Raw genomic sequence first — 115712 nt, 5'->3', positions numbered from 1 at the left:
TTCAGAACTTTTTAGTCCGCGAATAGAGTCTTTACGAACACAAACAGTGTCCCGGCGAGTGTCGGTAACTTCAAACGGTCCGCGTGTTCTAGAAATGTTTGTCTACTTGGTGTAGATGTCTTCAGACAGCTTGTTTTTAATTTCGTTGTTGTGATTGAGTGGTTTAGTTTAATTTTAATGCGTAAAGAAAAAACGTCGCAATGTCTATTGTAAGTATTTTAATTTATTTATATCAAAAATATTGACACGTACAAACCGGTATATGCACTAAAAAAGTGTGGACATTGGAGAAAACCGCCAATTTAATTGAGAACTAGAAAAATTTTAGAAGCTTATGGGATGCTGAACACGCAGACTATAAAAACAGAATTAAAAAAAAGATGTCTTGATGGAACTAGAAAAAATGTGTAACGTGTCCACAGCCGAAGTTAAGCGAAAGTTGGCCAACATTAATTCGCAGTATCGTAGAGAGAGGCATTATAAAAAATATAAAACGTCTGGAGCGGCTTCTTCTTTTCGTTCTAAATGGTTGGGGTATAATTTGATGGCTTTCCTCTGAGACAAAAATAAACCGAGAACTACAGAAAAGAGTGGCCTCGATGAAAACAATTCTTGATATAGGTGGTACCGAAACTTCAAATAAATACATTAAACTACGGTACGAATCTCCTGTTGCTAGAGACCTCAATGTAATGGCAAAACGACCCACTGCTGGGAGAGAGTCTATGTAATTGGTGTTGCTCTTGCTAATGATAGGGCCAATTAAACAAAATAAATTTTCAAAATCTCTGCTTGACATTCTTAAAACTTGAACACAGTTCGTCTCCTATATTTACATCATCTTCTCTTAGATCTTGCAATAGTTTAGAAGTTACATTTTCTACTTTTTGCCTTAAAGATGGTCTAACCCAAAATCGACGTTTATTTTTGTTTTTTTTATTCATAATAAAATATGCAGCTCCTAGCAAAAATAAATCCTCGTCATCTTGTCTTAACATATTTGCTGCGTGCCACATTTTCACAAATGCCGTGTCCGGTGTCTCGATGTAAACTGAATAAAACTTAAACAGGACATAAACAGTTTTTATTGATTTTAGTTCGTTGCTGGTGTAATCAGAACGTCCGTTGGGAACACACAGTTTTGAAACAATTTCAAAACAAAACTGTTCGAATTTTCTGTTCAAACGGACAGTTCGTGTTTTGTTTTTGTCGTGTCCGCTTGTTGGAAACCCGGCATTAGGCACCAAGCCCCTTTGTCCAGAGCGATTACGGCATGCCCTCTCCACCCCAAGTGCTAAATAGTATCCTGGTGGACCAAAGAGAACTCTTGAGTTCTCTTAGGTCCACGATGAATATGAATATTTGGTCTATGATGAATCACCCTTAGGTTCGGTAAATTCATGAATCATATAGTGAACAGTTGGACCTTATGCCACAAAAGATTGACAATTATTTTTTTAATGAAATGTGAATTTAGCGAATAAGTCCACCAAGTACAAGCTTATATGTTTTTACCCCTTTAAAGCAAAAGTTTGCAACCCCTTCTAAAGCGTGAATTTACCGAATAAATCCACTAAGAAATGTAGCACTTTACCCTTTAAATTGAATTTTATTTGAATAAACCCATAAAAGAAAGCAACCCTTAAAATATAGAAATTTTATGTTTATATTAAATTATAAATGCATAGCCAATCGTCAAAAGAAAACGTTCTTATTATAAGGCCAAATGGTCCATAAAATAGATAGAGCATGCTCTTAAATAAAACTGTACATACCTCTAAGTAATATACAAACTAAACAACAAGAAGCTACGTTCACACTCCCATCCGCCTCTGGTGAATGTCACCAAAAGAATGACTTCTCCGAGACCACCAAGCATGGCCTGCTAAGCACTCTTGATCAGATGCTTGACAGTCCGGTAGTCTCAAGAAGATAATTTCGTTTTTTTTACCGCCATCTATATGTCGAGGAATAGAAACTTTTTCAGTGTTAGGTTATATTCAAAATTGTTGACAGAATATATGTCAAAAACCAGTTTTTTTTTATAAAGATAACTTTGGCGGGAAAAAATGTGATTATGGCGCCAAATTTGAATTTCGCTTTATCATACCGTGCACTTAAAATTAGTGGAAAATGTGTGATTCTTTTGGAAACTATAATAGGCAGATTGAAAATCAAATTGGGGCTTTTTTTTATCTCCACATTAAAGAAAGTCCCCCGTTTATCACTTTTTCTATCTGCGTACTATAATTTCTAAAAGACCTATACATTTCCTACTAGAAACATAGGTCTGGGATTCAGAAATTCAACAAAAAATACTCACCTATAACTATATTATGAAAAGAGATTATAGCAAACTACCCTTGGTCAATATTTTGAAGATAAGGGAATGAATGTTAAATGCTTAATGATTGCCCCACAATTAGAACAATTTTTTTAGGATAGTTAGCATTATTAAAAACTAATGAAAATAGAATACTAGGAAAAAAAAAAAATACCGAATTAATGTTTTATTGTAGCATTAAGAATTAACCAGCTTAAAATAATTATAATTTTTTTTTTAATTTGCTTTTTTAAAATTTTGTTCATTTAAATATAAAATACCTATTTACCTACCGTTATTGTTTTTTTGGAATATCTTTACTAAAATAACTAAAATACCAGTTATTCGAATACATTTTTGTTGCTTTAACTGAATAAAAAAATATTCGATGGTTTATGAAATACCGTATTTAGGATTCTATCCAAGTCTGCGTTGTAAATGACAAAATGTTCCTGAAAACTGTAATATGTTTGAAAATAATTCAAGATATACGACCACGGTGTTTTTATTATAAAATATTAATTCGAAATTTTACACAGCAAAGAAAAACAAACTAATTAACATATTAAAATAATTAGAACCTATTGCATTTTGCATTTATCACAACATAATAATTTTGGTATACTTTCACAAAGTAACTATCATTCAATACCTATAAAAGGGTTAAATCCTTTGGTACTAACCCTGATTTTTATTAATTTAATACATATTATACGAATGTCAATTTATTGCATAAGTTATATACAAATTGCTACTATTTGTATAAATCGACTGAAACTAAAAAAGGAACTTGCGAATTGCCTAAAATCAACTCCGATTTTATAAGCTAAGATTCGCAAGATATATATGTTTCAGGTCGGTTTTCGGGCTATTTTCAAACAGGGCGGCTCTGTTTTGGCCTTCGCCCTTTTTCACCCAATGTCCGTAAACTCTAAAGGCACAGCCATCCACAATCTAAAAAAAACAACAGTGAATTAGTTTGGAAATAATTTGTTTAAAATCTAACACTCTCACTTTTCTTAAAAGCTTAATTCTATAAGGATCACATCTGGCTGCTTCAAGGGAGAGCGGTTCGGGGGTGAAACGCAAACGTTGGATTCGTACCATCGCACGCACGAATAAAATGGCCATTTTGAATTTACGTCTTGCGTCGAACCCGCTCGTATGTAGTTTCTATGATGGAGACAAAACACGTTATTTTAAATGCAGGGTGCACCAAAAATATACCGACAAACATCAACCTTTTTTGTCCAGTAATAATATATCTCCGCAAATGAGCCGTTTGGGCTCTAGACCAAAAAAACCTGTTTTTGATACTATTATTTTGCGCATTAACTAATATTAATGGCTATTTACAGTGCAGAAAACATTTCTTTATGATCTATGAACATTCCCAACTTGGGATGATCAGAAAATAATAAAGGTCGACTGGCCCGCGCGTTCTCCCGATCTAAACTCCCTAGATTTTTCTCTTTTGGTTTATCTGAAAAGTCGGTATATTTTTGGGATACCCTGTCTAAAGTCAAGCTAGGATAAAAGGTTAATGATAGAAGTACAAATTAGTCTAACACAGATGCGAAAGTCATGGCAAAGACGCTTCGAGATTTCTGTAAGTAATCCGAGTAAGCGTTTTCAGACAAACTGCATGGATGTTATAGGTACCGTGTTTATTTTAATGAAAAAAATCACAATATGGACTTTGCGTTCCTTTAATGAAAATAGCTTGGATCCATTTTCCAGGTTTACGGTCATTCAGATAAAAAAATTGCAAATCTTAAACTTTAACATATGCTTCTTGTATGTTGTGCAGTTTTTAGCTTTGATATCAAATCAGATATTTATTAATACATTAGACAGTATCTGTTTATACAACTCAAGATGTAAGTCTAATGGCTAGAAATACATATAAAACAGTAGAAATTTAAATTATTACATATTAAAATCTAGCCACAATTCATATAAAATATAACAAACGGGACACCTTTAAGAGAACACACTTTCATACAGTAGTTAAAGAAAATTAAAATTGCTTCCCAAGTAATTCCTCAAAAGCATAAAAGGCATCATTTACCAAATATAATTTAAATTTCCTAAAAAATATCTTGGCTTCAAGATTTCTTAAATGGACTGAAATAACATTCAAGAACTGAACACAATAGTAGTCAGAGCCTCGTCTGGTTCCAGAGAGCCTGTGATAATATTTCTACTAGATCTGGAGTTGTAATGATGTATATCTGAATAAGTTCTAAACTGTGAGATGTTATTAACAATGTAAACGAAACATTGGTAGATGTAGGCGCAAGGAAATGTAAGTATGTGAAGGTCTTTGAAGTACTGCGTACAACAATCCATATACCCCATTCCAACCATAGTCCTGTTACATCTCCGTTGAAGCTTAAAGATTTTCTGTGCATACAAGTCAGAATTGCATAGCACATATTTGAAGAAAAGTAACCATGGTAGGCAGACAAAATACTGGAAAAGGATGTAACAGCCCTTATCATGAAAAGTATCCTAATTAGTCTGCCTAATATATGTTCTTGTTAATCATCTAAAATAACTACTAGAATTTGGTGTGTGAGACCACACCTGGTATATGAAATGAATTTCTTTATAAGTTAAAGTTTAACTTGTTAGTATTCGATGCATTTAAGGGAAGCCAATTGGCTAAAAACCACACATTTCTGAACCTGTGTCACAACACAACACTCAGAACCGGAGTACCTAATAACATTACTAATATCAATCTGGAAAAGAATAGGTTTTACATGTTGAACGTTAGAAAAAATCATTAATATATTTGAGGAATAGCAGAGGACCAAGGATTTAGAACCTTGTGGAACACCATGACCCAGTTGACATACTGGTCATAAAATCAACACATTGGCAACGACCCTGAAGGTACGAACATCCAGATGCTACAATTTTAATTTCCGGAAAAGGATTTTATGAGCGACACAATCAACTGCTTTAGTGAGGTCATAAAAAGACGCAGATTAATCCACACCCAATTCCCATCCTTCCGTGATATTTTGTGTGAGTCTATCGATTGCTAATGTTGTAGATTTGTTATTTCTAAAACCAAATTGAGAGTCTATAAATAGATTGTTTTTTTCAAAGTAGATAGTTAATTGAACCTTTAAAATTGACTCACAACTTTAGAGACTATAGGAAGGAGAGAAATTGGGCGGTAATTTGTTACTTCATCCCGAGATTCCTTAAATATAGGAACCACTTTCGCTCCTTTAAGTATATCCGGAAAAATACCGGCAGAAATCTACTGGTTTATTAGTTTGGACAACGGAATAACGATAAGTTCTCTAAGAGTTTGAACTATCCTAGTATTAATATCAATCTACTCCATTGAATATTTTGTAGGAGAATGTGTATGTATAGGTTTCTAAATTAAATGGGAAAGTCTCTATCTCCAAACTCAAAAACTAGTTTTTCAGTTTTATTACACCAAAGGAATGAGATAATAGAAAAAAGAAAAACAATACGCTCTTTAAAAACTACGGATTGTAAAATTGCCGGGGAACCCCATATCATTGTCATTAACGAAGACCTTTCAAAGGATGTTCGAAATCTCTTTCTGGAAGCAAAAAAACTGAAAAATAAAGGTTTTAGTTTTGTGTGGTGTAAGAGTGGAAAAGTGTTTGCGCATTTTGCGCCGAAACCTCTAATATAATCAAAATTCAAGCTGTGGATCAAATTCAAAATATTGTAAATACCATGTAAGTTTAGATATTTGTTCGATAATAATTATAAGTGATTTAATTGGTTGTTTTATATGAATTTTATACGAATAATTCTCTAAATAACCTGGATCATAATGATCTTGATGACTATCAAGTTATTGAAACTAAGACCTGCAATCATATTGGGGATATAAATACCCCAACTAATTCTAACTGCCTTAATTTAATACATTTTAACATCTCAAGCATTAATGCTCATTATGATGATCTGGTGGCATACCTTGAGTCAACTGATAAAAAATTTGATATTATAGTGCTCTCAGAGACACATAAGATAAATAATTTAAATGATTTTCGATTGAATCAGTTTGAAGTTTTTTATAATGAAAGTCAAATAAACAAAAATGATGGCACCATAGTATATGTTAGAACCTCGCTATTACCTAAATCCGAAATTATAACTGTAAATTTCTCTAAATTTTTAAGAGTAACTTTGATTAAAAATAATGTAAAAACAGGGCTAATCGCATTATATAACTCTCCTAGTTTAAACAAAACAGAATTTATCAATAATGTAAGGCTTTTATTCGAAATAAACTTTCGGAGATGTCCAGTCGAGGTTTTTTGTGGAGATATAAATATTGATATTATAGAGAATGAAGTCACTCAATGCTCTACAGAATATCTCAACTATCTAAATCACATGGGATACATTAGTCAAATAAATGGTTTTACTCGGGTAGCAGGAAATGCAAAAACCTGCATAGACCATATCTTTCTAAAAACTACCGTCAACGATATAATTGTCAGTTCTTATATTATAATGAGTGGTTTGACGAACCATTTCCCAACACTATTGAGCATGCAGTTTTTAAACAAAAGTAATAACCCGGAAAAGGTACAAATTAATACTAAAAAAATTGTTAACTTTCAAAAAATAGCAGACAGTCTGATAAATTTTGATTGGGGCGATATATTGCAATGTAATGACCCAAATATTTGCATGAATAATTTTGCTAAAACCATGAGAACTATAATTGAAAATTGTACCACCTTTAAAACTATAAAATACACTCGTAAAAAAAAAGGATGGATTACCTCTGGGATCATCAATTCCATTAAAAATCGCGATAAACTAAGGAGGCTGACCCTGAAACATCCTTTAAATTTTCAAACACAAAAAACTTACAGACTCTACAGAAATGTCCTCACTAAATTAATTAAAAGAGCTAAATATTTATTTTTTAAAAACAAATTAAATACAAACATAAACGATACAAAAAAAATATGGGAAACCATCAGGGAAGTAACCAACGAAACCGTAAATAAAAATGTAATTATAAACTCTATAACTGAAAATGGTAATGAAGTAACTGAAAAGGACAAAATATCTCGAAAATTTCTGAACTATTACTGTAATATCGGGAAAAACCTTAGTGAAAAAATACCTAAAAATAAATATGTGTTTAGTAAGCCTACTCCTTGTAATCCAGCGAGTTTCTCGGAAATCACGGTAAATGAATTGATAATAGAAATAAATTCTCTTAAAAGCAAGGTTTCATGTACAAACGATGGTATTTCTGCATTGATAATTAAAGACAATCATATAGCGTTAATGAAGCCCTTACTACACATGATAAATCTAGTACTAAAAACAGGCATTTACCCAAATATTCTGAAAAACTCCATAATAACTCCCATATTTAAGTCTGGTGACAGCCAGTGCATTGAAAACTATCGGCCTATTGCAATAACGAGTACCCTGAATAAATTACTTGAAAAGTGCATTAAAATTAAATTGGAAAAACATTTAGAAAATAATATTATTGTCAGATTCTCAATTTGGCTTTCGAAGTAAAATGAGCACTGAAGATGCAATTTAACAATTAACAGAGCGAATATTGAATGGTTTTAATGAGGGTTATAATACCTTAGGCATTTTTATTGATCTCGCAAGAGCCTTTGACACTGTGGCACATCACATTCTCTTGCAAATACTGGGTGACGTAGGTTTAAGAGGTACTGAGTTAGCACTCTTTGAATCATATCTTAGTGATCGAACACAACAAGTAAAAATTAATAATCTTGTTGGAGAGATGGGTACAGTTAAATGTGGTGTGCCACAGGGTACAGTCCTGGGGCCACTCTTTTTTTTGATCTATATAAACAACCTTACAAGAATTTTACCTGAAATAAATTGTTCTATTATTTGTTACGCTGATGATACAGTAATTCTAGTAAAAGCAAAATCATGGTCAGAAGTGCAAAAGCTAGCTGAAAGATATATCACATTAATTAAACTTTGGACGGATCAGCATCTTCTAACTCTAAATAGTAATAAAACCCACTTTATAAATTTCTCGATTTATAACACTAATCAACAAGAAGAACCTGTGGAACTAACTATACATACTTATCCTTGTTTTGCAAATCAGATGGAAAATTGTACTTGCGACTCTAAGATTTCTTCAGTTTCGTACACAAAATACCTAGGCGTCTATATTGATAGAAATTTAAGATACAATATGCACATTGATTACATAACTAAAAAGATAAGGAAAACAATTTATAAGTTTCATCAACTACGCGAATTTATGCCTCGTGAGTTATTGGAGATGGTCTATCAGGCTCTGGTTGAATCCATTCTAAATTATGGTATAAGAATTTGGGGTAGTGCGTGTAGCACAACGTTAACAAACCTGGTTATCACTCAAAAATATATACTAAAAATAATAAATAAAAAATCAAAAAGATACCCAACAGTTAATTTGTTTTTGGAAAGTGGTGCTCTCACTGTAAGAGAACTTTACCTGAAGAGCACCCTTAACTTTATGAAGAATAAAAACATTTATAAGATTCTACCCCAACGCCTTAATATTACTAGATCTGTCACGAGAGAACATGTTTATTTGACTATTTGTCAACGTCATATATCTTATGTGGGGCCAAGAATCTTTAATTTTATACCACACGCTTTTAAGGCTATAAGAAAAAAACTGTTTAATATACGCATAACCGAATGGATCAGGTGTAACTATGAAAATATTTTATTAAAGCTACCTTTTCTAATGTAAAAAAATGTTATAATTACAGGTATATTTGCAAATAATATTTAATGATAGAATAAAAGAATGAATTAATTTAAATATTACTTTTACAAATTTAATCTAAGTTAATTTAATTTGGTTTTTATAACAAGCTCTCAAATTTATTGTTAAATTATTATTGTATTCTGAAATACTGTGTCCCGACAAGTCACTTGTGACTTAGGGCACAAACACTAACTTTGTAACAATACTGTACAATTTTAAGTAATATATTTGAATTTGAATTTATTAAACGTATATGTTTTGTTAGGCCGGTCGTCCATTTATTCGACATGTCGTCCACAATTTGTTTGCGACAATTGTCCGAAAACAAATGTCGTAAGAAAATAAGCTGAGCTCGTCCACTTGTACGCATCATGTCGTCGGACGAGGATGCAATTTTATTACTCGCGTTGGTTCACCGACGTAGAAAAAGAAAACAAAAAAGAAAGTTCTGGGTTCATCCATACTTTACTGCCAATCAAGAGAAAAGTGCATTCGTAAGCGGCAGATCAAAAGAAATCATCCTATAAAATATCAATCGTTCTACAGAATGTTACGAGATAGCTTTCTTGAATTACTTTATAAACTGGAACCCCATATCGCCAAGCAAAATAAAAAATTTCGTGAGTCTATATCACCTGAAGAAAAATTAATAATAACGTTGCGCTAAGTAAAACATCATTTTTATTATTTCTTTATTACACAGAAAGTAATTGACGGCGATAAACTAACCTGTAAACAACATTGTAACAATAAACTTAGTAGTAGTAACTGCAAGTAGAAAATCAATAATCGTCATCGCTTGGAGATATTAATGGTGATGGAGCACTTGAAATGGTTGAATATGAACATGGTGTTATTGATTGATTGGGTGAAATCACTGGTGGTATATTTACATTTCTCGAATAAGATGGTGCTGTTAATTGAATGTACTGCGGGGATGTATGTAAATGTATTTCGAGTTTTGCGAAAGTCCTTGCTTTTGCAACCTACTACTGCTGAAATAATTGTTCTTACATGTTGCTACTTTACAATCATGGGCTGTTATGTTCCCCCTGGAACCTATGACAATGAAGATGTTTCAACGGGCATTTTGGTTCATGGATTTTGGCGAAACGAACCAGAACCTTCATCTACATTTATGAAGTTAAATAGAATTGGTAGGAAATCAACCAGAGTAGCACAGGAAGTTCGAGAACAATTTGCACATTATTTTTCAGGCCATGGAAGAATGCCTTGGCAAGACAGAATGGAACAAAATAATATGTTTCATTATAAAGGAATAAAAAAGTTTACTTACTTGTTCTTGAGTATCTCTTGTATGTTTTGGTGTATTCTTGTTTTTTAAAAACATTAAATGTTTATATCCAAACCAACGGGACACGTATAATTCATTTGTTCCTTGGCCAGATTTTGTGACGCTTTTTGCACATTCCCGTCTAAACTGGGTTTGCAGAACTTTCCATTTCCTCTCAATTTCTTCTCGGGATAGTTCTAGAACGGTCGCTATAATATTGAATGCGTCAGTTCATTTATTTTTGTTTTTACAAGCTTCATTTTCGGGATTCCATATATTTGAATTTAGAACTTGGTCTTCTGACCAATCGTGCGACATTTTCAAATGAATTGAACGTTACTCTGCCGATGTATCGCTCTCGAATGTCTGAATTAAACTAAACGCATATTGACAAGTTTGCGCACGTATACACCGGCGAAACTGTTGACGCTCTGTTGGTCAACATTTCCTTTGATGTACCGCCTCGGGAGCGAACATCATGCAACAGTTGAGCAACACGTATAAATTGAGCCAACTCACGAGTTGATCAACTGTTGCTCAACAATGTTTGCTTAGTCTGTTCCCGCCTTAATAATTAAAATATGGGATACTCTGGTACCTAAGAGTAGTGGCGACGCAACGGAGAGTCATGATACATCGCAACTTATCGGAACTTTCGCATCTAGGTTATTGTAATTTGTGATTCTTCATTTTTAAAGTTTCTAATACACCTATTAGGCTGCTTCCTATAAGTTGTTTAGAAAAATAGAATTTTAAGTTGTATAGAAAAAAAACTAACAGTTTGTCTGTCTAGTATTAGTATTTCGAAGACAAAAATCGACATACTAAGCTTTTAGGACAAAAACCGTGCAATTTAACAACTGTAAAGCACAGTAAAATAAAAGACAACTTTTGCAAACGATGCGTAAAACCACACAAAAGTTATTAAGAAACACTTATTTTCGGTTAATTAACGCTACATGTGTAAATTACCAAAGCCATTTCTGAAATGAGCGTCATCCTACGCGAATCTCTTCTGAAGGATTTCTTCAGAGAAGAAATATCTTGATCCCACAGTTGCTATACATTATAAATTTAACAGCATTAATAAACAATTAGCTATATATAAAGGTGGTGCTTGGGAACGGGAAGTTTTGATTACTTTAAGGTTTTAACGCTAATTTAGTTTAAATAAAATACAGTAAAACAATAAAAAGCTAGTTATATGCCTTTATATATTATATTATTAATAAGGAAATTTTATAAGGTAATTTTAACAACTTTTAAACTTTGATTTTGTTTTAGTGTAGGGTTTTATTGTAATTAGATGTGTTTTTCTGTTTATTTTAGGTCTGATGATGCTTTTTTAAGCGAAACATGTAACCTTCGGGACTTGTAAAAAATATTTTGATACCGAGACTTGAGGTTTTTTATTTTTTCTCTAATTTTCACAACCTAAATTGTTGGACAAACGAAAATCTTTATATGAAAAAACAAATTTCATTCTAACGAAAATTTAAGGTAAATGTCTGGGCAGGTGTAACAGGCAGAATTTTAATCGGTCCGTATTTTTTGCTAGACAATTTAAATGGTAAAAATTATCTAGAATTTTGAGAAATAATTCACCTCATATTTTGGATGAAGTGCCTCTGGATATTAGAGATCAAATCATATACCAAAACGATGGATGTCCCGCCCAATATCGAATAACCATAAGAGATTTTCTTCCCAAGTAACAATTTAGGTTCTAAAAAGGTTATAAATAACTCCTAGAACCTGTTTAAGAAAAATTATTGATTATGCCATTAAGCACAAACAACGTTATTTATTAGCCCGCATAACCTCCTGTAGTAAAAAAAGGTCCAGCCCTAAACAGGTTGTCGTTGCCAATAGGCCCTGGCCAATTTGAAACCAGATCGCATATCACACAACCTATATAGCTAATAGAAATAACCTTTATCGAACCCGAAGATGCCTAAAAGTAACCTGTGCAGAACCTGAAAGCTTTTACGCCTACCTGTTTACAACCCTTTAGCAAAGTCCTTTTAGACTTTTAGGTGGTTATATAGTTTGGCCTGTTCGCCGGCTTTTGGCATTTCAGATACATATTGAAGTATTAAAATTTTGCCATTTAGTTTTAAATATGATACAGCCAGGGTAAAAATAAGACAACGCCAAAATAAAAAGCAATGGCGACATTTTCAGTAAGTATGACTTTTTATTTTAGGAAAAAATATATTATACTGGAATAGATGACCGATTTTCATTGCGCACACCAGTTTCTTGAAAAAGTTGAGTGTAATTTAACTGTAAAACACGCGCGCCTTAAAAAAATAAAAAATTAATATATTTTTATTTCTGAGATGCTTTAGTGATAATATGTACTTAGATGCTCCAGTGTCTTTATATATTATCTAAATTGTTTACATATTACATTATTTTTGCCTGTATTTGAATAGCTTATAAAAATGGAAGAATTGCATTTTTTCTTCAAAATGGACGCCTAGCCGGGTATGCTTTTAAGGTGCTATAATAACTTAAGTAAGTATCAAAAGCTATGTCGTAGGACAAAAGGCTTAAAAAAATGCCAGTGGGTTTTAAAAAAAGCTAAAACAGGGCTAATTAGCATCTTCCAGGACTTATAGGCCACTTTTAATAACCAATTAGCTGACAAAGTCTGGGCGAATTTCAATAAACGGCTTTTAGGCATTTAGTAGGATCTATTGGCATTATTTATTACTACGCGGGATTTCTTGAGTCTTCTTTATTGCAATTCAGTTTGCGTTTGGTTTTGGTGGTTCCAGTTACTGTGAAAATAAAAGTGTGTTTGTTTTATCGTTCAAATTGCATACAGGGCTGTATTTAGGTACATAAAAAGGTAAGTTCATTTTAGTTCATATAATAAAGATAGGCAAAGCGATTTTCATAAAGATAAATACAGATTGTTGCAAGTTTAGAGGTTATGAGTACCAAATCATTTTTCTCTTAACACACCCATGCAATATTTCAATTCAAAGTATATTAGCACCACAAAAAAATTGAAGAAATATAATGATTGTAAGATTGTATGTATTTCCAATAAATTAATACGATGTGAATCCCCGAACATCAACACTGTCAGATGTTATTTGCTGCCAACAATCGACGACAACCAACCTAATGCGAGGCGATCGCATTAGGTTGGTTGTCGTCGCATGTCTTGTTGCTAAAGGACCGTTTATACTTAATATTAACGCCAACGCTATGGGATCATTTAAATTTTTGAGTAATGTTCGGATTCATGCTTATTTGTGCTGTTGAGGATAAACGTCACGAATAAGGCCGTCGTCCCACCAAAGATACGCGACGGCGCACAGTGTTGCGCCTAATGGACAAAAGTCCAAAAATAAAAGTCGGTCGATAATAAAATTAAGTACCGTACTATTTACAAAATAGCTGCAGACACTTATCACAAATATTTTTTTTTTATAAAATGCGTGTAAACAACGGAGCTCCGAAACTTTATCATTTAATTTGTTTATTTTGTCGCCATATAAAATACCCACACTTTAAAATAAGTATTTCTCCGGTTCTGTGCGTATAAGTAGAAAATATTATATTGTGTTATAGTGACCAAAGGTGCTTAGTTACATATAGGTATGTACTGATTTATACTCACTTATTTAATATATTAAATACTAAATAAATGAAAAAATAGCAATATTTTAATATTAAGCTATCTTTGAGAAAACTTTTAAAAAAATGTCCGCATATGTCCTCGACAATTTTTTGTATATTAGTACCTCAACTAGTGTACTTTATTACACTATGTTGTTTTCCTGCCCCAAACTGCCCCTTTTTTAGTTCTTAATTTTTTTAGATATGGCTTACACTATACCAAAAAGAGTTTTATTTGAAGAAGGGTTGGTAAGCAATCAAAATGATAAGGAAAAGAATATTTTTTTGAAAATCAAATCAATATTAAATCTTGATGAAGATATCTGCAGTGAAACAGAAAGCCATTTAATTGACCAAAGTCATTTGTTTTGTATAAAAATGAAGGATTTATGGCAGAAAAGTCATCGAACCCGCAGCCAGTTAGAAAAAAATCACAGCCAATGGCTAAGTGGATCTATCACTGTTGATATAACTGAAGTTAACCAAGGGCCTTCACTTAGTCATGTAGAAGAAAGAAACTTAGTCGGAAGGCCTCGAAAATCATTCGAAGACTCTTCTTTAAAAACAAAGAAACGGAGAGTAGAGCCTTTGCTAAAAAACTATACCGTTGAAGAATTGCGTTTCGCTACAAAACACTGTATGGATTCTTCTAATGAAAAATTTTCTTCTGAAAAAAAATGTTTGAGTACTAAGCAAGCACTGGCTCTTTTTTATGATATTGATCTGTCAGTTAGAAAATACAACACTTTACGTTCTGTTATAAATGCGCTACATCCTGATTGCTTCCCGAGTTACCGTGCCTTACTGCAAACAAAAAAAAATATTTACCTAATAATATTACCGTAACAGAAATATCTGCAGAAGTTGGTCTTCAAGAATTGTTACAAAAAACAACAGACAGTATCCTTAATATTTCAAATTTAAATATTTGTCAAGTGTTCAATCTAAAACCTATTTGTAAGTGGGGTTTCGATGGCAGCTCGGGACACAGTCTATATAAGCAAAAATTTGAATCGGCATCTAATACAGATGAATATATGTTTTTAACAGCATTGGTTCCAATAAAATTAGTTGATAGCTGCAATAATGTAATCTGGTCTAACCCAAAAACAAATTCTACGTTTTACTGCAGACCCATCAAGTTCGCTTTTATAAAAGAAAATCCTGAAGTTGTTCGTCAAGAAGAAAATGCCATGGTTATGTCTGTAAACGAGTTGAAAGTTTATACTACTTCAATTGAAAATAAAGATTTAAGTATTTCCTACGAGATGATTTTGACTATGTTTGATGGAAGTATAGCAAATATTTTGTCCGAAACAAACTCATGTTCAAAATGCATCATTTGTGGAGCCACTCCCAAAGAAATGAACTCTGATACGGTTTTAGATAAATCTCCAGTAACCCAAAACTATCGTTTTGGCATATCAACTCTCCATTGCTGGATCAGGTTCTTTGAGTGTTTGTTGCATATTGCATACCGGTTGCCAATTAAAACTTGGCAAGTGAAAGGCGCAGAAAATAAAGCAATTACAGAAAACACAAAAAGGACCATCCAGGAGAATTTTAAGAGCAAAATGGGTCTTATAGTTGATAAGCCAAAGCCAGGATATGGCTCCACAAATGATGGCAATACTGCCAGGCGTTTTTTTCAAAATCCTGTTTTAAGCTCTCAAATAACCGGAATCGATAAAGAACTAATTGAAAAATTTCATTTAATTTTAAGAATTTTGGCGTCTGGTTGTAACATCGATATAACCAATTTTCGCATTTTGCTAAATGACACTCGTAGGTTATACTTACATTTATATAGCTGGTACTATATGCCAAGTTCGGTGCACAAAGTTCTTGTGCATGGCTGTGACATAATTGATTTTTTTAAATTGCCTATTGGGCAACTTGCGGAAGATGCTTTAGAAGCAAGGCACAAAGAATTCAGAAAAATCAGATTATGTAACAGCCGAAAAACTTCACGGGTAAATGCCAACACCGATATAATTTCAACTCTTTTACTGACCTCTGACCCAGAATTATCTTCTTATAGACAATCTACTAAAAAAAATAAAAATATTTTGTATGATAATAAAATAAAAGAGTATATAATTATTGAGAATTCTCAGAACACACTGGTAGAATCTGTTTTTGGCTTAGAGCTATCTAGTTCCTCAAGTAGTGATGATGATCAGTCTGACTAGATTTTTGACTTATTTTTCTGAACTTTTTGTCATTTATGAAAAATAGAGGTAATGTAATATTTAGTACACTGAAGACTTGTTTTTTTTTTCAATATTTTTAAGCAAATACTTTTGGTTAATTTGTAGTGTGTAATATTTAGCATATAATTATTGAAAGCTTGTTTTTTGAGCAAATACTTTTATTTTATTGTTTGTTATGAGACAAATATAAATTAATTCAGTTATTTTATTATTAATTGCTTTTCTAATTTGGGCGAGGAAAGTTGTGAGCAAACTCTTCTTGTTATATTTTTAACATTATTTTAGTAAAAAACTTCAAAAGAGTTAAAAAAAAATAAAATACAAAGTTTACTTTTTTATTTTAACAGCTTATTTTAATTTTGTCCAATTACCCCTATACCACGCAACACTGTGCGGCGACGCGAAGGCGATACGATTTCGCCTGGACACATACAAACGACATGCAGTTGCCCCACCAAAGATACGCGTTTCGTGTTTCCTACGTTTAGTTGTTCAGTTTAGTTCAAAATGTCATCGAGTGAAGACGAGGATGTGGTTGCAATGTATTGGTATTTGCGGAATAGAAAAAAAAATAAAAAGGCAAAAAAAAAAGAAAATGGTGGGTGCATCCTTTTATTGAGAAAAATAGAAATTACCTGAATTACCTGCGCTGTTTACTTCCTTGGCTACTGCTGCCCAAGCTTTTTCAGTCAAATCTTTTCGCGAATATTCTGATAGCTTATAATTATATAAACAAGCATGTGTATCTTGCCATTATCTATGCCATTTAAAGTGGTCCAAACTATAGAACGGGGAACGATATGTATATCAGCAGTCGATTTGTCAATATTGACCTCCCGCAATATCCCGTAAATTTATTTTATATAGAGTAGCCAAAAAAGTTCTAGGGTCCTTCGGAAACTTGACCTCTGTATTTTTATTTAAAATTTTTAAAAGATCTTTAATGGCAACGTGTCTAATGTTATATTTCAGTGCCCAATCTTTTAAATCTTGACTAAAATCAAATTTCTTAAAGTCATCAATTTCATCATCTTCATTCCAATCCATCGATGAACTTGGTTGTTCTGAAGCCAGTTTTTCTGTTAAGCCACTGGTACTGGCATCGTGAATATCTGATTCTAGAGGATCAGGTTCAATGCCAAGACCGCCATCAGTTAAATTACGAGAATTATCTTCTTCCGGTATATCTATTGCAAACTAATTTTTTTTACGTTATAATCTACCAAAATTGTCAATATTTTATTTGTCATATTTACCTGACCAGTTGTAATTCGTTGGAAATTTCGCTTCACTTTTCTTTTAAAATTACCACTTCTTATAATTTTATGCCAAGACATCCCTGTATTCTAAGAATAAATGACGTAGGATTTGATAGTCGCGACCGTCCGCAAACTGTGTTTTATTGTGACTAGTTGGTTAAACCTTATCCCATAAAGTTATCTTATTATCCATATGACTTTTAGCAAGTCCTTTAGGTGTTAAAAAATGCTATATTTTCCGGAATAGGCCGTATAAAGTGCCAAATAGTTAGGCAATTGATTCAAGAGCATATGGTTCTGAATAGGTAATTAATGCTGAAATATAACCTCTCCAAAACCTTATTATCTCAAAACCATCAAGCCCTCGTTTATGGCCATAACAACGTTATTGTTGACACTTGACTAGAACTAATTAGATTTTTAATTTACCTAAGGTTCCTAGTTCCTATTAGCACAAAATTTAACCTAAATAGTTCCATCAAGCAAGCCAATGACTATTGCAGAACCTTGGTGCGGCTAAAAGGCAACTTTAAAAACCAACTGCTTGAGAAAATGTTACTTGGGTTAACAATCATTTTCGTAATCGATGGATAGGCCGAAATGGACCGATATTGTGGCCAGCTAGATTTCCCGATTTGACCTCCCTCGACTACCATGTTTGAGAAGGAATGAAAGAACTGGTTTACAATGAAGAAATCCTTTAGAAGGACTTTTCTCTACAGATTCTCCAATGCAATCGACGTTCTCAGGCGTTCTTTTAACCGTTATGTTTGAAAGTGACACCTGAACCTGTTTTTTACGTACCCATTCCTTTATAGCATGAGCCGAAGGAACTCTGTTGTGGCGACCAATATAGAAATAAATTATTTAATATTTTTATAGTACGATTTAATACAACAATACGTTGCCCCATAGTTAAGAAATAGCATACGGTAACCGATAATTTAACAAAACAATCCTCAGTCAACTATTCATAGTTGCAAAATAACAACATTATTATCAAAACTTTACGCTCCCAAGGACCACCTTTTATTACAATTAGCACATCTTCCCTGCACCAACATAGGTTATCTACAATTTTACCATCACCTGATTAAAGTTACTTACAACCGCGTTTATTGTCTCTTCTAAGCCAATGGTCGGAATCTAAATTTAAATTTTGTTTGTTTGTTTTTAAAGATAACCCACTGATGGTTAGTTAATTTTTTTACTATAAAATACTTACCACAGATTGAAAGAACTCGTGCCTCAAAGCCTCATCAATAGTGATTCTCTGCTTAGGATCTACCACCAATAATTTCCTAATAAGGTCTTTCGGGGACTCGGATATATCGGCCCATTCTGGGGAACTAAACGAATATTTTCCCTCCATTATGTTTCGTAACATAACCATTTGTTTTCTGTGCCAAAATGGGGGGCAACCAACTAACCTTCATTAATTTCACAATGATTATTATTAATTTAGTAGTAAAAGTCAAAAGTTACTTACAAGGTATACATGATGACCCCGCAGGCCCAACTAAAATAAAATTTAAAACAATTAGAAATGACAAAATTACCAAAAAATTTGATCGTTTTTGTACCCACATATCAACTTCGTACGAGTATCCGGGTGCGTCTTCAAACATGTTAGTTTTTAACGTTTCTGGAGCTAAATAACCAGGGGTGCCGCATAAATCTGAAATAATATGTTTTTATATGGACAGTTTGTAGTTTGGTTTATGTGTTTTCTTTACCATGCAGTAATTCTGACCCTTCCAGTTTTCTGGCGAACCCAAAGTCGGTTATTTTTACATTTAAGTTGTCGTCAAGTAGGATGTTTTCTGGCTTAAGATCCCTACAAGAATTGATCAAGTGAATCATTTTGTTTTTTCTTATTTTTTTAATGATTTGGAGAATTAGGGAATTACTGTAAAAGAAAGTATGGTACACCTAAATGAATCGACATAGATAAATAATTTACTTATATGTAATGAGTTATTATTCAATTAAATTTGAAAATACCGAAATAATTAAGTTGAATATTACTTAAATGTTTACATTAGTTAGATTTTTTTAAATTAATTTCATCTCGAACCACTTTATTATAAAATTTAACGTTAAATTTAAGACTTTCTCAATCATTTAACATATTAACAGCTTATATTGTTCATACCATGTAAATAGGTTAAAAAAACACAAATGAGCCGTGATTATTGTCGCAGTTTTTTAGCAAATAGAAAAAATGTGAAAACGTAGTTAGTATGCCATTTTTTCTCAAGTGATTGCAGAATTTCTGTCAACAAGTAAAATGCACTTAACCACATGCAAGTAAGGCCAAAATTTGCTTATTAGGCTTTTATCTTATCTGAATTAAGCTGATTTATAATACAGGGTCCGGCAAAATGATCGCCCACATTTTGATTTTTAATAAAAATGCCAATGTAAATGCTATTTATATTTTATTTTTATTAACTAAAAATATATGGTATGCCATTTTGTTTTTATTAAGTTTTGAAAATTACAGAGTCCAAGTGGCGACCATTTCTTTCGACACATATTCGAAGCTGTTTTCTGAAAGTTTCCATTACTCGAGCAGTAATTTGAGGCGATATTCCTGTAATTTCTTGGCGTATTGCTGCTTTCAATTCATCAATGGTTCGGGGATGATGTTGAAAAACCTTCTCTTTTTCAGGTAGCCCCAAAGGAAAAAGTCGCATGGGGCAAGATCGGGTCAACGCACAGGCCACCTAAGGTCTCCACGTAACGAGATTACGCGTCCTGGAAACAGTTCCCTTAACAGGTCCATTGTCCTTCTTGCCGTATGAGCTGTAGCCCCATCCTGTTGAAACCACACATCCGGATGTTCAAGTTCCCTAAGTTTTGATTCCAAAAAATTACGTAGCGGCATGTCGACATATCGATCAGCAGTTACGGTAACCGTTACCCCTCCTTCTTCAAAAAAATAGGGACTCCAAACACCAAAAGAACCGACAGCACACCAAACGGTAACACGTTGGCTGTGAAGTTGCCTTTTATGGAGCTGCCGCGGATTTTCTGGTCGCCAGTAGCGAAAATTCTGCTTGTTCACACAGCCAGACAAATGGAAATGAGCCTCGTGACTCGTTATTAAAAGCGCATTTTATGGGACGTTTTGAAGAATATCATTGGAACATTCTCGGCGATTTTCCCAGTCCCGTTCACTAAGTTCTTGCACGATCATCATTTTGTATGGGTGGAACTTCAGATCGGTGTGCAAAATTCTTCTCACAGAACGATCTGACAAACGCAAAGCAGAGGCATGTTTAACAGCTGAACGTCTAGGAGATCGTTCAACTACTTCTCTTACAGCTGCAATGTTTTCTGGGTCTACCAATTGATTTTCTTTTTAAGGCTGAACCTGTAGCTCTAAAATTTGAAACCCACAACAGTTTTTTTGCGATCTGGAACTGGATCATGTCTACCAAGCGCGAAGTGAGTACGAAAATTTCCTTGCTGTACTTTTATAGTTACAATGCAATATTATAGAACTGCTCGACATTGAAATATAGTAATAAAAATCGTAAGGGTGATATAAATAAAAAACCAGAAAATGTTTTTTTTTTTAAATAAATTGCTATGAAGACTGCTTTTCTGTTGCTTTGTGAGATCAAAACTGGAGTTTGGCTGCATTATATGGAACCCCGCTCTATCAGAATCATGTTGGTCTCCTTGAATCTGTTCAGAGTAGATTTGCTAAGTTTTTGAACACTTCAATCTACATCCATTACATCTCAGAAGAATGATCTTCTCTGTAAAATTCTTGCATGGGTTACTGAATGGATTCATTGATAGTCCTGTACTTCTTTCTGGTGTACGCTTCATGGTGCCTAGGCTTAATGCTAGACATCCCCTAACATTCTTTCTGCCAAGGCCTAATAAAACATCCTGTTGAAATCGCCACTATATACAATATGCGCTATATTTAATCGGATCTGTCACATGTGCGATATAAATTTCTCTCCGGTTCATGTGATTGTCGATATCTTGGTGGATCATTACTCTTGGGATTAAGACCCATGTGTTTAAAGTTATAGTTAGTAGGTATATTGCAGTTAATGTAATTTAATTTTGTTGAATGTGTGATTATCTTGTTAAACTTTTATAATTGGGTTTTTATATCATATTAATAGTTATTTGTTCTAATTTTTTTGGATAACTTTTGAGATTGTGACTTTATTTTTGTTCTTTTCTTTTCATTCTTTTAGGTTTGTTTGTGTGTGTTTTTTTTACTATTTTACTTTTTCATTGTTTTGCAACTGTTTCCTGTTATTGAGCAAGTTGCCTGTTGGAAATAAAGGCTTATTATTATTATTATTATTATTATATTAAAGTAGATGTAAGAAACTTATAAATGATCATTTTAAAACTGCTTAAATCTTGTACATTTTATGTAGTTAGGAAGTAGGTAGTATCAAAATTTTTAATTTAAATATACGTGCATGGTTATTTTATTGTAGGTGCACATTTAGTTTATCCATGTTTTATATAAATCTTTTTTATATTCCATAGAATGTAATGTATTATATTTATTAAGAAATTGTTTTTTGACATGTTTGTCTAAATATTGATGTATATAGATATGAGAGATCCCATAGTTATTTTTTCACTTCAGAGATGTTTCCCATGTATATTTCCAAAGAAGCTCAGCTAAGATGATTGTAATTTATATAGTGTTAGAAATAAAATAATCTCTGCTAATTATATAAAGTAACTTATGGCCCCTGATTTGTAAAATAAAAAAGTTATTAAATAAGTTCTTAGTTCTTATATGCATTTTAGAAATACAAACCATACCTTAAATGCAACTCTAGTAATGAAAAGAATGAAGCCATCCTCTCTTACAAGTAGCCCTTAAAATTTGTACTTACCTATGCACTACTCCTCTAGAATGTATATGTTGGACACCCTCAAACACTTGCCTCATAATATATCTAGTTTTTTTCTCACTTAAAGTCACCACAGATGTTAAATAATCAAACAATTCACCATGCTTACAAAGCTCAAACACCAAAAACATGAAGGTGGAAGACTCAAAAATATCTTGAAGCTCAACTACAAATATAAAAATTATTGTTATTTTGCTGAGTACTGTTGTTATTATAATATAGCTTACTAATGTAAGGATGTCCCGCCACAACTCGTAGAATATTAATTTCTTGTCGAGTGGCATCAACTGAGGAGTCATCATTGCTTAGATCAATTATCTTAGCAGCATATTCTATGCCAGTTTCTTTTTCAATACACCTTCTGACTGTAGATGATATACCCCTAAAATATTCAATGTTTGAAAACAGAATTTGATGGTGATGAAAGACCTACCTTCCGAGGATCTCCTTAGGCTCATATTTGGCATAAAACTCTTTGGCAGCATCTTTATCCGGCAGCTTATCATATTCCTCCTCTTTGGCCATATTTTCTCTCAGTTTTACGGTCATCAATTCGCGTGCCAAACTTTTAGAATAAAACTAAAAATAACTCCCAAACTTTCAATAACTTTTAGAGGTTACTTGCATGAACTTAAACAATGATTTAAATGAATCTGTTGCGTTGCAATTACATGCCGCTTGCGAAATTTATTGTCCCATTTATTAATTGATCGTTGTCAATTCGGTTTAATTAATTTTATTTCGAGTTTTTATGAGAACAAGGCGAGGAATCGAGGATGTCAAAATTATGTTTTTTTTTTTTAGATCAAACAAAAGGGAAATGTCAAAAAGTTAACCTTAAAATACAGTCGAGATGTTACCGCGTGAGACATCTAGCGGTAGAAAGATTAAGTTCGATGAAATCATAGAGTAGAACCATACGAACTTAATAAATTAAATCTACTAATTAGTGTATTTATTAAGTTCGTTTTTTTATTTCTTAAGTTAGTTAATAATTAGTATATTTATTAATTTCGTAAGTAGAATACAAGACGCAAATATATAGAGAAGTGGTGGTTGCATACAAACTGACAAATCTACTAGCGAGGGGATCGCTTAACAGCGGATACTGATAACTATTTTGACAGTTTGACGTACTTAATTGGACCAATTAAAATGGTAGAAAGGCGTGGCCAAATTAAGGCGGGAAAATTCAAATTTTATTTTATTATTTAATCGCAATATCCAAAGCAAATGCCTACTTTATTAATATTGTTTGTAAAAAAATCTAACTTTCACTGCTGAATGAACTTTCTTTGTTTAATATATAATTCTATCTGTTTCCTAAAAAAAAACTACACAGATTTTAAAAACTCATTTAAAATTCTATAACAGTATTATCTAAAAAACAATATACATATCTGCAACCCAAAATAAACTTTGAAAATTAAAACAACTTATAGTATAGCATATATCACTTACAGTATATATTTGTTGGTCCCTCATAATACTAACAACATAACTTGGAGCTATAATATTAAAAAAAACTTAATTGACAGACACCTACAGAAAATAAAATTCACCACATTCTGGATGCTCAGCTCTCTTAGACTCTAAAGCTCTGTCTCATCTCAGTGAATTTTAAATAAATTCACTAAATGATTCATATGAAAAATAATGACAAAACAAATGTTTAATAATACAATATTAAACAAATATGTATCGTAGTGTAAAGCCAGCAGTATCAGTAATATCAGCATTATTAACATTTGTTGAAGAGAAATGATTGTTCGACAGTTTCTATAGCTCCAAGTCATAAATAAAATTTGCACTCAGAAAATCACATTTTCTTATCGGAAACCTGGAATTGCTGCAAATCAATTAAACATTAAAAGTAGTTGATTTAAAATAGCATCCAACAAACCCAACCCACGCAATTACAATTACGGAATACATTGAAAAACAAACTCAAATGACGTGCCAACAACTAAGTACCTATACTTTTCTCATTAAATTTTTGCAATAATTATATATACAATGTAAACAGTGATATTCCTATGGCGACTAACTAGACAGTCACGTACCCAAGTGGTCGGTCATGTTGACTCTGTAAATTCATTCAGAGAAAAATTCTTTCTGTAAAGTGTGCTATAGTGTGTTAATTGACTTTCTTTTTAAACGATAATTGGAGCGCCATAGCCGCGCACACACACACACTAAACCAGTGACCATCAAAATGCCTATAACACGTTCAATATCAGGATTCCGATGATTTGGAAAAATTAATTACAAAAGTGTGTACCAAACGCATTAGCCAAATGGAGGAAAGAATTGTTTCTAAACTTAGCAGTTTGGAAAAAATGTTATCTTCATTTTGTGAACGTGTCGAGAATTGTGAAGCCGCCATAAAAAAAAATACGGAGTCAATGGCGGCCCTGGAAGATCTGCTTGAAAACATTGAACAAACATCAATAAAGAACAATTGTATCAGAATTTGTGGTATGGAGATTCAGGAGAAGAACAACATTCCGGTTGTCGTTTCTTCATTTATAGAAAATAGGCTAAAGATACCGTGTTCATTACATGACTTGGACTTTGCCTTTCCTATGAACAATACAAAAACCGATCGACCTACAATTCTAGTTCGGTTTGTATCTAACATAAAGAAGAAAAATGTTATGGCCGCAAAGAAACTTCTTAAAGACTCAGGAGTTGCAATTTTTGAAGATCTGACAAGAAGGAAGTACTCGATGCTTGTGGCTGCAAAACGAAAATATGGTAAGAATACTTGAACATGGGATGGAAAATTTTTTTATTGGGACTCTGTAAGGCAGACAAAGGTTCAGGTTATTGATGATAACCATCGTCAATAATTATGTACACGTATACTGTTTAACTTAATAAAATATCTTACTTGGAACTTGTATGGTTTGTTTGAAAACCACTGAATCTATTTTAAAGCGGTAACTTATAATATGTACTTATAATGCCGGTTTTCCACTAAACGAACAAAACAAAAACAAAACACAAACTTGTGTCGAAAAAACAAAATTGCAACTGTTCGCAAACATTTTGAAGACTCGAAGTTTTTGCGACAGTTGCTGTTTTGTTTTTCGGGTCCCGTTCGGAAGCGGTAAACATCAAAGGGTTTCACGTGTTTAAGAACTGGAGTCTGTCTAGTGGAAACAGCACGTTGCGTTTTTAAACGCGTACCTAGTTGCTTTTCAGCTGTTTGTGTGTAGGGGTGTATTTAATAAAATAGCGTGGGATAAAACAATAAAAATAAACAACAGGTAAGTTGATACGAAACGTTTATCAATAGATATACAATGCAGTATAAATATAGGTATACTACTGTATTAATTCGAAAGGAATCTGCCAAAATAATATACAGGGTTATTCACGTAAAATGCATCTTAATATTATAGCTAAACTATTTAAAGAAAAATTGAAAAAAAAAACAACTGAAATTAGTAGGGACTTTCCAAAGGTATCTTTTAAAATTATTTTGTTATTATATAGGGTGTTTTAAAATACTTAAAAAGGGAAAAAAATAGTTTTTTTTTTAAATAGAAAAAACCTATTTCTCCTCTGTTTCAGTATCTCTACTTACTTTTGCTTCATAGAACGCAATACAAACCAAGCACCAACAATGATAAAAAAATCATCTTTATTATTAAACAATTCCATAACTTTTGTAGCACAAAACAAGCAACACACTAGTTCGTTTGGTGGAAAAGCACTAAAAACTAAAACGAAACTCCGACTATAATTTGTCTGCTTAGTGGAAACAGAGTTTCAAATTTGTCCGAGTTTTGTTTTTTGTTTTATGTGTTTCAAAAAACAAGAACAAAACAGAAACTCGACTAGTCCGTTTGGTGGAAAACCAGTATAATATGCGGTTTTTTTCCTAAACATTGCGATACACATTTCTCATTTTTGCGGCCCGTGAATATTCATATTTTATTTACTTGGGAATATAATAAATATTTTTGTATGGTACATGCAAAAGATTATTGCGTTATAGGTAGTAGGCGTTTTAATTAATTATACGATATTCTATTATATCGCAGCATTCTATTTTTTCTTCTTGAGTTAAGTAAAATTCATATATTTTCATGATATTTGTATATGTATGGTTATCTTTTATGATTTTTCAATTATTGAGTTTTTTTTTTCATTATCTTTTACTCAATCAATGTTTTTTTTTTCTACTACCACGTTTTAAGTAACGTACATTATATTATAATGGGGGTATCTTGGGTAAAGTGGGGTAAAATCTTAAGCGGAAGAAACACTTATATCTTCGAAGGTTTTTGAGATATGAGTAGTGTTTAGTTATTTAGTTTTTTTTTTTATGAGCGATTTAAAGTTGCGAATTTTAATGTAAGGTCAATATTTACGGGTTTTCTAGAATTTAAAAATTTAATACTTAAATATGACTTTGATATGATATTTCTTACAGAGACATGGCTGTCTGATGGTGATGATGTTGAGGTTTTTTCTATTCCTGATTACCGGTTTGTTCATAAGGATAGGGTAGGTAGATGTGGAGGTGTTGCAGTCTATTTTAAGAGCTCTTATTCGCCAGAAATTGTTTCATTGCAGTTTACTTGCCCAATTCTAATTGTCCCACTTCTAATTTTAATTTATTAGTTAATGACTTTGAGAATATTTTTTCATCTATTTATCCTTTTTTTGAGCAGGTAATATATCTGGGAGATTTTAATATTAATCTACTGAATGAAACAAACCCTTTGATATCCTTGTTTGACAATTTTAATCTAATCCAAATTATAAATCAACCTACTAGAATTAGTCGGAATAGTGTATCACTTCTAGAACCAATATTTGTAACGGATGAGTCTTTGGTCGGTGATTCGGGGGTTGTGTCGTTGGAGGGGATATCTGATAACGCCTTGGTTTATTGTTATTTAAAAATAGAAAAGGTGTCTATTACGCCAAAACTTATAACTTACAGAAATTTTAATAATTTTAATGCTCGTGAATTTTATAATGAACTTCAAGCAATTAACTGGCATAATATAATTTACGAGCTAAATATTGACAACAAGATTTCCTTATTTAATGAATACCTTCTTTATATCTTCGATAGGCATGCCCCCTTTAAAACAGCAAGGATTACTAAACCATGGGCGCCCTGGCTCTCACCAAATATTAAGGTTTTTATGCGACAAAGAGACGCAGCGCTTCGAGAATTCAAGAGGTCCCGAAATGTACACGACTGGGAAAACTATAAAAGGTTGCGAAATCTTACGTTGTCTATGGTACGAAGGGAAAAAAACTATATTTATCTAATATATGCGCTGAAAAAAATATTAAAAAAAACTTGAAGGACTCTTAAATCTTTTAATGTTTGTTCAAATAATGATTTGAATATTCCGGATTATTTACTTAATCCTAAAGATATAAACTCATTTTTCAGTGAATTTTTGCAGAATACGTCAGACTGTTCTTCTAAAATTAATTTTTACATTCAAAATATTTTCAACGACGATATTTAGTTTAATTTTAATTTAGCTAGTGTTTCTCAAATTAATAAAATACTAAATGGTATAAAAACAAATGCTTCGGGGGTAGATGGAATTAGTGCCAAATTACTTAAATATTGCAGTCCCTTCTTGGATGTTTATATTACACACATAGTCAATTGTTGTATAGAACAAAGTTATTTTTCTGATCAGTGGAAATTATCAATAGGTAAGCCACTTCCGAAAGTAAAAAATCCAACTAACTATGGTGATCTGAGAATAATTAGTATATTACCGGATTTGTCAAAGGTTTTCGAAAGGGTTCTGTATAATCAGTTGATTGAGTACTGCGGTGTGAATAAAATTATCCCGGAGACTTAGTGTGGCTTTAGAAAGGATTTGAGTACTGATGTTGCCCTAATTGGAGTTACTAATGACATAATAACGTCAATAGATAAAAAGTTGTCTACTGCTTTGATTCTGTTAGACTTTTCGAAAGCATTTGACACGATCAATCACGAACTTTTATTGGCGAAACTGAAATTTTATGGACTTCTAGATGGTTCGGTAATGTTGATTAAATCATATCTTCATAACAGATTTCAAAAAATATTTTCAAATAATTCTTTTTCCGAAGAAGCTAGAATTTTATCAGGTGTACCTCAAGGGTCAATCCTGGGACCATTATTATTCATAATCTACACCTCAGATATACTTAAATCATTAAAGTACTGTAAACTGAGAGCTTTTGCCGATGACCTCTCCCTCTTAACCCTTTTACTTAACCCTCTTAAATCAAATGTTATGATTTTTGGAGCTAATAAAGATTTTCTTAAAAATAATTTAAATATCTTATTAAATGATGTTCCTCTTCCCAAGATGTATCGTGCAAAAAATTTAGGCATTGTCCTGGATACTGAGTTGAGGTTTTGTGAATATGTTAAATTGTTAATTCAGTCATTTTTATCATTGAAAATTTTATGTAATAGTCGTCAGGTTCTTAGTTTTCATTTGAGAAAAATGCTTTGTGAGTCTCTGGTCCTATCCAACTTCAACTACTGTGATTTTATTTATGGTCCTTGCTTAGACATTGCAGATAAAAATCGTATTCAGAAAGTTCAAAATGCTTGCTCACGGCTAATATTTGGATTACGAAAATACGATCACATTTCACACACATTTAAAGAGCTTAACTAGTTGAGGATGGACAGGCGCAGAGAGTTACACTTAGGTAATTTTTTATTTAAAGTTTTATTAAACCCCTCCCTTCCCTCCACTTTACGGAATAAATTTGTCCCTCGTTTAAACGTTCACACAAGAGTGATCCGATTTCCGGAGAGGATGACACTTCCTCGTCATTCGACTTCATTGTTTCAACGTTCTTTTACGTACAATGCCATTAAACTCTACAATAACCTACCAACTGAATTGTCAACTTTAGATCAGAAGTCATTTAAATCAAAGTTTAAGAAATATCTTTTACATTTAACCTTCAACCCGTAATTTAGGCCTTTAATTATTTATTTTATTTTTGTCAATTTTTTATATTTAGCTATTTAATATTTACTTAAATTATATATATTGTTCTTTATTTGGGTATTTAATGAATTTAATAGAGTTAATCTTTATATTGTAGCTTAAGTTTATGACCGTTGAGTAGGGTTCAGTAGAGTAGCTGTCTTAGCTAGACTGCGCCCTGCTTCTCGGGTACTTAATTATAGAATGTTATTATTGTTAACTACATCTGTAAATTTTGAATAAAAGACATTTATTATTATTATTATTATTATTATTATTATTATTATTATTATTAATATTATTATTATTATATTAAATATTGATCACTATATCCAACACTGATAGGTAGCTGAAATTTGTTTATAAAATATCTTTATTTTGCGTAAATGTGACTAGATCAAAGGATGGAAGGATACATAAAATAATGAGCAATTATGTTCTCAAAAATTTCATCACAATGTATATTAACACACTTATATATTAAAACAATGTCTGCAATAACCATTTCCTAAAAATATCTGTTTTTTTAATGAATAATGTCTGTCTGTACAAACATTCGCATTAAAAACCAGCTTAAATCACCGAAGATAAGGCAGATAACACGCTGGTCTACTCACAAATTTCAATTTAAGTGTATGTACGTGTATTCAAGTAGCACATAAATTTCACCATGGAAAGTCATAGTGATGATAGTGTCAGCAGTAGTGATCAATTTGGCACCAGGTCAATTTTTTTACCATGACAAATTTTTTGGAAAAATTTAAAATATTTATTGCAATTTTATATATTTTCTTTAGAAAGGAACCGAAGGAACCCCTACAAATTTACTGGAATGTACCCTCTTTCCAATGTGATCCTTTTAAGCTGGACTTTACCACCCTACTGAATAAGTACAATATTATACATAATGAAGACGTGAGATTTAGAGGTGATACAATTACTATTTTGTATGATCCTGGCGATTTTCCTGCTCTATTAAAGAAGGAGAATGGTGATTTTTTTTTTAGGTAAGATTCAAACTAAATTTTTAAATATGTTTTTTAAATTATGTCTTTAGAAACGGTGGGGTACCGCAAGAGGGCAACCTGACCTGCCATTTAGAAGTTTTAGAACAGACTATTGTAGAACTAATTCCTAACGAAGACTATTCAGGTAAAAAAAATATATTAGTGCACCAGGGGATTTTAACATGGAAATTTTAGGTCTAGCAATCATAGACTTCGAAAGTTGGAGGCCAATATTTAGGCAACATTGGGGTAATATAGAGCAATATAAGCATGTTTCTGTAGATATTGAGCGAGAGAAGTATCCTGATTGGGACCAAACGTTGCTTAAAGAAGAGGCAGTTAGAAGGTATGGAATATAAATTTTCTTGCTTATATTTGCTTACTAAATATAATTAACGTTCGTGGAATATGCAGAAATATATTCTCAGAATGTCCAGCAAAAATCATGTAGGTCAGGTTATTTGTCATTTAGGCCATAATAGTATATTATATAAGTTATAAATGTCACCAATAATGTGTAAAAAGATAAGTTTAAGTCAAAAAATCATATATTTACAAAATAATTAAAAAAAATAAAAGCAGAATCCTGATTATTGTTAATGTAACATTATGTAGGTGAAAATTAAGTAGCAGCTTTAGTGGGAATAGAAATTTAATTACTGTGTCAAAAATTGGATCTTTTTCTTTTTTCTTCTTAATCTTCTCTTCCATTATCGAGCTGAAGGACCATGGCTGTTATAGTTTTATTTCTATTTTTCTTTCTTTCCATTGACCTAATATGCAATAAATTTTTAATGTGAAATAATCCAGGAATATTACTATTACTTTTAGTTAATTTTTTCTTCAGACTAGAAGCTGCTGCGAAAATATTTTTGGAGGAATCACTAATTTTAGCCAAAAAACTGCGTCCCAACGGCAAATGGGGCTACTATCACTATCCATACTCTTACACTGATGGATCCCAAGACTCCGTATCCCAAGAGGTCCAAAGTGAAAACGACAGGTAAAATAGGACATTTTCCAGAGAAAAATCAATTATAATAAACAATTTTTAGCCTTGACTGGCTCTGGAAAGCATCAGACGCCTTCTACCCTTCGGTTTACGTACGAAACTGGCAATCATTGGAATATCAAGTGAAATTTATTGAAACCACTTTGGAGGAAGTGTTTAGAGTTAAAAAGAAATTTAATAATGACGCAGGAGTGTTTGTTTATTTGACTTATATTTATGGAGACTCCAATACTTTTATACCAAAGGTAAAAGTCATATAAAAGCCGTTAAAAATAATAAAAAAAAAAACAATTTTAGGAAAACATGTCTGCCATACTGGCTACGCTTGCACGTTATGATGTTGATGGGGTAATATTATGGGGCGCAAGCGCAGATGTCTGCTCTAGGGATAAGTGTAACCAACTTTATGAATATATCGATAATGTGTTTGGACCTAGTATGATAAGTATATGATCAGTATTATTCGCAATATAACAATATACCATGAAATGTGAATTTTTATTTATAAGGGAACTTAACTGGTGAATTATACAGTGGTCACTAACCTGAAATGAAAGTCAGGCATATACACCCACTTTGGAAAAGCCTTTGATAAGGTTATTCACAATATTTGGAGCTTTGACATAATTTTACATATGCAATAAACGTATTAGAAATTTTTATATTAGAAGTTCACTAAATTGTCATATTTAAATCACGATGAGAGAAATCTTATATAAAAATTTCCGTTTTCCATAAAATAAAAACATTTCAAAAAGATCAAAAAAATGCGTGACTAAATAAAAATTAGCTTAGATAAAATATATAGTTTAATTAGGATTTTTTACGCAAAATAATTTAAAAATTCAATAAAAAAATAAAAACAACATTATTGTTTTAAAATCGAATATCTGATACAATTATCTACATATCGTCGGGTTACAAGTAAAATACATTAAGTCAAAAAATGTACTTTCGAGTAATTTCGTTGCAAAGTTTTTAGTTTTACATTTTTTTAAATATTTACATGTTTTAAATAAAATTTGGTTTTTTAAAAATTTTAATTTTTTTTTGCATGTATATGGAGTAATAAGACTTAATAAACAGATTATTTAAACTTTTTAAAATACATTTATTTGAGGTTATTAATAAACAATACATTGACTTAGTGTATTTTACTTGTATTTTTTTTTTAAATAATGAACTTATTGTACTTCTTTTAACTTTTATTTTAGCAAAATGAATACCTAAAATTAACATTTTAAATGGGAAGATAAGCACTAGTGTTAGTATGGTATTAAAAACAAATTTTAAGTCAAAAACTCTAAAACTATTTTATACATTAAACTATCTAATCTATGTTTTGGTCTTCTTGGTCAGTATCATTTTCAGCTGGTTCGGATGTTACATCTAAAACCGAGGATGAACAAGGCAAATTGTGATACCAGTCACGTAGTGCCGGCGGAATAATGTTTCTGTCGCAAAGCTTTAGAAGATCTTTTTTTTTAGCCACCAATATCGGTAGTTGTCTTTGATATAACGGCGGAATTATTATATATCTTCAAAGCTTCTCTCCTTAGTCATTCGTTGCGAAGCTCGTCTGGTCAATCCAATATTAATTTGTTCATACTCATCGACAAAATCATACTTATACTGAACTATATTTGAGAACCGCTTATCATATTTAAAACATTTTACTTTTAACCAGTTAACAATAGTTCCCTTTTGGTCTTTATTTTTGTCATTTATAGTAAGTTGAACCAATTTTTTCAAATCCAAAAATTCGATGAATTGCAATTCTCGTGTTTCATAAGGCGATGTACAATGAAACATCAATATGACGTTTAGCTGACTCAGTGGAGCTGTGCATGGAGTCCACCTCCATATAAGAATGTCCGCTTTCCATACTCTTTTGTTCGATAACACAAAGTGTTGGGTGAACTCTCACAATATGTAAAAGGAGAGCTGTGACCTGTACATTTCAATTTTGACCTCCACATGTGTCGGAAAAAATAGTTAAATATTTCACCTCGGGAAATAATGAATTTATGTATAAGGATAAACAGGTACCAATTTCACAGCTTCCACGTTTTCCATTTATTTCGGTCCAAAAGTAGCAAAAGGCTTCGTTTGGTGGAGCAGATTCATAAATTGTAAAATTATATAAGTTAGTTTAATAGTTAATTTAGTTAATTAAAATTATATAAGTTTGCGAAGATAATACAGTAAACTGACTTGTGATGTTAGGATTTGGAGCACGCTTTGCATATCACATGTTATAGATTTACAACTTTTATCACCAGTTGCTATTTTTTATTTTTATCCTTTTCTTTCATAGACTCTTCTTTTCTTCTTAAATGTTCCCGATACTTTAACTTTAACTTTTCTTTATCTATAGCTGTTGCCTGTTGATATTCGTTGGTTTAAAGAATGATAAATTGTATTGGGTGCAAAATATTCTTCTATATGTAATAAGACTTACTCCCGGCGATTGATTTTTTTTACATTCTTCCATAAATAAATCAAACATTTGCTTAATATTTAGATTAGGATCTAAATAAAGCCGTTTAGTAGATTTTCTTGTGTAATGGCTCTCGACAACAGGAACAATTTCAATGTGTTCTTTCACTCTTATTATTACGTCTTCTGGAGTCTTATTAGCTGGAGTTTTTTGACCTCTCTTATCTGTACCACTGTACTCACCGGTTTCACTTCTATTTTTAAATTCATTTAGGATTGGAATATTTGAAATGCATAAGGTTTTGCAGAAAAAGACTGACAAACTTGATGCCTAACTTCCTTTTTAGAAAAAAAGTATAACTTTGCATTACTTCTTTGTTTGCTTTCCTCTCCTTTTCGAATCCGCCGTTATTTGACTTCTTTTATTAAAACATTCATAAGTATAAAATCTTTTTGCTGTAGGTATTCCAGATTCCAAAATGTCTGGCATAATACCTTACGTTCATCGTCAGAAAAATATGTCGAACATTTATAACGGTACTTCTCACAATTCACTGGCGTGGGAATTTTGGGAGTTTCTATCTTTCCTGTTACACTTTTATACGGTTGACCTTAGCTTCTTTTCTAGATTTCTCTTCCAGCTTGGAGGCCTTGCAGTGCTCCATCTAGTTTTCTTTAAGCTAGTTTCATGTATAACTTGAGTTCTAAACTCTTCACCATCTTTGCCTTCTTCACTAGTTGCTGAACTATCATCGTTTTTTTCTGGTACATAGTCCTTATCCTTTAAAGAATCGTCCGAGTCCTCTATATCCGAGCTATATTTCGTTACTTGGTAATTACTAGGTCCAGGTACATCCGGATTTAGCACAGAGGGAAAGTTGCTTTGGTTCGGAAGACACTGAGTATTAAAGCCGTCCACATTTAAGCCAAAGTTCACAGACATTATTGCTTGGTACAGAAATTTCAGCTCTTATTTGTCCGTCTGAAGACACGCTATTTTGTGACGCTGGCTTAAACGATATGTCACAGTCAGTTGTATGCTCAGTTCTTGAATTTAAAGAAATGCTTTGCAATGACTGTCCTGAACTTAGCCGATCTAAAATAGTCCAAAAATATATTACGAAATTACAAGTTTTTTAATTTGTTCTCTTAATTTAATTTTTAAACTCTATACCAATTAAAAATATTTAACATTATTTTTTTAAAAATTAGGTAGGTATCTACTTTAAAATGTTTTTAAAAGTTATCTTAGGCAATTTTAACTTTAGAGCATATTAATTAGGTACGAGAAATATTAAATAAACCAAGTGGAAATGTACTGATTACTCTAATGCTATATTATAATAATTTACCCGGGAAAGAGTCATCTGCCTTTACAGGAGATAATGTGGTATAAATTCGGTTTCTCGAGTCTTTTATTAATTTATTTGCGTAGTGGAGTCTGCAAAAGAAATATTCAAAAATAAAAAAATGCGATTATTTATTAATAACTCAAACAACTGACAGCACTGTAGATATTTAAATTATATCGAAAAAGTTTATGTGACGCCGTGGTTAGATTATACCAAAGGCCAAAAAAAACTTAAACAATGTATTTAAAACAGTAGTATAAATAACAAACTACTTACCCCTGACTCTGCTGAGCCCTTAATTGTTGAAATATTTTGTCCACACGGTTCATTATGCACATCACTCAAACTCTACACAAGATAAACTAAACTGTTTTGTAGCAAATTCGATCTAAATCAACGATATTTTGCAGGTCCATACGAGTCATATGTCTGTTATTATGCGGTTAAATACATTAAATCAGAATTTTTCGCATGTCCGTACAAAACGCTTACAAGAGATATCCATTAAGTCAGTTAGTGTATTTTGCCAGAACGAAATACGTTATTACTGACTTAGTGAATAAATGATTTCTGCAAAATAGTGTAATAAGAAATTCTCAATCGACTTAATGGATTTTACCAGTAACAAATTTTATGAAATGTAACCAGGTGGTGTAAATAACTGAAAAAAATTGACTTAGTGTGTTTTGCTCGTAACCCGACGATATATAAGTTTGAAAACAATTTTAGGCTGTAATTAAAGATTTTCTTTTTAATATATGTATGTTTACCTTAATTTATAACTTTTTAGTAATATTGCTTAAGTATATAAAAATATCCTAAAGCCGGCCCCAGACGATTTGTGTATGTGGCGATCGTTCGGCATTCGCGGTATTTCGCGGAGCGTGTGGGAGCGTTGACTGAAAGAGCACAAAAAATAACCTTTATTGAAGGTTATTTTTTGTGCTGAAAGAGTTTGAACTCTTTCAATCAACGGTGGGAGGTCAAATGTGTGTATCATTCGACCGCTATCCGAACTGCTGTCGGTTTTAGGGCACGCATCAAAGGAGGTCGCGCTCATTTGCGTTAGTTCCCAGATGGTGTGCTTAGCACACTTATTCAGAGTCGCGACAAGCTTAGCAGCGGGTCTTTTTGTATAATATTTTTGGTGAGTTGCCTTTTTAAGGTTACTTAAAAATGGCGAACTAAAAAAATGTAATGAGGGCTAAAATACCCTTTTCATGAAATACCAATTAAATTGTTTGGAAAGCGTGAGATTTTAGGGGTAGAACCCACCCCTTCTAAAAAACTAAATTCATTTTCTATAAAAAGGGTATTTTATGGCTAAAATGATGGCTCATTGCATGTAGTACTGTACTACTGTAGTACTGTAGTCCTAACGAAAATTTAACAAAAAACATTAAAATTTTTCCTTTAATTATTTATTAATTCCTTTTTTATTTAAATGCCACGCCCTCTTATGGGGTTGGTAGATATGAAGATAATTTTGGAATTATTAAGTGCCCCCCTTAAAACAAAAATCGAGGGGTCTAAGCCATTTTTTTTTCTTGTTGAACGATTTTTAGTATTAAAAACTGTAGTGCAACGGAAAATAATTTAAAGGAATTTTTTGTTTCGTTTAAGTCCGTTTATTTAAGTTATAAGGGTTTTTAGTTTTGTATATACCTATTCATATATGAATGAATCATGGAGTGACGTCAAAGAGTACGTACTAAATAACTCATAGAAAAATGTCAAACCCGTGTAACTCTTATCAATTTCGAAATTATAAAAAAGATACGTATTGTTTTATTTTTTATCCTCTATCATATTCCGAAAAAAAAAATAGGAAAGTTCTCTATTTTATATTTTTATATTTTTTCTGATTTTTCTTAACATTTTATACCTAAAATGCTACTCACCTTGAACGATTTTTATTTAAGGAAAGCATCCACCATCTTCTTTTTTTCGATTCTTTTGTTCTTCTTTTTAGCAGCGAGCTGCTTCCTAAAATAACCATATAGGCCGCAATCGCAGCCGCTCGCTCATCGTCACTATCCATATTTTTATTTAAAAAAACCACTACTACTCCTCTCCGCTACTGTTCTATAACTGAGGCCCTGTGGCGAACGTTTGCCAACAAAGATCCGATGTGGAATATATCCCGAATGCCGCAGCGTGTGGTAGGGTAGCCGAAGCCATTACGAAGGTACCTACGAAGGTACATTCGCCGAATACACACATCGTCTGGGGCCGGCTTAAGACTTCATAAGCTTATTTTAGGGAATGCTTTAAAAAAAATTACACAAAATCTTTTTTAAATATAATTTTATTTTCTAGAGCACAATAAATAAAACAATAAAACTAAAACAATTTTAAGTCCAAATACGATAAAAAATATATTTTATTAATAGGATGAATTTCCGGAAATTCAAATATGATTCATTTTACTGGCAATTAATTTATATGATAACAAGGCAATAAATAATAAGAGGCATCACAATATTATAAGTTTGTATATATATAAAAAAAAAATGCAAGCGTACATATTATATAAAATATATCATATAATTTCCGTATTCTAGAAAAAAATTGCTTTCATTGGTCCAAATTTACCTAAACCCTTGTAAATATGTATTTACAGCCCGATATTTATATACCCGGTGTCTCAGCTGATTATACCGACTGAGGCACTTAGTACATATGCATAATATATGTAAGTAGTTTATATTTATTTACACTAATAACCTAATGAATATTTACAACAAAATGGCCTTCAATGAACTTAAAATTAAATAGGATCAAGAATAACGTATCTACAAGTCGTTTTGAGCAAATATAACATAATAAGCGGAACTTTACAATGATGAACTTAACGTAAAAAATAAAATAGTACACTGGTTTTATAAAATCGTTAATTTACGATGTCTGAAAAGGGATTTTCGCATCTAGACACGTGTCAATTTGAGTAATAAAAAATAAGATTTTGGTATCAGCTGATGCTTTTACTAACAAACATAATAAATTCTAAGTAAGAAGATTGGAGCACAAAGTTGCTGCTAAATTGATATACTTATTCGGATGTCGTCAGTTTTAAATAATAATTAAAATTTCCAACACAACCTCAATCCATCCAAATTCTTATCCTATCCGTTGTCTCTCTGTCTTAAAAAGTGTAAGAACATTTTGTCAATGAATAATAGTTATATATTAATCTAATCCAGTAAGATACTTAAACTAAAAATATTTTGGCAACATCGGATAAACAAGTAAATTTAGTTTCTAATGAATTGTGTCACCATAAAATGGCTACCTTCCAATGTGCAGAATGTAAAATAAATATATTCCTTTCCCTTGGTCAGAAGTTTGCGTAAAGTCTCTCTTAATTTTCTTAACATTTTCTTCCATATCATTTATTAAACTGGCAAGACTGGAATTCAGAATTTAATATATGAAAACATTCTGGCAACGTTGGTTACTTAAATATCAGATATGAGCAACACCATTGTTGCCATTTAGTTCTTAACTAGTTAGTTTGTAAATTAAGCTGAAGTTGCAAGACGTATTTGCTTTTTGGCGATAGATTCGTTCACGTCAAATTTTAATGAAGTAGAATTTTGCAAGGTACTCGGCTTCATAATCTGGAAACAATGGTGCGTAATGTATCGTATTGGCATCTGTCATTTTTGAATCAGAGCCTTCTTAAACCTAATTCTTTCTATAGTAAAATTGCCATAAAAACTTGTCATTTTAAGATTTGCAAACGTTTTCAGCGTAAATTTTGACTATACTGACTGCTAATTCGTCAATCTATTAAAACGTGCCAACGTTTCTCTTAAAACTAGTGTCATCTACGTCAATCAGTAGACGTCACATCAATGCTAGCACCCTAACATAACCTCTAACTAGAGCTTCAAGAAAAAGTTGATACTATTCTAGTACGACACCAAAACCTCATTTTTTACACTTCTAGTCTCGTCAAAAGGCACTGGTAGTTACTCGACACAGCATTTTTACACTTACATGTTAAATTGTTAAAGATATTATTTATATCACAATAATTATCTTAGCATAACGAATTTTTGGCTTCGTACAGTCGGAGTTCGATTAATAATATATGCCAAAAATCTGTTAAGAATGTGACATTCTATACAGTTATCACTTTAGCAGTATTTCAGAGTCTAAACTACTATCTTTTTCGTATACTGTTACCGGTTAAATCGACATTATTATTGGGATTATTGAAAAAACCTAAAGTCCTTAAGGTCGAGCTGACCCTTTGGATTAAGGGCTCTTTGAACTTCCATATGGTCACGTCCATTACGGAGGTTTTTCTGAATTCCTCGCAACTTTTCTTTAAGGTTTTCACGCAGTCGGCCCTGAAAAATAGAAAAAAAGTAGCTTAGGTACTATTATTATTACTAAATTCAAGTATATAAGTGACCTTAAACCTGCCTGTTATATAAAAAATAGAACGTGCAATATTGTTAATAGGTTTCGTATGCGTGTTTGAAAAAAGCGGTTAAATTTACATATCCATTCCGGTGTCAAAAAACAAGTCGTATATCTAAGCAATCTTATTGTTACTTTCTTAAAAAAACCTTTACACGTTACTCCATATAGCAATAATATACCCCAAAAGTTGACTTTAAAAAAAACTAAAACCTAATCTAGTTAAATATATAGTGGCAACACTGAAATTGACTTGTGGATGTAGGGGCTAATCGTTGAAGGTAGAGAGGAAGATAACAAATTTCAATTAAATGACTATAACGTGTTACCAGTAACTTTTTTTCCTTCTGTAAATTGCTAGCGAAAATAAGACTTACTGGTATGTCAAATAGATTAAAAATCATTTGATACCATCACAATTGTTAATGTGTAGCAACATCTTGCAGAGTATGTAACAACAATTCAATTTGACAACGTTGTGCACGTACACTTACTTTATTTTTGTGTTCACAGCAGACGTTGTACCATCAAACTCTTTGTAGGTTAGAATAGCGTGTTTAGTTTTCTCCCGTTAAGCGTTTTTACTTTCTTTTATTGAAGTTGTCGCCGTTTGTAAGTTTTCTCTCAACTTGTCTTTCAAATAAATCCATCTTTTAACTAGTGAATGAGTCGTTTCATTGCGTGTACTCTCCCACAGGTTATGGGCCCAGGTAAACTCGGGAATTGTGAGTTGTGTAGCCGGAAATAACCAGGGAAATCGTGAAAGTTAAAACAGTTTGGTGACTAGTAAAAGTGGCGTTTTGGTCGGTAGAATTTAAGTTGGGAGCTGTGAAACGGGAAAGGAAAAATGGCAGTAAACTCGGGCAATTTTGCAGTCAAATTTCATTTGATGGCCAAGGTTATTCTAACTGGGATTTTAGAATAAGACTTCTGCTGGAACAGGGTAATGTCCTTGAGGTGTTAGAGCAGGAACCACCTACAGATACTGTTCAACTTGCAGAATTTAAGAAAAAGGATGTTAAGGCGAGAAACATAATCGTGCAGTGCCTGTCAGACAATGTATTGGAAACGATTAAAGTTAATAAGTCTGCCAAAGATATAATGAATGCATTAAGAAAAATATACACTAAAGTAGGGCTTGCAAACTTAGTTCAATTGCAGAGCAAATTGAGAAATCTTAAGTTTTTAGGCAAAGGCTCTTTAGGGAATTTCATTTTGGAATTTGAAAAGACGGTCATTGAAATTAGGGCTTGTGGTGGATTGTTGGATGACAGGGAGGTCATCACACAGCTTTTAGCCTTAATGCCAGATTCCTATAGGCCAGTTGTAACAGCAATTGACATTCTATATTGTCAAAATGAAGATGCACTGTCTTTAGATCTAGTGAAAAATAAACTACTTGCTGAGGAGGGCAGACAGGTTAAAAGCGAGAAGGCTAAGGAAGTGGAGGGCCAAGCTTTTTTCACAAAAAGAAAATTCTTATAGAAAAAGGATGGCAAACCAGTAAGTAGCGGTACTCATAGTAGAGCATTTCCTTTTAAATGTTATCATTGTGGTGTTAAGGGTCATAGGAAATCAGACTGTCCCAAACTTACTAAGTGCAATGTAAGTAAGGAGATAGAAGAAGATATTTAGTTTATGTCTTTTGATAGTCCTACTGATGCTCTTCTGACTGACTCGACTGACCAGAATTTCTGTAAATTTGTCATCGACAGTGGGGCTACGCACCACATGATAAGCAGCAATTTAGAAAAATGTCTTTTTGATGGTATAGACATATACCATCAAAAAGACACATTTAATGGTATATGAATATATAGGGAGAATAAGAAGGGCGAAATACTAGAGGCAAGGAAACAGGGCACTATTAAAGGAGTAACAACTGATGGTAAAAGTGTAAAGTTGGAGAATGTACTGCTGTGTAATAATTTATCTCACAATTTATTGTCTGTAAAAAGTTTGGAACAGAACGGGTTTCAGGTGATTTTTGAAAAGGGACAAGTAAAAATTGTTAAAAACTCGGTTACAGTTACAAGAGGAGAACTATTTGGTAATTTGTATATTCTAGGTATCGCACCCCAGTTAGCAGTAAATGTTGACACTATGGTGAATGTGTGTAGTGATGTTAAGACTGAACAGGACTTGTGGCATCGTAGAATGGGTCATAGTGCCAAGTATCCAAGCTCCAAATTGTGTGAAACCTGTTTGAAGGCCAAGCAGACTCAGGCACCATATAAACCTTTGGACGAATCAAGGAAAGCAAAGAGGGTTTTGGATGTTGTTTCAACACATGTGTGTGGGCCGATCTCTCCTGTTTCCAAGACTGGTAAGAAGTATTTTCTCACTTTTGTTGACCATTTTACGCACTTTACGGTTATATACTTTCTAGAAAATAAGAGTGAAGTTTTTGACAAATTCAGAGTGTATGTACATTTTGTCGAAAATAAGTTTAAGTCTTGTATTGTTAAGTTAAGGTGTGATAATGGGGGGGAATACACGTCACATCAATTTAAGAATTTTTGTTCACAAAAAGGGATTAAGGTTCAGTATAAAATCAGCTATACTCCACAACAGAACGGCGTTGCTGAGCGTCTCAACCGCAGTATTATGGAGAAGTCGAGATGTTTCATCTTTGATGCGAATGTGCCCAAGGATTTTTGGAGTTTTGCAGTAGCTATATCCGCCTATTTGATGAACAGAACAGAAAGTAGCGTCATATGCCCTGGAAAAACCCCTGCTGAATTGTGGAATTCAGAGAAACCTGATCTGAGAAAAATAAAAGTTTTTGGCTGTGTCGCATACATGCACATACCTCCACAACAAAGGGCAAATAACAAATTGGATCCAAGGAGCAAGAAGATGCTATTTGTTGGGTACACAAATAATGGCTATCTCTTATGGGATTTGCAAGAGGAAAAAGTTGTTGCAGCCAGGAATGTTGTGTTTAATGAGCAAGAGAGGGTGTCTAAGCCAGCGAAGTATTTTTCAAGGATAGAGGACGGAGAGGAGAAGACAGTCATAGAAGTAAAAAAGCAAGAAAGCGATAGAGAAGAAAGTGACAGTGACTATGATACCCCAAATGAGACCGAAGAAAGTACCAAAAATTACAACATTTAGGGTGCCAGTGGACAAGCTGGAAGGTCAAGGAAGAGCTCTAGGAGGGTCAAGATGCCAAAAAGGTACGAGGACTATGAACTTGACTTGGATTCTGAGCCGAATATAGTTGCAGCCTTGTCAGCAGGTACTTTTGGCAACAATGACATTCCAGAGATCTATGAGGATGCTATTTCAAGGGACAAAGAGTGGCAAGATGCTATATGGAAAGGAACAACACTCGGGAAATTGTGCCTTTTCCACAGAATGAAGAGATAGTAGACTCAAAGTGGATTTTCAAGGAAAAAGAGGTAAATGAGCAAAAGGTGAAAAAAGCCAGGCTAGTAGCAAGAGGCTTCCAGCAGTCAGACTTAGAAGAAGAGGTCTATGCACCCGTGGCACGGATGATGACTATTCAAATTTTAGTTAGTTTAAGTGTTGAGCAAAACATGCATATACATCAGATGGATGTGAAATGCGCTTTTTTAAATGGATTATTAAAACAACCGGTTTATATGTACATTCCAAAAGGGTTAAACTTACCAAATGTAGATAAAAGTGTGTGTAAACTGTTTAGGTCTCTCTATGGACTAAGACAATCACCAAAATGTTGGTATGATAGGCTTAATATTTACTTGTGCGAATTAGGTTTAGTTAGGTCACAGGCAGATCTATGTTTATATTTTAAAAACAATATGTTTTTATTAATTCATGTTGATGATTTGATACTAGTTTCTAATTCTTTATCAGATTTGACTGATCTAAAAACTAAACTAAGAGTTAAATTTGAAATGACTGATTTGACAAATAATTCTTGTTTAAAATTTTTGGGCTTGAACATTATTAAAAACAGTGAGGGTATAATGATACATCAGATAGATCTAATTGAAAAAATTTTGGTCAAATTTAACATGTCTCAGTGTAAGGAAAGTGACATTCCAGTGCAGCCTAAGTTAAATTTAGATTTAAGTACTCGAAGTAACAGTGTTAATAAGCAGAGCAAGAACATTGACATTTCAAAGATTCCATATAGACAGTTAATCGGTAGTTTTATGTACCTTATGCTAGGTAGTTGTCCCGATATATATTATGCGATTACATATTTTAGTAAATTTCAGAACTCCTATAATATAGAGCACTGGAAAGAGTTGAAAAGGGTGCTAAGGTATCTGAAAGGTACTAAAAATTATGTTTTACAGTTTAAGATGAATGTAAGTAATTCTAGTGGTGAATTAGTTGCTTTTGTTGATGCGGACTTTGCGAATGCTACTAGTGATCGAAAGAGTATTTCAGGATTTATTGTAAAGCTATTTCAGAACTTAGTTTTTTGGAAATCTAAGAAACAAAATACTGTTTCATTGTCAAGTACAGAGGCTGAGTATGTAGCTCTATCACAGTGTTTATCAGAAGTGTTATTTATAACTCAACTTCTTAGTGAACTATTTGATAAGGATGTTGCGCCTGTTAAAGTGTATGAAGACAATCAATCGTGTATTAGAATTGCGTCAACACTCGAAACAAAAAGGTCAAAGCATATAGATGTTAAGCATCATTTTGTTAGGGAACTTGTAAGCTCTGGTAAAGTTTTGTTAAATTATATTTCGACAAATGAGCAAGTGGCATATTTGTTTACTAAAGGATTACCATCTATTAGATTTAAGTATTTAAGGAGCCAGTTGAGCCTTGTCGAAATTAAATGAATTTTGTGTTTGACAAAGTAATTTTTTTATTAAATTTAGTTAACTTTTAAGGTTGTGTCAAAATGTTTTATGTTTAAGTAGAATGTATATTAGGATGAAGGTTGAATTGAGAGGGGGTGTTAATGTGTAGCAACATCTTGCAGAGTATGTAACAACAATTCAATTTGACAACGTTGTGCACGTACGCTTACTTTATTTTTGTGTTCACGACAGACGTTGTACCATCCAACTCTTTGTGGGTTAGAATAGCGTGTTTAGTTTTCTCCCGTTAAGCGTTTTTACTTTTTTTTATTGAAGTTGTCGCCGTTTGTAAGTTTTCTCTCAACTTGTCTTTCAAATAAATCCATCTTTTAACTAGTGAATGAGTCGTTTCATTGCGTGTACTCTCCCACAACAATTAGGTTGGATTTACACTTACAACAATATCGTTATTTTTCGCTTTTTGATCGTCACAAAGTGCAAGACTGAGGGACCTTTAACGCGTTCCCAACTCCAAAGAAAAAAGTCAAACGTCGTCAGGTCAGATGACTTAGCAGGCCAGTGAACACTCTCCAAATGTCTCTAATAAAACGGGATCGAAAAACATCTCAACTTTTAAAAACACCCCATGTGCTATTGATTTGATGTTAGTACCTTTTTAATCGTTTGTTTCCTTGATCAGAATTTGTTTGTCTTTCTTTGGCTTCTTTTTAATTTATTAAGCGTAAGAAGAGAATTTTCTATATGACCTTTAGATTTTTTTATTTGTTTAGATGTTGCAAATTGGCAGTATGCTATATACTATGTTCACATATCCAATAAAGTAAAAAATACTCCATATAATGTCCACGAACAGCAAACAACGTCTTATTAAATTTTATGGGCCACATAATGACTTGGATCATTTAGTCAAAACTATCCATCTTCTGATCTAAATGTTCTCTTTTCTAGATACATCAATCTATGTAGACTGGATAATTACTTTCGCCATAAAATATTTATAACGATATCTCCAAAAAACCTTCTTCCTATCCTCTTATTTAATATTTTACTATTAATATCAGTAAAATTAGGTTGCATACTTACCGATAATGCTGCAACTGCGCATCGCCTGTCTCAACCGCATACGAGGTGCAACTGCTCCCAAGGCAGCTTAATGGAAAATGGTTGTGAAGCGTCAGCACCTTTTCAGTATTATGGAAACACTTGACGTACTGACCGGGTTTAGTGAAGTTCTTTGTCCGGTATACGTGTTGCATCATGTGCATATACTTAGGAATTTCTTTAAACCAGCTGTAGAAATAAAAAACTGCATTCCTTGTAATTGACCATAAATAATACCATTCTTACCCATGATCGTGTATAAGATCATCTAAGAAATACACATTTCTAACATTATATGAAGCCTTCTCGTCTTTAGCCTTCTTGAGGACTTTGTCCATTAAATCCTTCCAAGAGGTTTCTTCCAAAGGCATTATGACCTAAAGTAATTATAATTTTTTTTTTAAGAAACCCTTAAATAAAATAATTACTTACCTCATCGATATCCAATAGTGCAATATACTTATATTCATACATATGCTTGTAAAAACAATCGTTATATGGTATCAATTCATTCTGTCTCTTGTGGTTGGTCTTTTTTGAAAGGAAATAGTGCTGCAAGGCGGGTGCGTTGGGTAATATGCCTGCCAGTGTAATTGGTGTCACATGAACCTAAACAAGGTGTTAATATTAAACGTTATTGAAAAGTTACGTTGCAATATATCGTGTCAGTACCTTTCCTTCCTGTTGATAGTGCTTCAGTACTTTAGTAATATTGGGATGCACTTGCAGTTCGTATAAGAAAATTTTATCCGCTCCGAGGAGGTTAAGTAGCTCGATCCATTCTACTAGTCGTACCGAGAGATCTTCGTGTAGAAAATCTAGACCCTAGAAGCACAACAACAGAATGAAGACAAATAAAATTAAAAAAAAAACAATAATAATAAATATAGGGTTTTTTTAACATGGAATCAAACCCTGGGGCGTATATCTGATACCAATTTTAAACCTTTTATCCCCTGACGATGGACACCACTGTGTTCGAAACATGTCGGGAATTTTAAGAAACTGAATGTTTAATAAATAAGTGGAGGGAGTCAAAGTCAAAATATACTTTATTTGCTAAGTTTACAAACTTGTGCTAAAAGCTTCCTAATCCTAGAATTTATAATATAAGTATTTATTTGGTTATACAGGATACAGGACAAAAACAGAATACAGAATCGATTTTGATTGTACATAGAAGCATATTTTATATAATCAAAGAAAAAACCAAAAAAGAAGAAAAGAAAAAGCGAGAACCAACATAAAACAAGAATAATAAAAAAAATAAATAAATCTGATCAACAGATATATAATTATTTTTAAATATTAAAATGAGTCGTTAAAATACTCTTATATACTCTATTATGACTGGTGGATTTACGGACTTATGTATGAGTGTTGCAGTTTCCAATATAAAGATTGAGAAAACTGTTAAAATTATTTCAGCTACAAAAAGAGGTTTACAAGAGACTCTCAGACCAACACCACACAGATACCTTAATGCTTTTTTCTGAATAGTAAAAATTATGTTAAGGAGTTCCTTGGAGCACAAACCCCAAAATGGCAACCCATAACGGATATGAGAGTCTATTAAGGCAAAATAAACTGAACGAGCAAACAACCCCCCCAACTCATGCCTGGCAACACTGACTGCAAAACAACCAGAAGAAAGTTTAGCAGCGAGGCCCAAAACGTGGTTGTCAAACCTTAAACTCTCATCAATGAATGTGTGACAATGACAATAATCCCCACGATGTAGTGGGCTCTGCTCATCAAACAAAAAAACCCTCTACATTACACTTAAAGCCCAGAACAAAAGTCTTATCAACATTGAATACAAGCTGATTGCAGATGCACCACTCTTTAATTTTGTGAAGGTCCTCTACTAAGAGAGATCTGACTACTTTTTGAACTTTGTTATGCCACAGAATTGTAGTATCATCGGCAAACTGAACCACTAGTCCATGCAGTGATAGAGAGCTTAAGTCATTAACGAATAATAAAAATAAAATAGGACCTAACACTGACCCCTGAGGTACACCACATTTAAGGTCTGCTATCCCTGACGAAAATCCAGATGCAACCACCCTCTGGGTGCGGCCAGGCAGGTATGACTTCAGCCACTCCCCTAAATCCGTAAAAATCAAGCTTTGACAGCAGTATTCCATGATCCACACAATCGAAGGCCTTGGAGAGATCACAGAACACCGCTGCTGCAGCCTCCTTGGAGTTCATAGATAGATAGATACACACTCTCCAAGAATCTGAAAATGGCATCCTGCGTGCCCTTAGATGACTGAAATCCATACTAATTAGGGGAAAGCACATTGTATTTGGTCAAAAAAGAGACTCTTTTTTGCAAGCCGCTCAAGAACCTTGGAGAGGGTAGGCAAAGTTGATATGGGACGGAAGTTAGAGGGTCGGTCCAAGCTACCACCTTTATAAAGAGGGATAATCATAGCTTCCTTTAAACAGGATGGGAACTCGCCTCGAAGAAATGACTGATTGATTGCCCAAACCAAAGCACCTAAAGCGCTCGCAGGCAGAAGTGACATCAGACGTGAAGAGATACCATCGGAACCCGAAGACCTATGATTCTTCAAGCACTGAATTGTTTCAAGGACCTCGGTGGCATCTACAGGGTGGAAAAAGAATGATTGGTTGATAGCATTCCGATTAAGATATTGCAATGGATCGCCGTCACTGGGAACTGCTTCCAGTAACTTCTCAGCAATATTAGAAAAATAGTCACTGAAATCATCGGGCCCCAAGTCAGATTCAACCAACCGCCGACGAGAAGACTGCCTACATTCGTTAATGATTAACCAACTTTCCTTCTGTCTGTTACCGGACGAGTCTGTTATAGCTCATTGTAATACAGTTCCTTTCTGACTTTTATCAGATGCCTATAAACTTTCCGATAATCTTGAAAATAAGACCTGATGAATTGATTGTCAATAGATTTGCGAAGTCTTGCTAAGCATCGCAAATTTTGGGCAGATGTTTTTAGTCCCGCGGTGGTCCATGGTTTTCGTCTCTTGGATTTAACTCTAACCAAGGGAAAGCAGATATTTATTTTATCACGCAATATATAATAAAAGGAAGAAAATGGTTGTGGAGCAGCCCGAATTGTATTCCAGTTAACAGACGAAATGGATTGAGAAAATAAATTCAAATTGTTCCCACTAAACACTCTCCCAATGCGGCTGCCAGATTTGTTTTTAAAGTCACCTACTACAGGAGTACAGGATTTTCATTTTACCTTAATCTACGACTCTACTGCATGGACAATTTCTTCACTACAAAATGAAATGATCAAAAAATTAAACATGCATGAATGATAAGTGAAACATTATTTCCAGTTATTAACAGTAATCAGCAGGTACTTTTGGCAATGACGACATTCCAGAAACTTATGATGAAGCTATTTCGAGGGACAAGGGATGGCAGGATAAAGGACGGGTTATCATCTTTGGAAAAGAATAACACATGGGAAACAAAACAAGGACATACAAAGTGGATTGTCAAAGAAAAGTCAAAAGAGATAAATAAGCAAACGTTCCATAATATTATGATATAGAAAAAAGCTAGACTAGTAACCAGACGGTTTTAACAGTCACACTTATAAAAGAAGGTCTGTACGTCAGTTGCACGAATGATGATTATTAGAATAATTTAAGTTTAAGTGTTGCAAGGAATATGCAAAGGCTTTTTAAATTGTTTATTAAAGCTACCCGTATATATGTATATTCCAAAGAAATTAAGTTTGCCAAATGTAGATTGTTTGTGTTTGTAAATTGTTTAGGGCTCAATTACCAAAATGTTGATATGTAAGGCTTAATAATGATTTATGTGAGTTAGCTTTAGTTAGGTCAAAGGCCGATCCATGTCTATACTTAAAAACAATATGTTTTTTTAATCATAAATTTGATACTAGTTTCTGACTCTTTATCAGATTTCAGTGATTTAATAAGTAAATCAGGAATTAAATTTGAAATAACTACTACTATTTTTGCCGGTTGTAGTTTGTATGATTTCTCTCAAATTAATATTTGGAAAAACTCATATTTTGTCTGTAAAAAAATAAATAAAAAATAGTTTGTCTGCAAAAGGTGCAAAATTGTTAATAAAGACGTAGATATTTCTGTTGTGGTAACCAGAGGCGACAATATATACAAGTTGAACAGTTTAGGTGCAAACAAGTAGTAGTAAACTTTGTAGAGTAGCATTACGCCAAAAGTGTGGAAACTTTGAGTATCTAGCTTTGGAAATTGGAGCATCAAAGCTATGTACATATATCTACTCAACAGGCACCAAATTCTTTATGTTGCAGATAGTGAATTGCAGTAGCAGTGCCTGGTGTGGATGGAACCAGTTCCTGATGACAGTTTATGGAGGTAACACTTTTGCGTGATTCCAGGTACTTTCTGTTGATGAAAGATGAATTTCCACCCTATAGGTTTGTGTTTCGCTTTCTTTAAACACAAAGAGAAGGTCTAAAGGTGGACGAGAGGGACTTACGAGTGTAAGTTAAAGGTGCTAAGATCGGACAATGATTAGCAGTGCATAAACCATCTGAAGTTCGGGTGTTGTACATCAGAGATCAGTTGTTATGAGCAAAATAATCGAGAGAGAGATGCGAACTCTAGTTAAGACAACTAGAACTTCAAAATTTCACTTTTTCACTAGTCAAGTGTCTGTTCATGTACCAAAGGTGTAATGTTAAGAATGACGTTAATATATTTGTTGGGTATTGCCATGATGCTAAGGACCTCAGAATAATTTCTCTCATAGAAAATAAGTGGAAATATACAGAGATGTAATCCAGATCCTTACTTTTACCAGATCTTTCTACAGATGTTAAAGGAACACCCACCAAGATTCCTACTAGTGAGTAAAGCCCTTATGTTAGAAGTACCATATAATGATGTTGAAGAGGAGCTTTAGGAAGATGGTGTTCAAGAACCTGAGATAGGTGAATGTGGAAATTCAGAATATGACTCAGGACTTAATTGTTGAAAAGGGAGACAAATTGAGGAGAGTGATTCGGCCATCATAGGATCTGAGCCATAACTACATACTAGGCGCTGCACTTGGAAGTGACGCTGTAAAGTAGGTCAGAGATATAGACGAGGAGATCTAGTCGTGGAAAAGAACGGTATGTGGAATATGGTTGAACACAGTGCTAGCAAAAAGACAATTTAGTGCAAATGGGTGTTTAGAAACAAAGAAGACGATGCTGGAAATATTGTCGTAAGGAGTTTCAACAGACTGACGGCTTGTCTTTAGATAATATTTATAGTCCTGTTGCTAAATTGAACAAGTATAAGATGCAAATTTTTCAACTAGACGTTTATGGTTTCTATATGGTTTAAAGAGTTCTATGAAAAATTGAAACTTAAAATGTCATAATTTTATGTTGGCTTTTGAGTTCAAGAGATCTGAATTTAAGTAGTATTTATACACTAACATTTTGCAATGAAGGATTTCGGTAGACTCTTTGTAAAAAGTTTGGAATGCAAGACTGCGAAGCTTGTAAATCTTCGATGGACTTGCATATAAGTCATGATGTTTTAAAAAGAGATTGTGCTGATAAAACAGAAATTATACATAAATGTAGATGGACGCTATGCTGTGCATAAGATTGCCATGAAATGGATATTGTACCACGAAATAGCAGAAACTAGTGAATCGAAGAAAACTTTGATAGGAGGCATAAAGAAAGCCATGAGTAGCGAACACCTGAGAAAGGAACAGTGGAACAACAGAAAGGACTGGAAGTTAGACATCGGACAACGGCACATGTCATGAAAAAATAACGAATATAAGACTTCCATATAGACTTCCTTCTTTAATCCACTACGCAAGTTCTAATAATTTCTGTGTCGTTATTATCTAGTCGTAATCCTTTCAGTTTCATTGAATTAAGTTTTTTTTAATATTGTAAAGTTAAATATAATACAGTCAGTTTCAATAAAAACGGGAAAAAGCCAGCCTATCCATAGGGAAATTAATGGAAAAGTTATCGTGCAGACAGGAGCAATGGGGCGATTAAACATGCAACCTTAATTTAATGGAGAGTAATTTTACGTAAAAGCTGATGACTGATCATTTCACAGATTCAGCCTGCAGGAAAAACAAAACAAACTCTTTTGGCATTATCTTCGATCATATATAACTTACCTTAACACAAACTGCAAAGTCTTTCTTGTTTCTGGGCATATTAAATATAACTTTGAGATTATTAGGGGCATTGTCGCAAGGTTTTTCGACTAGAGATATCGACTGTGGCACCTTGGAGTTATATGCCTGAGGGATAACGCAGGCGATCAAATATGGCTGAAAGATTCCTTGCTTGTAATTACCCCATTTTTTATACCTGAAAAAAAAACAATAAAACTTTAATCGTCATACCTAGCTTTAGTGCTTTCTTTAATCAGTTTTATAGCCCGTGCCTGGTATTACGTTGATCTTAAGCCAACCGACAAAAACTAATCCCCCTTATCACTATAACAATAATTTACGCATTTACCTTGAAAACGTGGATCTGTTACGTTATAATATATTTTCCTCGTAAACCGCAAAGTCTGTTTTATTATATGTACGATATATGTCATATTACGTTTAATTAAAATTGGTTTTTTAACTTCAGAACTTTAGATTAACTATAATTGTTAGGAGGAGGGAAGCCAAGGAGAAGAAAAAGCAACTAGAGGAGCACCAGAAAAAATATATGAAGAAGAAAATATAATATTACTTACCACACATATTTATATTCAAAACTCTTGGATATCACAGGCTCTTTCTTACCATCAAACCAAAATTGACAGTGCGTTATCACAGTGGGCTCGATCCTATCGATCATTCCTAAAATCCGAACAGTAGGTCCGAGCCTGTTATTCTTCCTTTTGTCCAAATAAGCGCCGAAAAGGTGAAAAGTGCCATTAGAAGTTTTCAAGGTTTGCCAGTAGTTGTTGTTGAACTCTATGTCCAGAATACTTGGAAACCTGCAGAACAGCGGTAAAGATCAAACCTAAAAAACATTTAGAAAAATCTTACCTGGCACAAGTGCTATTCAGTCCCATAGGTTGGTTCTTGTGTTGGCTCCAGTAGACGATAGGTAGGTTAGGAAGTCTTTCCTGGATATCCTGGATCAGGTTATCCTCCGATAGGGAGGGGCTTTTGTCCACTGAGGGCTCGAGATCGATGGCTTCTGTAGTTGAGTCATGACGGGTTAGTGTGTCCAGTCTGAATTTAAAAAGTTTCTCGTTATAATTGCTCCAAAGAAAAACAGAGAACGAAAATGGACAATTATATTGTGAAATTAACTTGAATTAAAATGAAATGCTTTTTATTCAAAATTTAATAAGCAGCGAAAAATAAATTGTTATTTGGGACAGCGAAGGAAAGCAATCGCAAGCTAATTACCCAGTTAATTAGTTTGCCACTTTATCATAGTTTCTATAAATGGACAGTTTGCAAAAAAAAAACCGGTAGGTAAATTATACATACTTAATTATGCTCGAGTGGTTGTTTAATGGACGTGGAAATTTTTATTTTTAAATTAATAATGTTTAAATGGTGACACATTAGTGGACGCCTGTAATAATTGAGACCTTCTACTATGAATAGAAGAATGAAAAAATCGAAACAAATTAAAAAGAGGAGACTCCAAAGCAATTGAAAAAAAACAGGATCTTTTAAAAGATTTGCTTCAGTAAAAGAAGCCTTTAATGAGTTGCAGATTACACATTTTATCCTTAGAGGTTGAAGACTCTCGGTTTTCCTGATTAGGATTAAGTTCACTTACAAGAAGTATGTTTATCATAATAAGTTTATACAAGCCTTTAGTATAATCAAATCAAACTTCAATATAATGCCCGTATCTCCTGAAATTCCCAAGGGATTTTAATAATTTTTTGTCCAGATATTAACGATAAATATCTAAATCGACTGATGATGGTCTCAAATCTGTTTGTAAAATCAGCCGTTCTCTCTCCGAACATAATTATGATGTTCTCACTTCTGAGACATAACGGCTGATTTTAATTAAAATAAATCATTAAATGCTTAATAGCCGAGGTTTGAATTATGGCGGCAAACGCTATCTGCGCCATCTACATTCACCTTTCACGAAGAGAGACAAAGATGGAAAATAATCGGATATTTTATTAGCGCACAGTTGGGCGTCTCTTTGGTTGTCTCTGCTGTTGCCGTACTTAATTATAATTTTAAAAATACTAGAGAATTGGACACAAGCTATCCAGTATTTTTGCATTCATTTAGACGGAGATGGAAGAATGTTTTCTCTTGACTGCTCTTCATTAAACACATTTAGCATTGCGAAAGATTAGTATTGTGGCGCCACCTTAGCTCACCTTTTATAAGGGAAGAGAGAGACAACGAAATACAATATATACAGATTAAAGAGAGCAACAACAATAGGATAAAAATTTCTATCTAGTTGCACGTCTCTTTGGTTGTCTCTGCACACGAAAAATAAATATAAAACAACAACCTTATTGACAGAAATGGGAGTGGCTTCAGTATATCCCCAGTAGTATTTTTTTGTTTTGTCTGGGACACTTTTTAGTTGAATGGGTTGGCTGTGCTAATTGATATTTTACGAAATTTAATACAGGGTGATTCAAAATTGAGTGCAAAGATTTCAAAGGAGTATTTACCAGCCAAAAATAAAAAGTTTTTTTCATAAAAACGTATGTCCTAACTTGTTTCATTTTCTAGATACAGAGTGTAAAAGTTTTTTAATAAACAATTTTTTTTGTTATGAAAATCTGCTTTTGTATGTATCTGTTACTTAGGCTAAGTTAAATTTTGAATGAATCTCGATAATTGATACGAATTTATTATTTGGTTTTATGGGACCAGGCACAGATTTGGTTTTTTTTCAAATTTTAATTGATATATTTATTTTGTTCCTACCAAAGGCGGGCCTTTATGACGACAAATAAACCTACCAAATTTTATTTAAATCGGCTGAAAGGATTTTGAATAATTGATAAAAAACTGATTTATATGAAAAGAAGTTCTTATTTTTGGCAGGTAAATACGCCCCTGAAATCTTTGCACTCAATTCATATTGATTTGAAGCACCCTGTATAATGATTATGTAAATAAACAAATACTTACCTACTATGAAACACGACAAAAAATTACGATAATCGTACTAGTACAGTAGCCACTCCCAATAAATATTAAAATAATATTTGTTGACGTAAGTGACATTTGACAGTATTTTTTATTTATGAATTAATCCGTATTTACATATTTGATATTCCTGATTTGCGTATGGAAATTTGTGTTTTATGACCAAAAGAAGTTACAGAATTTGCTTACTTAACGCTTTAAATTTGAATTAATAGCATATATAATGATCAACGTGATGGCTAGTCGCAAATAGAGTGTAGTTAAGCCGGGTGTAATTGTGATTTATACGTAAGTTGAAAATCCTATATAATTTTTAAAATTTTGCATTTTTTTACTTGAAAAACTCGGTTTTTAGACGTCCCTTTAACTTTACCGGACTCCAAGACAGATACAATAAGAGAACCATAGATAAAAAAAATTCTGATAGCTCTGGAACGAGAGACATGGGATGAAACAAGCTGTAGGTACTAATTTGGAAAAAGAACTTGCAAGAGAATGTGTTTGTGAAGAAATATTTGTTGCAATACATAATAATCTATTCACCTAGAGGACATCACATCATATTTTGAGAGGCAGTTTTAGATAAGTAACGTTTTGGGACGGAGATGTTGCATATGGAGGATGTGAGGACCATGGAGGTATATCAGTATGGTTCTTGAAAATAAATAACTACTCTGATACAATTATGTAATTATTGAGAAACTGAGCTCTGTTTTATACGATTAAACTCTATAGAAGTTTTTCCTATCCAAATAAAGGACCAATTCTTAAATGAGCAATCTTTGAGGGTAGTCTCTGAAGTTTTAATTTTTAATTTGCTTTAACAGGACTACCTTTTGAAAACTTACTTTAATCTGTATCCCAAACTTCATCTACGTGTAGAGAAAAACTATAAGTCAGAATTTCTCGACAGACAAGATCCATCAAAGACTGTTCCCCAAAAACCTTTATTCAATTATAACATAAATGTTGTTCTGTTGAGAAAATAATTTATTTAGAGAAAAAATAAAAACTCCAAGTCTACCTGCTAAGTACTGACAGATAAAATTAAAATCTGAGAATACCCACATATTTTATAATAAAAAACAATAACATGGGACAAAAATTCAACAAAAAATATAAAAAGGAGAAAACGTGACTAGTGTAGTATTTGAACCCACGCTCTAAAATTAATCTCGGTAAAACACCAGACCGTTAACCACTCGGCCAGCCCCGCTTTTGAATCTTATAGTGAAAGGCATATATGCGTATCGTGAGCAGAAACAGGAGGTTAGATAAGATTATTAAAGATAAGTCCTGGCTCAAAGGTGAAAACATCATTAACGCATGTCAAAATTGGACTCTTTTTGGCTTTGGTGATTTTCATTTTCTCCAAGAGATCCAACTTTCTACCCTTAGGGCACTTGTGAACAATGGAAACATTTTCAGGGACGGAAAACTGACTTAGTTTCTGTGGTGTCGGTGTCTCTGAACTTATTAACGAGGCTTAGGTGTTCCTGTACCCTTGTGGATACCCTCCTTCCTGATTGTCCCACGTAAACAGCAGGGCAATCCCTACAATTAAGACAATATACACCCGATTTGGATAGAGGGTCACTTTTATCCAACGTCTTTACTAGGTTCTTTCTTAGCGAGTTAGTCGTTTTGAAAGCTATGGAAAGGCTGAAAGGCTTAAAAAATTTAGCAAGTTATTGAGAAATGCCGCCGAAATAACTAAGGCATCTAAAATTATTATTGTTGCGGTGATGTTGTTCGGTGGATGGACGTCTGTTATTCCTAACAAAAACATTTAACGATCAAAAATAATTAATTTTCTTAACTCTGAGAGACATAACTCTGTCCCTAATGATTACAACAAACAATACCTTAATTCTGTTAAAAACAAAATTGAAACGCATGATCTTCTAATTTCCAGAGCAGACAAAGGCTCTTGTTTGATAGTCATTAATAGACTCGACTATGTGTCTAAAGTGACAGAATTTCTATCGACTGACGACTTCGTGGCTATTACTAGGGATCCAACGATTAGTTTTTTCTCAAAACTTAAGAATTTTCTAGATCGATGCCTTATAACTCTAGAATACTTAAACACCACTAAATCTAACCTATGCCCTATGAACCCACGTACTCTTGTGCTCTATGGCTTACCTAAGATTCATAAGGAGGGGAACCCGATAAGACCAGTAGTTTCCTTCGTAAACTCTCCTTGCTACAAATTATCCTCTTGGCTTAACAATACTTTAAGAGAAGTAACTGGTTTTCGGAACGAATTTTCCATTAAAAACTCAATTGAATTTGCCAATTATCTAAAGCAAATAGATGTTCCAAACAATGCCATTTTGCTTTCCTTAGATGTACAGAACTTGTTCCCTAGCATACCCTCGTCAGATTGTTTAACATTGGTTGAGATCCTGCTAAACAACAATAGTACTTTGCCAAAACTGGTGGTAGATAATCTTATCCACCTTTTATCATTAGTTTTGGAACAAAATTTCTTTAAATTTAATGATCAATTCTTTAGGCAAAAATCTGGTCTCGCCATGGGTTCTTGTCTTTCACGATTTTTGAGCGAGGTCTTCATGAGTCACTTAGAGAAGAAAATCATGAAAAGTCGTTTTGTGGGCTTTTTGAGAGCTTATAAAAGGTACGTGGATGATGTGTGCGTGTTGTGGGTTGGTGACGAGAATGATTTATTGGATTTCTTGTCATTTATTAACTCCCTTCATAATCAGATCTCTATTACCCTGGAAAGAGAGACAAACGGAAAATTACCCTTTTTAGATCTTCTTTTATGCCGAAATAATAACAGTAATTCTTTTGAAGTATATCGCAAATCTTCTGCAACAGATAATATAATCCAATTTAACTCCAATCCCCTTATCAAGACAAATATGCAGCCTTTAATTCAATGTTCTACCGTTTATTTAAATTACCTCTGTCCAAAGACGCTTTTCAAAAAGAACATAATATTATAAAAATAATTGCTGTAAACAACAATTATTCACTTTACAGCTTGAACAAATTATATTACAAATTTTATAATAAATATAAACTGTCCTATCACATCGTCCACCCACCGAACAACATCACCAACAATAATAATTTTAGATGCCTTAGCTATTTCGGCGGCATTTCTCAACAACTTGCAACATTTTTTAAGCCTTTCAGCCTTTCCATAGCTTTCAAAACGACTAACTCGCTAAGAAAGAACCTCGTAAAGACGTTGGATAAAAGTGACCCTCTATCCAAATCGGGTGTATATTGTCTTAATTGCCCTGCTGTTTATGTGGGACAATCAAGAAGGAGAGTATCCACAAGGGTACAGGAACACCTAAGCCTCGTCAATAAGTTCAGGGACACCGACACCACAGAAACTAAGTCAGCATTTGCTAACCATTTATTATCAACGGATCATAGTTTTTCCGTCCTTGAAAATGTTTCCATTGTTCACGAGTGCCCTAAGGGTAGAAAGTTGGATCTCTTGGACAAAATGGAAATCACCAAAGCCAAAATAAGTACAATTTTGACATGCGTTAATGATGTTTTCACCTTTGAGCCAGGACTTATCTTTAATAATCTTATCTAATCTCCTGTTTTTGCTCACGATACGCATATATGCCTTTGACTATAAGATTCAAAAGCGGGGCTGGTCGAGTGGTTAACGGTCTGGTGTTTCACCGAGATCAATTTTAGAACGTGGGTTCAAATACTACACTAGTCACGTTTTCTCCTTTTTATATTTTTTGTTGAATTTTTGTGCCATGTTATTGTTTTTTATTATAAAATATGTGGGTATTCTCAGATTTTAATTTTATTTGTCAGTACTTAGCAGGTCATCTAGCTATAAGGCAATTTTAATTAATTTTATTACGTGTGTTTTTCTATTTATGGTAGATCTGATGATGCCTTATTAGCGAAACATGTAACCTGATTGACACATAAAAAAATATTTTGAGACTGAGACTTGGAGTTTTTATTTTTTCTCTAATTATGCAGGTCTCTTTGAGATAATGGACGAGTTCTTTCAAATAAATTCTTTGTTAAAAGTTAATCTGTATCTTTATTTCTCTAGGCGTCGGAGGCTCATATCATAATTTTTTTACTCATTTTCTTTCATCTTCTTATCTTCTTTCTTCCTGTCTTAAGTGTTACGTGGTTTACCTGCATTTCTTACTAGTTTTCTCAAACTCCATATTCCTTTTCAGTTTTTTTAGGGTAATGAAATCTTGTTGTTCTCTCTATTTCTTATTACGTCGATTTCTCATTCTTCTTATCTTTTTTGCCTTTTTTCTTGTTCACATTCTCCTTCCCAAAAATTCGAGAAAAACAGATATAAAGTAATTATATCAACTTCACAAGAAATTGTTAAGATATCCTTGTTCATGCATTACTAGCTTGAAATAGTCACTGGAATGTATAAAAATGTATTCCTATGAACCAACTAACCTACCACAAACTTCTTAGATTACATGGTTATCCAGCAGTAGATTATAAGATCAAGTAATACTGCTCTCCAAATAAGTGTCTTTTCTAATACTGCAGATTTTATACATAGCGCGAAAATAAGTGAATAATTATCGATCTTACCTTTTTTGTAGTAGATACCGACTATTCAAGTGCGGCATAGGAACATCGAGCTTGATCGCCCTAAATTGTAGCACGGTGTAGATGATGAGACCCCACAGGAACCCCAAGGTGACAACTTTGGTTAGGAACCTCCCGCCCCGGTTACCTTGTAGAATCATTGTGGAACCGAGGGGGATCTGCAAAAAAAAACAATAAAAATTTAAATAACAATATAAGTCAATGAACTTATATAACTGAAATTCAATAACATATAACATTTTTATTGATGCATAAATCTTTATGTGGCTTTTAGGTGATTTAAATGGTTATGTTAATCTCTCTGGGCTTCATGAGTTCCAGTCATGCGTGGCAGTCTCTATACGAGCCTTAGTCTAATATGTAGATCATCTAAAGCTGATTTATAAAGTGGTTAATTAACTAATTTACATTTTATATAAGGCAACTTAAATTTTCCTAAGTAATATTCTCAAGGCAACCGGATCATTGCCAATAAATTGGACCGGCTACAAAAATCGAATTCCAGTCTCAACTGACTTCATTCCCACGTGGTTATTTTTAGATTTAGGTTTATGATTGTTAAACTGGGGAGTAATTAGGTCGAATGAAGTATGTTGGTATAGCGTATAGCCAAGTTAATATCTTTAGTTCGATGAGAAGTTGCATGCGTGTTTGTTAATTAAGAGGTTTTTTTTGGTATAAGTTTAGAAATGCTTAATACAAGATGGAAATGTAAAGAATTTAACGAGATTTATTTTCAAACGGCAAAGTAAATTCCTATTCCAATGTTCTTGTTTCTACGGGTTTCCTTTAATCTCTTTCATATTTTCATCAAGTCTTCATTGCAATTTGTTTTATGTCTTCAGATGGTCTCTTAGTTGTCTTAATTAGGTCTCAATTTTTTTTCGATCAAATTCTTGAGTAGTGGGTAAATGATCACTTAAAACTTAATAAACGTTCTGTGAATGTTACAATTCAGGCACACTATTATTATTTGACCATTTATCCTGGATATGAAATTGGATTTTATTCAAAAGTTAAGGTGTAAAAAGTTTTTATATGGGGCAGTTTTTATCTACTCAACTAGAAGACCCATAAGCATAAGTTCGACAGAAATTAAATATTGTTTGTGATGCTAAACATGAGTAGAGTCATCAGATATTATTTCACTGAGTCAATGCATATTACCATATTGAATATGGTGTACAAAGTTTGGCTATTAAATACCGAGACTGGTTATGAAAAATAATTTTATTATAAAAATTTTTCTACATTCGAATGCTTCCCTTAAATATACTACCGTCCCCTCACCACACCCCTTTCCATACGTTTTCTTCATTTATCGAAGCAATGCTCGAAGCCTTGTATGCATTTAGAAGCTCTGCCATTTTTTGCTTTACCGCTTTCATCGACTCAAATCGGGTCCCTTCCAAGGCAGATTTTATCTTCGAAAACAAAAAATAGTCACACGGTGTCAAATCTGCCGACTATGGTGGGTGCTCGAGTACTGGAGTGCGTTTATCGGTCAAATTCACAAATGGGGCAGTATATATTGTTATGGTCACATGCATTTTCCTGGTGCAAAATCCACGAGTTATTCTTCCATAACTCCGTTTCTTACGAACTCGTTTTCGCAGTGTTAAAACTGACAAAAAGTAAGTCTGGTTGACAGCCTGACCCTCTGGAACCCATTCAATCATCACGATACCATTAATGTCGAAAAAAACGATCAACATTGCCTTGAATTTTGATTTGGACCTACCTGCTTTTTTGATTCATTCATGTGCATGGATTGCTGCTTTGTTTCAACATCGTATTGAAAAAATCAGCTTTCGTCGTAAATAATAATGCTTTTCATCAGTCCGGAATCTCTTCTAACCTTTTAAGAATCTGCTGACGCAAAAGCTTTTGGTCAAGAGTCAGGCTTTTTGGCACCAACCTCGCATAGACTTTTATCATGTGTAATTCCTCATATAAAATTGTTTATTATAAACCGTTTATTGGGGTTTACAGTCTCGGCAAATAATCGACGATTTGCACACACAATTTGGTCGATTTTGATAATTGTTTTGGAGTTAAAACAGTGACAAGGCGACCTGGGTGCTGGTTATCTTTAGTGCTCCCTTGGCCCTTACTAAAACGCTTAAACCATTACAAACACGCACACAATATAGAGAATTGTCCCCATAGTCCTAACAGTGACGAAAACTTATTTTGGTATATAAATAAAGATGTCTAGCTACACAACGCACTGCTCGATTTTTCCCCGCTACTCTATGGCGCCCTCTAAAAAAACAAAAAAAGCGTAATTCACAATTGTTATACAGGTAGGGGGAACTACAACCATCATATTTTGGCTATAGGATGAGTTACTTCTAGGTTGCTTTAGATGCTCAAAATTCTTTCCATTTTGGGCTAAACAAAAAGAATATTTTTTAAACTCATTTCTAACATTCTGAAAGCCTTTTCTTGGAATAGATGCACACTTCCTAATAAATCCGTTGCCGAAGATAATCAAGTACTTAATGCTAAACTGAAACATGAATAAACATAAAACAGAAATTCGTTAAATCTAACAAAGAACAAAAATATTTCAAAGATTTTCGCGCGCTTACCGACGAGAGAAAACAAACAGCGTTACGTGATGTTCTCTTTTTTTTAACTTGTGATTTAGATTTGTTGTTGCAAGTTAATACATTAATTTCCGCACCCAAGATCTTCGTTGGCACAACGTGTATAGTCCCCTAACGAAAATAATTTATATGGTCGGCAAATTTCCATCTTGAGTGCCGAAATATCATGAAATGGAAATGCATAGGTAAAGCATGCAATGAAAAAGATAATGACAAAACTTGACTTTTTATCCCTTGCATCTGCCGATGAAACAGAATAAGCTGCACAGCTTAGTTAGTTAGTAGAGGGCGACTATCAGAAACGCTATAGTTCTTTTCTTTTAACTTGTATTTCAGACTTGTTGTTGCAAGTTAATATTTGTAGTTTAAGGTTTATCACAGGAGGGCCTGATCTCAATCAAATAATTCATATTTTTTAAATCAGCCAGTAAGTAAAAGATCTGATGATCAAACTGCTATGATACTTGATTTGTGGGATTCGTTAAATGATTCATCCACTATGCTTGAAAAAATCATGAGATTCGTGCAGCAAATGATGAGATATTAAGAGGTTTATCATAGGAGCACCTGTACTCAATAAAGTTATCTCTTGTAAATCAGTCAGTAACTAAGCATCTAAAGTGATGATTCGTGGATTCTATGAATGAGTCTTTAACTATCGGTAAAAAAATCAATGATATTTTTGACAATCAGAGGGTAGATGCAACGCTATCGTTCTTCTTTTTTGACTTGTGACTTAGACTGAGTTACGCACACAAGATCTCCATTTTCTGGGCGTGTATAGCAGATTAACGATTCAGTAGTATAATTGTAGTCTTTAATAACAATTATACTACTGAAAGCACTTTAAACGTCTTTTATCACTGAATCGCAACTAAAACACATTACGTGACAATACACAACCAAGACTTTCCAACATCTTTTTTTTATATATTCCTTAAAATCTACGAACAACAAACAGAGCCATAAATATAGAAAGTACAAGGCGAGAAGCCCTTCCCATTTGTTTGACCTTAGGTCGATATTCGATATTTTATATATGTATTCTTGACACTGCAAAATAGAAGCAGAAGCTGAACTGATAGTACTGCATGGCTTGATTGGTAATGGGAATTATGTCGTCTGGTATAACTGCCTACAGATAGTAATCTACACACCCGGCAAATATCTTTTTTGAGTGACGAAATACGCATATATTAACATGCAAAGCATGAAATTGAAAAGGGAGAATTATTTGAAGATTGCTTCATCTATTTAACACACTCGGGTCTGCTGATCAGAGGGTAGATATAATACGCCATATGTCTCTGACTTCACTACTTTTTCATCTTGGTCGAACTGTAGTTAGTATAGCTATTGCTATCAACAACTTTTTAACTTATCACTTAAATTTGTTATTGCATTTTAATACATAGATTGCCGCACTCAAGACTTTTATTGGTTGGGCGTGTTTACGATAGTATGTACATTGATAAAATTTCTTTGTTGATTGTCGAAATACCCATTAATTCATAAGCAACAGAATAGGCTAACCATGAAGTTAAGGAAAGGACGACAAGGTTACTCCCAATCATTGATTCCCCACTTGAGCTTATCGATGAGAGGGAATAAGCTGTACATACTGGTCATGACTACATTTCATCTTCATATTTGGTTTTGAGTACACTTCATTTGGGTCTAACCCTAGTTAATACCGTTCGTTAAGTTGATAAGAGAATGACAATGATTTACCACTTGCACCTGCCGATGAAAGGTAATAAGCCGCAGGTCTTGAGCTTCACTACATCAAATTTGGGTCGAGCTAGCTAGAGTTAATTCAGATTAGTTAGTAGTTCAGGTTAGTTCATAGTTAATTAGTAGTATTATTAGTTTATAGTTCCTCTGGAACTATAGGAAACGCTATCGGTCTGTTATTTTAAATGGTGACAAGACCTTCGTTGGCCGGGTGTGTATATTCGCTTAACGATAATAATCTATGCGTTCGGCAAATTTCTTTCTTGAGTGCTTATATACGCATACATTATCATAAATTAGAAATTGAAGTTAAAAAAACGACTAGAAGAATGGTTCACCGATTCCCCACTTGGACTTCAAAGCCGATCAAGGGGGAAACGCAATACGGTGTAAGTACTTAATTTGGAACTAACTGTAGCTAGTAGAGAGGGAGTAAGAGAAACACTATCATTCTCGTAACTTGTTACTTAGACTCGTTATTGCAATTTAATCAACTGATTTTCGCACCAAATACCTTTGTTCCCGGGACGTGTAGTCACTTACGACAGCAGTTTACAAGCCTGGCAAATTTCATTCTTGGGTGCGGAAATATGTGTGTTTCCGCCCCCTATTAACATGCAACATATATTCATAGGCTAACCCTGAAATCAAAAGAGAACGACAATACTATACCGATTTCTCATTTGCACTTGAAGATGAGAGAGGAAATACAGTAAGCCGCACGTGCCAGAAAAGAAGTATTTTTCATTTTAACGTATGATTTGTTATTGCAAGTTAATATATTGATCTTTACCCACAGGACCTCTCTGTATAGTATATTGGAAAATTATTGCAACAGTAATCTTGCTCTACATAAGTCTAATTTACAAAGATGTTCAACATGTAGGTCTTGCATGTATAGTAAAGCAAATCTTTTCGGTTTTTTTTTGTTAAGAAGACTATCATTATAAATATTAGCAGAACATCGGTGTTAAATGTTCGATGTAAAAAAATATTACCAAACCAAAAGCAGCTTGGCTGACTGAAAATATAAAAATATTTTTGAAAGAACGAGATACTGCATTGAGATAATTTGAACAAACCTAAAAGTATCTAAAATAAAGTCTGAAATTCTACATTGAATTAGATAGGAAGGACAAAAAACTCCTAGATTCAATATGTCAAGAAAAAACTTTAAGAAAGAGCTGGAGAGCGTTAAATAATTTAAATATTTGCTCAAATAAATATAATATTATACCACAGAACCTCTCTAATTCAGATGAAATTAATGGCTATTTTGTCTCTTTTTTTTATGTTTCCGATTATAGTGAAAGGGTAAATTTCTATAAAGGTCACACGTTGCATAATGATTTATTTTCTTTTCAATTAAACACTTTGGACGATGTTGGTATTATTTAAAAAAAATTAATATCAAATGCAACTGGTATGGGTGAGATATTACCATATTATCAACTGTTGCCTTGGTTACTTTCTAGATATATGGAAAATATCGGTTGGAAAACCTTTGGGAAAAGTAGATAATCCCAAAACTTTTAATGATTTAAGAATAATCAGGATACTTTTGGCCCTATCCTAAAATATTCGAAAATGTTTTCTATTCACAAATGTATAACTAATTTATTTCTAATGAAATTAGTCCTATTGTACAATGCGGTTTTACAAAAATTTTTGGTTAAACTGATTTTACGTACTTAAATCTTTAAATTAAATATTATCTTGCTATCAACTATCCTGAATTTCTAACTTTATAAAACTAAACCCAAAAATCCGCAATAATAAAATTTTAAATACAAATAAATTTTAAGGTCGGACCTGTGCTTTTCACGCTTGAGGGGCTGGGAATGAGGTCAGACGTCTAACAAAATAGTACGTGGGCGTATGTATTCAAATTTTACGAATTAAATGTATACATTTAAAAAAAATATTTAAAACATTAATTTATTTAATGGAATGATTTAATATCGCTTAGAATATTACTTTATGACTCTTTCCACATAAAATTTTGCGATTTAAACATGCATGCCGTGTGACAATACAAGCAACACCGGCACACGGACTATTCGCGGCACATCAAAGATTCTAATAGATCTCTGAACTGGACTTTACTTCTGTTGCTTTACAAAAGCAATGTAATTGATGATATTATTCGTAGTCTGGAAAAACAAATGTATCCTATATTAATTCTTCGACACGATAAATCATTCCTTACTTATTCCCAAGTTATGTTATTACGGTTTTAATACCAGCCCTTAATATAATAAAATCAAATATTAAGGGCTGTGCTATTTTAAGATTACTGAAGTATTGCAATGTTCAAGCTTTTACTATTGTTTTGATGCTGGTATGTTTATAGAAACTCGAACTCTTATTATCTAAAAGTCATAATTTAATTTTAAATCCTTCAAAGTCTTTTTTTATGTTTTTCGGTATAAAAACCAAGTAGAAGTTTTCAAAAATCATTTGAACATTTTTGTTGATTGATGTAAAGTTGATATGGTGGATAAAATAAACAATTTGGCTCCACTTTAGATACTAATTTACGTTTTAAAGAACATCTTATCACTTTATTTCAAAAGGCATATTTTTCATTAAAAACTATATATAAAAAAATCATTTATCATAAATAAGTAATCATTTTTAAACTGCAAGCTGAGAAAGGAATTATGTGAATCTCTTGTACTTAGCAACTTTAATTATTGTGATTATATCTATGGTTGTTTGGACCAAGTAACCAAATCTCGCATACAGAGAGTTCAGAACTCTTGTGTTTGGTTAATATGTGATGTTAAAGAATATGAACGCAGCACATCGTGGAATAAAGAACTAAAATGGTTGAAAATGGATGATCGGACTAATTTGCTTATTTGCAATTTTTTAATAAAGATTATTCAGAATCCATCAATGTGAGCTTCATTTAGGAACCGCCTTATATTCAGAGATAAAAGAAGTTTTTTCATATAATGCTGTCAAATATTACAATGTCCTGCCTTTTGATCATGCCCCTCTCTAGTAGGCATTTTAAAGTTAAAAACAAATAATTTTTTGCAAAGGAATTTCTTTTTACTGTAATTTTCTAGGTAGATGGGATATTATATAATTTTTTTTATGGTCTTTACTTGGTTCAGTCGAGTAGCTTTTAACTAGACTGCGCCAAGTGTAAAAATATTCTTACTTGATTAATAAAAGTCATTTATTATTATTAAATGCTAAGTGGGCTCATAGATATTATCATACAAACAGCTAAAAACTTTCCGGAGCCATTCTTTTATGGCAACTTTCATTAGCAAATTACCCTATACAATTTAAACTAATGTCATTATTAATAAAAAGCGAGCGACATTATGTAATTCTAGGTAAACTGCTTTGGCCCCGGCTAAGTCTAGGTTAATCGCCTATAAACCACACTTTATTGTTCTGCTTCTTAATAACAATAACATAAAATGAGTTCAGAAAGGTTCAGGTAAGAATGTTCTAATGGTCGATGCACTGATATAAAACTTTAAAGATCTTTGTACACTTTCTGATTATGCTAATGTTAGATATAAAACGGAGGATCAAGCAATTTCGAGAAAGGAATTTTAATTGATGCCAATGAATCAAGAGATTGTCTGTCGTTCGCCCTACGGCGTAAAAGTAAATTTCCATCGAGCTTTTAGATGCATGACGATTATGGTAATTTTTCTTACACTCGCAAGTAAAAGCAAGAAAATAAACGAGAATTTACTTAATATAATATATAGATTTAATAGACATTTTTAACTGCCCAGAATCTTATGTATAAAAGTTAATAGGATCTTAATGTTGCTATAAATGACTTTTCATTGAAAATTGTGCAATAAACATTTTTTTTTAAATAAATAAAAATTTCTTAAAAGGACTTTAGTGATAGAAAAAGCATTTTTTATTGGGATACGTCAAAGGCATGTTTTAATTGGTGAAAAGAAACGATCAAGTTCACAAATCCTCCTACAGAAAGCAAAACAATAAATTCAACTTATTTTGAAAAACGTTTATGTAATTCATCAGTTTTCAGACCATAACTTAATTAAAAATTCTACAAATTTTATATTAACAAAACACTTGAAATCCAAAAGAAGAACCTTCATTTAATCATTGAGATGATGTCCATACAATGATTCTTTTAATAATTCATATCGTATTTAATGTGCTAATAGAGTCATCATTAATTTGCTTCCAGATTTCAGTTATCTGGAACTTGGCCCATTCTTTAGATGGATTAATATATTCCCTATATTCAGTGGAATTATAGGTACATTTTCTACGAATTCTATAAAAGTTTTAATAAACTAAGGCAGTTAATTGAGGATTCGTGATTATATAAAAAAAAGTTTATTTAATATATATTATATTTAAAAATCACAATTATTCTATTGGCAACTATACAAATTAAGTTAAATGCACCCCACGCTTTTTACTCTGATTTGAATTATTCTGCTAATAACTAAAATTTCAATTAATTATGATTGATTGTCCGACCTTTTACAACTGTAATAAAAACCCTTTGTAATTAAAAATTATTTTCGACTTTTTAGTTCGATTAGCAATAAAAGCCTAATCTTTTAGTTTATTTTAAACTATTACTTATTAACCCTGGCAGTCCTAATAAGGATTATAATGGCAAAATGTTATTAAATTATTGCATTGTCATCGGTCCTTGATACGCGTGTAAAGTTTCAAGTTGACCAGACTTTTAGAAACCAGTGAAAATGAAGCTTAAAGATTCCATTACATACATAGATATAACCCGAGCTAATATAAGCGTGTTAAAGAATTTAAGCTGATAAGTTTTTGCTTTAGATTTTTGTCTTATTTTGTCAAATAAATCTGTGAATATTTTTTTTTCGTTTTTTGGCCTTGTGCTTTGGCACATTTAGCGACGTGTTCCAATATACAAGAACAGGTTGCTAATATAGTAGTTAAAAAGTTATACTATTGGGTAGTATGACATTGTATCTAATAAAAAGAGTATAAAAAAGGAATAGTGCAAGAAACATTAATACTAGGGATCTTAGGCAGGGTCATACGCTTCTCGTCCTGGAGCCAATGCAGGACATTTTTTAAAAGACAAAACATAGGGGGGCTCAGATAGGTAGGTAAACAATAGGGAAAAACAAAGGGATCTCCAAGTAACTAAAATTATTAACTAGTGCATATATGTACGTTCAAGTTGTATTTTCTTTTTGGACAATTTCAAAAATTTTAGGAAAATAGACTTCATTCTATCGTCCGCAATTACGTTTGCCAAGCTCTTTCAATTTATTATGCAGAAACATCACTGCCTCAATATTATTTTTACATTCAAATCATCAATTGACTGGTTGTCACAATTAAAAAGAATGAAAAATATGATTAATTAATTTTATTTTATTTCACTTTTTATTTCAATATACTGATCATATTTCAAATGTTTGAAAAGTTAGAATGTACTTACTACAGTTGTTGCTTCTATATCAGGTAGAGTAGTTTAAAATCTCTTTTTTAATGTATTTTGAAGTCATTAAGTTGTTCAGACATAATAAACTTAACCTTTAAAGAACATGAAAAATGCCTAGTGATATTGCAAGTAGGAATGTTATTTGGAATATTAAAACAATTTTTTTACTTGTAGGTAATTGATTGCTAATATTCAAAAAATATTCCAAAAGTATTAAAGGATTAATTGAAAGATATGACGGTTTGTTGAAAATCTCTGGTAACCATTTAATACAGGGTGTCCCAGCGAAAACGAAACAGGTATTTTTGGTATTAAAAAAATTTTTTTTTACAAAAATCTCGAATACGTCGATTTTATTTTCGAGGGGGACAACTTTTCCTTACCAAGGCACCCTCATACCAGCAACCCCCTTCAAGGGGGTGGAATCACCCCTAAAATCCTAAATAGAAAGAGGGGTCGTATGATACCTTATTTTAAAGGTCTTTTAATTCTGAATATAACTGCCAAATTTGAAGTGGCTAAAATTTTTTATCCGGATATGACAGCTTGTCAAAATTGTAGAAACAGCGAAAATGAAAAAGGTATTTTGAACTTTGTTTTAGATAATATTTTTAAAAGAATAAGGAATTCCTAATTTCAAAGGGGTCACTTATTAATTAAGAGGCCACCCTAATACCTGGAACCCTTTACGAGGGGTTGAAGGCACCCCTTAAATCTTAAATAAAAAAAGGGGTGGTGTCATTCCTTATTTTGAAGGCCTTTTTACTCTGAATTTAAATGGTGACTTCTGAGTGACTGATGGATATCTTGTTGATATAAAAATAGCAAGAAATACAATCTTTACTGCCAGTAAAAGTGGAGAGATAAGAAATACCTACCCTTTTCCTTTTGTGTCTTTTAAATAAAACAAGTTTATTTAAATTACGTCAATTTATTAAATGTTCAAATTGTGCCCCGCCTACTTCCATGCAGGAATACAGGTTTTGCTCAAAACGATGCCTGATGTTTTGTAGAACTTTAGGTGTTATCATCTGACACTCATTTATAATTCTCTGGCGTAAGTCTTCTAGGGTGTCTGGTTGGGTAGCGTAAACTTTTGTTTTTAAATGCCCCCATAAAAAAAATCTAATGGGGTTAAATCGGGTGACCTAGCTGGCCATTCCATAAAAGGTCCTCTCCTTCCAATCCAACGATCAGGAAATATCTCATCAAGATATTGCCTAACACCAGCAGCATAATGTGGAGGCGCTCCGTCTTGTTGGAAAACGACTTGATCATCATCAGAATGATTTCCGCCTTCCATTATTTCTACTATTCTTGGATATACGGCATTTTCCAAGAGATCTCGGTACATTTCTCCATTCAAATTTCCGGGCAGAAAAAACGGACCAACAATGGAGCCGCCCAAGATTCCCGCCCAAACATTTAACTTCTCAGGGAACTGGGTATGAACTTCACGAAACTGGCTCGGATTTGCATTTGATCAGTAGCGGCAGTTATGACGATTTACGTTGCCATTAAGAAAAAAAGTACATTCATCTGAAAAGCAAATGTTGTAAATAAGACGCGGATTAACAGTTATCATATCACTAAGCGATTCACAAAATTGCACTCGTCTGTCAAAATCGTCCTCATTCAGTTCTTGAACCAGATGAATTTCGTAAGCATGGAATTTATTATGCTTAAGTATCCTATGAACACTACTTTTGCTTACTCCTGTACTCGTCGCCAATTTTCTGACACTTATTCCTGGCTCGGCATGAAGTTGACCTAGGACAGTTATTTGCATTGCTTTATTGACAACAACAGCATTTTGAACCTCACGCTTTTTATTTAAGACACTGCCAGATTCGCTACATTTAGCAACTATTTCTAGAACGTATTTTCTGTTGACTCGTTTTTCTGGATGAAGGTCATTAAATTCTTGTACCATTCTATTGGCACAATTGTTATGCCGGAAGAAAAACTCTATCATCTCAACCCTCTCTGCAGTAGAATAAACCATTGCTAACAGTGTTTCAACACGTAAAAGACTGGGTAATAATTTAAAACTATTTAAATAAATGCTGCTTTATGAAAAAAGTACCAATGATATTTAGCAAGCTAAATAAATTCTTCAGATACTTGTGTTTGCATTTTATTTGGTATTTTGTTTTTATTTATGATATGCTGATAAGGTGTAATAATAATATTAACAATACTAATAAATTTTTAATCATGTTTTAATGATCCAATAAAAAAAATTGTAAGAAAGGGTTTCAGGCATAAAGGTTTATTTAAAGCATTTTTTCCAGAATTTTATTTGGCTTTCATATCCAGAAGAAATCCATCAGTCACTCAGAAGTCACCATTTAAATTTAAAGTGAAAACGCTTTCAACATAAGGTACAACACGATCCCTCTTTCTGTTTAAGATTTAAGGGGTGCTTTCAACCCCTCGTAAAGGATTCCAGGTATTAGGTGGCCTCTTAATTAATAAGTGACCCCTTCGAAAATAGGATTTCCTTGTTCTTTTAAAAATATTATCCAAAAAAGAGTCCACAATACCTTTTTCATTTTCGCTGTTTCCGCAATTTTGACAAGCTGTTTTATCCAGAGAAATAATTTCAGCCACTTCAAATTTGGCAGTTATATTCAGAATTAAAAGACCTTTAAAATAAGGTATCATACGACCCCTCTTTCTATTTAGGATTTTAGGGGTGATTCCACCCCCTCGAAGGGGGTTGCTGGTATGAGGGTGCCTTGGTAAGGAAAAGTTGTCCCCCTCAAAAATAAAATCGACGTGTCCGAGATTTTTGAAAAAAAAATTTTTTTTCATACCGAAAATAGCTCTGTTTCGTTTTCGCTGGGACACCCTGTATGTAGGTACGTAAGTAGTGGTGTATTGAGGATCTGAAAAATTGTTTTATGATTGTTTCTTCTTCTACTGCCGTTTTCTCTTTGACTAAAATATTAAGTATGTCGAAGATGACAAAATATATTGTCGAAAAGTCGATGTAAACACAAAAACCAGATATTAGTGTTTCCTTTTTAGTTGACCCCAATCCAGCTAAATATTCCACCAAAATAATATTACGTAATAACGACCACGACCAACGCTTAACATCATTTCATAAAACAACTTGTTATAAATGACAAATAACCCATGAAGTTTACGGAAAAAATATCAAAGAGCATCAAGTTTGCGCTGGCACCAAAACATCGCCAAAGTCCACTTATTTTTTTTTCGAATTACGCAAAAAACAAAAACATCCTTCGTTCGCAGTAAACCTCGTTTAAAATGCCAAGAAACTGGTGCAACCTGACCACTTTTTTTGATGATTCCTCCCGGGTTTAATTTAATTCAAGATCAACCAGACGGCAGCAAAATGGTCGTTTCGTTAAGCCGCATTTACACTGTGCAACAATGTTTAATAAACTTCTGTTGTACAACAAAGTTGAGACCTATATTGCAACAAGTTTTAGAATGAATGAAAAAAAGTTGAACAATATTATACAACAAGCGTGTTTGACAACATAAAATCGTGTTTCGCAACAGGTTTTACTTTTCTCACAGCGAGTCGGTTAGATCAAAGGAATTCTGTGTTCTATAATTTTTTTGTTTGTAAAACATGTTTAAAAATCTATTTGGACCTGCAACTTGTTGATAAAAATTGGCTGATTAGTGCATAAATACCCCTCGTCAGTGGGTTTTCGGCTGACGCGTCGCCTTACGTCGTCGACTTGTATTGGCATGTATATCGTTTGGATATATTACTGATTATTAGACTAATGGACTGACGTCAGACAGATGTTTTTAAGTTAATTAAGGAGTATAGAGAAAGAAAACACCACTGACAGAATACCAAAAACATTTTATACAATTATCCGACCACTTAGCTTTCCATTACCAGATGAATACCAGAATACGGCTTCATGATGCAGGGTTCCAATGGTGTGAGATTTTCCGTTCCACGTAAATTTTCAGCTGCAGGCAAATTTAACTTTCCTTCCTTCAACATTTTCTTGAAATGGCAGTTAGCAAAAACGCCTCCATCTGACAACTGGCCTTGACTACCCACATTAACGTAAGTAAAACAATATTCAGAGTCTACAATTGCCATCAGTATAATGCCGTGGTATCCTTTGAAGTTGAAGTATTCACTCGAACTTCCAATAGGTGCTTGCAGTTCTATATGTATGGAAAATTACATTTTCTCTCGAAACCTTCTGCTATATAAAGCCAATCATCAGCACTGCTTCGAGTCATTACGATGATAATCATGCATATTAAATTACAATTTAGGAGTTGTTCATAACTTGCCTAATTTATTGATACAACATTATATTTTTTTGTTTCAGGTTACCGAAACAGATGTGTCAATAGATAGTGAAGAAATTACTACCCTACACTCTTCAGAAAGTGATAATTTACTTGTCCCACAAATAAAGCCATATTCTGCTAGAGCTAGAACAGTCAAAAAAAAATCTAATGCAGTGGCAGAAGAAGTGTATTTCGTAATGAAGGGGCTTCAGAATAAAAAAGAACGTGATGAATTCGATGCCTATGGTGACACTGTTGCAATGACTCTTAGAAAACTGAGCACAATTTCTGCAACTTATGCGAAGTTTGAAATTAACAAAATTTTATTCAGTGTCGAGATGGAAATATTAAGAGCCACCTGCTCCTTCTGCTAGGCCCGTCAGTACAATATCCTACTCTTCACATGACTCCAACACTTCTGCATTGGTTTCTACCCCAATGCATGTCCCCCTTGGATAACCCATCAACACAGCCGGTAGTAGATGATGACAATACAGAAATCGATACATTATTACTTTTTCAATAATCAACCCATATCATAACCTACATCATAATGATATTCTTTCGTTTTTGTATTGTTCCTTTTATACAATAATAAAATTAAGATGACAATTGCATTTTAATAATTGAAAGTTTTTGTGAGGGCAAAGAAGTCGATATGCAACAGTTTATTATAAATAATATACTGTATTTCTTTAGAACTTACCTTAATAAATCCCTGTACATTGTCGATTAGGGCATCGCAGACTTCCTGTACAATATTGCAGATGCTCGATGTAAACATTTTAAAAAAATATGACAAACTTTTGTAAGAGTCTCCAAAAACCGAAGGGTAACAGCAAGTCTTTCTTTAACTGGAATTGCACCCCTAAACGATGTGTTTTTCTTTCCAATTTTTTCAAATTACTCAAAGTCTGAACTGGTCATCTTTAAACAGTCTCTAAAGCTACCATCAGTTCGCAATTCTCCTGCCAACAAATTTGTATAATCCCTTTTTAAGTTTTGTAATAAATCGCTACTACTTTTCTTAGGCTATGGTTACACTGCAAGCGATTTCGCGCGAAGGCAGTTTGCCTAATGAATGCACGCGAAAATGAGTGGTTTTCTAAAATTCGCGCGATTAAGATCAATTTCATAAGTTTTAATTATTAAAGCACAGGTTATGAACGACATTAATTTAAAGTTTTATATCGAAGAAGAATTTTATACAGCTGAGAATTCAGTATTAAAATTAATTACATTTAAAAATCATTATTTAAGCGTACACTACCAGATTTTCGAAGAGTCCAAATTGAAACCGATAAAGTTCTTTGAATATTAACGAATGAGTAATGGACACGTATTCTTATATATTGAACGCAATAGAGGAATAATTAAGAAAATAGCCCTTCGAGTAAGTAAGTAATAGTTACTCGAAGTGCAGCAAATCTCATTTTAATTTTAAACCTGTGTGAGATTGGTAACAAACGTAACAATACCATACTCCCAGTGTTTCTCTTGTGGAGTTTCATTTTCGAGGCCAAGTTTAATGCGTATTGATGAGTTGGAGGGCTGAAATACGGAAGGTGAAGGACAGAGTGACGGCGAAGATAACTCATATCAACTCGAGTTAGCTGAAGCAGGTGATATTGCTGACTGAGGAGCAGTTTTGGTAGAACACGCAACCTGGGCCGCGAAAGAACTACTTGCATAAATAACATTTTCTGGTGGTTAAGTTGAGGACTTGATTTCGTTAAGCAGAGGCCTTGTTGTAGTTGTAACTGTATATTGAGCTTTCGTTCTTTTTTCAGGTTTTTAAAATGAGGTACTAAGCTCATTAAGAAATGATAGTCATAATCTTTATGTATTTCGGTTTCCACTTTGTTTAAAAAAGTTTAGAGTTTCTTGTTCTATTGCTATCATTCTTTTCGAGACATTGTACCCGCTTTTTGTAGGTTTCTTTGGCAGAGTTGACTGCTTCTTGCTTGAGAATTCTCGCTTTTTGCGTAATGATTCCTATTGTTTTTTGTTAGCACTAGTAGATGGCAAAAACTCTTCCACGTCGTTTGGATGATCATCAACGGTATTTTGTGTTTTGGGAGATTCTATTTCACCATCTAATTCTTCATTTGATTCCTTACTTATTGGTAATATTGGGTTATCTTTAGGTAGCGAAATTTTTCTTGAAGTACCCCTTCGTGTCATTTGATCTGTCAAGTGTGGCCAAGAAGAACCACTTTTTTCCCATCCTGTCGCACCGGGCTGTTTGTATTTAAAAGTTTTTTGAAATTCTCTTCCAAAAGTGTCTCGTAACCCTTTCCATTTCGTTTTTGCCAGTTCACCCAAAAAAAAAATCAGTATTTAAGATCTGCTTAAGTGAATTATACTATGCATGAACATTTATATTACTAGATATATTATATTTTATTTATATATTAAATTTTCTTCAGATTTCTGTCAACTGGAATTGAATTTCGCTCCTTAGCCTATTCATTCAGAATGTCACATAGCACAATAAGAAATGTCATATATGAAACTTGTACAGCTAGTTGCAGCTTCAGCACTTGCCTCAGCCTATAAAGAATTTGCTATTGAAAAGTTCTATAACATTTTATGACAAGTGGAATTTTCCTAATTGTGTTGGTTCCATTAACAGAAACCATATCCGGATTAAATGCTCTTAAAAGTCGGGAACTATGTTTTATAATTACAAACAGTTCTTTTCCATAGTACTACAGGCTGTAGCCGACGTAAATTATAAATTACTTTGCATTGATATGGCATGCAAAACGATGGCGGAACATTCGCTTCTGCCACATTATATGAGCAACTAGAATAAGGACATTTTCTTCCAGAAGACCAAAAACTTTCTAATTCCGAAATAGCCCTACCACACGTTTTACTAGGTAATGATGCGTATCCTCTAAAATCTTATTTAATGAAACCATATTCACGCGAAGAAGAAATATTTAATTACAGACTGTCACGGAGTCGAAGAAACGTAGAGTGTTCATTTGGATTAATGGCAGTAAAGTGGAGGTCGCTTAACAAACCTATAGAATGTCATTTTGATAAGGTTGATTTAATAGTCAAATGTATTTGCTTATTAAATAATATTGTTATATTATTAAATAAGCAAAATAATTAATAAACAAGTTAATTTATGAAATACTTGACTTTTCTTAAAAAACATAATGGATATTTCGATTATATATTCATTTTCGAATGTTATTTCGCAATCTACTATTTATAACAATATAATCAGCTTCTAAAAATTGTATTTTCCTATAAGAATTGCTTACACAACAAGATTTCTGCCTAAATTTAGGTTTATTGTGATGTCTATTGGCATGTGATGAAAGTTCTTAGTTACAAGTAGAATAATACACTTATTTGTCTAAATTTTATGTGACAGGAACAGTACTAGGTCCAGAATCTTAGTTCTTTGACCTTGAAATTAATTGAAATTAAACTGCCTAAGATTATTACAAGGTTCAAAATTGACAAAATGCTGACCAATGAAAAGAAGGTGTCAACCAGTCCAATGTATTGCAACTCGACCTATCAAATTCACAGAGTAAGCACAATTTTACATTACGTGTAAACAATAGATCTGCCAATAAAGCATACGAGGTACGAGAAAATCGGTGCAATACCACAGCAGTATATTAATTCATAGTATATGTATATGTTCGATTAATCAAAATACAAAATTTACTTACTGTTAACATTTAAATCTGCTGTCACTTTGTTTCACTGTTTCTTTGGTCCCATAATCCAAATTCCTTCTATCAAACACCAAGAGAAAAGTTTTTCATTATATCCATAATATTTTGTTTTCCAACAAAATGACCAAAAACAGGTCAGAGCCCAAAAAACCGCGCGACTGCAAATAGTTCGCGCGAAAAAAACAAACCCGTTTGAACTTCTAGTGACGACCAGCGATTCGCGCGATTAAGTCCCTTATACTCTAACCACTTGCATTTATTTATGCGAGTTTAATAATTTGGGCGAATTCGCTGGATTTTGCGCAAAGGGCAATTCGCGCGAAATCGCTTGCACCTTAACCGTAGCCTTAGCTTCCAAAAAAGGACGTTCCCAAAATCGCCTTTTAGCCCTTTTTTTCTTTGCACAACTTATTACCGGACTTCCGCGTCATCCTTCACTCAGTCAACACATGGTTGTTCTCGTCCCTTCCTATCCTACGGATTCCTTTCCTTAACCCCTTCCTACCCCTTGCCGTTAATACAACGTGCATTTCAGAATTAAACTTTGTAAAAGTTTCTATTCCACTTCCGCGTTATCCTTCATCTTATCAACACGTGGTTGTTCGTCCTTCCTATCCTTTAAATCCCTTTTACAGACCCTTCCCTACCCCTTGCCGGTGGTAGCTGATCCTATTCACGCTGGTAACCAGGCCGGATGAATCGTGGGGGAGGCGACATCGTGCATTGAAAAGTTTCGATTATGATTGATAATTTAATATAGTGAAAGTGTCGATTCGAGGAACAGGGTAAATACCCGACGGTTTTCCCGAATCTCCAAATCGTGCTGGCAAATTTGCCTCATAGCAGAGCCATCAATTGAACAAAACAACAACAAAACTTATTACCGCCACTCATGCAGCAGCCACTATTGCGTCGTCACTGCTTGAAGCCATCACGCCAACTGACATAAGTTTGTTAAACATGTTGCATAGTGTAAACGCGGCTTTATCGTCTCACAGGTCGGTTATCGTTAAAAATACGCGTGCAATCATCGGCATAAATTTTTTTTCGTGAATATCGGTTGCATGGAAGCCATATGAGATGCGCACCTGCCTTGTTACAAGACACTTTCTTCTCTATTGATTGTAATTAACATTTCAGGTTTTAATTTCACTTCCCGTGATGAGACGCGCACGCTAGTGTGCGAATAATTAGGATATTGGATCACTTAATAAGAAGTATCTTATTTCGGGTTTGTATTCCAAGAATAGTGGTAATATTTGTTATAAATTTGACCTTTTAGTGTATGCAATAGATAAATCATATCATATTCAATCATACGCGAAGAAAGAATTTGCTGTTAAATCGTCCAAAATTACACTTTTTCTTTATCATTATTCATTTTCAAACTCAAAAACTAGTAGGTGCTTCACATGAAGTAGCCGTGCAATTTCACGCAACAATTGGGGAACAATAGGAAACACTCTTTTCTTTGCGATGCATTCATATAAAGAGGACGAAATTTCGATGCCTTTATAACAAAATGAGGCTAAGGCGAAATGTTTACGAGGCTATTATGATAAAACAGCTGCTAAAGGGAAACGGTGATTCCTTTGTAACCCAGGTTAAATTCCTGGAAACCCTTTAAAAAACCTGGTTATGTAGATAAGACGAGTTCACATATAGTGTTTTTAATTCTACTTTAAATTAACAACCTATCGGGCGAATTTGAAAATTTGTAGCAATTTTGCAATTGAGAAAAAAAATTCGGTTAAAAAAATATTTCCTGAACTTTCCTGAAAAATGCTCATGATACTCTAGAAAACAACGAATACTATACAGGGTGTTTCAGAACTATAGGATCAAACTTCTAGGGGTTGTTCAGTGCAACAGTAGAATCCATTTGAGTATAGGAACCCATGTCCGAAAATGTGTCACTACGCCACTACAGCCCTGAGACGGGTTTAAATTTAGAAAAAATATTAATTACCTAAATAGGATCTGATGAATTTATTTTTACCTTTTGTATATGATATCATCACAACAATTGTTCAAAATGTCTTCCTCCAACCTCAATACACCGATTTAAACGCCGCACATGATTTCGGCGGACTACACTAAAAATTTGATCCTCGTTTTGAATGATTTCAAAAGCTGCTGTTATTCGTCCAATTAAGTCTAGCTCTGATTCTACTGGAGTTCGTAGACTAAAGACTTTACATGTCCCCACAAGAAAAAATCGAGCGACGTTAAATAGGGTGACCTAGGAGGCCAAGAAACTGCTCCACCTCTGGCAATCCAACGGTGCCCAAACCGCTGAGCCAAATACTCGCGTACTTGTACAGCAAAGTGAGCCGGCGCTCCACCATGCTGAAACCACATTTGCTGTCTAACGTTTAGTGGAACATTTTCAAGGTGTTCTGGGAGAATTTCCTCCAAGAAACGCAGATAAATAGGTCCTGTTAACCGTTCCGGTAGAAGGTATGGCCCAATTAAATAATCATCAACAATGCCTGCCGATACGTTGACAAACCAACGATTCTGATGTTTCCTTGGAAAAATTGCATAAGGATGCATAAGAAGCATAAGAACACCCTGTATATTGCTTCAAATACTAGACAGAAAGCTAAAATAACCTCGAATGACTGGATTAAAAATTGAAAATGACTTTAAAAAATTGGAATATGCAACGAATTATTCTGAATGTGCAAAAACAGTGAAATATGGATTCTATAAATTCAGAGGAAATTAAAAGTGGCTTCAAATATCAGACAAATTTAAAATATCTTCAAATGCCACGATTAAAAAAAAATTACTTTAAATAAGCTAATTTATAGATAAGAAAACACTGTGACAGCTTAGGAACATAGGAATAAATATTCCAATACAATTCAAGAAAGTAAAACTAATATTTGGGGTAATAAGAAAAAAATAATGCCTGTAAGGAAAATACATTTCAAAAGTCCAAAATATATTGTAAGGTTATTGTAAACACCAAGAAACCAGCTGATCCTCCGTCATTCCAGAATTAAACCGCACGACGTCTTGAAGGTTAGCTAGCGGGAATCTTCCGGAACAGCATTCTGCCGAGTATATAATGAGCCGCATGGACGATAGTTGTCGGTTCAGTGAAGTTCGGAGTATTGGTGAGAGATTTAAATAGTTGTAAATAAATGGAGTAAAAATAAATACTTCTAATAGTCGTGAGTGATTGTGGGGTCTTGTCGACTTTAAGTATCTCCGATTTTGTAATATTTTAGAATTTAAGCAAAAAAAGTACTTTGAAAAGAATGGATTAAGAGAAAAAATTTGCGGATTATTCAGGACGCTAAAAAATAATATTTAATTCCTTTAAAATATGCTAAAATTGCGGTCTCCTCTAGTCTATTTGATGATCGAAGCTCGTTGCTATTGATAACTACATTGTCACACTTTTGACATAAGGACTCGGTTGCCAAATTATTTATATTTTCTATAATAAATATAATTATTACGCTAAATCTCAGCGTAATAAGTATTAAGAAACAAACACGTCTGAAAAGGTTGTCCTATATAAGAAGAGAAAACATGGAAGACATCTAAATATATCTGCCAAATTATTAGATCAGTGTTTTCACATTATAGTAGTAAACGAGTTTCAGTATTTGTATATGAGCTAATACTATAAATATATAACTCAATTCGATCTAACCCAACCCAAAAGACCTTAATATACTAAAAAAAATTATATGGAAGGAATAAGTATGGCAACGTTGTCACCTCGCAAAGCTATGTCAAACGTCAAAAAAATGACAGGAAAATGGAAGGAAATTTTGTTTTTTGTTATTTGTTTGCAAAATATATATCATATTATTTTTAGTTCAAATCGAAATCTAAAAATAACCAAAGCAATAATTAATTCATTCTTAGGTACGTTTTTTACACGAAAATAACGGACTTAGTTACAAAAAAAGGTAAAATCAATTTTTTTTAATATTATATAAGCAATTTATTAATTTATAAGCGTGTAAGTGTGCAAATGAATTAATTGACTATTTTCGATTGTTTTAATTCAGACTTAACGAACATATAGTTAGACTTTAAATACCTATATGAGAAAAATTATGGTTGCATTTGACATGAAGAAATAGCTATAATTATTTGAAAGAAATGACGTTAGGAGTTGAAGACATGGTTAGACATTAAAAAATTCTAAGAAACTTAAATTCTTGAATGAAAATTGAAATTCACTCTATATAGACTCTCTAAATACTTGGAATATAAAGAAAATTACCCTAAAAATACAAGGACAGAGAAATATGTATTTCATCAACAGCCCTATAGAAATTAAAACTGGCTGGAAATAGCAGGAAATAAATTAAAATACCTATAATTAAAAATAGATTTAAATATTTAGAATATAATATAAGAGGTTACTCCAACTTAACAGTTCAAACATAATGGTGCAGTCCAAAAGAAATTAAAAATGACTTAAAAAAAAGTGGAAAAAATTAATTTAACTTTAAATGCCTAAAACTAAATTGAAATACTTAAAATATATTAAAAAATTGCTCTAGAAATCCAAGGACAGAAATAAGTATTAAAATAACTCGAGAGAAATGATACAGATATTCGAAATTATTTTAAATATTACGCATATGTAAGAAATCCCTTTAAAAGTTAAAGAGCATAGGAAAGAGTATTACAGTAATTCAGAATGACCTGAATGACTTTAAATATCAGGAAAAAAAATGAAAATAGCTTCAATAGGCAAAAAAAGTAAAAATTGCTTTAAATACTTGGAATATGTATAAATAATCACTTTAAAAGTCCAAGAAGACAGGAAAGAGTATAACAATAACTCCTAAGAAATTTAATATAGCTTCAAGTACCAGAAAAAAACTTAAATTGTCTTCAAATAATAAAGAAATTAAAAATCAATTTAAATACTTCAAATATGTGAGAAATTACTAAAATTCAAGAATATCATAATAATGTACTTTATTTAGCACAAGCTATAATTACAGTACATTAATTAAATAAGACTAAAATTAAACTAATGTAAATAGAGGTCCTTAAAATTTTATTAAAGTTGAGTTTGACCGCTTTTTTGAAGGAGCCCATGGATGGTGTAAGTCTGATGATTTAATATCATAAATTTTAACTGCGTTATAACTAAAGAAGCCTTAAAATTCACCAGTTTTTTTCTTATTGTGTATAAGAAATCACTTCAAAACAACAAGGAAAGGATCTACCAACAATTTAAAATTAAACAATTACAATTAAAAATGCCCTTGCGTAATTCCAAACAGCACACATTCTCCAATGGATGTCCTATATTGGTCGAAACTAGGTCGAAATATCCATAGATTAATTATGGATATTTTCTGCATGATAATTTTATACAAGCCAGTGGATTTTAAATTATCTTTATCCAATCGAGTAAGTAAAAATAAAATAAATAAAGAGTAAAAATAAAATTAACCAACCAAAAAGTATAGTTAATTTTATTTTAATTATTTATATAGTTAATTATATAAGTTCAACGGATACATTTTGTCTGATAAGCGATTGGATTCTATTTTTACAGATCCATCGAACGTTCTTCAAAATCTTTCTTCATTTTGATGAATATGCTTAATGTACCATGGATTTAGGAAATTCTTGATATAGATGAATACTTCACTATTTGCCTATTTTTGTTGTATGAGCTGCATAATAAAATCCCTTGATTGTGAAAAATTACAATATGATCTAAATAACTTGAGAGATTGATAATAAAAGAATAATATGAAACTGAATGCAACTAAATGTAAAATTATTACTTTTTCTCGTTCTAGAAATACTATTGATTTCAATGTTATTCTAGGGGTTTGGTTTTATTCTTCAAAGTTCTTGAAAGATATTTAAATCCATTATTTATTATCTTATTAGGACATTTCTTACTTCCCTAGGTCTTTGAAGTAATTGCTTAATTTTTCGAGGCATTTGAAGCTATTTTCCATTTTTTCCAAACAGTTCAATTGATTCTTAATGTTATTCCAGGAACTTTATGTCATTAAAAGTTCCTGCCGTACGTTTAGAACCATTGCTTAATATCTTTTGTGTTATTGAGACCCTTCTTGCTTTGCTTAAAAACGAGTCAGAAACCATTGGGTAAATACTAATGAACTAATGAAAAACCTTTAAACCTATCAGCATTAGATATTTCTATAGATCGATCAGACGTTCATTTTTTCTTTAAAGATGAACGTCTGATGAGATGATTTAAATAATTACCGTCCAGTATCTTTGATTCCAATAATATGGAAGGTTTTTGAGCTACTTTTAAAAAATCAACTTTATATCTATTTTGAACAAAATGAAATCCTCAAAAACTTTCAGTATGGGTTTAGGAAAAAACAATCGACTGTTAAGGCTATACTGAATCTTCTGGAGTATGTGGCTGAGGGCTTTGAAATGGGGTCCCATGTTGGGGCAATTTTCTGTGACCTTTCAAAGGCCTTCTGAGCAAGCTTAAACTTTATGGTCTGACCCCACCCAGTTTATCACTTCTTGAACCTTATCTTGTTGGACGTGTACAGAAAACCTGTTCGGGTGGAGCTTTATCAGAAGAATGCAAAATAACTCATGGTGTGCCACAGGGTTCTATTTTGGGGCCACACTCTTTATTATTTATGTCAATGATATCGACAGGTCAATTGAGTCTAGGCTGCTGCTGTTTGCTGACGACACCACTGTTCTTTGCAGGAGTACTAGTTTGCAAGAACTGGAGCTGATGCTTGTGGAGGTAAAGTCAGATTTGGGCAAGTGGTTCAGTGCAAATAGACTTAGCCAAAACGGAGAAAGTCCTATTATCTTTGAGAAATACAGAGGCTACCAATGTTGAGAGTTTGGATGGGGTGAGATTCTTGGGTGTTCACTTAGATCCTACTATGATATTTGATAAGCATGTGGAGTTCATTGCAAATAAATTGGCAAACAAATATTTCTTTTAAAACGCTTAAAAGGTACAGTAAATAGGGTGTTTTGTTAATGGTTTACCATGCGCTAATAAAGTCCATCTGCCATTATGGTCTCTTGGCTTGGGGTCATAGGAGAATCTTTAAACTGCAGAGAAGAGCACTGAGGGTTGTCGAGGGTCTGGGTTTCAGGGACGATGTGAGAGACTCTTTCAAAAAACTTAAAAATTCTTACACTTCCATCACGGTATATCTTTGAATGTCTAACATATACAAAAAATAATTTACATAAATATACCCAGAGATCAGAAATTCATACTCACAGCACTCGACAGGTAGATTTCCTGGAAATGCACTTTCTAAGACTCAATAAATCTCGTACCTCAACTACTTATTATGCCTTAAGCTTTTTTGATAAACTTCCTAATAAAATTAAAGCACTAAATGAAAAACTTTTTGCTGCCTCAGTAAAAAAATTACTTGCTGATAGAGCCTTCTATAGCTTTGATGAGTATCTACAACTTCAACTGTGAAAATTGGTAAAAATGAAACAAAAATAGGTTTTAGGAAATTGAAGTTGATATCCAAAATTTTAACTGTTTGTAAATTGTAATTATTTTATTTAGTATTTGTGAAATTGTATCTTGGGTGTTATTTTTTTAATATTTTAGATAAGGGTTTTAATTTGCAATGTAAAACTTTAATAATTTGTAAGTGAAATTATTTTTTAATATGTATTTAATATCTATCTACTTGTGACGATTGTAAGAAATTTTTTTTTCATAAGCATGAATAAACTTTACTTTACTTTACTTTACTTTAAACAAAAATGTATAGAGCATACTATGGATTTAGGCAAATTCCTAGCCGATGTATTGAAAAATAGTGAGAAGCAATTGGACGATCCGAAATGAAAAACCACTCGACTCCAATTTTTCCAGATTCATTAGATTTCCATCATTCGTCCAAGCTGTATCTTCATTTTAATAAATATAGCGTACGTCTTATGCCAATACTAAATTTTTAATTTCTTGGCTTCAGTACAACAAGAAGTTATTTGTCAAACAATAATAAAAAGAAATCGGATTCTGGACAATTCCAGATTTCCATTTGACTGTGTTTAAAATAAGAACCAAGGTAGTACCGTTTAATGGATCTGTTTTACAACTGCTTGTATGTCCAATGGATCTTTTGCATTGAAATGTATGGTTTCATTGGACATCTATCTATTTTTCGTAGTTATTTGGATATATTATGTAAAAAGTCACTACTCATTGGATTTTCCCTTTACATGAACAAATTATCTCTTAAGTGGACTTATTTTATTTAATGGTCCATTGGTTTATTATGTCCACTGGACATTCACATTTCACAAGACGGATATTCATCGAATAGATTTTCTCCTCCTCGGATCCTGCCTGGGATTGAAAAATCATATTGTTGTCACATCCTGATAATTGTCATAAATGAAAAAAATAGATCAGCATCAGTGGCTTTATATGAAAAATTAATGTGGAAAAGAATGCAGAACTTTCATAATACAAATGTTGAAAGTTTATTCGTAACCACAAAACTGACTGATTTAAAGATACAGATGGCAACATGATAGAGCTGATCATTGACATAACAGAATTATTAAATATAGTGACAAATAAGTTTGAAGTAACGCATTTGAAGCAACCTATATCTTAACAGGTGAAGTTCTTGACGAAGTTCATTTCAAAACTTTAGTTTGTTAATGGTTTATAGTTGCTCTATAATTCACCTCTCTGTAACTTATGGTCTTTTAGATATTGCAAAAATTAATAATTGATATTTAGTTCGACCACATAATTTATCCTAAAACTGGAACACATAAGCTCTCACCGCACTTTTGCATAAATTTTGTAAACATACGTCATAAAATTGAGAAAAAAACCAAATTCTTGACCACTGCGGACCAACCTACAACCAGACATTTTTCTTGTTTGACCCAGCTTTCTCACTATATTGTAAATTGTGACCAGTTCGTAATAAAAGTGTGTTTTAACTTAGTCTCGGCATGAAATAAAGTAAAAGTGTGTTTCCATTCTATTTTATTTGATCTATTACAAATTTTAGATTGTGCTTAATGAGGTGAAAGAGCAATTAGTTAAAATGTAATCACAATATTATGCTTCAAACTGAATTATTAAAAGTTGCACAAATATAATAATTCAGGAAATTTAAGGAGTTCCAAATATAGGATTACGTCAACAATATAAAAATATGTATAATATTTTGAAACATTTAATTTTATTGGAAACCTGTTACTGTTATTGTAATTAAAACTTTTAATTAAAATCTCGAAAACCAACGTCGCAGTTAAGTTGAACCATGGACTGATGGATTTAATGAATAAACTTCTGCTTTAATAGTATACTAATTTAAAGTTGTAAATCGTAAAAGTGAAGTTAGAAGTTATTCTTTGGACCCCTCGGGCGTTGTTGGAACTATTTCCAAGGCATAAAAAATTGAAAACTGTTTATTTCTTAATGTGTAGTATTTGGAAATTACGTGTGTTGACCTAAGTAGCGAGTCTATTTCAAATGATGTAATATTTTATTCAAAAAATATCAACCAAATAACTGGTGATCGGACAAAACCTGGTTGATTTTTACTTATTTACAATGTCAAGTCAATGTTGTAAAATTACCTATGGTCATAATTGGTATCGTAACGATGTCGCAGTAACTATACGAATTACTATAGATGGCTAGTGAACTTTTATAAATGCACTACGACGACGAAAGACTCATAGTTTTGACATAAGTTTAATTAAATAAGGTCAAAGCACCTTTGAGGTAACATGCAACAGGCATAATAGCATGTATTTTTTTATATAAGACATTGTTGACATCGACTTACCTTAGGCTTAGGTCTAGTTGACGTTGTCAACGCTTTCCCAGCCGCCCTTTTACATCATTCGTTCTAACATTGCTTACAATTTCGTAGCCACAGTAGAAACTGGTATTGTGGCGACCTCTATGCAACATTATTCTTAGTACAGTACAGTTGTAAGATGACTTTACAACATTACATATCGCCAATGAAATTTCTTGGAATTTACGTGAATGTGCAGTAGTGGAAAAATGCATGAAAACAGTTAATAACGCCTTTTAAATAGTAATTTGAAAAGACACCACCATTTAAAAATATGGTCAATTCGTGAAATTGAAAGCTCGTTATAATATACTCGTTGTCAAAAATAAATCAAACCAATTATGGAACACCTTAAATGGCAGGCAGAGTGAACTAGACCCTTTTTGTGCCTTAATGTTTGATGTTGATACAAATTTAAGTTCTAGACTTTTTCATGAAAAATTCAGTCAAAGAATTTCAGGATTTGAAAACTTAGGTTCTCTGGGCAAAAACTTTAACCAAGCAAATCATGCTTTTGTATTCATGATTCGTATTACATATAAAATGTCAATGCCCTATTTTTTTACAAAACATACAGTAAAGACTCAGGTTTTAAAAAACCTATTAAACAAATGCGTTAAAGACTCGCAGTTAATTGGGATGAAAGTCTGTCTACTATTTATATAGACTATTTGGGATCACCACTATACAGGAGTTAACTATTCAGTACACTGACAACAAGCAAACTCTATATTACTTTGAGGGCAACTATTACTATAAAACATAATATTAAAGAATTGGTTGAATGCTACATATTACCCGAAGACATTTTTTAAAGTAGAAAAGTATAAAATTGCTTAATGGCTTTAAATTCTATTAATTTCAAAAGATATATTTACAAGTTATGTTATGTACATATTTGCCCAATTTAGGCAACTACATCAAATTGCACAGTCAGCCGGTATTCTCCTTGGTTAAAATAGATATTTTGTAACATAAAAGATATGAAAAGGGCAAGAATATGTCCGAAAAACTGGCGAAAAAGTTCGAGATTTTGCCTCTTCTGACAACACTTAAAAATAAGTACAGCTGGTAGTTCTGATCACACATTTTAATATATGATTATCGTAGTAAAGCATAAGACTCTTTTATGAAGTAAGAAGAAAGGTGGACTGAGGAGTTAAATCTTGTGGAATGCCTGATAATGTACGATAAAACTGACTTAATTGCACTTAACTACGTAGTCATGGTTTTTCAAATACTCCTTAATCAGAATCAATTTAGTTGTTACGATAACCAACTTCTTTCAGGCTTATAGTGTAATATTGCAAAATGAATATCAAATGCCTTTTCAAAGTCAGTGTAAATGACATGCTATTTGTCCACTTTTATTTAGAGAAATTAGAAATATAAAAGTGAAGCAGTAATTCTAAGCTATTTTCGTGATTTTTCCTTCTTTCTATTTTCGTGAATGTCTTTACTATTAATATTCTTATATTACTGTTAACACCATAATGTAACAACAAGCAGTGACATATTTAAAAACCCATTACGAAATATTTATAATATATGTCATACCACATAATACTTCATTAAGTATTAATGTACCAAAAAGTCAAAAAACACATAATTTGAGGATAAACTAGCAGATTACAGGAACCAATAGAACACTGATAATTTTTATGTATTAGGCACAGTATTTAGTGTACTACAGTGTACTATACTAATACTTGCACGTAGCTCTAAAAATGCACAAATTTTTCACCAGCATACATACATAAATGATTAAATATAAGCATATACAGTGCATCCCAAAATTTATGTCTAAATTCATTTAAAATTCAGGGGTGTGTTCGAAAAAAAAACGCTCGGACCCATCGATTTTTATTTCAAGTTGCGCATTTTTGTACGTGAAGTTTGTATATACAGGGTTGCTCAAAAATAAATTACGACCATCAACTTAATTTTTTCAATAAAAGCACCTTTTTTTCATATCATTTTTTAATTTCGCGTGGAATTCTACGTATGTTTCATGCATCATGTCCTATACCTAAAGTCAACAGTTATCGAAAAAAATACGACTAAACATTATTAGTCCGGGGAATCTGTACCATATTTCATGACAAAAAAAAATTGCAACCCGCAAACGAATGACTGAATATGGTAAAGGGGTTCAAAAAAAAATCAATTCATACCTGGGGTAGTTGCGGGGTGGTTTTGCGGGGGTGAAAACTGAAAAAAACAGCTGAAGCATTTTTCTATCGCCATTTCCGGCGAAAGTTGACGCCCAAATGAAAAGTGCTTAATAGCAAAGTTGTAGACAATATAAAAATCTATAATTTTTGTAGAGGGCACTTTTGAACATAACCTCAAAATGTTCAAGATAAATGCAAAAATTGCGAAATTTTTTTTTTTCGTTTTTTATTTTTCATTTATCCAAAAATTATGCAATTTTCATAAAACTTGGTATAAATATACCCTTTAGTATCCTAAATAATCTCTATTTTTTTCAGTACTATACAATAATAATTTTTCAAGAAATTCAAGTTTTTCGAAAAAATTACTTTTTTTTTAAACGAAATTTGTCCTTCAGAGAATTGTCCTAGGAAGTTAATATGGGGCTTATTTTTTTTGTTTTTATTTCTACTTTTTAATAAAATAAAGAAAGGTTATACTTCCCATTTGAAAATAAGCCAAAAAATGCAAAAAACTGAAAAAAATTTTTTTGCAACAATGAACTTTTTATTAATTGTTAATAATTTACTAAAAATTTTTAAAATGTCAAAAAAGTAATCACACCACTAGATTCTACGAAAAAAAATACATAAGAAAATATATATTTCATCATATAAAGTTCAATAGATTGTTTTATGCTGATATCTGATTTAGAATACGTTGTTTAGCTTGTTTTTAGAAGGAGTGAGTTGTGGCTTGATAAGCATTGTGTGTGTATCAGTTCTTTTATTAAAGAGTGAAAATACAAGATATTTCTTACAAAACAAGCCCCAGAGGCAAAAAAAAAATTAGCTATGCTGCCCAAACAAACAGCTTTAGAAAACATTGGATTTCTTGCCATCGGAAATTACATTACTGGGAGGTTGCTTTATTATTTTTAACTTATCGCTAGTATTGTTTTTATTGTCCATAAGTACATATGTTTTACGAAAAAGTTAAAGGTAAATGGTAAATCTATATCTATTTTGTGAGAGTGTTAAAGCATTTCTAGGGTGTAGTTTTTCAATTTTAATTGTTATCACATTAATATTTTTTATATATCAAGACAATCTTAAATTATTCTTAAAAGTTGATTAAATAATATGTAAAAACACTATATATAAATTTCTTTTTAGAGGATATTAATCAGGCACCTTTTAATTCGGGCCACTCAGCTCGAAACACAGATTACTTTCGGGAACTAGGATCCATCAGCCAATCAGTTGATGATAAATAAAAACAGTAATAATTTCAGAATAATATTATTTATGTTACCTGAAAAATAGCCGAAGAAGCAGTTAATTTCTTGAAACAACATATTCCAAAATATCCTACAGTCTCTTCTCACTACTGTAGGAAAAATTCGAAAAAAATATACTTATATCCAAAACTAAACATAAAGCTGATGCACAGGTTGTACAAAGAAGAATGTGTAAAAGAAAACTTGGAATGTTTAAAGAGTCGTACTACCACCATATTTTTAGGTCAAATTTTAATTTATCATATACACATATCCATAAGCCCAGAAAGGATCAATGTCCAACATGTACGTCGTATGAACCTTTTAACGCAGAAGCCAAAACAAATATGCTGTAAAAATACGAAGACCACATTAAATGTAAAAAAGAAAGCCAGATAGGAAAAAACTTGGACAAGGATGCAGCTAAAGGACATTCGGGACAACTTTGATTTGCAGCAAGTACTGTATGTGTCAAAAGATCCCACTCAACCCATTCTGTTTTACAAGACCAAGTTAGGCACACACAATTTTACTATTTTTAACTGTGGAGATAATACTAGAAAATCCTACGAAAAGTACGAAATTTTTAAAAATAAGGACATTTCTTTATTTGACCAGATAATTAATATTAAACCGAAACAAGGATCAAGATGGCAATTTGGTAAATTTGCACCATATTAAGTGGATCAGGTATGTGAAGGCATTCCCGTTTATAATGAAAATAAAAACTAATTTTGATGAAGATTTTCGTAGTATCATGATTCTTCCACGTAGAGGAAAACGAATTACAGAGGCTTCTATGGAAAAATTTCTTAAACCCTTACACGAAGGAAAGAGGAAAATTTAAGCATTAAACATTTAAAAGAGGTTTCCACTTCTGGAAGTGTTCTAGATGACCGTCGGATCTTTTTTACAAGTTTGCTAAGTGATGAAAGTGTTGAGGATGAAACTGTAGTTCCAGATGTAAATGACCCTGAAGGACTTTTTCTTGGAATAATTTTAATCTTTCATTATTTTGATTAGGATGTTCTCTTTAGGCTGTAGCTTTTTAAACCACTACCATTTTGACAAAGCATGTTGTGTCAAACGTGACTATCTGCATTTTTCTTATTTAAGTTTATATTTTTTCGTTTACAAAAATCTGGAACACTACATATATGTCATTTGTCTTATTCAATTAAAAAGTATGTAAATTAAAAAAGGTGTTTTTTGTAATATTTTTTTATACACTTGATTTGATAGAGCCTATTAAACCTTATTTTGTGTTTCCTGAACAATTAACATTTTGAACATTTAACTTAATTTTCGTTCTTTTTTTATTTGTTACATGAATCGTCTTTTTTTCGATAACTCTTAATAACTTAAGCTATAGGACATGATGCATAAAACATACGTAGAATTCCACGCGAAATTCAAAGATGAAATAAAAAAAAGGTACTTTCATTTGAAAAAATGAAGTTGATGGTTGTAATTTATTTTTGAGCAACCTTGTATATACAAACTTCACGTACAAAAATGCGCAACTTGAAATAAAAATCGACGGGTCCGAGCGTTTTTTTTTTCGAACACACCCCTGAATTTTAAATGAATTTAGACATAACTTTTGGGATGCACTGTATATTTGAAGAGATTTATAAGAGAATTATACATTGAATATAATTTCAAGCGAATTTGACCGAAGAGCTTTTTACACTGAAAGTACGCAGTGTTCTTTGTCAATTTATTTTTATTTAATCTTAATTAAAATAATTCAATCAAACAATTTACTAATAAAGTACAGCTGGTTGTACTAATCAGTTTTTACACTTTTATATATTTTATTATCTGCCTGTTAGTAAAACATAAAAAAATTTTTGGCAATCTTTCATGTACCACTTATGTAAAGCAAGAAGAAAGGTGGACTCAGAGTTAAAACTTGTCGTAGGTCTGATGTGGGATAAAATGTAATTTAATTTAAATAACTACCTATTAGTCAAATGTACTTTAATCAACCAATTCTTATGAGAACAAAATTCTTTTTCAAGCTTATAGAGTAATATTGTAAATGAAACTTTATCAAATGCCTTTTGAAAGTCAATATAAATGACTTTCTGCTTGTACACTTTACAAAAAAAGTAAAAAATATCTTGAGTTACTATTGACTTAGTCATCAGAAATCAATGTTGACCAATACTACACAAAATTATTAAAATTATACAAAAAATAACGAGTTATTATCAGTGCCATCTTATTTTTGAGAATAAGTCACACCGATATTTAAAAAAAATATTACTACTAAATCATTATTTATATTTGAAAGACCTAAACTATCATAAAATAAAAATTAAGGCGATCTGGGTGGTAGAGGTGAAGCTATAACTTTAGTTATTGTCGCGATTTTTTAATGAAGGTTTCTTAATTTTCATTTTTTTTTAAAGAGACTGTTTATATGTTATTAGTATTATTATATTACTGTTATACACATTATTTAAAGGATCACAGGATTTAGAAGAACACCAATAATTGTCATACTTATCAGCATAAATACATGAATAAATGCCTTTTAATTAAATACAAGACTTCGATCATTAGGCATAAAATCGAGGAGGAAATGAGTCAAAACTCGTGCACTTCCACATACATCATACAGGTCAGACCAACTCAGGTCTTGGGTGTGGTCAAACTATTCTCAAAACTTAAGCGAATTTGACCGAGGACCTTTCTACACTGAAAGTAATTTTTGGTAATCTTTCATTTATGTGAAGCAAGAAGAAAGGTGGGCCCAGAGTTAAACCTTGTGGTATGTCTGATGTGGGATAAAAATGCCTTGATTTTAATTAACTACCTACTCATTTAAATACACTTTAATCCGCATTAACCAATATAATTAACATTGTGAATAAAACTATTTCAAAGGCTGTTTGAAAATCAGTGTGAATGACTTTCTACGTTTGTTCAAAAAAATTAATTAGAAATATCGTGAGTTACTGTTGACTTAGATGGTCGAATCAATGCTACATAAAATAATTATTTTGATTATTATACAAAAATTAAACGATCTACTGTCAGTGGCATCTTATTCCTGAAAATCTAAGGAATAGATTTGCGTCATTTCACTCAAACATACACACATTTACAACAAACAAACACACATGTAATCAAATATAAGAATTTTATGATTAAACATAAAATCGAGGAATAAATGCGTCAAATATATCATACACGTTGGACCAACAGGTCTTAAGTGCGTTCAAACTTCTAATTGAAAATGAAGTTTTCAAGTAAATTTTATTTACTTACACTGATAGTATTCAAAATGAAATTGTGCTCTCTGCTTATCTCTATTGATAATATTAACTTTTAATATAAGAAACTAATTAAAAAAAACATGTTATTCAAATCCTATATAAACACCATTTCCTGACATCTTAAAGCTGTTTTCGGTTTACGTGCCAAATTTTAAAATTAACTGCCCTGAATTTGTCTGCTTAATGTAAACTCGCTTGATTTTATTATATGTTTTAACGTCTTAAATGATACTTTACCACGTGTATAGTTGACATAAATTCAACTTTATTACAGACAATCACAATACAAAGGCAACATTCAATAGTCCGTGCACAAAGCGGCAGCGAAAGTGGTATTTCAATTCGTAGGTGGAGACAAAACTGGTCTACAATAAATACATTTTGACCTTATACTTATGAATAAATGGACCGTTTCAAACGATATTACCGACTATTGTATTTGGCTTCTAAAACCCATATTTTATATTTACTTTTAATTGCCCTCGTAATTTTCGCATGAATTAATATCAAAATTGAAAAAGCTAATTAAAAATATTTTGGTTATGTACGTACGCCCACATTAACGTCTTATCTGGGCATATTTTTGGCTAAACTCTGATAAAAGAACTTCCTAAAATCTGTGACAGACATGTAAATGTGATTATCGAATATGCTATACAGGATGTAATGTAAACTTACCTCTTCTCTGTGTAGACTCTTATAATCCATATGAAGAGTTAATAAATAGGCAATTTTTTTTGAGTCACAAACACGTATACTTTAATTTCCGCTTTCATAGTGATGTGACGACGAACACCGCATTGGTATTAACAAGATTAAAAGCGTTTAAGATAAAAAAAATATCAACCAAATATTTAGTAAATTAGGTACTTACGTAAGGAATTTGCTTTATCGTACTTGGTCAAACAAAGGACACTTACTTTTTGCAAATGCTTTACAAATATTATTTTTGTTAATTTATTTTAAAGTTCTTAATAAATAATTAAAGATGACCCGGTTTCAAATTTATTACATCATAATTTTCTTTCCTTAAAAAAATATAATAATCAATAATTAAAATGTTAAGGGGAGTAAAAACCAAAAGTATATGCTGAATGGTCTGTGTTACTCTTAATTAACCTATACAGGGTGTTTTTTATATATTGCGACAAATTTCAGAGACGTGTTCTTTGGACAAAAATTCGCAAAGAAGTTCCTACAAACATAGGTCCTAAACCTTTTAGATTTTGAGCTACAGCCTGGTAAGGTTTTAACAAAAAAATGATTTTTTTTCGATAACTTAAATACCCCTGTAGTAGATATTTGTCCAAAGATTGGTATGCAGGGTCTGTGTATCCAGAGCCATTTACCAACATACTTTTAACATTTTTACGTTCTCCAGTGGCGTGTGTGCGGGTTTTCCGCTGAGTACTTTTATAAAGAAAAATGGTACGCCACTGGTTTTTCTTGTATTAAAAAATATTTTTAAATTCCCCGTTTTATTTGCAACATTTTTGATCCCTTGGACTTTGTCCGTTAGATGCACGGTTTTCGCACAAAAAATTAAAAACCATGGACATGTTGCTCAGATTTGATTAGACTTTTTTTATTCTGGTAATTATTCGTTTTTTTTAGTTTATTGCAATTTTAATAATAAATAATACAAATTTTATTAATTAATTTAGTACAAAAGCCAGCTCAATTTAATAAAATTGTAATTGAGGATTTAAAACTTTTGCTTCTACAATCTTTAATTTAAAATACAAGTTTTTAAGTGATAAAAACATATTTCATTTTTTATTATTTATTTAAGTAATATTATTATTTTTACAAAAGTTGTTCAAAGTGTGCTCCTCCAACATCAATACAAGCATCTAATCGACGTCGCATTGATTGCTGGACACGTTCAAAAATTCCTGGTGTCTGCCGAATTATGTCACAAGACATAATAATGCGATTACGCAATTCCTCCACGGCATCAATTGGATTTCTATAAACCAGTAATTTAAAGTGGCCCCACAAAAAAAAATCCAGCGGATTTAAGTCGGGAGACCGTGGGGGCCAAGGGTGAATACTTCCCCGACTAATCCAACGATTTGGATACGTAATATCCAAATACTGCCGAGCCACTAAACTAAAATGGGCTGGAGCACCGTCATGTAAAAAAAACATTTGCTGTCTGAGCTGAATGGGGACATCTTGATACACTTGTCCAGTCAACCTTGCTGGTAAAAAAATGGACCGATGAGAAAGTTTTCAATAATGCCGACCCATACATTAAGTGAAAACTGGTTTCAGCATGTGGGTTCTCATAATGCCATATGTAGTTATTGTGGAAGTTCATAATTGCGTCCCTGGAGTAATTAGCCTCGTCGGTGAAAAAAAATTTTCTTATAAACGGTGCATCTTGCCTTATGCGTTCTTGCATCCAACGACACAAAGCCGTTCTTTCGGAAAATCGCCTGGCAAAAGTGCCTGCACCCGCTGAATATGATACGGGTATAAAAGGTTTCTTTTAAGAATATTCCAAACTGTACTAATGTGTACCGTCTGAGCAATTTTCCTAGTGCTTGTGGTGGGATCTTCCTCGAATTCATTGAGCATCTGTTCTTCAATTTGAGGAGTAACCTGTTCGGGGATGTCCGTTTTCAGCGGTGAGTTTTTTAAAGCTGCCGGTTTCACTTAGACGTCGGTGTGAACGCGTAAACATGGAGTGATGAGGAATAACACGATTCGGGTAACGTTCAGCATAAATACGCAAGGCTTCTCGTGCGTTTCGGTTAGCCAGTCCATAAATGAAGTGCATATCGCACATTTCATTATTTTTGTAATTGTTAGCCATTTTTTTTAACAAATTAATCTTGTCAACTGGCGGACAGTGACTATGATTTAAAATTTAAAATATCACAAAATCTTACAAATATCAACTTTATCGTGGGCAGAGGAAGAATGTGGTAAAAAGATTAAACTCTTAAACAAGAATGTGATTATCGTTGCGGCGGCGTTGTCCGTAGTTAAATAACATTTAAATTTAAAAAAAACTTACTTTTTATAACGATCATAGAAAAAATAAATTTTAGCGATCAGTCAAAGTAGAAAAATGTTTTTTTATTTTTTTCACGATATAATTTTATTATCTGAAATTTTTATTATTTAAGAGTACTTTTACGTAAAAAATAACCGCAATGAAAATTCCTTTACATTTTGTGGATTATATGGTAATATTTTCTAAGATCATAAACCAACTTGCGGCATGTGTTTTGTTTTTAATCCACGATTGATGTGCAGCGTAAAAAAACAATAAATATTTTTTATTTGAAGGTTTTTATTCATTTTTGACTTTTTACAGTTAATTAAAAGATTATATTCAGACGCCTATAAAATAATACGCTTAAGCTCTCTATTAATTTCGACAAAATAGTGTCTCAAAGAAACAAATGTCTCAAAGATATTGATTACAAAGTCAAAATGAATGGCAACGTTGCCCATAAACGGTTAAGTTCTGTTTATAAATCGTTCTACAAAGATTTTTCAAATTTAGTGTCAAATAGTATCATTTAAATACTGTACTATCGATAGATCTGATCATTAGCGTATATAGAACAATAACTCTGATTTTGTAGTGCCTAAGAACTTCTTTTTTACCTTCAAATCACCAAAATTTAAACGGTGTTTATTGCCAAGTGAACTTCGACCCGTGCGCTTTTAAACGTCGATCACATCGATATCGGGTACGTAAAAATTGTAGTAATTAAAATTAATAATTGTAGTATTTGGAATCTCGAGCGGAGTTGCCGTGATTTACGGATTATCTTAGCAGTATTAAAATGCCAAAAACCAAGACTGAAATTTGCGACATATGTCTTAAGGACGTTCTTGATGATCATCAAGCACTACTATGTGACAGATGCAACATATGGAAGCATAGAGAATGCTTGTCTATGTCAAATAAAACTTATGTCAAATTAAGCAAATCCAAGGACGAGTGGCTCTGTGGCAAATGTAACACCAAAGATGGACCTGGTTCTGCTTTACGTGGAAAGAGGGATTACACTCTGGCCGATATTATGGCAAAATTGGAAAAGATTGAAAATGAGTACAGATCTTTATTAACTAAATATGATGATCAACTTAAAATAAATATGGAATTACAGGATGAACTTGGTCAAATTAACAACAGTTAAATAAAAATGAACAAAAGGAACTTAAAAACAATTTGTTGGTGCAAGGAATCCCATACAAAGAGAACGAGAACTTACCTGAAATTGTAAATAAAATTGCCAATTATCTTGATGTCCCAAACGTAAACAAATTTACTGTTTATAGATTGGGCAGGGATAAGAATAAAAATAACCCTGTTAAAGTCATCTTTGAAGATGACTCAACTAAAACAAAAATTTTAAAATCAAAAAAGAAATTTGGCCTAAAAAGTTCAGATTTGGGATATACTACGGATAATAAAATCTTTCTCAACCATGAACTTACAAAAACTAATCTTGATTTATACATGGCAGCTAAGGCTTTTAAGAAAGATCAAAATTTTAAGTTCCTATGGATTGGCGATGGTAATATCTTTTTGAGGAAAGACGAAAGTTCAAAAGTTCTCCTTATCAATAATAAAAGTCAGTTGGAAAACTAGCGAGGCCTCGTGAACAACTAAAAATTGCTTACATGAACAAAGTATAAGAAATAAACTGGATCTGGTGCAGTGTTTGGTTGTGAGTGAAAATTGGGATGTACTATTGGCAGCTGAAACATGGTTAGAAGAAAGTGAAACATTTCTGTTTGAGTTGGATGGTTTTAATGCTGTTCATGCCTGCAGAGCTGGTAGGGGGGGTGGTGTGTCAATTTATGTGAAAAAATCTATTAAGTTTCGTGAAATTGAGAAATCAAGGAAGGGTGAGTTAATAAACTGGATATGTATTAGCTTAGGGGAACAAAACTTAAAAAAAAATAAGTGTTATATATAAACCACCCACTGTTAATAGTGGTAATTTTTTCCCATATTTAGAATATATTATGCGTACTCACCCTAAAAATCATTTAGTTGTTGGAGATATGAATATTAATTTGCTTGATGTTTCGCAAGTAACCAAAGAGTACAAAGATTTAATAGCATTAAACAATTTTAAAATTAATAACTCGATAAATGAGGAATGCGCTACTAGAGTACCAGTTTATCAAAATCTCTTATAGACCATGTTCTTAGCGATTATAGTGGTAATTTAAGTTGTAAAGTTAATGTTAAAGAAAATGCAATTTCAGATCACAAACTTATATTGCTTGATATTAAAACACCTGTGCAATTTTATAAACCAAAAGTAGATTATGAAGTCAAATCTGTAGATTATAAAAAATTTGTAAACTTATTTATACAAAAAATATTAAGCATTAACATAATTCAAGAATTAATTAATTTAATTAATGAATGTAAAAATAAATCTCAATATACAAAAAAATTAAGAATACGAAAAAATAACACCTGGATAAATATTGAACTTCTTGAGCTTATCAAAAAAAGAGATAAAATATACAAAAAGAAAATTAACCAACCCGAAAACCTAACTATTATCTCTAAATTTAAAAACATAAAAAATAAAATTAATAATAAAATACGTGCTTTTAAAAATAGGTATTTTCAAACCCAATGGAATTTAGCTGGAGATAATGTTAAAAAGCAATGGGCATTTATCAACAACTTAATAAAAAATAAAAAATCTAAAGTAATAATTAATGAATTAATAATTGAAAATAACATTATTAATTCTCAGCTTGACATTGCAAATAATTTAAATACATATTTTTCTCAGGTCGGTGAATCAATAGTTAAAGATTTGGAAACGGAGATTCAACTATCAAACGAGATTTTTTCTATTGATGAAGTCTACAATGATAGTTCTATTTCTATAACATTAACTAATAAAGAGGAAATATCAGAACTAAAAATAAACTCAGCACCTGGATATGACGATATTACGGTTGGGGACATACATAATCTTGGAGAATACATAATACCTGTTTTGGTACGGTTAATTAATAAAACTATACAAAAAGGGATTTTCCCATCAGAGTTAAAAATAAGTAAAATTACACCTCTTTTTAAGTCAGGTAATAAAAGATATATGAATAATTACAGGCCCATTTCAGTCGTTAGTGTATTCTCCAAGATTCTTGAAAAAATAATAAAAAATAGAATGTTATCTTTCATTAACTCTTGCAATCTATTGAATGATAAATATCAATATGGCTTTATAAAGAACAGTAGTACACTTGGTGCGGTTGTGGATTTTGTAGACTGTATTTCAATGGCATTAGATAAACAACAAATAGTTATAGCTGTCTTCATAGACCTAAAAAAGCCTTTGATGTAGTAAGCATAGACATTCTTTTAGACAAATTATTTAAAATGGGATTTAAAAATGTATTGTACAGGTTAATTAAAACATATTTGTATGACAGAAAACAGTACGTAAAGCTTGACAATATTATTAGTGAATGGTTATCTAACACCTACGGGGTACCACAGGGATCCGTTCTTGGACCTCTCTTATATATTCTTTATGTACTGAATCTCAAGTTAGCCAAGCTAAAAGCAAGATATTTTACCTTTGCAGATGACACTGTACTGGTATATGCCGGAACAGATGAAACTTCTTTAACACAACTTATTAATAATGACCTAAAATGTTATCTTAAATGGCTGTTTTCAAATAAATTAAAAATTAACATTGAGAAAACCAAATACATGATATTCAAACAAAAAATAAGTCAGTCAGCAATAATCTAAATATTAATATTAATACTGTAATATTAGAAAAAGTGTCGAATATTAAATATTTAGGTTTGCAAATAGATGAAAATTTAAATTGGTCACTACACTTAAACAAATTTTTTGATAAAGCAGTTCCAATGCTATCTGCCTTATATAGGAGTAGAGATTATTTGTCTGAAAAAAGTAAATTTCAAATTTATAATGCCTTCTTTCTCACACATTTTAGGTACCTCTTGCCTGTATGGGGTATGTGCGGTGAAGTTAATTTTAATAAGGCTCAAATTTTGCAAAATAAAATTTTGAAAATTTTGTTTAGTTTTGATTGGCTTACAAGTTCTAATACAATTTATTCAAATTTAAGTTTAAACAAATTAAAAGTGATATTGGAGATAGAACAATGTAAACTTGTATATAAAATTATAAACAACAGACAAAAAAGTAACATAAATATTATGTTTTACCATAATGTACATAATCATCAAACAAGATCACTAAATAATGTTTATCAAGTTTCTACAAGAACTAACATAGGTTTAAGAAATCCAATTACAGATGCAATTAAAACATTTAATAGTTTACCTCATTGTATAAAAGATATAAATAACTATAGATTTTTTGTTAGAAAATTAAAAGATTTAAAAAATTTTAATTAATTTATGTATAAAAAATTATAAGCAACATTGCAACATTTGTTTACTATAGATAATTAATTACTGTTTTGTTATTCTCGGGGCCAGTGTTTTCAAACACTGATTGGAGAAATTGTTAAAACTCGTTATACATTGTATTATTGTAGTTAAATAAATTGTTTCAAAAAAAAAAAAGATTACACGTGCTTGCCCTGTACCATTTTGGTGTAGTCACTAATAATTTAACTAACAAAAATTGTCCCGTTTTTACCCTGGACTTGTAACATGTAGTGATGTTTTTCATTTAGTGAATACACGAGAAGATCTGAGGAGGCCCAGTATAGAGGAAATACTTGTAATCTTTTTACTTATCAACCTAGGATAGATTTCATGTTACATTGTCCATCATAGAGCAAACTCATAAATGTTTATTACCACAAAAGACATACCGGTAGTGTTACAGAGATATAAATTGAGGATATTGGGAAGTTATGAATGGTCGTACTTTAGTTTTAATTTATTCTAATTTGAATTGTTATGTTAATGAGGACGCTTTATCAATATCGAAGGTGGACAGTTTCCATCCCACTCTCTGCCCAGAAGTCGTCGTCACTAGTGTTGAATCATGTAAGAAGCTTAAAGTATCAGTTTCAAATTTAGTTCAAAGTTTAATATCTTGCACTATATTTTTGAAGAAAGTGTTCCGTTTAGAATGAGTAAAAAAGGTCTCCAAATTGGTATAATAGGGAAGTCATTGCATTACTTTATTGAAGACTTAAGTATTACTTATTACAACAATATTTTTAAGAATTTTTTAGGAATGAGAGCACTAAAATTCGGAAAAAGCAACTTTTCGACCTCGTTTTTGAGCCCAAAAATGGGCTCTAAAAATGCGGCATCTCGGTTAATATGGAAGCTACGACCTTGCGGATGGTCTCGTTGGATTTGGAAGGACAAAATTAAGTTAAAACCGTTGGAATTTTTTCGATAATGTCCATAGAAGACAAGATATCGCGCTGCAAAGTTTGGAATTTTGTGGGTATACCGCCCCTTATCGTTGGGCTATCTAATTACGTATAAAAACTATAATTTTATAATAATTCTTCACTTATTTTTGAACTGCGTCCAGGATATAGGTGTTAGGAGAGCCAAAATTCGACTTTTTGACCGGTTTTTCGGACAAATCCCTGTCTCAGTTCTTTAATATACTTGGTATCATTCTAAAATTCTATTCTTCTATTGAGGTTTATCCAATTACGTATGAAAACCCTCACTTTATAATAATTCTTCGGTAATTTTTAAACTGCATCTAGGATTTAGGTCTTAGGAGAGCCAAAGTCTCGACAATTAATTATCTAATTTAAAAATAACCAGAGACCTATTGTAATATTAAAAACATACAACTTAAAGAAATATCAAATAAATAAAGCCTAAGAATGTGTTGGTGTATTTTACGAAGCAGGAAAACAATAGTCCGCTGCAAGCGTACCATTGTCATGTTTTGACAGGGGTCTAAAATAGTCCGCGAGCGAATCAAAGACTACATATTGCGGTTAGGCAACAAGCTTCGCAAATATATTTACAACTTCTAACAGAATGTTAATCAGAAAATATACGAGTTAAGCTTATAAAAACACGAAATCCGTCAAAAAAATTTCTTGTTTAATATTATTTGTTCATTAATTTATCTATAAATCTTGATTAAAGTAAAGAAAACTTCAAACATATAGCAAAAAAACAAGAATAATCATAATTAAATCAAATTGAAACAACTTATTAATTTAAAATAAAGTAAACAAATACAGGGTGAATCGAATAGGAATAAGTTGCACAATCATTTTTGCCTATAAGTAATTTGTCATTCCTCTACTTCTTCGAATTTCAAATAGCAACAGATATACACGGTGAAAAGGAAAAAGTGCGTTTTATAAAATCCTATTTATTATAAAAGATACGATAACGAAATTATACTTTATTTTAAAATTCTCACTCATTTCTTACCTTGAAAATTTAGCCACAGTATCTTTTATAATAAACAAGATATATCCGTTGATATGTTATGGGTACTTAAAATCCCCATATACCTAATTTTCAACTGGACACCTTGCATTTCAAAAATACGAAAAAAAAGAAACAAGTTAATTACTTCACAATCGATTACCTTTACGACCGATTTAGTATAAAAGAGTAGTAAATTCATGTCTATTTACTTTAGTTTGTCATTATCGCTATATTGCTTTATAATCTCATATGTTCGATAACACAGACCACTTTAAAGATCATTAAAAAGCCTTTATAAATATTTAATATATACAGCTGTCAGAAATTTATTGGTCCATTGTCTGATTTTACCTATTGTGTTTTAGGCATTATTTTGTCAACGTAAACTTGAAGACGGAAGTCGTTATTATTATATTGACGATCTATTGTCGTTCTAATGATATGTTTATTGCTTAGAATTTCAATGTTGTCAATAGAATAATTCATAGAATAATTAGTTCATGTTTATTTCCAATCCTAATTTTGTCCGTTAATTTCTAATAATAGGGATAAATTTTGACGGAATTAAAACCTGTCAGGAATGTCTCATCTAGATTTAAATCAATAAAATATTTAATGAAATAAAATGAAAATGTTGATGCTTTAGTCCAAAGATCTCCTATGTGTTATTTAAAAGTTATTTAAGAAAATATCATATTTATGATAACGGTAAAAAATATTGTGCATTAGCCAATACCTAAATACAGATCCTGTCCCTGCAAAATCAAAAAACTATTATATATCGTCAATCCATTATAAAGGGAATAAACTGGAATGTTCAAACTACAAAAGAATATCTGTAACCTATATGGGAGAATTATCCGAGAGTCCTTGAATAAGAATAGATAAATAAAGAAGAACAAGTTATAGAAAAAAGGTTAGCCATCAGCTGGCAAACCCATTTTATGTTTATAAATCTCCAGAAAGTCTCTGATACAGTCAAGAAGTTATGGAAAGTTTTGTAGGAAATCAATTAAAAGTCACTCTATTAAAAAAACTGTGAAGAACCTGTATGATGGAACATTGTCACAATTTAAAGTGATTTTTATGATTTATTATAATAAAGAATCTGAAAATGGCACTTACAATGACACAAAACCATAATAATGCACATTAAAAAATATAATAGCATTGGAAATAAATAATCTAATTTTGTAAATAAATACTCATAAGCTTTTATATTATTAAAATATATCAAGTTATAGCAATTGCCAAGTTTTTTTTAAATTTAAACAGTTAGACAGTTAGAGAAAATCTAGATCGACTTCTGCAAAATTACACAATAAAGGAAAATACTGTATAGGGTGTCCCAAATTCGAGGGCGACCATTGGAATCTCGGAAACCGTAAGAGTTACAGGGTCGGTTAAAGGGGGCAAGTTGCGCAATTTGGAGCTTAATAAAATGACGTTTAAAAAGTGTGAAAATTCCGGATACTTCTGGAGTTATCGGAAAAAAATCGAAAATGGTCAAAATCGTTTTTACCTTCTACCGACTTTATTTAAAGAGACATCGGAAAATTAAAAACAGTTTTTCAACAGTTCAGAAGGAGTAATCGGACATGTAAGTGTATCCTCAATTACTAATGTAATGATACCTCATTTTAAAGACAATTAAAAATACTTTTTAAAAATGAGAAAATCGAATATAGCACCCATAAGAAAAAATAAAGTTGATGATGATCGAAAAAAAACGAAACGTCGGATTATTTTTTTTTGCGTCATGTTGTAAAGCATATAAAGTGGCACTGAAAAACTGTTTTTAGTTTTCCGATTTCTCTTTAAATAAAGTCGGTAGAAGGAATTTTTTAAACGTCATTTTATTAAGCTCCAAACTCTTACGGTTTTTGAGATCTCAATGGTCACCCTCGAATTTAGGACACCCTGTACATATAGTCACCCTATCATAACCTAAAACCCGATTTAAAGAGTTTAACTTGCATTCAAACCCCGATTCCAATTGAATCCGAGCAACTGAAAAATGCAATAAATATTTCCCCCATCTAACCTAACTAAGCATTCAAGTTATACCGCTCCTTATTCATATTATAAGTCCGACTATAAACCTATTTTAAAACTATCAAGATAATCACTAAGCCCGCATCAAATGGAAAAAAAATTACAAGGGGTCAAGACTTAACGTACCTAAGAAAGCAATGAAAGTCGTCAAAATGGATCCTTTATATACGAGAAAATTGGGCAGATGTGTTTAGAGGACAGGTAGACCATTTATTACCGGAACACCTATTGAAAAATTGTGTACCGAACCGTGAACTTTCAGGTAGTATTATAACGGACTTGGTTCCTTCGTAGCAGTTTTTACCAAATTGGTTTTGGCGGGCGATGGGAATACCACCGTGTGGTATGCTAGACGAATATCAATTAGTTTAAAAAAAAGCCATTTACCGCTAATTTAAGATAAAATTTAAACGTTATATGATGGTTTTGTTTGCTCAGTACTGCCATAGAAAAATGAACGTCTAAACAATAATAATTTTTTGCAAGAGGGTGATAATTATTGACCTCGATAACCTTTTATGTATTGTAAGTGGAATTGTTATAAATTAAAACTAATTATACTATTCCTAGTACTTATTTAAGAAGCATGTGTGTATTAAAGAAATTCTAAAGAAAAGTTTTGAATTATTTATTAATAAACATTTTAATTAAAGAAACAAGAGATACATTCTTGTGGTTACTTTGTTTTTAATCAAAACTGGCTGAAAAATTTGGAAATCTTAGAAATTGGCTGCATCACAATCTTTTTTATATTTTCATTTTTAAGTTGGCAATTTTCATTTTCAAAAGGAAATAATACTAACAGCTCTATGTCTGCTATAGAAGTTTATACAGGATGTCCCGTAATTAATTGGACTTAGGTTAATGTAGGATACCTGACAAGAAAATAAACCGTTTGAGCTCAATATCGCTTAGCAAAATGTTATTGGTTTTCGTTCTACAGGGTGTTAAAACTAATTTTTTACCAAACATTTATTGAAATATTTTCGAATCTACTGGACAGATTAACCCAAAATTTGGCGTACTCTTATTATTTGGGATGAGGAACACGAATATGATAACTATTTTGCCATTGCCACTAGATGGCGCCACATACAACAACATTGAGTGATTAAAAAGGTCATAACATTTTTGACCTCCCTGTACGTACATTTGCGAGTGAAAATAATAAAACAGAATTTAATTCTAGTCAAAAAAGGTATACTTTTTTGATCTTCAAAAAGTAGACTGTTTTCGAAATAAACGCATTTTTTTATTAGGTTGCGTATGAACACTTAATCTTAAATTTAATTAACAACGATAAAATTAGAAAAGGCTGTTGATTATAATAATTGTTCAAAATGTTCACCATCCACTAGGACACATTGTCTAATTCTTTTATTTAAATTTTGCCTGACTCCAAACAATGATTCTTCTTGGGCCCTGATGGTATTGACGACTCCTTCCACAATCTTTTGCCACAATTCCTGACTAAGGGATTAAGATCGGGATACGCGCAGGCCACGGATATTCACTACCTCTACCAATTCATTTATGAGGATATATTTCGTCCAAGTAATTTCTGACTTGCAGTGAATAATGTGCCGGTGCACCATCGTGCATATACTAACTGTCACGTCATAAATTTAGGGGCACATCTTCTAGCAGAATGGGTAGATCATTTCTCAAGAAATTTAGATAACATTCTCCATTAAGCTTAGCTGGCAATTCAAACGGTCCCACAATACAATCCCCAAAGATACCACACCAAATATTTATTGAAAACTCATGTTGAAAATGGTGTTCTTGGAAAGCATGAGGATTTTCCATCGAAAATAGATATCATATTCGTGTTCCTCATCCCAAATAATAAGAGTACGCTAAATTTTAGGTTAATCTGTCCAGTAAATTCCAAAATATTTCAATAAATGTTTGGTAAAAAATTAGTTTTAACACCCTGTAGAACGAAAACCAATAACATTTTGCTAAGCGATATTGAGCTGAAACGGTTTATTTTCATGTCAGTTATCCTACATTAACCTATGTCCAATTAATTACGGGACACCCTGTATATAAAAATACAAGAAAACTAATGAATATAATTTTATAAAAGAATTCTCTACAGTGCTTTAACAATAGAACAAACAAATAATATCTAATATACAAATTTCAAATCAAATTTCAATGATTATTTCTTTGCAGGCCACATATATTAAGGCAAAAAAATCTCTTATTAAGGGGTCAGATCACTCACATTTTTTGACAAATAACTTTTTTAAAATTAGAAATAGAATCTTTCAAATAAGATTTATATGGAGAATTAAAAACTATATTAAATAAAACAACTTATATTTTTTTTAAACTAGCTAAATTTTAGGAAAATGTCTTAATCAGATATGAGTAATTTCCTCAAAAAATATTTAAAAAAAACGATATCTTTGATCGAAACATGTTTTCATTGTAAAGAATTTGAACCCAAGCGATAGTCAAATAAACGCGTATTTTAGGTTTGCACAAGTTGTAGATTTTTGGTTGAACCTTAACGATAAATATCGGATCAATTGTTCGCGTGATATACGTTGAGGAATTTAATTTTAAGTTTATATTGTTCACGTTTAACTAGAAGGTTTATTGTAGAGATATAGTATCTCTCTCGTTTTGTTCGTTGAAAGTACCTTCATCTTTTCGGGTACCGCAAAAACCTTCATTCTACAAACTCAAAATTAGTGTAAACAGATGTTAAATGAAAAAAGATAAAAAAATAAATAATTAAGGAATTAATCAAAATAATTAATCAATAAAAATTTATTACTTTAATATTGCTTTAATTATACTTGGATTAAATGAAATTTGAATGGAGGGATGGAGAATAACAGGAAGGAAAAAGGAGAGTAAAGATATGGGGAGTGAGGGTTAGGAAGTGGGTACCAGGGAACCAATGGAAGGAGGGAGACTTACTATAGGCTATAGAGACAGCTCAGGGGATCTTCTCAAAGGGAAGCCGACTAGCACTAACCACTTTGGTAGAGTGGCGTGGATTCAACAAGAGATCAATAAAATATAAGCGCCACCTGTTTTATCCCAGATGGATAAGAAAATCCCGATGACCAAGAAAACAGGAAATTACTAAAAGCACTATACCTACCTATAAACCTGAAATAAAATCTCACAAGGAAGAACAGACAGTTTTAAGTGAATCTATATTAAAAGAAAAATTAATAATCAAACTTATTATTCTAAGAACAAGTTATGTTGCCCTTCCTAAATATAGTGTTTATATCAAAACTAAAATCTTGTATTATGTTGTTTGGGGCTAAAAGTTTGCATAAGTACTTTCGAAATAGGCCTATTTATCCAGTTTACAAGATCTATACGGTCTATTTCAATAAAATAACTAATATGTACCTAGTTATTATGAAACTATTCAAAACAATGGTGTGGTAGTAAAATCTAATGATGAGAGTGGTAACAATGTAATTTTGAGGTTAGTATTTAATCTAATATACTACAGTAAAGCTAATGAATGTTGACAGGACTTTGGTTTACTGGTTAGGTTGTTTTACTGACTGCATGGTTCACTAAACGTCACAAACATTAATCAAACCTGGCTCCAAAAGGGCTGCATGATTGCGGTGGGGGACCTGGGTGGATCGGTTTAACAGTGAATGTCAATGTAGATGTTATGGACGTTATTGGAGTAGATGAGTGGAGATTTCTACCTCTTATAATCGTGGATAAAGACCATACTGGGGGATGAAAAAAAAAAGCCTGAAAGTGGAAGAATACCCAGATTGAGGAATCGCCAATAGAGTAAGTAGATATAAGCATTGATATTTAAACTTAACGGTATGCGTGAGTCTACTTATATAAAATTACATGTGTAATATGTAGATTATCAGAAACCAAGATGCCAAATCAAAATATTAGGACTTACCAATGGAATTGGCCTTTTCTCGGGAACACAAAACTGGACACTTAAACAAAGAACCTTGAAAAAGTTGGGATTTAACTACACCACTTATAATCCTGCACTATTGCAGTATGGCATTTAGTATCCACAAACTAAAATACCCAAAAGGTGAGTTTTCAACTTTTCATGGGAGTAAAATCGGCAAAAATACCAAGAAACAACCTTCTTCAAAGGCTTGTTCTTCAAGACTCCTAGAGGTCAAAGATTTTCGCGCCAGAAATGGTTTTAGTAGGGATATAGGAGAATGAGCTGGGTTCTTATTGGCTAGGATATGACTTCTGACATTAGTGAAATCAAAACAATTAAAAAAAAATTAATGTTATGATTAATAATTTGAGTTTCATCATAAGGGTTGAAAATTATTGATATCAAAAATATAATTAATACTGAAATGATAACTGTTTATTTTATTAATTTTAGCACCAGAATAACTTAGAAATTGCCTCTTAAAGTTCTATAATCGAGCTATGCTTTCGCTAACATTTTAGATTCATTTTATTTTCTTAATATAAATAAACTGTAACACAGAGGCGCCTCAAATTCATGAGAACTATAAAGTGCACGAAGATCCAGCAACTAGATCCTCAGGGGTAAGTCGTTAAGGCCCCATATCAAAATTTCTCTTTTTATACAGTCGACAGTTTTATCTCATTTATTAGTCGATTATTCACCATTTTTTGGTGAGATACAGTTTATAATGCGGTTCGCGACTTTTTTTTTTAATTATAAGTTAATTATAATCCTAACACCTCCTTCTTCTGAGGGTAGCTGAAACATGACCTTTATTCCCTCTTTACAGTTACATGCTGCATTAATACACACTGATGGATTTTTTTTTCTTTGTATTTATATTGTAAACTTATTTATATCTATGAGTGTTTATATGTAATATCTTATAAGGAAATATAAACTGTCTATTATTATTATTATTATTATTATATACAATTATTATTTTATAAAAGATACTCGTTTAAGTATGATATATACTCTTTAAAGACATTCACAAATTATGTTTAACAGAATGAATTTCTAAACAAATGTCAAACCATCAATAAAACATTGAATTTTCAGTTATAGAAAACATTTAGGAACTTTAATTGTTAATCTAGAATTTATAATAAAGGTATCTATTTAAGCTTAAATTGAGGTATATTATAGCGGGTGTCTAGGAACCCTACCGACAAACTTGTATATGTACATAATATCAATGTATATTTTATACCTGTTATTTTCGGATTTACAGGGGTTAAAAATTAAAAAGAAAATTTAGAATATTTAAAAATTTTTTTTTAACATTGGCATTTTTTTTTGCCTGCTTTAAGTACTAGAAAAAATCATTTTTTAACAGTGGCGTCCGCAAGGGATTTATCGTAAATATCTTTTAATAAAAAAATTCACCACTGCATATTTCTAAAATAAATTTCATATTTTAAATTCTTGTTTAGTTTTGAACAAATTTGAATTCTTAAGTTTTTTTTAATTTCTAGCACTGTTTTTGTGTAAATTAATAAAGACCATTTTTTAATGGCATATATGTGACATCGGGTCATGTCATCAAATATTTGAGGTGCAATAATCGAGTTTAAAAACTACATATGTAAATCCCGTGTAATTTTTTTAAATGCCCTAATTTTCTCTCTTTTGTAAAAAGAATAGTATATGATATACATATATTCTACAGTTAAATAAATATACCTTGACCATATACTGTTGATAAATAGAATAAAACCAAAAATTTACTAAAAAATCGTTGAATAAACATATTATATTTAACGATAATAATATATGCTGTGTCGCTTGGGAAATATTTTGTTATTAATATAACTCATTATTTGAAGTGTCTACATATATGTAAATATTATTGCTATCTTAAAATTAATTAATATATAAAAGATATTATAATAAAACAGTAATAGTAATACAAGCTAATATTTAGTTTCTTGATGATGACCTTATAAAGATTAAAACATCGCCAACTGAATAAAGAGGCTTTTGATTTATTTTAAACTCAATCCATAAATTTATTCATTATTACTACAAACTTAAAGAATTAATACTTTATATTTATATTAAGAAAATATTCATAGAATCCTTCTGACTTCCATGCATTGGAAATGATTTATCACATTTTAAGTACCTAATTTTTCATTTTATTGTTTTATTTTAAATAGAATAGATCTACATTAGGCAAGGAGCATTTTAACGATAGAATTATAATATAATTTAGTACACTCTTTTCTTGTTTGGACTTGCTTGGACTCCGTATAAAGGAATAACATAAAAAAATTGAACCTTTTGAATTTAAATTTTCTTATAAGAGAACAAAAAAGGATATTAAAAAATAAAAATACTTATCTTATGGCTATTGTCTTTTAAAGCGACTGGTCTTAAAAAAGTTCTAAACTAAGTTCCTTTCCACCTATCTACCTCAGTTAAGCTCTTAGGTTTTCTCTTAAACTCCTTTGGAATTAAAGGACCTAATAATGTTAAATATTTTGAAATACTTTCTATTTCAGATTTATTTAACCCTATATTCTTGGATCCTTTTAACCAAAACTATAATAATTTCTTATATACTCCAAGACAAACCAAGTAGAGATAGTTCAGGAGAATCTAAGATAATAAAGCAATATTAAGTGTCTGTAATATAGTAGGCAACCAAAAATGATCTTCTTGATAACTATGTTTTATCTTTTCTGTGCATTTATTCGTAATAAAAGTCGTTCTATTATTAATGTTAAATTTCATATCATGAAAGAGTAGATGCGCAGGAACTCTATGGCTTACATGGAACTAGGAAGTTATCACTATTTTGGTTTTTAATCTTCATTGCTCAGTTCAATTAAAAAGTTATTTAGCTTAGATTGAACTCTTGATATAATACAGATTGAGGTAAATGTTGATATCTTACTAATGTAAAAAGTTCTGGTAGCTAATTGTGAGCAATTCTTGGGCAAATTTATGTTAGTGGTAAATTTATAGTGATTGATTCCAAGCAACACCCGATAGTTAGATAAACGCTTATTTTTGGTTTACACCATTGTACATTTTTGGTTGAACTTCATGGATAAATATCAAATAAAATATCCGCGTGATATACCTTAAGCAATTTATCTTTTTTTAAATATATGATCCAAATAAGGATACATGGGTTGTAATATTGTTGGGTTTAGGGATCAATAAAATAAAAGTCCAATCCTGTTTAACCTTGCAGAAGTGTCGCAAAATATATTTGCATCTTCAGGGGGCTAAAATATAATAATAATTAAAACAACAACAACAAAAATGTTTGTACAATTAAAATTTAATTATAAATAAAATTAAACTAAATAAAAATAAATTTTAAGGCTAAGTAAAAAAGCAGATTTAAAATGAACAGTATTTATACAGAAAACTTAAAAAAATACATGGATACAGAGGATACATTTAGTTTAATTTTAATTATAATTAAATTTTAACTGTACAAACATTTTTTTTTCTTGTCTTAATTATTATTGTATTTTAGCCCCCTGAAGATGCAAATAAATTTTGTGAAACGTCGGCAAATTTAAACATGATTGGATTTTTATTTTATTGATCCCTAAACCCAACAACATTTCGCAGGAAAATTTTTATTATCATATTTATTATTATGTTTATTTTACTCACTTTTAACAAAAAGGTTTATTACATATTAATAATATACAATTATCATTTCATAAAAGTTGAACGTTTAAGTATGGTATATTGTATACTATTTAAAGACGTTTATAAAAGTTGTGTAATAGATTGAGCTTCTAAACAAATAATGGGTCTACCAATAGAAGTGATAGAAGTTTAGTGGGCCATGTACGCAAAATGGTATGTGTCAAAACGCGGATCAAGCGTCAGTTGTGTTAAGTATACTTTGACATTTCATAATGAATCGTTTAAGTCAAGAGCAACGTATAGCTATCGTGAAAAGGTATTACGAAAATTCGCAATCGGTTAGAGCCTGTTATCGTGCTCTTAGAGAAGATTTTGGCCATCGTGGACGGTCTTCTGAGCTTGCAATAAGGCGCACAATTAATAAGTTTAAACGGGAGTACACTCTTCTGGATAATAAGCCACCAACGCGACAAAAAAGTGCAAGGACCGCTGAAAATATCGCCGCTGCAAGAGAAAGTATTGACGCGAATAACAATGTGTCTGTTCTTAGCAATTAGGCATTTCACCAATATCTCTCTGGCGCATTTTGAAGAAAGACTTAGGCCTACATCCATATAAGATGGTTCTAACTCAAGAGTTGAAGCCTGCTGACCATGGTTTGCGAAGAACGTTTACCGACTGGGCCCTGTTGCAGTTGGAACAAGATGCCAATTTTGGGAAACAAATCATCTTTTCAGATAAAGCCCATTTTTGTCTTAGTGGCGTTGTCAATACGCAAAATTGCCGCTTCTGGTGTCAGAACAATCCCCAGAAATTAGTACAGGTGCCATTACACCCGTTAAAAGTGACTGTGTGGTGTGGTTTGCATGTCGGTGGAATTATCGGTTCATACTTTTTTGAGGATGCAGGGGGGCGTACTGTAACAGTCGACGGAGAGCGCTAGCGCGACATGATAACAAACTTTCTTTGGCCTGCAATTGATGGTGGAGACTTCGAACAGAATTGGTTTCAACAGGACGGAGCAACATCACACACCGCCCAAGCCACAATTAATTTATTAAGAGAGCGTTTTGAAGATCGAATAATTTCGCGACATGGTAATATCAACTGGCCACCAAGATCCTGTGATCTTACTCCCCTGGACTTTCTTCTTTGGGGATATGTGAAGTCGAAGGTGTATTCTAACAATCTTTAAACCATCAATGAGTTGAAAGTTAACATAACTAGGGTTATTCGCGAAATTCAGCCCAACTTGTTAGAAAAAGTGATTGAGAATTGGGTTCATCGTCTAAACGTCTGCCGCCGTAGCCGAGGTGGACATCTTAATGATATTTTGTTTAAAACATAATGTTACATAATAAACTATAACATGAAACATCAATCATAGAAATTAACCAATTCTTTTTTATTTTTTAGCAATTTAAACTTATATTATTCTTATTGGTAGACCCTATATATTTACTATCAACAAAACGTTGAATTTTTAATTATAGAGAACCAGTATAAGATCTTTATTTTAAATGGTAAATAATTGTTGATTTGAAATTTATAATAAACACATGAACTCAAACTATAAACTTTATAGGGTGATTCTCCAACAAAAAAATAAGAAAATAAAATTATATGAATATATGTGTTCCAAATGTCTTTCGGATCTACAAGGCGTCAAACATTAAAAAAAAAGAAAAGAAGAATAGAACTCTGTTTATTTCCTAGTAAACGACAAACAATGAACCGATGCAAGTCCTACCAAGATCTTCAGTATCTAATTTTTTAAAAGTTGAAACCCGATAATTAAAAGTAGTTAAACTATATATATTTAAAATTAGAAAATTCATATACATAATAATATCTAGGTTATTCTATAAGAAAAAACTTACTACCTATCAAAATATGACATTTCTGAAAGAAAAAGCAATTTGGACATGGGATGTAAAGATTGTAAGTAAAATCCTAAAAGTTTTGTATATATTCTTTTTAAATTTACTTTTCACTTAATAATTTTCAATATATGGATAAACGCTCTTTACAGATAGTTCTGATGTAACAGTGCTCCTTATCTGGTTCCTCTAAGTTTTATCACAACAACTTAGGTGGTGACCTGGTATTGAAGTGTTCCAAAGTAAATATTTTTAAAAAGTTCATTAAACTTATTTTTTTGCTTTGCAAAAAAATTCACTCAATAAACTTTTCAAAATAGTTCCATATCTGGTACCACTATGTACAATTTTAACTTAGGTAAGACTGCGCCCCACTGTTGGGCGCCAAAAACATTTTTCATGTGTAAAATAAAGTTCATTAAGTACGAATAAGAGGCATTTAACAAAAGTAATCTGGTAGTTGTCTACTTCGTAGTCTATGTAAAAAAGGTGTTTTTAATTTTTTTTATTTGTGACCCATAAAGAGTCCTAATTACCCTCATGGGCTTTGTACTTATTATATGCAATGGTGTACTACTCCATATAAAAGCTCTTTTATTTCGATAAATTACTTGCTTAGTGTTTTCAATATCGCTAATATTTCTATTACCGAAAACTTACCTTCCTAGAAAACAAATTCCAATTGGCACGAAAAGCCCAAATATCAATTCAAATCGCATCCGCTTAATACAAACACTCCACTCATCAATCACAATAACATGACCACCATAATCACACAAAAGAGCCTTTATTCCAATACCACCAAAAAAAACCCCTTTAGAGCAGCCAAAAAAAAAGGCCGAAAATAAAAACACGTCACGTATATTATAGTCGCGCCGTCCGTTCCCCCGGTCGAATAAGCAGCACAAACCCGGCCTCTCAAACAGTTCTCGTCAGACTGACTGAACAAATCAAATAGTCGTCGTCTTGTTTTGCGGACCATGTTAATACGTGAACGATTCTTCAAACATTATCGTGTCGTCTCGCTCCCACTTCTTCGATGGAAGAAAGAGAACGCGAGCAAGAGAGAAAGAGGTTTTGACCGCCTTCGTTCATACGACGGCCGAAGGAAGAAGATGGTCTTCGTGGTGGTGCTTCAGAGTTCATGAAAGAGGTAAAGGCGCCTCAGAGTAGCCAACCTTAGCAA

The 115712-nt window shown here is 32.3% G+C and overlaps 3 protein-coding genes across 7 annotated transcripts; 1 reads left to right on the top strand and 2 right to left on the bottom strand.

The window, feature by feature from the left end:
- Nucleotides 1–2812: 2812 nt before the first annotated feature.
- LOC126733557 (phosphorylase b kinase gamma catalytic chain, liver/testis isoform) lies at nt 2813–23236 on the bottom strand. Of its 3 annotated transcripts, none has more exons than XM_050436892.1 (10): nt 22856–23236; nt 22650–22804; nt 22405–22588; nt 19252–19352; nt 19103–19193; nt 19005–19034; nt 18741–18945; nt 18623–18661; nt 3338–3496; nt 2813–3277 (listed from the first exon to the last, which is right to left on the bottom strand). In XM_050436892.1, the coding sequence occupies exons 1-10, from the start codon at nt 22969–22971 to the stop codon at nt 3143–3145; spliced, it is 1215 nt and encodes a 404-aa protein (XP_050292849.1). In that variant the 5' UTR covers nt 22972–23236; the 3' UTR covers nt 2813–3142. The 3 variants fall into 3 exon arrangements, with proteins under 3 accessions (XP_050292849.1, XP_050292848.1, XP_050292850.1); XM_050436891.1 differs by lacking the exon at nt 18623–18661 and adding an exon at nt 11380–11466; XM_050436893.1 differs by lacking the exon at nt 18623–18661 and having other exon boundaries at nt 22856–23235.
- A 6737-nt stretch (nt 23237–29973) lies between these two features.
- LOC126733558 (hyaluronidase B-like) lies at nt 29974–31919 on the top strand. The gene is made up of 7 exons (XM_050436894.1): nt 29974–30134; nt 30209–30418; nt 30469–30563; nt 30614–30764; nt 31266–31421; nt 31474–31675; nt 31728–31919. Exons 1-7 carry the CDS (start codon nt 30082–30084, stop codon nt 31881–31883), a joined length of 1023 nt encoding a protein of 340 aa, XP_050292851.1. The 5' UTR covers nt 29974–30081; the 3' UTR covers nt 31884–31919.
- Nucleotides 31920–37511: 5592 nt separating this feature from the next.
- LOC126733555 (uncharacterized) lies at nt 37512–115472 on the bottom strand. Of its 3 annotated transcripts, none has more exons than XM_050436889.1 (10): nt 115187–115472; nt 59266–59441; nt 52570–52758; nt 52272–52517; nt 51694–51889; nt 46201–46353; nt 45961–46137; nt 45775–45905; nt 45511–45717; nt 37512–39579 (listed from the first exon to the last, which is right to left on the bottom strand). In XM_050436889.1, exons 2-10 carry the CDS (start codon nt 59421–59423, stop codon nt 39390–39392), a joined length of 1647 nt encoding a protein of 548 aa, XP_050292846.1. In that variant the 5' UTR covers nt 59424–59441; nt 115187–115472; the 3' UTR covers nt 37512–39389. The 3 variants fall into 3 exon arrangements, with proteins under 3 accessions (XP_050292846.1, XP_050292844.1, XP_050292845.1); XM_050436887.1 differs by lacking the exon at nt 115187–115472 and adding an exon at nt 94313–94456; XM_050436888.1 differs by lacking the exon at nt 115187–115472 and adding an exon at nt 93872–94036.
- Nucleotides 115473–115712: the final 240 nt, after the last annotated feature.

This window comes from Anthonomus grandis, chromosome 2, assembly GCF_022605725.1.
Source record: "Anthonomus grandis grandis chromosome 2, icAntGran1.3, whole genome shotgun sequence".
NCBI classification, from domain to species: domain Eukaryota; kingdom Metazoa; phylum Arthropoda; class Insecta; order Coleoptera; family Curculionidae; genus Anthonomus; species Anthonomus grandis.
The sequence above is the reverse complement of the archived record's forward strand: the minus strand, read 5'-3'. Positions and strand labels throughout refer to the sequence as shown.

Coding starts and splice junctions, on each gene's coding strand:
- LOC126733555 (XM_050436887.1), bottom strand. CDS start 94,342: ATGGATTATAAGAGTCTACACAGAGAAGAG. Junction 52,759..59,265: donor CGGTATCTACTACAAAAAAG/GTAAGATCGATA, acceptor TTTTAAATTCAG/ACTGGACACACTAACCCGTC. Junction 46,138..46,200: donor ACTATCAACAGGAAGGAAAG/GTACTGACACGA, acceptor CACCTTGTTTAG/GTTCATGTGACACCAATTAC.
- LOC126733557 (XM_050436891.1), bottom strand. CDS start 22,971: ATGACCGTAAAACTGAGAGAAAATATGGCCAAAGAGGAGGAATATGAT. Junction 22,805..22,855: donor CCTAAGGAGATCCTCGGAAG/GTAGGTCTTTCA, acceptor TGAATATTTTAG/GGGTATATCATCTACAGTCA. Junction 11,467..18,740: donor ACGAGTTCTTTCAATCTGTG/GTAAGTATTTTA, acceptor TATAATGTATAG/CAACTGTGGGATCAAGATAT.
- LOC126733558 (XM_050436894.1), top strand. CDS start 30,082: ATGGAAAGTCATAGTGATGATAGTGTCAGCAGTAGTGATCAATTTGGC. Junction 30,765..31,265: donor AAAGAAGAGGCAGTTAGAAG/GTATGGAATATA, acceptor TTTTTTCTTCAG/ACTAGAAGCTGCTGCGAAAA. Junction 31,422..31,473: donor GTCCAAAGTGAAAACGACAG/GTAAAATAGGAC, acceptor AACAATTTTTAG/CCTTGACTGGCTCTGGAAAG.